A 144,179-nucleotide genomic window follows, 5' to 3' on the forward strand; every position below is an offset into this window, starting at 1 on the left:
GAAGAGAAGACAGCCTTCATGACGGAGAGGTCGTGCTATTGCTATAAGGTGATGCCGTTTGGGCTGAAGAACGCGGGGGCCACGTACCAGAGGCTGATGGATCGAGTGCTTGCACCGATGCTGGGAAGGAACGTGCAAGCGTATGTCGATGACATGGTCGTGACCTCGCCGGAAAAGAGCAAGCACGTCGCGGACTTGGAAGAATTGTTCACGACGATCGCCAAGTTCAGATTGAAGCTGAATCCAGAGAAATGCATTTTCGGCGTGGAAGCTGGGAAGTTTTTGGGTTTCCTCTTGACTGAAAGAGGCATAGAGGCCAACCCTGATAAGTGCGCCGCCATCTTGGCGATGAGGAGCCCAGCTACGCCCTCAATTCAGCGAACATACCCTTGCCCAACATGTTATCTGCATAGAACGAAAATGCATGGGTTAACTCAGAGAGAAAATAAGTGCATAAGGCAGTATGCAGCAAAGTAGATGATCGGTGCAGAAAAATGAAACCAAAGTCTTACGCATAACGCACAAGACGCCCAGAAACAGTTAAACAAAAGCAGTATTAAAACAACAGTTTAAATGTTCTAACCTATTCGAATTTCGAGTTGGTCCTCGTAGAATTCGAAGCAGATCAGGGTGGTGGTAAGGAAAGTGATGTTGGCATCCGCCACCCTTTTCCAGAAAAGGCAGAGATCTCTGTCCAACGCTCCCATGCTGTCAGGACTTCTGGGTCTCCTGAAGCAGCTCTTGGACTCTTTTTTCCCCTTGTCCACCTAGTACAAGGGGAAGCCGTCGAGTAGGGAGGCGTCTTTGTCGTTAGGGCGCACTTGGACGAACTTCCCTTTCCAGTCTTTATAGGATTGCTGGAAGATGGCGAAGATTGACCTCCCAGCAATCGCATTCAAGCTAACCCACAGGCGGTCTCCTGGGTGCTTGGCTTCGAAGAGAAACAGAAATACGTCTACGGATGCGGGCAACCCCAGATGGTCGCACATCACTTGGAACGCTCGCACAAACGCCCAGCTGTTGTGATGGAGCTGGGCGGCGGCGATGTTGAGCTCGGTAAGGAGCTCCCTTTCGAAACGGGTGAAAGGGAACTTGAGCTTCACCTTCTTGAATAAGGTTGTGTAGACGAAGCAGAAGGGCCCGTCAGCGCTCACCTTATCATCGGCACAAACGGGCAGATCGGGGGGGCAAGGTAGCACTATCATCTTTTCATCGTGCTCCTTATGAAATGTTTGGTGAGGCTCATCCCCCTTTGTCAATCGAAAGACTGCTCCAGCAGTGTTCACGGAAGACGTTTCCCTCAACAGGGTCGAGTTGGCCCAGGGGTAGAGTTTTTTGAAGTCTGGCAGGGGAACGGGGGCTCCTCCGGCGATAGGTGGAGTCGCCTGGGCCAGGTTGGGGCGGGAAGGTGCAGGCCTCTCAGCCTGGGAAGATGAAGCACCGCGTGCTCGCGGTGGGATGAGTGCTTGAGTAGAGGGGTGTCGCGATGAAGGAGGAGGATTCGGGGTGATCTTTGAGCGGGTCATTCTCGAAGCTGCAAAGGAAGAAGAAAAGGAAAAATGATCAGGGTTCGCAGAGGCTGACTCGATCGTGGGAAAAGGGTGAAAAGCGAACGAACGAAGGTTCGTTGCGACGATTGACGAAGCCCTAAGTTACGCAGAAGGAGAAATGGAAAAAGCAACCCACAGCGTATGCACCAGACAGTTACAGGATGATGCGAAATGGTTAAAATGCAAGAAAAACCAGTAGAAGAAGGAAAGTAGGTACCTTTTGATGATCAGGAAGACGACGAAGGATGATGGTGATTCAGAATGTTGGAGAGCGCTGAGAGTTTTTTGCAGGAGGAAGTTAGAGCGTTTGTGAATATGAAGAAAAGTGATGAAACAGTGTGGAGTGAAAATGGGTTTAAGAGTTTTTTCGAAATGGGTTTGGGAAGCGCAAACGGTAACTGAAGGTAACCGTTGATGAAGCCACGTGTCGAACGATGGGTGAGGGGTTTGGTGGAGCGTCAGAGAAGCAGAAGGTACAACCGCTTGGAATTCTTCGTCAGTGCCACGTAGACCGGTGTTGACGTGACTCCTCTAGTCTTTTCGCTGGACAAGTCTTCGCTTAAGACTGGGGGGCTTGTGTACCGCCCTGGTAGTCGGAAGTGATGACGTGGCATCCAGCTACAGTATAGGCGTGTTGACAAGGCGCCAGGTTGGCAGAAGGGAAGGAAGTCGGGGGGCTCGTGAAGTCGCCAGTTATTAAGTTGGCGTGTTCCGATCTCCAGCATACCAGAATCGGTGATCACCGGGTTAAAGATGAAGTCGCCAGATGTAAACTCAGGCGACCTAGTGATTGGAGATCGCCAGAGCAAGCACATCGCCAGAGATGAAGGTGGTGCAGATTATGAAGGCGGTCGGCGAGACCACGGGGAAGGTGTACGAAGGCACCCTAACTCGCCAGTTCCAGTAGAGATCGCGCTCCCAAGTTAGCTATGCACTGGGCAGTACCATGCATAAGTAACTTAGCAAAATGAGAGTAGAAGCAGCGCCCAAGTCAAGGAGGCTCCAGATGAAGGCACGTGTACGACTAGATGCGAGCCACGTGTCCAAGTCTGTAACTGCCAGGAGAGAGAAAGTAACCAGGTATATAAGAGTTCTCAACGAACTTTCTGAGGTACGCGCGTTCAGATTATACTCTTTACGCTTGCGAGTTATAGAGCTTACTGTGAGAGAGAATTTGCACGGTTCCTGTTCTCTTAGTATTTGATGATTCGGTCACTGACTTGGGCGTTGGAGTGCAATCGGCCGCAGCGGCGCCGTTCTGTTCCTTTGCAGGTTCTTGAGGTGGATCTCGAAGAAGAACGGAGGTTTGAAGCGGTGCGCACGTCGATCCTTTGACGAGGCAGTTTCCAGCGTTCCGGTCAACAGGCAGGATCAGTGCATAACATCAATATTGTGACGTAAAAGTTGAGTTTTCCAATATGGCAACCTCCAAAATATACTTTGTTTCTTCCAATTATGTTTAATACCATATTCAGGAATATTTGGTTGTTCTTGTAATTCAGTGCAAACTGGTAAGTGTGCAACCCTATTCCAAATGTCAAGACTAGACAAACGTGGAGGAGGGGGATCAGTCTCAACAAACTTCTTCTTGAATGCCTTTTTATTCTTCCTAAATTGATGATCAGGTGAAAGAAATTGACGATGACAGTCAAAAAAGGATATCTTGTGGCTATGACTAAGATAAAAAGCCTTTGTTCTTTCCATGCATATAGGGCAAGAAAGTCTACCAGAAGTCATCCAACCCGATAACATGCCGTAAGCTGGAAAGTCATTAATTGTCCACATCAAAGCAGCTTTCATCATAAAATTTTGCCTTAGTGACACGTCATAAGTCAATATCCCTTCAGTCCACAAGGTGCATAAGTCATCTATAAGTGGTTGCAAGAACACATCAATCTTATGCTTTGGATTTGAAGGACCTGGAACTAAGATTGTCAAAAACATAAACTCTCTCTTCATGCACATGGAAGGCGGAAGGTTGTATGGGGTTAGGATAACTGGCCAACAAGAATAACTTTTTCCATATTGACCAAAAGGATTAAACCCATCTGCACATAAACCTAATCTGACATTTCTTGGGTCTTGACTAAAATCTTGATGTATTCTATCAAAATGCTTCCAAGCTTCTCCATCAGATGGATGAGACAAAATAGACGGGTCCCTTTGATTCTCACTATGCCATCTCATGTGAGGTGCAGTTGCCATTGAAGAGTATAACCTTCTAAGTCTAGGAATGATGGGAAAGTACCACATTTTCTTAATAGCAATTTTCTTTTCAATTCCCCTCCTAGTGACTGTCTTATATCGCTCCATTCCACAAATAAAACAATTAGTTATACTTTTATGACAATGTTCCCTATAATACAACATGCATCCTTTTGGACAACAATCAATTTTCGTACAACCCAAACCCAATTTTTCCACTAACTTCTTAGCTTGGAAAAAATTATTAACCATTCGATGATCTTTGGGCATAGTCTCCCCCATAAGTTGGACCATTCTATTGAAACATCCTTCAGACATATTATAATCAGATTTCAAGCTTAGAGCTTCCAAAGAAGCTGACAATTCTGAGTGATTCTCGCATCCTTCCCACAAGGGTGCTTGTGCAGCAGCAAGCATGTTAAAAAAATTTCGAGTTTCAAGATCAGGATTTTCCTCCATGTACTCAGATCCAATAACACTCTCTGGTTGCATGCAATGTGCATTTGAGGGCCCCACATGATCCATTATCATTTGATGGAAATGACCTAATTCTTCTCTTTGTTCACAAGTTCCATAACATGAACTGGCAACATCCACTGGGGGGGATTGTGGCAATTCTTCACCATGATTTGTCCACCAATAATAATTAGGCATGAATCCCTCTTGATAAAGATCCCACCCAACTTGATCAACATACTTGAAAACTTTACAACTACATTTAATACAAGGACATCTTAACATTTCACCTTGTTCTTGAAACTTTTCTCAACTAATAACATGTTGTAGGAACTCATACACTCCTTCTCTAAATTCCTCTGTCAGTTGTTTGTTTCTGTCCAATCTTTTATACATCCACTTTCTACCTTCGGGGATTTCCATTAATGCAATCTGAATACAACAAATTCTTAATGTATACACTTGTTTTAGGAGAGAGAAAACAGGACACTGAATGGAGAAAGTAAAAAATGGATGCAAATATGAAAGTATTGGGTTGACAGGAAGAGAAGCATACCTTTGTTGGTTCACTTTGTGACTGATCTTTGGAGGAGGTTCTATTATTTATATAGAGCTGCTGCTATATATATTTTCCTGTAGACAAGAGAGATGAAGAATATCATATTGAATCAAAAGATCATTTAAATAAGTAAAACTAGCTTCAGCCTAATAATAAAGGTTTAGTCACCATCATGGAAAACTAATACAAAGTGAGATATAATCAACCATTGATTAGCCATATTGCCAACAGTTTCATCCTAATATCATACAAAAGAATAAGAAAGAAGAAACTACAAACTAAGGAAATGAATGCAGAGGCAAGTTTAAACACAGGGAAAAATCTTTCACCTTTTATTTTTTAAAGTTCAACCATTAATTTGGTCCCTATAGTTGAACAAACTTTACATTTTAGTCTCATGTAAAGATCATATTTTTAGTCTTATACATACTATTGTAATCTCTTTTAATTTCTATGAATTAAAACATTGAGACTAACAGATTAAAAATGGTATGCATAAAAACTAAAAGTAATCGAAATAATGAGTGAGTTTACAATGTTGATGACCTTAAAGAGGTTGTGGCTGCCAATAAAGAGGATCGCCTAAGAAAAGCAATGGAAGCACAAACAATCATTGCTGAAGAATCTAAGCAATTCGAAGCTTGGAGGGACTCGCTGGAAACTGTCCCTACTATTAAAAAATTGCGGGCTTATGCGGAAATAATCAGGCTCGCTGAGCTTGAGAGATGCTTAGCTAAGATGGGTGATGACATATCTAAAAAAACTCGGAGGGCTGTGGATGATCTTAGTCGGGGTATAGTGAATAAGTTGCTTCATGGTCCAATGCAACATTTAAGGTGCGATGGGAATGACACTCGGACTCTTAATGAGACACTGGAGAACATGCATGCTTTGAATAGGATGTTCAACCTTGAAACTGAGATATCTGTTTTGGAGCAGAAGATTCGAGCGAAGGTGGAACAAAACCAGAAATGAAGATTCGAGCGAAGGTGTTTTCACCCTGTTCTTCCGCGGCCATTTGGCTTTGTATTATACAAAATGAAGTGTTTTGTTGAGCTTTGTATTTACCTCCAATAATATTTTTCTAAAATGTGTCCCAGTATCGGGAATGTTAATTGTAAGTGTTGAGCTTCTATACTAGAGAGAGGATTGGTTTTGCACTACCCTTGTCTTTCTTGGTCCAGGTTTATTCACACTTTTTGTTAGTTTTTTAGATTTTGTAAACAATATATTTGGAACCAATCAGTTGTTGATCTACAAGCATTGTTCTTGGAGTGTTTCTTATATGTGCTGTAACTGGCTTTGACTAGCTTCTAAAACAGAAACACAAGTAAAAAAGCTAGGAAAACAAATTGTGATGAATAGCAAAGCTATATTAAAAAATATGTCAGTAATATTTCCTCTTTACTAATATTCCTTTCCTTTTTGTTTGTTTGCCTATTTGAAAGAGACATTTATATATATTTAATATTTAATATATTTTTTTTTACTTTATTTATATATATTTAATATTATCATATTCTCAAATGTCGTATATTTTTAAATACTTTATACATACACATATCTTGCATGAAAGTGAAATAAGAGGAAAGGCTATAATTAATTCGAGAGAAGTTAATAAAAGAGATTATTTTTTAGTTTTGCGTTATTTCCCTAGAAATTTGTAGAAAAAGAATAATACGGTGCTCTCCTGTTGTAGAATGTCTATTGCTTGAAATAATTTATAAGAATTGATAAATTTATTATATAACTTCAATTACACCTTTTACTAAACTACCTATTGAATATTTAAACTATTGTTGGTTTGTTAAAACTTTGATTTTATTGAGTGAAAAAGACAATGCAACTCATAAATTTAAAATAAAACAATTCATATTTATTACCTCTGAAACAGTAGATAAGAGATAAAATAAGGCAAAATATAGTTTTAAAAATGAGACAAATATCTAAAAACTGACAGCAGAATCTGCCCAACCCCACCTCCCCCTGTGGTTTGGGTGGAAGGAGCTTGTTGAGTCCATAAGGTAGGCCAACACACATACATTGAAAGAAGATCTTTTACTCGAAAAAGAGCAACATAATACAGCTACAGTTGAGAACATAAGATTACAACTTATATAAGGCAGACTTGCTCAAAACTACTAAAAGCCTAAAACACTGCAAATAATAATTCACCCAAACGGCCTAGAGCATATGCATGCAATATGAGGACTGTGCCTGTGAGATCTTAAACAATTAATTAAGTTTGGTGATGATATTTGTTAAGGTACCATATCTGGGATCTAAACCCAGTACTTTATCCAATTTAATTTTTGGTTTTGACTCTTTTCAAGATGCAGACAAGTCTTCGAACCCAGGAAAGTCTGAAGATATTGCAAAAGGTATTTTAAAAGGAGCTCTTGATCTGCAAGATTCTCTAAGCATGATACGCATGTTGCAAGAGGAGGCCTCACAGCATACAACTCTTTTTGGGAGAAAACATACTAAGAAATCAGAAAGAGACAGAATTGATGGAAGCAAGATTGGTAGAAGGCAAGCTAATCCATTTGGGGAACAAAACTATCAAACATAGAAAAGAGTTAACAAAACTGAGAGGAGAAATATCCTCTGTTCGTACCTCCGCCTCCGCTCACCTCCGCCTCCGACCACCTTGCAGCTTCCTCCCCACCTTTGCTTACACCACGGACCAATTTTGAGTATTTGGTGCCCTAAAAGCATCTGCAACTTCAAAATAACTTTGAAGCTTAAAAAAAACAAATCCCAAATTTTATCTAATTATCACATTCTTTTTTACTGAAGTCACCTCTTCATAAATAATATTAAAAAATGTAAAATTTATGTAAAATCAGAAAGAGACAGAATTGATGGAAGCAAGATTGGTAGAAGGCAAGCTAATCCATTTGGGGAACAAAACTATCAAACATAGAAAAGAGTTAACAAAACTGAGAGGAGAAATATCCTCTGTTCGTACCTCCGCCTCCGCTCACCTCCGCCTCCGACCACCTTGCAGCTTCCTCCCCACCTTTGCTTACACCACGGACCAATTTTGAGTATTTGGTGCCCTAAAAGCATCTGTAACTTCAAAATAACTTTGAAGCTTAAAAAAAACAAATCCCAAATTTTATCTAATTATCACATTCTTTTTTACTGAAGCCACCTCTTCATAAATAATATTAAAAAATGTAAAATTTATGTAAAATTAAAAAATAACTATTAAATAAGTATTTAAATATTCATATAATAAATGTGGATATTTTAATCAATTAATTATTTTTAATAATAATACATTTTATAATTTCTAAGACAGATAGTTAATAATTTTTAATTAAACAAAAATAATTTAGAAACAAGTGATAAAACTGTTATTAATAAAAGAAATTAATAATTAAAAAATTATTTACAATTTAATTTGGAAAATATATTTATTTTTAAAAATTAAAGATATTTTAAAGAAATCATTTTATTTAAGTTTAATTATATAGTGTAATATATTTTTTTTTAAGGATTAATTTTATTAATAATAATATTGTGTTATGTAATTTTATTTAGAATTTTTATTTGAGCTGCTATGATAAAAACAATATTTAATAAATTTTATTTAAATTTAAGAAATTACAAATATAATTGACACATATTTTTTAAATAGAAAAAGAAATTAGTAATACAACTAATTATTTTTTAACCAGAGGAGTACTCATTAATATTTAAAGTGTCTGTGATCCTTGTATAATTTTTTAAAAATAAAAATGAATTATTATTATTACTATTATTATTATTATTAATAATAATAATAGTACTAGTAAAATAAACAATTATATTTAGCGACCAAAAGAAATTCGGTGGCTAAAAAATAAACGTATTTGGTGGCTAATTCAGGGGTAAAAATAAACAATTATATCTAGCGACCGAAACAAAATTGGTGGCTAAAACATAAATAAATTTGGTGGCTGATTCGGTGGCAAAAATAAACATTTATATTTAGCGACCAAAAGAAAATCAGTGGCTAAAAAGTAAGAATATTCGGTGGCTAATTCGGTGGCAGAAAAAAACAATAAAATTTAGCGACCGAAATAACAGCGGTGGCTAAAAAATAAACATATTCGGTCGCTAATTCGGTCGCAGATATATTTTTCCTAAGTTATTCGAAACATCCACCACTTTAGCGACCAATGTTTTTCTCACTCTCATGTTCGGTCGCGGATTCGGTCGCAAAACTAACTAACATAATAAATAATTCATTCGGTCGCAGATTTGACACTACAGGTATTTGGTGGCTATTTCAGTTGCAAATTGCGACCACTAATTTTCGGTCACTAAATTCGGTGACTAAATTGTTATTTCCTTGTAGTGATTTTCCATCATGAAGAATATGCTTTTGGAGAAGCCAAGGTTCTTTATGCTCTCCTTGGTTTCCTTATTTCCAAGGGAGGAACCTCTTTTTTGGATGTTCTTTCTTCTCTAAGAAAACACAAGGCCAGTCTCTTCTTTTGCAGCCATAAAACTTGGTTTTGGTCAAAGCCCACACACAGATTCGCCTTTGCTAAAGACTAAAAATTTAAAGCATACCCTTCGCGAGGAGGGAACTATGTGATTGCCAGCTGCTATGGAAGACCTGTGAAGTTCAATGGGTGCAACTTTCAATTGGCATACTATACATTCACGCCACCTTCCTTCATTTTTACTTGTCAATGTATGTATAGTTCACTAATGATGGTCATCCATGCATGCCTATAACTGTTTGCTAATAGCATAAATGTAAAAATGCAGTAATAACCTAAGGGTATGCTACGCACACCTCATACATTATGTGCATGCACATGTTACCTAAATAGAAAATTAATACGGGGGATAGAAAGTCCAATCATATAGTATATATATTATTTGATCACCACTCCACAACCACAATATTTCATCCCCAAGCATCTACAATACAAGCTTAAGACCAGCTTTAAAATATTCCAGTTCTGCATACTTTTATAAATAACCATCATTCTTTACTTATTTTATTATGGTAGGTGCTAGAATCTGCATTAGGTCCACCTAAATTTCAAGAAACATCCAATTAGCACTTACTTAGTTCAATCAACAGACCTTGCTTGCCAAAAGTGGTGGGACCATAGATGTATTCATGTAAGATAGCCATCACCAGTACAAAAAGATAGATTAACGACGGTTAAAATCTAGCGGGTGTTGGTCGTTGAACAACTGTGACATTTGAAATATTTTGAATTAGTGCATGAATAATAAATCTTAAATTTTAAAGTGTTTATTGTATTGAGGTATTACCTTATCCCAACCTTTCTTAATTTCAGCTTGCAAAATAGTCAACATCCACTGCATAACATAATAACCGCACTCATAATTTTCAGGTTGCCTGTTGGACTGCATGTGAAAATAAATGTATTAAATGAATGAGTGAAACACATTAAATTAAGTAAACAAATATACTTTAAATACCTTAAGGTACATCCAAGTGAGTTTTTGTGCGTTTGAAGTTCTCCTCCCACACAACATATTATATCCAGAGTAAGCACTAAAATAATAAGATTTCATGTTAGAATACATAACATTATATAATATATAAGTAATAATAAATGTTAAATGAAACTGTCGTACCTATCTATAATGTTTTTAAAATAGGCAGGAGGTTTTTTATGCAAGGAGCAAAACCATGCAGCGGTATGATCTTGAACAGATATGATCAATAGTTGCCAATGACGCCTGTATAACAAATCAGTTAATTAGTTTCTCTTATTTCAATAATTTATTAAAACTTATTTAATAAATAAGAACTTACTCATGGATGTACGGAGCAAAATAAATGTGTTTTCCACCATTCTTTAAGGCAGTGGTGATGTATGTTTGTGTTTCCGACTTTTTGTTTACAATTGATTGAGTGATTTGAAGATCTAAAAACCCATATATATTGTGTTTCCCCTCATCAAAGCATAGTCCAGAAAGATACCTAAATTTCAATAAGTTAGTACTAATATATATAATAAATCAAAAGTATAAAGATTTTAAAATTTGAACTTACATCATCCATAATTGCAGAACTGTTATGTTAATCTTTTGATCTCCGGATGCAAGGTCCAACTAATCAGACATGTGAACGTACAACGGTAGATTACTATGCCTTCCAAAAACATTGGCATCCCATGGAACCTCTAAGACGGTTGTATCTAAAGCTGTAGCAACTTCCACCAATGCCGCCAGAGGATCATCAATGGAGACTATTTTCTTCTTTCCTAGAGGCAGATTTGTCTTAGGTTCCTGCTACTCATCAAAACAAAAAAAATACTTAAATTAGTTAGAATGTAATATATCTGATATATAATTCTATTAGTATTAGTGCAAATATATACCATAGAGTCTATAGGTCTGACGAGATGTCTAGGCCAGGCAACGAAAGTATGTAATGCCTCTGCCACAATTGTCACCTCTGATGTCGGCACATGAACTGCAAGATCACCATAAAGGACCTTCTCCACCGTGACCTTCATGAAATTAGAAGGAAGAGGCACATTGTGACCCCTTCATAACACTTACCCAAGGCAACGAATCGGGTCAAAGAATTACACTCAACATATAATTCGCATTGGCTAGTTGAGCCAAAGTCATCCCCTGATAGATCAACTGTCGAACAACTCCCTTTAGTGCTGACTTTCTTAATAGGAGGCGAAGGTGGTTCATCTTCTACCATAGTAGGTGGTTGCTGTGAGTGTCCTAAACCCTCCCATCGCTTTTTGAACTCCATTTCCATTCGCGCACTAAACTCCTCCATGAAGCTTTCTTTAAGCTCTTGAGTTACCTCAGCCTTTAACTGCTCACGTAGTTGTAGTAAATACTCTTGGCTAGGTTCATTGGACAATTGTTCCTTGCTGTGTGATGGAGGTCCAAAGTATGACCGAATCCCAACCCCGTATCCAGCTACCCGAACACGTCCAGGGTGTTCAGGTCGTCCGAGAGCAACATTAAGAATATCATTGTGACCACATGGTTTAAAAGTCCCCTGTGTTGATTGCTCATTAAGAGAGTCCTAAAACAAATGAAAAGAAATTGACAAACTTCAACACATTGAATTTAAAATAACACATTGAAAAGAAATTGTCAAACTTACAATGCGTTCAATTGTTTGTTCTGTAGACTTAGAACTCCATGTCCCTAATGTGTTTATACGGGCACCCTTCCACATCTCATATCGGAGTGGTGGGGATGGAGGTCTTAAAGAATCTACACTATTCATTTCCTCAATGGAAGTAGAACGTGCTTTAATCTTTTCTTCAAGCATCTTCTGCTTTAGCAACTTATAACCACCACGAGACAATAAGTGTGGGGTATCATTATGTGCCTGATTGGCTTTTGCTTTGTTCCGAACCTCCTATCATAATACTCAAAATTTAGTAATACGTTAATATAAACTATATTCAAATATAAAAGTGATACTAACCTGCCATTTTTCAGTTTGTCGAATATTGACAAACTGCTGCCAAGTTTCTTCATCAATGGATGCATATTTTGCACAAGGATTTTCTTCTTTCCTTTTCCCATATATATAATCTGTTGTCAATTTTGATTTGAACTGACGAAACTTGACACCCACATCTGAAAGAACCTTCGCTCTTAAGGTTTCCACATTCGGGATGTTGTAATACGTCTACATTGTTTGAAAGAATTAGTTCATAAACATAAACAAAGTATAAAAGAACTTTAGATTGAGCAAAGTAAAAACAGTTACATACCAGAATATCTTGCCAAATCATGTTTTTCTCGTGGTCAGTCACGTGATCCCAGGATTGAGTTAAGATAAAGATCCTTTCACGAGATAGTACTCCGAGATAACTCCTATATTTCTTTGCATGTTGCCCAGTGGGCACACTAGTGTGGATATCAATAGACAAAGGTATTTTGTCATCTTTATTTATCTTCTTAAACATATTTTTTAATCTTGTAGGTCCTCTACCAGTTTTTGAATGAGAAACTTTATCATCTGCCATGTTCCTATTATCAAAAAAATATGATAAGCATCAAGAATATGAAATATAATTAAAATGAAAAATATTGTAAAACTAAACATGAATCACATGTACATACAAATATATATTCCTTCATCATGATCATTTCGAGTTGCATGTACAACATCAGCAACATCCTCGTACTTTTTATTGATGGTCGTTCTTGTAAGTGATTCAATCTCACAAATGTCATTGTTTCTATCTTCTGGGTCATTATTTTGTTTCTTTCCATGTAGCACAACAGACCAGTGGTCAGACGTAGGATCTTGGATATAGAAAACTTGGGAAGCTTGATGTGCCATTATAAATGGTTCGTCATGATAACCTATATTTCGAAAGTCAACCAAAGTCATTCCTGATTCATCAACTTTGACACCAGTCTTATTGTCAACCCACTTGCATTTGAAAACAGGTACAGTAAACTTGGTATAATAAACTTCCCAAATCTCTACTATGACACCATAATAAGGCATTGATCCCACAACAGGATTTTGATCCTTTGCAGTTGAAAACTGCATAGACTCTGCCTCCAAGGTGACTCCGCTATTTTGCACTGTACTCCTATCATCTCGAGACTTTGTGTAAAACAAACAACCATTTACTTCATAGCCAGAACAACATAAAACATCAAATTTGAGACCGTTTGCAAGCCATGTTAATGTTTCAGATGCTGATGGATCATTCATTATTTGTTGCTTAAACCATGACATGAAAGTTTTGTTATGCTCAATTAACACCCATTTTTCTGATTGTCTTTGATTTTTATATTTGACAATGTCTTTGTGTGTATCTAAGTATGGTAACACCTCATCAGTGTTATTCAAGATATACAAGTGTGCTTGCAGAACCTCTTCTCTAGATTTGCTTATGACATGTACACCTCTCGAAGATTTACTTATGAATCTACGAGAGTGCCAACCTTTTTCAAGAACTCCTATACATTTGGCTTTTGACATGTACTCGGAACAAAACTCAATAGATTCTTCTGAAATGTATCTTTCAATAATGGAAGCTTCTGGACGACATTGATTCTTCACATATCCCTTCAAAATCTTCATGTATCGTTCAATTGGATACATCCATCGCATATAAACTGGCCCACACAATCTGATTTTCTCTTACAAGATGAACAACCAAGTGTACCATAATATCAAAAAAAGATGGAGGAAAAAACATCTCGAGTTGACACAAGATAACAATTATTTCTTCTTCAAGTTCATCCAACTTCTGAGAGTCAATCTCTTTACTACATATGGAATTGAAAAATGAACATAGTCGAGTGATTGTATGCTCTAACATTTTTGGGCAAGATTCCACGAATAGCCACCGGTAACAATTGTTGCATTAGAACGTGACAATCATGTGACTTTAAGCCAATTAGTTTCAAATCATTCATAGATACAAGACTCTTCACATTTGAAGAGTAGCCTTGTGGTACCTTAACACCTTTAAGACATTCACAAAAACTTGTTTTCTCTTTCTTTGACAAAGTGTAGCACGCTGCAGGCAAGTATGTACGTTTACCAACTTCTCTCGGTGCCAATTCCTCTCGTATATTCATTTCAATCAAATCCAGACGTGCATTCACACCATCCTTTGTTTTGCCTTTAATGTTCAGAAGTGTTCCTATTAGACTGTTACACACATTCTTCTCTACGTGCATTACATCTAGACAGTGTTTAACATCTAACTTACACCAATACGGAAGATAAAAAAAGATTGATCTCTTCTTCCATATTTCACTCACCGTTTGCTTCTTCTTCATTTTTCCAAAAGTCACATTAACATTTTTTATTTTTTCATAAATTTCAACACCACTTCAGGGAGTGGGACAAATGTCATGTTCTTGGTATCCGTTAAAAGCTTTTTTCAATCGACGATACGGATGATGTTTCTTTAGAAATCTACGATGCCCAAGATACACGGTTTTTCTTCCATGTTTCAACTGCTCATAAGATGTCTTGTCTTGACATATTGGACAGGCTCTATGGCCTTTCACACTATAAATGATGACACGTGTAGGGTTAGGAGCAATGGAGAAATAACGCTCAAGTTGCCTTGGCTCAGATGACGACACGTGTAGGGCTGGGCGCTACCTGCTATCCCAGTCCAGATGGTGACACGTGCAGGGCTGGATGCGAGCCACGCGTCCAAAAGCATAACGACCTTGAGAGAGAAGAAACCTAGCTATAAAGGTAACCTTAACAGAATTTGCAGAGGTACGTTTTTCATTACGGCTGATACTGCTAGGGTTGTGTGCCTACAGTACGGTCCTACAGAGCATATTCTCTCTTAGTTTTTGGGTGTTCTTGTCACTGACTTGAGCGTCGGAGCGCCACTGGCCGCAGAGGCGCCACTGTGTGTTTTCCAGGTTCTCAGAGAGGCTATCTGTGGAGCGAACTTGGAGGGCACGTGGTGTCAAGCTGGTGAGGAAGATCGTGACGAGGCAACGCTCTTGCGCTAAGTCAACCGGCAGGATCATCTGGCGCCCACCGTGGGGCCGTATAAAAGGTGATTCCCAACCATAGTTTGTGTTTGTGGTGCTTCGAGTGTTTTCTGTTCGACTGCTCGCTATTGCAGTCGACTCCTGGAGTTTTCACCGTTTGTTTGGAGTTCTTTGAGCTGCTGAGTTTGCTCAGGAAGGATGAGGACAACGCGCTCCAGTTCAGTTGCGCCATCAACAGACGAAGATGCTGTGTCCATGACGCAAGTGATGGACATGATGAGGACGCTGTAGGAGAACGTGGCTGCATCGCGTTCTAAGCAGGAAAGGATGCACGAGGCGCTGGTGGCCTCGCAAGCAAGGAACGAAGAGCTCAACAGGATCAACGAAGAGCTGCGCAAAGCCCTTCAGGAGCGGGAGGAGCGTGCGGCAGGGGACAGATCTGCACCCCCATCCCCACCACGCAGCTTTCCTATGCCATTTTCCCAAGAGATCATGGACTCGGTAGTCCCGGCTAACACTGTGGAAGTGAAAGCGTCTTTCACTGGGTGGAGGACCCTGAAGCCCATCTCACGACGTTTCATACTCAGATGATGCTCTCAGGGGGCTCAGACGCGGTGTATTGTAAGGTGTTCATGAGCACTTTGAGCGGAACGGCGTTGGACTGGTTCGTCAGTATACCCACTGGCCACATTACCACGTTCCAACAGTTTTCCAAGATGTTTGTTGAGCAGTACATAGTGAACAAGGCGCCACCCTTGGTGTCTTACGACTTGTTTGATATAAGGCAGTACCAAGGGGAGTCCTTGAAGGACTTCCTGAACAGATTCGGAGCGCGGATAGTCCGTTTGCCAGGAAAGGACGAAGAGATGTTCGTGCACGCCTTCAAAAAGGGCGTGTTGCCTGGGCCTTTTAGTGAGTCGCTCATCAGGAGCCACCCCGCCACGTTCGCTGAAATCTGGCGACGTGCTGTGGCTCACATCGCCGCCGAGAGCGAGGTCACCAAGAAGAGAGGAAATGTGGCCCCAGCTAAATCGCGCACCCAAGCAAGGGTACAACCTCAGAGGGTAATGGAGGCGGCGGCGGGAAAGAGGGATCAAAGGACGCGTCATCCTTACGACCCTAAGAAAAATAAGAGCAAGGGACCAGGGCACCCCAGGGAGAGTAATCGCCCCCCGAGGTATGAGTTTGTGATGGGTTTGGCTGATTTGATCGCCATCCCAAACATAGCTGCCAGGCTCAAAGTGCCTGAGAAAACGGCGGAGAAGATTTTGGGGCCAAAGCCAGACGCATGGTGCGAGTTCCACAAGAGTTTTGGCCACTCTATCAATTCGTGTTTGGCTCTGGGGCACTAGCTCGCCGAGCTGGTCAAATGTGGTTTCCTAAAGGATTACTTGCTAGAGAAGCAAGCGAACCAAGCATCAGGGTCTCAACCGGCGAGCAGCGTAGGGCAACAGCACGAGGTGCCTATTCACGGCGAGATCCACACCATAGCTGGCGGATTCTCCGGTGGGGGGTGCACAACGTCGCAACGAAAGAGGTATGCGAGGTCGATAATGTCAGTGGAAGTCTTTGAGGATCACTCGCCCGACGTGGACATCACGTTCACCAAGGGGGACCGCAGGGACGTGGTGCCTCATGACAACGACCCTATTGTGATCTCGCTTGTCACGGCGGGAAGGACCGTCCACCGGGTGCTGGTTGACCAAGGAAGCTCAGCAGATGTGATGTTTTGGCCAACCTTTGAGAAGTTACAACTGTCCCCTGATCAGCTAAGACCATATGGGGGCTGCTTGTACGGTTTTGTCGGCGACCAAGTGGAGGTGAGGGGGTATATCGAGCTGAGGACGACCTTCACTGAAGGCTTGGCCTCGCGGACGGAGAAGGTCAGGTACCTTGTTGTAAACGCCCCGTCAGCGTACAACATACTGCTGGGGAGGCCAACGCTCAGCAGAACAGGAGCTGTGCCTTCGACAAGGCACATGAAGGTCAAGCTGGCGTCTATGGAGGGTTTGATCATCACTATTTGCTCCGACCAGAAGGAGGCGAAAAAGTGTTACGAAAACAGCCTCAAGAACAAGAGGTCTGTGTGCCACGTAACCACAACGCCTCCCCCTGGCGTGGAGCCGAAGCGCGAACCCCGACGAGTTTCGGATGCGGCGTTAGAGGTGGTCGCCGAGGGCGATGTGCCGATGGGGAATGTAGAGGCCAGGTCGGAGAGGAACTGCTCAGAGACCGCCAGAGAAACCGGTATCGCGAGGGCGCTGATCGCCAGCGAGAGGAAACCTGAGCCAGTAGAGGAATGGCTCTAGAAGGAGATCAGCGGTAAGGTGTTTAAGTTGGGAAGAACCCTGGATAGCAAGACGCAAAACCAGATCGCCGAGGTAATAAGTAGACACTTGGATGTGTTTGCGTGGGCTGCTTCAGATATGCCGGGGATCGACCCCAATTTCTTGTGCCATCGTTTGGCAATGGACCCCCAAGTCAGGCCCATCCGCGAAAGAAGAAGAAAATTCAATGAGGAGAAGAGACAGGTGATCAAAGAAGAGACACAGAAACTACTTGCAGCGGGCCACATCAGGGAAATCCAATATCCGGAATGGCTCGTTAACATCGTCCTGGTCAAGAAGAGCAGCGGAAAATGGCGGATGTGCGTTGACTTTACAGACTTGAACAAGGCCTGCCCGAAGGACTCTTACCCTTTGCCAAGCATTGACGCCCTAGTAGACAGTGCCTCAAGGTGCAAACTGTTCAGTTTTCTGGATGCCTTCTCGGGGTACAACCAAATCAAAATGCACCCCATGGACGAAGAGAAGACCGCCTTCATGACGGAAAGGTCATGTTATTGCTACAAGGTAATGCCCTTCGGGTTGAAGAATGCAGGAGCCACGTACCAAAGGCTGATGGACAAGGTGCTCGCGCCCATGCTCGGAAGGAATGTGCAGGCATACGTCGACGGCATGGTCGTGACGTCCCTGGAGAAAGACAAGCACGTCACAGACTTGGAAGAGTTGTTCACCATAATAGCCAGGTACAAGCTAAAACTGAATCCTGAAAAGTGCATTTTTGGTGTAGAAGCAGGGAAATTTCTGGGGTTTCTTCTGTCAAAAAGGGGAATTGAGGCTAACCCCGAGAAGTGCGCCGCCATTTTGGCAATGAGGAGCCCCGCCAATGTGAAGGAGGTACAACAACTCACGGGGCGGATGGCCGCCCTGTCTCGATTCGTATCGGCAAGCGGAGAGAAGGGCCACCCATACTTCCAATGTTTGAAGAGGAACAACATATTTGTTTGGACAAAGGAGTGTGAGGAGGCCTTCGTAAAGCTTAAGGAATATTTGGCGAGCCTTCCAGTTCTGTGCAAGCCCCAAGACATAACACCCCTCAGGCTGTACTTTGCCATAACTGAGAGGGCGATCAGCGCAGTGCTAGTGCAGGATCAGGACCAGACCCAAAGGCCTATATATTTCGTTAGCAAGGTGCTGCAAGGCCCGGAGGTAAGGTACCAGGCCCTAGAAAAGGCAGCATTAGCGGTTGTATTCTCGGCGAGGAGATTGCGCCATTACTTCCAGAGCTTCACGGTACTGGTGATGACTGATCTGCCAATCCAGAAGGTTTTGAAGAAGCCCGACGTGGCTGGAAGGATGGTGAAGTGGGCGGTCGAGCTTTCGGAGTTCGACATCAAGTATGAACCCCGGGGATCGATCAAAGGGTAAGTCTTCGTTGATTTCGTGGTCGAGTTGTCCTCCGAAGTGGCACAAAACGCCGAGGGTGACTTTCGCTGGGTACTCTCTGTTGATGGGTCGTCCAACCAGCTAGGCAGCGAGGCTGGGGTCATTTTGGAAGGGCCCAACGGAGTGTTGATAGAGCAGTCATTGAGGTTCGCTTTCAAAGCAAGCAACAACCAAGCAGAGTATGAGGCTTTGATCGTTGGAATCCTCCTGGCTAAGGAAATGGGGGCGAGAGTGCTGATGGCCAAGAGCGACTCGCTGTTGGTCACAGGACAAGTAACTGGCGAGTTCCAAGCCAAGGACCCGCAGATGGCAGCCTACTTGGAGTACGTGCAAGAGCTAAGAAGATCTTTCGCTTCATTTGAAGTGGTGCACGTGCCAAGAGAACAGAATGCCCGAGCTGACTTGCTAGCCAAGCTCGCCAGTTCGGGCAAGGGGGGTAGGCAGAGGACTGTCATTCAAGAAACTTTGAAAGCGCCTCGAGCATTCGTGGCAGACCACCAAGTTCTCCATGTTTGTAGACCAATGGGAAGACCGGCGAGAAGTCATACATCCCTAATGCAGGAAACTCTGAGGGCGCCGAGGGTCAGAGCGCGCCCAGCGGAAGGGGCAAGATCGATGCAGATTTGCGCTGCCCACGAGCCAGACACGTGGATAACGCCTTACCAACGTTATTTAGCAGATGGTGTGCTTCCAGTTGACTCAACTGAGGCCAGAAAAATAAAGAAGAGCTCCAGCAAGTTTACCCTTATTGACGGCGAGCTGTACAGGTTTGGATTCACACACCCCCTTCTTGTATGTATACACGGAGAGAAGTGCACGAGGATTATGGCTGAGCTCCATGAGGGAATTTGCGGGAGCCACATTGGAGGTCGATCGCTGGCGACAAGGACTATCCGTGTAGGCTATTACTGGCCCACGATGAGAGAAGATTGCAAGAGATACGCCCAGCGTTGCAAGCAATGCCAGCAGCATGCCGATTGGCACAAGGCACCCCCGGAAGAGCTGAAGTCGATTTACAGCCCCTGGCCGTTCCATACTTGGGGAATTGACATTCTGGGACCCTTCCCATTGGCGATCAGGCAGATGAAGTACTTGGTGGTGGCGATTGAATACTTCACCAAGTGGATCGAAGCGGAGCCAGTGGCCCAGATCACCGCACACAAGATCGAGAGTTTTGTATGGAAGAACATAGTGTGCCGGTTTGGTGTGCCCAAACGCCTGGTGTCAGACAATGGGACTCAGTTTGCAAGTCACCTCTTGAAAAAGCTGTGCGAAGAGGTGGGGATACAACAGGTGTTTGCATCCGTCGAGTACCCACAGACGAATGGCCAAGTGGAGTCTGCCAATCGGGTGTTGCTGAGAGGTTTAAAGAGAAGATTAGAGAAAGCTAAGGGATCGTGGGCTGAAGAGGTACCCCGCATAGTTTGGGCATACCACACCACTGAGCAGTCAGGAACCCACGAGACCCCCTTTAGTTTGGTTTATGGATGTGATGCGATGATTCCAGTCGAAATCCAGGAAAGCTCGCCGAGATTCCAGAACTTCGTGGCGGAAGACTCGAACGAAGAAAGAAGAATGAATCTGGATTTGCTGGATGAGGTCAGGGAGGAGGCGAAAGTGAAAGCCGAAGCAGTAAAGAGAAGAGTTGAGCGAAGGTACAACTCTAAGGTAATGACAAGGCAGTTTAGAAGCAGCGATCTGGTGATGAGGAAGGCCCATCAGTATGAGATGCAGAACAAGTTATCGCCCAAGTGGACGGGACCGTTCAGAATAACCGAGGCGCTCGGGAATGGCGCCTACCGCTTGGAGACGTTAGAAGGAGGGGCGATTCCTCGTACTTGGAACGCCACACATCTCAAGTCGTATTACAGTTAAAGCCTTGTAAGTAAAGACGAACATGAAGAGATTTGAATAGTTTCTGTTAAAACAATTTCAAGGGGGCACTCTTTTTTCCCTAAGGAGGGTTTTTAATGAGGCCACCCAATAAAGAAGAGTTTTTCAAAGTTTAAAGCTTCTATGTTTGCATGCTTATGGCTTCGAGAGTTTTAGGAAAAAGGCCTTATTACTCGTATGTGATCTAGGGCAACAGTAAAATCGTATTGCATGCTCTCAGTTAAAAGTTTTAAAGTCCCCATCGTTTTTCGGCGATCGGCGGCATCAGTTAAAAGTTTTAAAGTCCCCATCGTTTTCCGGCGATCGGCGGCATCAGTTAAAAGTTTTAAAGACCTCGTCGTCTTTCGGTGATCGGAGGCACCAACAATGATTAAAGACCTCAACGCCCTCGCGCGTCTTGAGGCGAGAAAGAGATAAAGTCCTCCTCGTCTTTGTGCGAGTGCAGACGAGAACAGATTAAAAGACCTCTCTGCACCAGCAGATAGAGGCAAGATTAAAAGTCCTCAGTGCATCCAGGGGGGTGGAGATGTACACCCTGGGCAAGTTGAGGCACCAGATAAAGTCCTTCTCACCTTAGAGTGAGTTCAGGCAAGATAAAGTCCTTCTCATCTTAAAGTGAGTTCAGGCAAGATAAAGTCCTTCTCACCGAGTGAGTCCAGGCAAGAGGAGTTGAAAGGTCAGGGGTGTTTGTGACCTTAAATGGTGGGAAGGGAAGGAAAATGCCTTTCCCCCTTTAAGTGAAACATCAATGTTGACCCAGTAAGACCAGATCATTGTTCTGAAACTCAGGGAGGTAGAGAAGGATTCGAAAGGCGCCTCTACCCCCAAATGAGGGAACAATGATCAAGTCATGAAAAGAAGAAAGGTAACATCGCCAGAACCTTAAGGCGTGGAAGTTGAGACAGTGAAGGGGTTGTGCAGCGAGTGCCAGGTCAGAAGAGTTCCGGGCGATGACAGACGTAGGGGGCACTTCACTCGGCAGATCAGGTAAACTGTATTTTAACACTAGTTTGAGTCAAAACCTGTTGCCTAGTAAGTGACCTTACGTTAAGGTTCGTTGCCTTAAGTTCGCGAGTTTTATTGGATGTCATCACCGAAGAGTTGATAGTTGCTCAAATTTACTTTGAGTTAACAGTTTGCCAAGTTTGTTATAAGGTTAACAATTTGCTCGTGTTAAAAGCGGTACACGGAGGGTTAAGTTTAAGTATTGCTGAGTTCACGCAGTTGAGCAAGTTTCGCCAGTTATGTTAGTTAAACCAGTTGATCGCGCAGCAGATAAATTAGAAGACTATATATATATATATATATATATATATATATATATATATATATATATATATATATATATATATATATATGCACGTGCACATGAATATCGAACAGTTTGAGCAGAATAAAAGTTATTACATACAAGTCAAAGTTAAATACAAGAAGTTTCAAGGCGATAAGTCAACTGGGGGTACGATTTTGCCGTCCACCACCTCGTTGTACACTGAGAACTCAGAAAGATCGAGGTCAGGATATTTGCAAGCAAACTGCTCCAAAGCAGCGCTAAAGCCGGAGGTTAGGACCTGGGTAGCCTCAAGCTGAAGCTCGTCGATCTTCGTCTTGAACCCACTGTTCTCTTCACGAACCTGGGTGACTTCAAGCTCGAGCTCGTCGGCCTTCTTCTTGAGCCCGCTATTCTCCTCGCGAACTCGAGCAAGCTCAGCAGCAGTTTCACTGAGTTCCTTGGAGGCCTGATCCCGATCTTGCTCAACCTTTCCCAGAAGGGTCTCTCTCTCGATTGACCTCTTTTCCAAGTTGGTCATCTTCTGAGCTTCAGTCTTCTTTGCCTCCTCCAGCGCGACAATTTTCTCCCTCAGAGGAACGATCTTGCTCTCCAGCTCGACAGCGTCTTGGAGTTTGTCATGGAGCTTTTTGCGCAGCTCTTTGTTATCTTGCCGCACACTCTGGAGCTCGTCCTTGAGGGCATTTTCAACTCGCGAAAACTCCAAGCCTTGCATCATCATATCACACTTGGTCTTTTCGGCTTCAGCTTTCGCGATGCTTGCCACCTCCTGGTTGATCCGATTGTCGAGCTCGAACTTCTCCAGGGAGTCTTTCAGCCCTTCGCCGACGATTTGGGGATGACAATCGTCAACCATGACACTTAGGCGCACGGTGAAGGACTTCAAAGCTCCTTGAAGAGCGGCTGGGAGGCTTGAGGTTGCTGGTGGAGGCGAAGGTTGGTGTTCACCACCACCCTCGCAAGGTTGAACAACGGGGAGAGCTTCGAGGCGTGGTGGTGAGGCAGGCGGCTCCTTGGCAGCTTGTGAGGAGGCTTGCGTATCAGCGAGGTGATCAGGAGCAGCCTCAACAATTGACGCGTTTGAAACAGGAACGCCCCCAGCGGACTCAAATGGAGTGGAGGCACTAGGAGGGTCCTCGATGAAGTTTGGAACGACGCTCTCAATTGCTGGGGGCTCGGAAACCGCCACCCTCCTTCTTTTGCAGATTAGCCCATCCTCGGTGCTCTCATCCGCCTCTTCATCAGATACTACCCTGGGGGCTTTCCTTTTGGCCTTCCTAAGAGGTAGCTTTTTGCGTTGGGGGGCTGGAAGAGCAGCAGCAGCGGTTGGGCCAGCTGGTGGGGATTGGCCCTAGGCGGCGGCGATCTCAACAACAGAGTTCGGGATCGTTTGGAAGCCCGTCGCGAGTTCGTGGGCTCGGGCGATCGCCCTTAGTTCAGCCATTCTTCCTTTGCCCAACATTGTGTTTGCACAAGGTAAAGTCAATGAGTATGCCCCAAAGCAAAAACAGAGCATGCAGGCATATACATACGGAGATAAAATAAGTAAACAACACAAAGACAGAGTGGTAAGAGTCCTAGGTCAACTTATACACGAAGTGAGAATCTTGGTGTTGGGAAGGGGGCTAACCTATGTACATTTCGAGTTGGTCCTCAAGGAATTCGAAGGAGATTATCTGAGCAGTGGGGAGGGTGATGTTGGCAGAGGCCACATTCTTCCAGAAGAGACAAAGGTCTCTGTCCAGTGCCCCCATGTTGTCGAGACTCCTTGGTCTCTTGAAGTTGTCTTTGGAGTCTTTGTGCCCCTTGTTTACCCAATACAAGGGGAAGCCATCAAGTAGTGAAGGGTCTTGGTTGTTCTGGCACACCTTGACGAACTTCCCCTTCCAGTCTTTGTAGGATTGCTGGAAGATGGAGAGGATTGACCTCCCATCAATTCCGTTCAGGCTGACCCAAGGGCGATCTCCAGGATTCTTTGCCTCGAACAAAAAGAGGAAGACATCCACCGAAGCTGGTAGCCCCAAGTGCGCGCAAATAATCTCGAATGCCCTCACGAATGCCCAGCTGTTGGGATGGAGCTGGGCAGGGGCGATGTCGAGTTCGGTCAACAACTCCCTCTCGAAGCGAGTGAAAGGAAATCTAAGTTTCACTTTCTTGAACAGCGTGGCGTAGATGAAGCAGAATGATTCACCGTTGCCCCCCTTATCGTCCACGCAAATCGGTTCTCCAGGAGGGCAAGGCAGCACTGTCATTTTACTATCGTGCTCCTTGTGAAATGAGAGATCAGATTGATCCCCTTTCGTCAGTCGATGTACCCCCACCTCAGTATTTATCGATGAAGTTTCCCTCAGTAGAATCAGGGAGGCCCAAGGGTAGAGCTTTTTGTAGTCTGGTGAAGGAAGGGAGGCTCCCCCGGCCTGCGGAGGGGTTGCTTGGTTACGATTGGCATGGGATGAGGCAGGCCTCTCAGCCTGTGAGGAAGGAGCACCAGAGGCTCGTGGGGGGTTGCGTGCTGGTGGAGGGTTTGTCCCAGTGGTAACCCTACGAGTTTTGGGAGGAAGGTTTCGCGATGAGGAAGGAGGGTTAGCGGTGGACTTTGTCTGAGCCATCGCAGGAACTGCAAAGGAAAGAAAATGGAGGAAATGAGGATAGCAAAGAATGACTCGATCGAAGACGAAGAAGACAGAACGAACGAATGAGAGTTCGCTGAGAAAGACGCTATCAAGAACGAAGCTCTAAGTTACGAGAAAAAAGAGAAACAACCCACAACGTATGCTCCAGGCAGTTAATGGATGATGCAAACCGATTAAAATGCAACAAATATCAGTAGAAGGCGTAAAAGAGTTACCTTTTGACGATCGGATGAGTGTTGAAGGAAGTTGAAGATTGAGGGAGACGTAGGGTTTGTAGTTCGCAGAGAGAGTGTTCAGAATGCTTGAAGACGAAGAACGATAATGAAACAGTGAATAGCGCGAAGGGTTTAAGGGCTTCGAACGTTGTGAGAAGCGCAAACGGTAGTGAACAATGGCCGTCGATGGGTCCACGTGTCGACCGATCGAAGGAGTTGGTGAAATGTCGAGTCAGTGAACAGTCTTAGCGCCAATGCGCAAAGCCACGTAGGCCGCCAGTTTTAAACCTCTTTAGTCTCCTCGCTGAACAAGTCACAGCTCGAGACTGGGGGGGCTTGTGTACCGACCAGGTCATCGGGTGCGATGACGTGTCTGGCGCGTGCCCGGGTGGGGCGTGCTCAGCGGAACACGTAGGCTAGAAAAGACGAATGGTTCAGAAGTGAGCATAGTCGCCGGTTACACTGAATTGGCGTTCTCCGATCTCTAGTGTACGTAACCGGCGGTCACCAGAGTTACGGCGCAGTCGCCGTATGAGAGTGCTAGGAGATCAGGCGGTGAGAGATCGCCGAAGAATGCTAGGAGCTCGGGTGGTTTACACGTCGCCACGAGGAGCACATCGCCGGATCTCCCAGTAAACTCAGTTAAAACTGTTAGAGGCTCAGAAGGGTAATCTCGAGCGTGTAAGTTCAGTAAGACGACTGTTGCGCCAGCATGGGGCGTGAAGGCTGAGTAGGTTGAAGGGAACAAATTGCTCATCAGCGACAGGATTCCCAGAGGGGACATTCGTTGGTGGCAAGGTTTCCTTAGCTAGACCATGCATGACGTAGCAGTAAGGAAGGTGGCGCTTGCGGCGAGCGATATCACAGAGATGATGCACTTTGTTGCATCCGATACTCGCCTTGTCGGGTGATGTTTCACAGCGCATTGTGCGCTAGCTTGCTCCTGGAGTGGAGGACTTAGCTGTGTGGCTGGTTACTACACAAGAATGACGTTCAAGTTGCCCCAATCCAGATGACGACACGTGTAGGGTTGGATGTTACCAGTTACTCCAACCTAGATGATGACACGTGTAGGGTTGGGAGCAATGGAGAAATAACGCTCAAGTTGCCTTGGCTCAGATGACGACACGTGTAGGGCTGGGCGCTACCTGCTATCCCAGTCCAGATGGTGACACGTGCAGGGCTGGATGCGAGCCACGCGTCCAAAAGCATAACGGCCTGGAGAGAGAAGAAACCTAGCTATAAAGGTAACCTTAACAGAATTTGCAGAGGTACGTTTTTCATTACGGCTGATACTGCTAGGGTTGTGTGCCTACAGTACGGTCCTACAGAGCATATTCTCTCTTAGTTTTTGGGTGTTCTTGTCACTGACTTGAGCGTCGGAGCGCCACCGGCCGCAGAGGCGCCACTGTGTGTTTTTCAGGTTCTCAGAGAGGCTATCTGTGGAGTGGGCTTGGAGGGCACATGGTGTCAAGCTGGTGAGGAAGATCGTGACGAGGCAACGCTCTTGCGCTATGTCAACCGGTAGGATCAAATTATATTCATAATATTATATTCAATATTCATATTTTGTATATTATATTCGTATTATTAACATTATTCATATTATTAATAATATTTTTAATGTTATTAATAATATTGTTAATATTATATTCATATTATTTATATTATATTTCATATTATTATTATATTCATATTATTAATATTATTAATATTATTTTTATTATTAATATTATTAGTATTATTAATATTATTAGTATTATTAATGTTATTAGTATTATTAGTATTATAAAATATTTTTAGTATTATTAATATTATTAGTATTATAAAATATAATTAGTATTATTAATATTATTAGTATTATTAATATTATTAGTATTATTGGTATTATTAATATTATTAGTATTATTAATATTATTAGTATTATTGGTATTATTGGTATTATTAGTATTATTAGTATTATTAGTATTATTAGTATTATTAGTATTATTAGTATTATAAATATTATAAATATTATTAGTATTATTAGTATTATTAGTAATAATAAGTATAATAAAAATCATAATAATACACCAGAAGTTGACTGTTGTAGTGGTTAAGTTTTCCCTAGTCACTGAAGGAACTTGTTTTTGAATCCCATCTGTTGTAGATTTTTGTTTTGTGGTGGCAAAGTTACATACAGATATAATCTGTATGTAATTACATACGGAAAAGATCCGTATGTAATCTCTATTTACATACGGAATAAAATCCGTATGTAAATATCTGTATGTAATGTTGATTTTACATACGAATTTTGATCCGTATGTAATAATCCGTATATAATTTGCGTTATTCTTGTAGTGCATTCAGAGGAAGTTCCTATGAGCTTGGGGAAAATAGAGTAAATCGATATCATGGGTTAGCTAGGATAATGTGTGTAAGCCTTTAGAGGAAGGAGGCTTGGGGGTAAAGGAAGTGAAGAACTTTAATGTGGCTTTCCTGGCGAAATGGAGATGGAGGATCATGAGTAATGAAGGAGGAAAATGGAAAGAGATTATCTTATCCAAATACGGCACAACAGTAGAAAATATACATCTTAGGTCGAAACACCAATCATGGTGGTGGAAGGATCTGACCAAAATATGTGGTGAAGGTATAGTAGACAGTTGGTTCCAAAAGGCCATTGTGTCGAAAGTAGGCAACGGAGGTATAGTGAGATTGGGGGAGGATTTGTGGCTTGGGAATGTCTGCCTTAGATCGGTGTATCCTACACTATTCTCCTTATCTCTTGACCAAGGTAAAAAGGTGGGGGAGGTAGGAGAATGGGAAAAGAATAGGTGGCGGTGGAATTTGAATTGGAGGACGGACAGGTTTCAATGGGAGACAGACCTGGAGGTAGACATGTTATCCATGCTAAGTATGGGTGCAATGTGTAAGGACTCCCTTGACCAACTTCTATGGAAGGGGGACCAAAAGGGTATGTTTTCGGTAAGGTCAGCATATTCTATGTTGGCTAATCACCAAATCCCAGCCCCAAGGAAAGGTGTGTTTAGTCTCCTATGACAAGCAAAAGCCATGCCCAAAGTACTCACAACTTCTTGGAGAATCCTTATTGATAGAATTCCTAATAGAGTAAATTTGTTAAGAAGAGGAGTGCCTGTGATCTCAACCCTATGTGCACTTTGTAATTTGTCAGAGGAATCCTCTCAACACCTTTTCCTAGAATGCGGTTATGCACAACAAGTGAGGTCCCGATGTTATCGATGGATTGGTATTTTAGGTGCTCAAAATAAGGATCTCATGAATCACCTTATGAATTTCCATCTAACACATCTCTCTAATAAACAAAATCAGGTGTGGTTAGGTTTTTGGGCGGCTATCATTAGCTGTATTTGGGAGCACAGGAACTTAATGGTTTTCAGACAAGGGGTTCCTGACTCCGATGAGATTTCCAGAATGCCCAGCTGTAGTCCTGGTTATGATTAAAGCACAAAACAATTGGCTTTTCGTATGCTTTCTCTAACCGGCTCTTGAATCCGAACTAGTGTCTTCTCTTGATTCGCTGAATGTTTGGTGTTTGAGCTGGAACAGGTAAGGTATAATAGGGAAGTGAGGTTGTTTATTAGCAGGTATTAGGTGGAGAACTTCTTGTCCCCGGCAGCAGTCATGCTTGGGGAGGTTTGTTCCTGAAAGCGGATGAGATCCCTCCCTAGGTCAGGCCCTGTATTGTTATTGAAGAAGTAAAGGGAATTCTGGTGCTGAACTGCTTTCTAGACAGATCATTGCTTGCTTTTTCAAAATTAAAGATAACTAGTTGCTTCGACAGATCACGTCATGCTGGTTTGGCAGGGGTGTGGTAGGAGTGTGATGTTGGTAAACTCTCTTGGCAGGCTTGATCATCTTCAAATCAGGTCTACGTTCGGCTATATAGGGCGGGAGTCTGCATCATGTAACCTGGAGGATGCGGTTTGTTGCGATAGACGCCTCACTATGTCTTGGCTTTGGGAAATCTAAGCACAATATAGGCCGTAGCAGCTACTTCTTTGGGGAGGGGATGTTTTTTCTGCACCTGTATGCTTAGTGTGATCAACAGATATCACCGGGGGAGGCTTATTCCCTGTCTTCTTTGAAGTAATCGCTTTGATTCTCTGTGAGTTTTTACTTCGGGCATACTCAACCAAGAGGCTTCTCTTGTCGTGTGCCTAAGATGGAAAGATCATCATTTGCTTTGTATGCCAAGTAACTATCCCTACCGGTGAGGTGTAAACCCTTCTTAGGGTGCTGCTGGAACTTTATTTCTGCTCTACTTGAAAGGAAAGCTGGATGTCAAATTATACCATTGGTGCTTTGTTGGTGGTGTTGTTGCCAAGGCATATATAGCGTCTTTCGGGGCTGTCATGTACGAACAGCGTGTGTTGGATCAGTCATAAAGATAATTTGCAATAAAGTTATCGTGCGCCAACTACCAGAAGGCCTTAGCTAACGTTTATTTTTTAGTTTTGCAGGTACAATGATGATCAATTACAGGGTTGAAGGATTGGTCTTCCTCGGGTGTGCTGAACCACTGGTGCTTCAAGTTTTTCAGTGGTTGATGCAAGTTTTTGTCTAGGCTTTGATCTGGTTCTTTCTCCTGGTTTCTATGGTGCTCGTAGCAGGATTTGATAATCCCGGGGAAGACTCGTTGGGTCCAACTTGTGTGCTGACGAAGTCCTGCACTACCTATAGCTGAACATCAGAAACAGGGAGCTGGTTGGTGCAGACTGTTTTTCAAAGTGCTATCGAAGAGTGAATGTTGTAGCAACATACTCTTCCCCAGTATTTTTTCTGGCTCGATATGCTGACATTGTTGTTACAATATGCCCTGAGGCGTGTAGTTTGGATTTGGCTGTGAGGAACTGCCCAGTTGTCCACATCTTGGATAGTGGCCATCAGTTTTGTCAGGTTGAAGATCCACATCCGGAAGAAGATAATGAAGATTAAGAGGATGATGGAGGTTTCTTGGTTCGCGGGGAAGTCTAGAGGTGTTGTTGCCTCAGTTTGCTCTTGTTTTACTAGTGTAATACTCTGCTGCAAGGTTTTTAGCTTCATATAGCAAACAATTCGGTCTCTCTTCCTTAGTGGGTGATCTTTCTGTTTATGGTTATCTTTAATGTGGTTTGGTTAGTGTAAAAGGGTTGGATACCCATTTGTATCCCTTTAATTTAATTCCATTTTTTCTGATAAAAAAAAAAAAAGGCACATCATCACAATTCTGAAGAGAGTTGTTTGTTACCTATGTTACATTTTTAGATGGATCTTGCAGTTCAAAATCTCAAGTTCTGAAAGCAAAAATATGTGTTGATGTTATTGTAACATATCAGAGCTTAAGGATGGATTTGGTATTGGGATCCCATTTCTCACTTATAAGTTTCAAAACTCTTTCTAGAATAAATTTTTTACTCAGTGAAACCTAGGAAGTGAAAATTTTGACAAAGATCACAGCTCAAATTTCGAAAACATAAAAGATGAAATCTGGACTTTAAGTTCCACAATCCCTTGGAAAAAAAGAAGCAAGATCCAATATTAGACATTAGATACATTACTACACCTGTTATATGTTGCGCATCCTGAGCACCAACAATTCCGATGCATGAATGTACAAAATTCTCATCCACTGTCAACTGTTCATATGCAAGATATATATCCTCAACATGTGGCAACTTCATATAGAAATGTGAAGTCCTTGATACATGATATGTACTGGATCTACAATCAATCTTAGAAAGAATTATCTGGTCGAAATCTTCGAAGGCATGATATGTCCTTGATCCACAATCAATACATGATATGTCCTTGATACATTCTCTTTTGAATTTGAACCATGAGGAAAAGTCTTCGAGGGCATCATCCCCACTTGTGTCACTTGCTTAAAAATTCAAATAAAAGGTGGGGAGTATAAGCTTTGAAATGTGTACAAACACTTGGGTTCCATCAAGCCAACTTCTCTCACAAACTTCTTCTTCTTCCTCGCGATTCCCTGCATTTCGTCTTCCTCCAATCTCAAGACTTTCCCCAGATCAACCATCAAAGGTAACATTTTGCTCCGATCATTGCTTTTATCATTCGATATTCTGCTCTATTGAACTGCTAGGGTCTGTTTAAATTTCTGCATTTCCCATTTTCTCTGCATTTCTTTGTTCCCCTGTTTTTCTGAACTTTCTCGCGTGGGTAGGGTTTTCTGGGTTTTTCGTAGTTTGACACCATAGCCCCCCTTGTTGAACCTTTGTCCTTTCTTTTTCAAGCTTCTTCGTCCATGGCGCGAACAAAGCCCACTGCCAACCCTCCACCTTCACTTGTAAACTACAGAGAGTCCTACTCTTGGGCCTCTGATAGGCTTCTTGCTGAATCCTCAACTTTCACTTCGACTGAAGATTGGAAGGACCATATCAAAAGCGAACCCATAGGGAAAGCGTTTGGGAGGGACGACGATGCTTACATCTTCGTTCGCCCCTGCGTTCCTGGTGAACCCGCCTACGTGGACAACCATTCCAACAACGGGGAACCCTTTTTCTTTTTCTATCAAACTGTCTTCAAATGCGTAGGGCAACGTCTCCCCTTGAACAGCTTCGAGAGGGAGCTACTCACAGAGTTGAACGAGGCCCCTGCCCAGCTACACCCCAATAGTTGGGCATTCATCACGGCCTTCTCTCTTCTCATGGGGTACCTTGGCCTCTCCCCTTCAGTGGATGTCTTCCTCCACTTCTTTGAAGCAAAGAGCCCTGGGAACAACCTCTGGGTGAGCCTCAGTGGCGTAACTGGGAGGGTGCTCTTTTCCCTCTTCCAGCAATCCTAGAAGGGATTCAGGGGGAAATTCTTAAGAGTGTGCGCCTCTGACCACGACCGCATGACTCTTGATGGCTTTCCCCTATACTGGGTGGAGGAGCTCAAATTTAGCAAAGCTAAAACTCTGGACGAGCTCTCCTTAACTAGCCGCGAAACATGCCAGGTCTTGGCCAACCTGGGCATGATTTTCAATACTGCTGAAATAATCAAGCATGGGCGCGACCCCGCGCCCTTGCCAAATACCTGGGTATGAGTTTCCTTCATCATCCCTCTAACCACATGCTCTGCATAACTATCTCATGCACCTTTAACTATGCATGCTTTATCTTTCTCGTTCATCTTTAACTATACATGCCTTTAACTTGCTTTTCCTAGTGCAGCCATGGTGATGACCGAAGAAAAGCGTGCTAGATTTGCTGAACTCTTGGCTCACGGTGGCGTTGCCGGCAAGGCAGGTCCTTCTGCACCCCCTACCTCCACCACTATGCCTTCAACTGCAACAACCCCGGCGACCCCACCCCTGGCTCTCCAAAGGATGCTCATAACTCTCCAGCTCCACCCGAGGCTATCCCCCTGGCCACGGTTAGAGCTACCTCACCTCCAGCCCCTTTGGGAGAAAACGAGGGTGTGGTGCGTATCGAATCTGATGAGGAAGAAGAATCTTGTGGGGGACCTGCCTTCAAGAGGAGGAAAACCAACAGGGTGGCCACCTCCCATTCTTCTTCCGCCAAACCCCTCCCCTCCACCTCATCTTGCTCTCGAGGAGGCGGTGGGGACTTCGGCTAAGCCCACTCCTGCTACCGCCTCTGAGCTCCTCCACACCGTTCAACACTTCCTAAGGGGTTGGCGATAGGCTAAATTGGGAACTTAGTAATTGAAGATGCGCTGAACGAAAGCGTATTCTGCAGCCTCGAGAGCTACCTTACTCGAATCCATGATCACCGAGAGCAAGCTACTAAGGAAAAACTGGCCCTGGCTGACGAAGTGGCCAAACTGAAAGAAGAGTTGGACCAGCGTCAAGCCGTGATGAGCGAGGTGGCTAAGCTGAAGGAAGAAATGGCTTGGCTAGGAAAGCAATTCCTTAACAAAGAGACCGCTCTCAACGAAGAACTGAGGGTGATTCGCAACGCTGAACGTGAGGTCAACAGGAAACTCCATGAGCAGGGACAGGAGTACACCACTCTCTTGGGCAGGGTGGTGCCTTTGCGGGTGGAACTAGTTGATCTGAAAGATACCCTCAAGGAGAAAGAAGAGAAAATAACCAACCTTGAGGGGCAATCGATGACCCGTGAAGTAGTTTTGGGCAAGGTTGAAGGCGAGTTGGCCACCTGTTAGCAAGCACTGAAGGAGAAAATCGAAGCCCTTGTTGCTCATGTTGAAAAAGCTAAGGAGGTCGAGGCAGAACTCTTAACTGATGGCGCAGAGGCCTATGGTGCAGGGTTTGAAGATGCCCTGGCTCAGGTGGCTTGCAAGCACCTTGAGGTGGACATTGCTTTCTTCACCCCGAACAACCACGTGGCTGACGGCAACATAGTGCCTCGTCCCCTTAACTTGTCTTAGTCTTTTTGCTTTAACGTTGTAACCTCCTGAACATGTTTAACTCTTATGTCGACGTTTAACTTTATCTTTATCTATTCTTACTTGCACCTTCTGCTTCATATGCTTACTCATACTTCGTAACTTGCGTCTTTGCTAATAGCGCTTTCATGACTTTTAACTGTCCTAGCCATTGCCTCTTGCCTTGGTCGAGGAGCTCTTTCTTAGGACTTTACTTATACCTTCCGGTCTCGAGGCGCCAGCCTTCGAGTGTGTAACTTGCCTCATCATCGCTCGAGGGCGAGGAGGACTTCTCTTGGTCGAGGCCTACTTGTTCGTTCTTGGTGCCCACGCCCGAAGAATGCACCCCCGCCACTCCCCTTCGGGGTGTCTAAACACCGGGACAATAGTTGCGCATGGTGCCCACGCCCGAGGAGAGTCCTGCTGAAAGCAGTGCCGTTTCGTCCCCTGTGTGTCTAAACTCCAAGGCAACTAGTCCTTATAACTTGCACTTGGATGCCCACGCCCGAGGAGAGGCTTGCCACCATGCAACGCCGTTTCGTCCTCGGTGTGTCTAAACATCAAGGCGATCCCTTGACATCACGCCTGGGAAGGAGGCGTCCCAAGGGAATCCATTAACTCCCGCCTGAGGTGTCCCTTCATTTGGGTGATCCGATTTATTACTGGCCTCATCATCGCACGATGGCGAGGAGCACTTTATTACTCGTGCCTGATGCCCACACTCAAAGGAGGCGCCCCCTGCCACTTCCTTGCGAGGTGTCTAAACATCAGGGCGACCGGGGGCTTGTCACTCTCACCTGGGGAGGAGGCGTCCCGAAAGAATCCTTTAACTCCTGCCCAGGGACAAGACGCCCGGATTTTAACTGGGTTATACTTACCTTTCGCACTCGACGCCCACGCCTGAAGAGTGCGCCCGCCGCTTTGGTGCCCACGCCCAGAGGAGACATCTGCGTCACTCCTGCTGAGGTGTCTAAACACCAAGGCGATGAGTTTGTTTGTCACTAAACCGCGTCATTTCTTCTTAGCGTTTCTTTAGATCGTAATAAAACTTGAGACAATGTATGCTCAAACTGATATTTACTTGGGCGACCTTGTTAAAAAACCCCTGAAAGGGAAAATGAGTGTCCCCTTAACTGTACACTACATAGAGTTTTTAACTGAAATAAAACTTCAAGTTTGTCGCGTTCCAAGTGCGCCGGATGAAGCCTCCCTCCAGAATCTCAAGCTTGTATGAGCCGTTCCCCCGAGCCTCGATCACCCTGAAGGGTCCGGTCCACTTGGGAGACAGCTTGTTTTCCAACTCATATGGATGAGCCTTCCGCATCACCAAGTCAGCCACTTGGAACTGTCGAGGCTTCACCTTGGAGTTGTACTAGTGCTCTACTCTTCTCTTCACGGCCTCAACCTTTATTCTCGCTTCTTCTCTGGCTTCGTCTAACAGATCTAGATTCACCCTCCTCTCCTCGTTGGACTCTTCAGCCACAAAACTCTGGAAGCGCGGTGAGCTCTCATGGATCTCTACTGGGATCATGGCATCTGATCTTTATACTAGGCTGAACGGCGTCTCCATGGTGGAAGTTTGGGGCGTGGTGTGATAAGCCCACACTATCCTGGGAACCTCCTCCGCCAAGTTCCCTTGGCTTTCTCAAGCCTCCTCTTCAACCCCCTCAGCAAGATTCTGTTCGCGAACTCCACCTGTCCGTTTGTCTGGGGGTGTTCGACAGATACGAACACTTGCTTGATGCCTACCTCTGTACACAGTTTTCCCAGCTGCTAGCTTGCAAATTGAGTACCATTATCCAAGACAAGGCGCTTCGGTACACCGAAGCGACACACAATGTTCTTCCAGACAAAGTGTTGTACCTTGGGTACGGTGATCTGCGCCACCGGCTCTGCTTCTATCCACTTTGTGAAGTACTCAATAGCAACTATCAAGTACTTCATCTGCCTTATTTCTAATGGGAAGGGCCCCAGAATGTCAATTCCCCACGTGTGGAAGGGCCATGGACTGTAAATTGACCTCAGCGATTCTAGGGGTGCCTTGTGTCAGTTGGCATGCAGTTGGCACTACTTGCACCGCTGGCCGTACCTTACGCAGTCCTCCTCCGCCAAGTTCCCTTGGCTTTCTCAAGCCTCCTCTTCAACCCCCTCAGCAAGATTCTGTTCGCGAACTCCACCTGTCCGTTTGTCTGGGGGTGTTCGACAGATACGAACACTTGCTTGATGCCTACCTCTGTACACAGTTTTCCCAGCTGCTAGCTTGCAAATTGAGTACCATTATCCAAGACAAGGCGCTTCGGTACACCGAAGCGACACACAATGTTCTTCCAGACAAAGTGTTGTACCTTGGGTACGGTGATCTGCGCCACCGACTCTGCTTCTATCCACTTTGTGAAGTACTCAATAGCAACTATCAAGTACTTCATCTGCCTTATTTCTAATGGGAAGGGCCCCAGAATGTCAATTCCCCACGTGTGGAAGGGCCATGGACTGTAAATTGACCTCAGCGATTCTAGGGGTGCCTTGTGTCAGTTGGCATGCAGTTGGCACTACTTGCACCGCTGGCCGTACCTTACGCAGTCCTCCCTAGCTGTTGGCCAGTAGAAGCCTGCACGCACCACCTTGGACGCCAAAGACCTTCCTCCTACGTGGCTCCCACAAATCCCTTCATGGAGCTCAGACATTAACCTTGTGCACTCATCTCCACTCACGCTGTCAAGATCGGGTGCGTGAACCCGTGTCTGAACAGCGCTTCGTCCACGAGAGTGTACCTCGCGGAATTCCTCTTTATCTTCTTGCCCTCTTCGGGTTCTGCTGGGAGGATCCCATTCGCGATGTAGCGCCTATAAGGCGTCATCCACGTGTCCCCTTCTTCCAGGGTGCACACCTGTATGGAGCCCTCCCCTTCTGGCGAGGCCGGGTAAACACTTATATTGGGGGCCCTCACTGTGTCCTGAGTCAAGGACCGATGACTCCTCGGCCTTCCCTTGAACGCACTGATCTGAAGGACGTCCACCCTGTTATCCTCCACAAACGTTCGCGGCATTTTGAGGGTCTCCTGGATGACCGTCCTCTGCCTCCCCCCCTTGCCTGAGCTGGCCAGCTTGGCGAGCAGGTCAGCACAGGCATTCTGCTCTCTCGAGACGTGGACCAACTCGAACGCCACGAACGCCCCTTTCAGCACTTGGACATACCTCAAATATGCAGCCATCTGTGGATCCTTGGCTTGGTACTCCCCGGTCACCTGCCCCGTGACCACCTACAAATGACTCTTCGCCAGCAGGCTCCGCGTGCCCATCTTTTTGGCTAAGAGCATCCCAGCTATTAGGGCCTCGTACTCTGCTTGATTATTACTTTCTTTGAACGCAAACCTCAGGGCCTTCTCGATCAGCAAACCTCAGGGCCTGCTCGTCCACTCCCTTGCTGATTTGAGGACCCATCCACCGAGAGCACCTATTGGGAGCCAACCTCTTCCTCTTGTTGGGTGCTTCCTGGCGAGAGCTTCGCCAAAAAGTCTGCGTACACTTGACCCTTGATGGACCCCCTGGGCTCGTACAAAATATCAAACTCAGATAGCTCCACCGCCCAGAACACCATCCTCCCTGCGACATCTGGCTTTTGTAACACCTTCTGGATGGGGAGGTCCGTCATCACTACCACCGTAAAGCTTTGGAATTAGTGGCGGAGCCTCCTGGTCGAGAACACCACCGCCAAAGCCATTTTCTCCAAAGATTGATACCTCACCTCCGGTCCATGCAGGACCTTGCTTACGAAGTATATAGGTTTCTGGGTCTGATCCTGCTCCTGAAATAGCACAACACTGATCGCCCACTCGGTCCCCGCAAAGTAAAACCGGAGGGGCACTTCGGTCCATGGCTTACAAAGCACGAGAGGAGCCGCCAGATACCCCTTGAGCTTGACGAATGCCGCCTCGCACTCTTCGGTCCACACGAACCTACTGTTTCTTTTCAAGCACTGGAAATAAGGGTGCCCCTTGTCTCCTCCAGCGGACACAAACCTGGACAAAGCGGCTATCCGCCCCGTCAACTGCTGCACCTCCTTCACCGAGGCGGGACTCCTCATTGCAAGAATCGTCACGCACTTGTTGGGGTTCGCCTCTATTCCTCGCTCGGTGAGCAGAAACCCCAAAAACATACCCGCCTCAACCTAGAAGACACACTTCTCAGGGTTCAGCTTGAGGCGGTACTTTGCTATTGTGGCAAACAGCTCTTCCAGATCAGCTGTGTGACGCCCCCTCTCTTGGGAGGTCACCACCATATCATCTACATAGGCCTGCTGATGACTTTTTACGGCAAGTGCACCGCGTTTGTCAGAAGTAATAATTGTTCCTAAGGACGGATATCGATCCCACAAGGAACAGTGAATTATCAAGTACAATAATCGCTAAATATAGAACAAAACAATTAAAAGTGTATTGAGAGTGGTTGTGTTGGCAATCATCAATAAGAAAACAGACAAAGAATTAATTGTTTCAATTGGAAAAATAGGGATTAGGTTTCATCTCTCTCACTCTCATGTATTTTGATTAACATGTCAATATTAAGTTCTTTAATTGAAATTGATGCCCGTATAAAAATCATTTATATCGATTCCTCGCATATAAAATCCTTAAGAATGTTCCCTAACTATCGATCCCTCGCATAATTATAAGAACAACTTAGAACAAAGCTCAGACGTTTAATAGCAATTAACATTTCAAGTTTATTCCTAGCACTCAAATATGTTAAGTATTGTTGTTTAGGTCCGAACCCTAAAAATACCTCCCGGTCAGATTTAAGATTCTCAATTTGTCACGGAAAATTAAAAGTAAAACAACAATACCAATAATCAATCAAGAACTGAATATTAATATATAAAATATCACCTCAATACATAAGAGTTTGAGCATATTACTCCCAATCCCAAAGGGGTAGAATTAGTCACGCATACTTCTATCACCTTCCATTCTCCCAATTGGGTTACAATTCACTCTATGGTGTTTTCCTCTCAATCTCGCACACTAAGGTTGAGCCTCTAGCCCTCTATTTATCCTAGTTTTCTAGGGTTAGGTTGTTTCCTATGTCGCGCTAATGGGCTAAATGATAAAACATAAAAAAAGGCCCAATCTTTCTTTGCATCCTTTTCCATTCAGGGACCTTCTATCTTTATCTTTTTAGCTCAAATCATTCATCTTTAATCCAAATCTCCAATCTTCCTTAGAAATCTGCAATTAACACCAAATTTGGGAATAAAATACTCTTATTCAAATAAAGATCATAAAAAATGTAAAAAGGTCTAAATTAATAAATTAGGAATTATTTTATATGTAAATTAGCAATAAATCTTCATAAGTGCCTATATTTTAATATGAAATATAACTGAAATTAGACACTTATCATTCTCCCCAACTTAGAATCTTGCTTGTCCTCAAGCAAAGTAAATGAATATATTTTAATTTAAATATCAAACAACTTAATTCACTAAACAATAAATCAAATTAGAAACTTATGATGCTTCCAAACTCAAATATAGAAAATTATAGACACAATCAATTTCCAAGATCAAATCAAAACAAATAAATGACAATTCATCAAGGAATATCTTCTCATATGCTCACGGTTAAGTGTTTCTCTATATTTTCACTGAATCATAACAAATCACAGTTGCTTTTCATTTCATCTTCAAATCACAAACATATTAGAAACATGAATCTTGAGGTCTTTTCCAGGGTTGTAATGAGGCTGGGCTTCCAAAAAATATTGGTTTTTCTTAGATAACAAAATGCACATCTTAAAGAAGAAGAACATACCTACAATTCAATTATAGAGAACATATATGTTATCCAGTTACCACTTTCTTTCGATGTCACCTTTTTCCCCATTTTCTTTCTTTTCATGAATTTTTTATCTTTTTTTTTATTTCTTTTTCTTCTTTTGTTTCTCTCTGTTTTTTTTTTCAATAATAGGAAAAGATTCTTCCTATTTTCAACTTTTTGAACTTTCAAAATCAGAACCAACCATTCCCTTTTCTATATGTATTGCATCTATATTCTCCTTCCTTAGACATGCTAAAGGGTAGAAAATTATATCAATAAAGGTTAAGGTGCAATATTAACAAAAAATTTCTTAGCCCAAAGGGGATATAAAAAAAATGGAATTCTAATATAAAGGTTGGCTTTTTGGCCCTGGCTCCTAATTAACACAAACAAATGCCTCAATCATCTTCATGCTCTTTTATGATGCAACAAAAATAAAAATTAAGCAACCACAACTGTCAAATCATCAGTAAAACTCTCAAAACTGTTTAAGGTTCACACACTCACTTGGTTTAAATGGTCTCATTCCTTTTTGTCTTGTCATTATCTGTCCTAATCAATCATCCTGTTAAATTTTCATGTATCATATTTGAACTACATTTGAATAGGGATTCAATCGTATTTTCTTTTCTAACATGTGTCTAATTCATCTCACTATTTAATATTTAAACACAAATTCTTTTTTCCACAATTCAAAATTAATATTCTAGTTCTTTTTTTATTTGGAAAAAATAAAAATAAACTAGAAAACAAACAAATTAAAACTGAAATTTAGTCAAGAAAGATAATTCAAGACTTAAATTACCAAACTAATAAAACAGGAAATTTATTCAAAATAAGCAATAAAAACAAAACAAACAAATAAGCAAATAAACAGAAAACAAAATAACCGAAAAATAAAATAAATAAAATAAGAAAAAATTCAAATAACTGAAAAGAAAAGAGAATTAGAGAGATAAAACCATATTTTTGTTCAATCCTCTCTTCTTAAGAAGTCATCCAACATTTTGTTAAAATTTTTATCTACAGTCTTGTTTCATTTGCTGGATCTGCCCCCCTGAATAATAGAACCTGTCCTCAGGTCAAAATACATAACCTGCAAAATGATTAGGAGGCATACAAGGTTTTTTTTTTTTTTTTTTTTGAAAAATAAAATAAACAAAGGTAACAACCTAAAACTAAAATGTGGATTGGGTTGCCTCCCAGTAAGCGCTCGTTTAACGTCATATAGCTTGACGAAAGTTTGTTATCAAGGAGGATATTTATCTTGTTCCACTCGTGCTTGTGTTATCACTGTTGTCCGTCTTGAATATGGCTCTTCAACTTCAATTTTTCCGTCCTTCTTCAATTCCTTGATGACCCATAATTTTTTCGTTTTCTTCCTTCCTCTACCCCTACCTGCGTTGAGCATGATAGGTTGTCCTGGACGATACTTCTCTCCTTCCACTAGCTTTCCTTGATTGTCTCCTTTTGCCTCTAACTTTTCATGACGTATAACTTTCTCCTTTGACTTTGAACTCTTCATCTTTTCACTATTTCTTGGAATTTCCTCTTGTTTCCCAGTCTCATCTGCAGTACACTTGGTTACATCATTAAAAAGATTAAATTTTACCTCTTCATCATGAGACCTTACAAGAATTTCTCCCTTGTCAACATCAACTATGACTTTAGCAGTTTTCATTAAAGGTCTGCCGAGAATCAAAGGGACATCCTCATCTTCTTTCATGTCCAGGATAACAAAATCCACCGAAAATATGAATTTGTCTATTGGCATCAAATATACACTTGACCCTAAGTCCAATAAAGCATTATACACAAATAAATTACCAATTGACACAGAAATAGTAAAACTCCCTGGATCCCTGAATTTCTTTGGCAAAGTTTTTGAGAAACTGCTCCCTGCTTCCTTCTCTCCATATTTATTTTTAAAACAACATATCTTCCTTCTAACTTCATCAAAATATGTCTTTTTCTCTGGCCATCCTGCAAAATAATTTTTTGGAAGCAAATTGTCAGAAAATAATCCTTCCTTTTCTTTTTTTATGTTCCTGTGGGATATTTCTTTTGCAATTTCTACAATTTCACAATTTTCTCCCTCTTCCTTATTTTTTTCCTTTTCTTTTTCAACCTTCACCATCTCATCATTTTCTTCTCCCTCAGTAGTGATGTTATTGCACTGCTCCTTGGGGTTGATGGTAGTGTTAGGTGAGAATTGGCAAATTTTCCCTTCTACAGTTTGTGTGAGTTGTGACATTTGTTTAGCTAGCTGTCCTATCTGAGTTTCCATGCTCCTAATCGTAGCCATACCATTTTCCTGTGTACTCACAATCTTTGACAAAACATCTTCCACTTTATTCATCCTGTCAGGAATAGATGGAGAATTCGATTAATGCTGCTGTTGGAAAGGCCCTTGCTTGTTGGATGAATTATAGTCTTGCTTCCATCCAAAATTCTGATTTTGATTATTTTTCCAACCTTGAGGATAATTGTTGGAAAAACCGCCTTGCCTTACTTGATTGCCCATATAATTCACCTCAACTTCGGATGCGTTGTTCTGATAAGAACAGTGACCATTAGGATGATCACCTCCACAAAAATCACACCTGAGAGGTACATTCTGAATTTTGAGTGATTGAACAGCATGCAACTTTTGGGGTAATTGGGTCATATGTGCGGTCAGTTGCTCAAGTTGCTGTGTCAGAATTTTGTTTTGAGCTAGCAATGCATCTGCAGTGTTTAACTCCAATACTCCTCTTTTTTAATGATTTTGTCTATCATGTTGAGCTTGATAGTCAGTTGTGGCCAAAGCTTCTATAATCCTTGTTGCTTGATCTGCATCAACAGCCATCATTGTGCCACCAGCCGCGACATCTAGGAGCATCTTTGTATTTGATCTGAGACCATTAATAAATATGCTCAGTTGAGCAATATCTTCAAACCCATGGTTTGGGCATTTTCTCAGCATCCTCTTGAATCTCTCCCATGTCTCACAGAAAGACTCTTCTACTCCTTGTCTGAACATAGATATTTCAGACTTAGCATTGATGTAGCGAGAGATTGGGAAAAATCTTTGCAAAATTTTTTCCTCCACATCCTTTCATTTGGTTAAACTCTGATTAGGATGAGATATAAGCCACTCCTTTGCTTTCCCTGCCAAAGAAAAAGGAAATAAATGCATGTATACACTCTCAAGATCACCTGATTGGAAACCCATAGTTCCCACCAATTCATAAAAAGTAGCCAAGTGTGTATGAGGATCCTCATGATCCATCGCCGTGAATTGATTGGTACTAATGAGGGTAAGGAACGCAAGCTTCATCTCCAAGGCCCTGTTAGTTGCAGGCACTGCAATGCTAGAAAAGTGTCTAGGCCCTTGATGTATGGCGTAATCTCCAAGAGTTCTCCTAGGAGGTGGTGTTTCCTCCCCCGCCATGTTGTTATTCTCCTGAAAAAAATCAATGGAAAAAGAAGAAGATGTTGAAGAATACTCTGTATTATCTTCTTGATTCTCTTTTGTCTTTGATTTTCGATTTTTTCTGGCCACCTTCTCAATTTCTGCTTCAAATAGCAAGTGGTCTTCTGGAACTTGACCTCTCAATATCATATAAAAACAACTAATGCAAGGGTTAGAAGGAAAAATTCACCAGTAGTAACCGCAAATTTATATTTAATATTATTATTTATTTATTTTTATTTTTTTTGAAAATTAAAAAATAAACAAGAATTTAAATAGCTAACTAAAATAAACTCAATAAACTACAAATTAAAACTTAAAGATAAAATAAAACAAAAACAAAACACTAAAATGAAAAAAAAAACAAAGATATTCAGAAAAAAAAAATATAACAAAAATATAAATATAAATAAAATAAAAACTAAAACAGAATAGAAGAAAACAATGAAGACGAGAAATAACTAAAATCAAGAAATAAAAACAGAATAAAATAAATACTAGAAATAAAAACAAAATAGAATAAAACAAATAAAATAAAACGTAAACAACTAACTAACTTATTTTAAAGATACTTCGTAAACTAACGTAAAAATAAAAGCTAAAACTAGTAATAGATAAATAATTAAAACAAATAAATAAAAACTACCTAAACCTAAATAAAACTACGTAACTAAACCAAAAAAGAACTAAAATCAAATAAAATATAAAAAAATCTGTAAAAAAAAAATAAAAAATAAAACAAATCAAAACAATTAAAATATTCACAATATTTAGGAAATTATACTCAACAAATCAAACTTGTTCCCCGGCAACCGCGCCAAAATCTTGATGACTTTTTACGGCAAGTGCACCGCGTTTGTCAGAAGTAATAATTGTCCCTAAGGACGGATATCGATCCCACAAGGAACAGTGAATTATCAAGTACAATAATCGCTAAATATAGAACAAAACAATTAAAAGTGTATTGAGAGTGGTTGTGTTGGCGATGATCAATAAGAAAACAGACAAAGAATTAATTGTTTCAATTGGAAAAATAGGGATTAGGTTTCATCTCTCTCACTCTCATGTATTTTGATTAACATGTCAATATTAAGTTCTTTAATTGAAATTGATGCCCGTATAAAAATCATTTATATTGATTCCTCGCATATAAAATCCTTAAGAATGTTCCCTAACTATCGATCCCTCGCATAATTATAAGAACAACTTAGAACGAAGCTCAGACGTTTAATAGCAATTAACATTTCAAGTCTATTCCTAGCACTCAAATATGTTAAGTATTGTTGTTTAGGTCCGAACCCTAAAAATACCTCCCGGTCAGATTTAAGATTCTCAATTTGTCACGGAAAATTAAAAGTAAAACAACAATACCAATAATCAATCAAGAACTGAATATTAATATATAAAATATCACCTCAATACATAAGAGTTTGAGCATATTACTCCCAATCCCAAAGGGGTAGAATTAGTCACGCATACTTCTATCACCTTCCATTCTACCAATTGGGTTACAATTCACTCTATGGTGTTTTCCTCTCAATCTCGCACACTAAGGTTGAGCCTCTAGCCCTCTATTTATCCTAGTTTTCTAGGGTTAGGTTGTTTCCTATGTCGCGCTAATGGGCTAAATGATAAAACATAAAAAAAGGCCCAATCTTTCTTTGCATCCTTTTCCATTCAGGGACCTTCTATCTTTATCTTTTTAGCTCAAATCATTCATCTTTAATCCAAATCTCCAATCTTCCTTAGAAATCTGCAATTAACACCAAATTTGGGAATAAAATACTCTTATTCAAATAAAGATCATAAAAAATGTAAAAAGGTCTAAATTCATAAATTATGAATTATTTTATATGTAAATTAGCAATAAATCCTCATAAGTGCCTATATTTTAATATGAAATATTACTGAAATTAGACACTTATCACCTGCACATTCCTACCCAACATGGGTGCCAGGACCTTGTCCATCAATCTTTGATAGGTGGCGCCTGCATTCTTCAACCCAAACGGCATCACCTTGTAGCAATAACAGCACGTCTCAGTCATAAACGTCGTTTTGCACTCGTCACGAGGATGCATCTTGATCTGGTTATACCCCGAAAACGCATCTAGAAAACTCAGCATCTTGCCCGAGGCGCTATCCACCAACCCATCGATGCTGGGCAGGGGATACGAATCTTTGGGGCACGCCTTATTCAGGTTAGTGAAGCCCACACACATCCTCCACTTCCTGTTTGCCTTATTTACTAACACCACGTTGGCCAGCCACTCAGGGTACTGGATCTCCCTTATGTGGTCGGTACTCAGCAGCTTTTTGGTCTCTTCCTGCATGACGAGGAACCTTTCCTCGTTGAACTTCCTCCTCTTCTGTCGCACAGGGCAGACCTTGGGGTCCATGGTGAGATGGTGGCATAAAATATCCGGGTCGATGTCGGGCATGTCCGAGGCGCACCATGCAAAGGCGTCCAGGTGACTCAGCAATCGTGAGATTACTGCCGCCACCTGGTCCTGCTCTTCTTGACTCAGCAACCGTCCCAGTTTAAAGGTCTTTCCACCAATCTGCCTCTCTACCACATTCTCAACCGGCTCGGGACGCCTATCCTGAGTGTTCTCCGCACGAGCTACACCCTTGCGGCCTTGCCTTCCAGATATCGCCTCAGCAGGCGCTTCCCCCATGGGCAATTCCCCCGCGGGCGTTTCCTCCATGGGTACCGCCTCTGCGGGCGCCTTCACCGCGGATACTGGTGCCTGATCTTCTACTGGTGCCTCCAAGGCTGTGGTTGCGGATGACCCCGCCAAATAGTCATTCAAGAACCCGCTCTTCACTAGCTCATCCAACAGATAGCCCAAAGCTAGGCAGTTGGTGATTCGATGCCCAAACGCCTGATGGAACTCACACCACGCGTCCTTGTGTGGTCCCAGCACCTTATCTGTCTTCATAGGGACCCTCAGCCTATCTACGATGTTAGGCACTGCAATGAGGTCCTTCAGCTCCACCATAAAGTCGTGCCTAACCGGCCTGTTCTCCCCTGAGCGGCCCCTCGCTTGTGGCTTCCTCGCCTCGTAGGGGCACTTCCTCTCTTGACCTCTCCTCCCTGTCGCGATCTCGTTCACCCTCGTGGGTTGTTCGCACGACTATGTTCTAGGGCGTGCGGGTGCGACACTTGCACGTTTCTCGCGCACCTCACCTTCCATGGCGATGTGCTCCACCGCCCGACGCCTGATTTCTGCGAAAGTTCTGGGGCGATTCCTGATGAGGGACTCGCATAATGGCCCAGTGCAGATTCCCTTCCTGAACGCATACACGATCATTGGCTCTTCGGTGGTGCCAACCTTCACCACCTGCGCCCCAAAACGGTTGATGTATTTCTTCAATGTCTCCCCCTAATAGTGCTTCACATCAAAGAGATCATACGACACCGGCGGGGGAGCCCGGTTCGCGATATACGGCTCCATGAACAGCTATGATAGCTGTGCAAAGGATGTCACGTGGCCATCTTGAAGGCTGATGAACCAGTCCATTGCCATCCCTGCCAGCGTGCTCATGAATAACTTGCACCTCACGGCGTCAAAACCACCGACAAGCATCATTTGCGTGCGAAACACAGTGAGGTGTGCATCTGGATCTTCCATCCCCGTGAAAGTAACCTTCGGGCCTACGAACGTGGGTGGAATCACTGCCTCCATGATGGACTGCGAGAAAGGCATGGGGAACTCCCTGGGTGGTGTGAAGCACTCGCGATCCTCTACTTTGCGATTCCCAGGGTGGTTGCGCATCCCGCGACACAACTCTTCGTTCGCGACACAACTCTTCGTTTCTCGCCTGCGACGCCGCAAGCTCCAACTGAATGCGTTCTTGCTCCGCCCTCAACACCGCCATTGCCTCTTGAAGGCCTTGCATCACCTCCTTGACATGCTGCAAGGTCATGCCATCACTCTCTTCGCGCGCTATTCAACTCTGCCTAGTGGTCCTCATTCTTCATGGTTTCTTGGAGAATCTAGAACTGTTTTTGCAAATCTTGGAACTTTCTTCGGTGGAACCGAACGAATCTTGAAGATTTTCGGTGAATCTTGAAGATTTTCGGTGAATCTTGCAAGAATCTTGGAAAACCTCCAAGAACTTCGTTGTCGCTACTGAAACTCGAACTTCTTGCTGTGGGACTGCTGTTTTAGATCGGGCCCCACGGTGGGCGCCAAATGTTCCTGTCGGTTGACCAGATTGCCTTCGAGCGTAGCTACGAGCTGCGTATCAAGGACTCATTCGTCTTCGTTCCAATCTTCACCCTTCGCCGTCGTGAATACCTGAAACAGAGAGACAAAAGGGTGCCCTCACGGCAGTTTGCACTCCGACGCTCAAGTCAGTACTGGTAGAAAACACCGTTACACCTCCGTATCACAACACCACAGGCACCGTGTTCATGAAGCGCGTAACTGAATTGTAACTGAATTCTCTCTCGTTCTCAAGTCCCTTGTGTGTAAAGTGTGAGAATGTGTAAAATGTCAAATGTCTAAAACGTACCTTGCTAAGCCCTTCAGAAAGGCTTATATACCTTCCCGGTGCTTCTGCCACGTGTCTTCCTCTGACTTAAGCATATCTCTGCATGGGTGGCCTTACAACACTGTAACCCAACTTAGGGAAACCCCAGTGTGTAAGACTCCCTTCTCGAAGTGCAACTGGCACAGGATGATCCCTAAAGCGTCAACTCATACACCCAATATCAGAGGGTTCATCCAGGCTGAGCGTACACTACCCTCACACGTCCCATGGATGTCGATCGCCGCTAGAACGAGACTTTACCGAGTCGTATCGGTTCCAGTGGTTCTCTAGCAGTGTGGCGTACTGCCGCTTCCCTACACCCTCATGCATGGTCTTGGTGGTTTGGGCTCCTCTACACTGATAGCTGGGATGTGGCCTTCAAGCCACCTTTCTGACTCATCTTCCTCTTCGGGTGCCGAGGGCCGAGGACTCCTCGCCCCTCCTCCAAGCCGACACCTCCTCGGTCCTCTTCCATGAGAGCCTAATAAGACTCTTTCCTAACCAACTGAACCTTCCGCGTGGGCCCCTCCTTCGGGGGTCCCATGTCTACTTTGGTCAACGGTCAACGGTCAACCGAGACCTGGATGGTACAACGTCTATTTACCAAAGCCGCCATTGTAAAACACATTTACGAATGCGACTATGGTAATAGTCGCATTTGTAAATGCTATACCCTTAAACCCTCTCACCTGATTCAGAAGCATATACAAATGCGGCTATATCCAAAAATCCATAATTGCAGGCGTAAATGTTAATCGAAACGCCATGGTATGCTATGCAAAAACCTTGAATTGTGACCAGATGGGAGTTCCGTTTAAGTATCTGGGCCTAGAGGTGGGAAGGAATCCAAGGAAGACCATTTTTTGGGAGCATGTCCTAAGTAAACTAAGAGCCAGACTCAATGCATGGAGAAGGAGATTTCTATCTTTGGCAGGGAGAATATGTCTCATCAAATCAGTTATAACAGTAGTGCCACTATTCTACCTATCTCTTTATAAAGCACCATAATCAGCCTACAACGGAGGTTCCTATGGGGGTTGTGATGTGAATGGAATAGCAAGAATACATGATTCTTTGACATTCTTAGGAACAACTTGAGTTGGTCATGAATTGGCACTTTAATTAGAATTGGATCAAGGTTCTATTTCAAGAACTCACCAAGACTTTGCACCGAACCAAAGCACACATGGAAGTCCATGTATTGTCAAATTGAATCAAACAACAAGAATGGAAGAAACACAATTGAATACAACCAATTAAAAGAAACAACCGAACAGAATTGAAAATGCAGCTGAAGGTACCGAATGGAATTGAAGAACAAGTAAACTAAAACATGAACATGAAGAAGAAACAAAGCTTGAGAATAGAAAACTTATGGAGATGGAAGAATAGGTGAGTGATCACGCCACTTAGAGTGTGGGAACTCCAAGATTAGTGTGTTGTCGCCACTTGAGGTTCACCATAGACACCCAAGATAAGACTTGATGAAGGTACCAAAGCTCTTCCAATTTCTCTCTCAAATTGAGTAGAGTTTTCTTACTTCAATTTCCAAATCTGATTTGTACAAGCTAAGCACCTTTATTTATAGCCTATAAGGTGCTGAAATGCAAAGCTAATCAAATGCAAATGTGCTCCTAAATGACATGTAATTTCGGCGCCAACTAGTGCATGAAGGAAGTGTGACTTTCCTTCCTAGTTTGGCACCTCCTAACTCATATCTACACTCCCCCTAGCATCCCTTACTAAGTTCACACCCCCCTAAGCTTCTAATATTTCTAAACTACAACTAAGGATGCTTTTACAAAAGAGGTTTCTTATGTTTCCCTCTAAGTTCCTTCCTAAAGATTATTCTATATATTTTCTTCTTAAAGAGAGATATTCAAAATGAAGCCTATTATTTGAGAGTTTGTAGACTTCTTTATCTTTAGGCTTGATCTTCTCTTTGACTTCTTTTAATTTGTGAGAAGACTAGAAGGAAGAACTTCAAATGTGTAGGTGAAAATCCTCTTCCTTCATTAATAAAATCCTCTCCTATTGGATATCCATCATACTCCCCGAGTTGGAGAGAATTCGACCTCGAATTCTAAAACACTGCACGTAACAAAGTCAGTTTATGTGTACAAGTAAAAGTTGAAGACAAAGATAAACATGACTTAGCTTTAGGAAATGGTGGGATAGCAGAAAAGGAGGCTTGAAAAACTGACCAAGTTGGAAAAATGTGTTTGGGAATGATGATATTTGTTGGAAAAAGACCTCTTAAATGGTGAAACCTATTAGGAGGTAAAAAATCATCCCTAACATGTTTTAACCAATTTGGTGTGGCAATAGGAACCTTAGGTAATGAAAAAGATAAAGAAGAAGAAGACCTTGGAGGGTCCATGTGAGGCATAGCACGAGTCAACATGATGGATTTAGTGGAGAAAATGGTTTGACTCGGTAAAGTACTTACTTCTTTTTCTTTCTCATTTTCTCTTTTAGTTTTCATTTTGATGTGGTCCTCATGAACTTCTTTAGGAGAGAGAGGTTTTAAGACAACCTTGCGCCCTTGGAAGGAAAAAGACATAGTATTGGATAGGCCATCATGTAAAACATGTCTATCATATTGCCAAGGCCTTCCTAAAAGAAGATGAGTTGCTTCCATGGGCACAACATCACATAAAACCTCATCCTTATACTTTCTTATTGTAAAGTTAATGAGGACTTGTTTGTTAACCATTATTTCACCTTCGATACTTAACCATTGTAATTTATAAGGCTTGGTATGAGAGATAGTGGGTAAGGCTAACTTCTCCACTACTCTTGTACTAGCCACGTTAGTGCAACTTCCTCCATCAATAATCAAGGAACATAACTTGTTGTTGATAAGACATCGGGTATGAAAAATGTTTTCTCTTTGAGTATCGTCCAAAGATTTTGGAATTGTTCCCAACATACGCCTTATCATCAACAAGTCACCTTCACAAGGACTTACACTCTCATTTTCACTGGATGGTTTAGAAGGTGAAGCATGCCTAGGTGAGTCGGAATCATGCTCACTAACTATAATGCCATCATGCATATACATATTTCGTTTAGAAGGGCAATTTGCAGCTATGGGACCATATCCTAAACATTTAAAGCATTTTTTATTAGACGTTTTTGTTGGAGATTTAGGCCTAAAAGTAGATGGCTGAGATTCCTTGGGTTTGAAAGAAGAATCTTGGGAAGGAAATTTTGAAAAAGACTTTTTGTTTGTCCGAGATTTGGAGTATAGTAACCATTATTTGGGGAGTTTTTAAAAGAGTTTTTCTTAGCAAGTTGGGCTTCCACCTTCATTGTTAGATGAATTAAAGACCCAAATGATGAATACTCTTGTAATTCCACAATATCTTGGATTTCCTTCCTTAGCCCACTAACAAACCTAGCAATCAAAGCTTCGTCGTCCTCACGTATTTCTAACTTACATAAAAGCGTTTCTAATTCTTTATAATAAGCGTCCACACTTAGCGTGTCTTGTTGAAACCGTTGGAGTTTCAACATAAGGTCTTTCCTAAAGTGGGGCGGTACAAATCTAGCGCGCATTTGAAACTTAAGAGAGTTCCAAGAGTCCACGGGAGGACCCTTGTGAAACATAATGTCCTTTACAAGTCCATGCCACCATTGCATGGCATAATCACAAAATTCTAAAGTAGCTAACTTATACTTATGCTCATCTTGGACCCCAAGTAGGTCAAAAATCTGCTCACACTTGGCCTCCCAATCTAGATAGATGTTAGGATCACTATCTCCATTGAAGCTTGGAAGCTTGACTAAAGGAAGTCTAGCTTTAGCCTCTCGGTAATAGCCATTGTCACGGTGGTCTCTCCCTCTAGGATCATAGCCATGAAAGGAATGAGTTGGCTCCCTTCTTCTTCACACTTCTTCACGGTCAAAAGCATTGAATGAACCCCTAGACGAATGTCTATGTGAATGGTGCGCTGCATGGTGAGCATGAGACGGTCCAGCTTGTTGCATGTCCAGTTTTTGCAACCTTTCCTCCAATCTTCTAATATGGCGTTGAGCTTCTTGTAATTCACCACGAAGAGAAGCTTTAGAAGGTGAATTCTGCTTGCAAGATTCCTCACTAGAATATGGAGCCATTTTATCAAAGAGAAACAACAAACACAAAACAGCAAACAAATGTTAGGAAACAAAGTCAGCTAAAAGAAAGGGGAACCAAAACCGAAGTGAAGTATTCACTGAAATTCACTCTCAAAGAAAGAATGCTCTCTGCACCAAGCTTATCTTAAGGCCTTAGTAATCCTCAAGTGAAAAATTCCAAAGCAAGAGCACACAATCTTGAAAGTACTTCACCACAAAACCAAAGAAGAAAGAATGACAAACAAGAAAAGGTATAAGCAAAGAAAGGTAATTGCAAAAGGAATACTATATGTAAGACAAACTCAAAGATTAATGAATGAAAGACAAGCAAGAAAATAAAGAACTCAATGAAGAAAGAAGGCACACCAAAAGAGTCCTAGAGAAAAGTACTAGACTAGATTTAAGAAACAAAAAAACAAGCTACTGGAAAAAAAAAAATTTATGCAAACTGTGCTATGTTTACAGATTTAACTGGAATGATTGAAAGCGAACTGGAATGTGAAAAATTAACCACAGAAACTTGAATGTCTCAACTCAATAATGGCACTGGAATGAGTTAAAAACAGTAAGCCAATTGAGAGAAATAAATTTTTCAAAATCGCTGCCCAATTACCGTATTTTTTTCGGCAGAATTGTACACTTTTCGTATTTTATTTATCATTTTTTGTGTACTTGGAATTTTTGAGTACTTCTTTTTGCTATGCTTTTGTAACACTTTGAAGAATGTAAATCCAAATTTTCACAAATTTCCAGTGAGCCAATTAATTGCAGTAAATTGAAAACAGTAGCACGTGTGTAAGAAAACAGAGTAACCTATTTAGGAATGAAAAACAGTATAGCAAAGACATAATGGAAATTATGTAGAGGAACTTGTATAGGTCTAAAATACAAGCATGAACTCAAATCTAAAAATGAAAATGCACAAAGGATCAAGCAATAAACTCAGAAACAGAAAGTAAACCAAAGCAAGAAACAAACAAAGCAATAAAAGGACTACAAGAAGTGATGACAATTATGGAATAACATGACTAAGACAAATCTTGACATGATTAAAAAATTAAAAGACATACCACAAGATAGAACAACAAGTGAAAGGAAGCTTAAGGTCAGCTCAAGGAAGGAGAATGCCATTCCAAAAGAGCAGCCAAACTCATATGAACAATGAGTGCCATAATCCTTTTCACAAACACTTGGTGTAACAAAAGAAAAACAGCAAGGAAACTCAAAGTAAAGCCTAAAACAGAATGGTAAACAACTTGAAATAAAGAGCTCTTGAAAATAAAGTGTAACACAACTCAAAAATTAAGCAAAACAAACCTAAACTCTAGATACCACATGATGTGAATGCAATAGCAAGAATACATGATTCTTTGACATTCTTAGGAACAACTTGAGTTGGTCATGAATTGGCACTTCAATTAGAATTGGATCAAGGTTCTATTTCAAGAACTCACCAAGACTTTGCACCGAACCAAAGCTCACATGGAAGTCCATGTATTGTCAAATTGAATCAAACAACAAGAATGGAAGAAACACAATTGAATACAGCCAATTAAAAGAAACAATCGAACAGAATTGAAAATGCAGTTGAAGGTACCGAATGGAATTGAAGAACAAGTAAACTAAAACATGAACATGAAGAAGAAACAAAGCTTGAGAATAGAAAACTTATGGAGATGGAAGAATAGGTGAGTGATCACGCCACTTAGAGTGTGGGAACTCCAAGATTAGTGTGTTGTCGCCACTTGAGGTTCACCATAGACACCCAAGATAAGACTTGATGAAGGCACCAAAGCTCTTCCAATTTCTCTCTCAAATTGAGTAGAGTTTTCTTACTTCAATTTCCTAATCTGATTTGTACAAGCTAAGCACCTTTATTTATAGCCTATAAGGTGTTGAAATGCAAAGCTAATCAAATGCAAATGTGCCCCTAAATGACATGTAATTTCGGCGCCAACTAGTGCATGAAGGAAGTGTGACTTTCCTTCCTAGTTTGGCACCTCCTAACTCATATCTACACTCCCCCTAGCATCCCTTACTAAGTTCACACCCCCCTAAGCTTCTAATATTTCTAAACTACAACTAAGGATGCTTTTAAAAAAGAGGTTTCTTATGTTTCCCTCTAAGTTCCTTCCTAAAGATTATTCTATATATTTTTTACTTAAAGAGAGATATTCAAAATGAAGCTTATTATTTGAGAGTTTGTAGACTTCTTTATCTTTAGGCTTGATCTTCTCTTTGACTTCTTTTAATTTGTGAGAAGACTAGAAGGAAGAACTTCAAATGTGTAGGTGAAAATCCTTTTCCTTCATTAATAAAATCCTCTCCTATTGGATATCCATCAGGTTGGGGGAAGGAGAAGAAACTGATTGCTTGGGTCAGTTGGGAAGTGTTGTGTAAACCAAAAGAGGAAGGTGGTTTGGGGATCAGAGATATAAGGAAGTTCAATTATGCTTTTCTGGCTAAACGGAGATGGCGCCTGATATCTGAAGAGAAAGGGAGGTGGAAGGAGCTATTGGTTTCAAAGTATGGGATGGATTTAGAATTCCTGCAAGTAGCAATAAAAGTCCAACCCTGGTGATGGAGAGACTTACATAAAATGTGCATGGAGGGAGAAGGAGCAGGTTGGTTTCATCAGCAAGTCATCTGGAAAGTAGGACGTGGAGACAAAGTAAGATTTTGGGAGGACGTATGGGCCAGTAATAGTAGTTTCAAAACCTTATTTCCCAGACTTTATTCAATCTCTTTGAACCATGGCCAAAAGGTGGAAGAGGTTGGTTCTTAGGTAGACTCATTGTGGGAATGGAAACATAGTTGGAGAAGAGTAAGATTCGAGTGGAAAAGCACGTTGGAATCAGAATTGGCTATGCACTTATCACGAGTTAGGCTATCAAGGGATCAAGAAGATATACAGGTATGGGGGTTTGATGACTCGGGGTTGTTCTCTGTAAATTCTGCGTATTCTGCGTATGAATGTATAGCTCACCCTGTTAGAAGCTCCCAAAATGATGTGTTCAGATACCTTTGGAAAATCAAAACCTTCCCCAACGTGTTAACCACAACGTGGAGGGTTCTTATAGGTAGAATACCTACAAGGGAAAATTTGAGTAGAAAAGGGGTGATCATGAACACAATTCTTTGTGCTATGTGTGAGTCAAAGGAGGAAACATGTCAACATACATTCATAGAATGTGTTGCTGCTCAGAGGGTGTGGTCATTATGTCTTAGATGGATTGGCATTGTGTCTGTACAACAGAATGCCATCTTATCTCACTTTGAAAGTTTTTACTTACCCCAACTCAGCAGTAGACAAAGTCTCTTATGGAAAGGAGTATGGGCAACTATAGTGGCATGTATATGGGAGCCAAGGAACTCCATTGTTTTTAATCAAGGGGTAGCAGATGTGGAGGAGATTTTTCAGAAAGTCCAGCTCAAGTCCTGGCAGTGGCTAAAGCATAGGGGTCCCTCTTTTAGCTATTCTTTTACAGATTGGATGTTGAACCCCCTTATCTGCATTAGAAGCTACAAGTAAATGGGTGAGGCTGGTGGTTGAGGGTGTGTGGATACAAGCTCGCTCTATGGTTTTTAAAGGAGTGTTCCTGCTGCAGGTTTGATTTTAGAGTGCGCCTGATATATCCTTTTAAAGGAGTGCTCCTGCTGCAGAATGTTGTATAAAAACTAGTAAGCTGATACCTAACATCTAGATGAGGTTAGAATGATCTTAATTGAAGTTAAGCAACCTTTTGATGTGAAGAAATGAATACAGTTTAGAGGAAATAAGAAAGAACAGAGTAAGGTGGTGCAGGGGTTGCTAGGAGGGATCTGTCGGGTTGCAGGTTTGCAAAGCTGCAGGCAAGTAAAGGAAGGTGGAAGAAGTAAATTGGAAGGCAGGTGATGGAAGAGGGTAGACTAAAGGAATCTTGGTGGCCAAATGATGTTCTGCTCTGGTGCTGTAATGATACAGTAATGAACCATACCTGTGGAACTTTTTAATCAAACAAGCATATGTGGTATTCTGGTGGTGATGAGGGTAGCAAAATGGTGTGAATCTGTAGGAAGAGTAAAACAGGTTGCTAGGAGGTAGCTCTATGATACTGCATAGTACTACATAATCATTAATTGAAGTTGCATAATCTATTGATAATATAAATGATTTATAACACTTGTATTGGAAGGCAAGTAAAGAAGGGTGGAGAAAGTTAATTGGAAGGCAGGTGGTGGAAGAGGGTAGGCTAAAGGAATCTTGGTGGCCAAATGATGTTCTCCTCTGGTGCTATAATGATACAGTATTGACACATATAGGTGGAACTTTTTAATCAAACAAACATATGTGGTTTTTTGGTGGTGATGAGGGTAGTAAAATGGTATGAATCTGCAGGAAGAGTAAAACAGGCTTAGGAGTAAGGATTGGATGGATGAGTGAGATTGTCTCAGGTAGAGGAAACCCAAGTGGAGGACTTTTGGAATTGGGGAATAGGTATGAGTGGGGGCAAGTTTTTATTTTTGTGCAGGATTAGAGTATCCTGTCATTTTGGCATTGAATAGCAATCCCTATTTAGATAGAGTCTGGGCAAGATTGGATGGATCAAGCGGTTGTTTAACATTTCTGCATTAGTGCCCTTACAAAAGTGGGTCCTTTTGTATTACATTTATCACTGGGAACTTCAGAATCTTTGGAAATCCCAAGAAAATGAGGTGAATCACAATGAACTACTTAAGTACCAAGACTTTCCTCTAAGTTATGTTTAGAGATGATTTGATGGCAATGAAAGTTGTAAGGAAAAGAAACACCGAATGAAAGGAAAAACCCAAACATTACAATATTAACGAATCAACGTTCACATTGGAAGTGAAAGTAAAAAAAAATCAAATACAATTGAAATCTAAGGCAAAAAAAATTAATTAACAGTAAAGATTCCATTGTTTATTTGTATTATAAAGTCTGATAATTATAGTATATACACAAGCAAATATATGTATAGTTGCAAGAGCGATAAAATGATAGATAAAAAAATTTTAACCTCATTTTGTAAAAAATTATATTTATATATATATGGAGTATATCTTTACTTTATAGTTGAATTACTATAAGTTTTACAAGACCATTCAATTAGTTTACAGTGTAGTGTGTAGGAACTTTTTGGGCTTTTACAGTATTAATAACAATATTAATTATAATATTAGTAATATTAATAATAACATTAATAAAATTAAAAACAATATTAATAATAATATTAGTAATATTAATAACCATATTAGTTATATTAATTAATATTCATAGTAACAATAAATTAAATATAATGGTAATGTTGAATCTTCAATGGTTTTAAATGTAGTGTTAATACTTGCTTTGTTTGATTGCTATTTTATTTAATAGTAATTTAGAATGAATAAAAGAAAGAACAAAACATTGACTAAGTAGTAGTATAAATATGTAGTAGAAGGTACAAACTGAAATGAAGAGAGAGTAAGAAACCCACAAAGAAAGTAGAAAGCAGAAAGAAAGCAGAAAGCAGAAAGGAGAGAGAGATGGGTGTGGTTAATAAGATAGCTTTGAGTGTTGTCATATTTGCTCTAATAGCATGCTATGGTATATTCTTTGAACATATTTTGATATTTGAGTTTATGAAAAGACTCTTAATTGTTATTGAATTTGTGTATGTTTTTGCAGGGAATGGTGTGTTGAGCATCCCAAATACAAGAGATGTGTACAAATATTCTGAGAACAACCAAGTTGACGGAATACAAAAGTGTGATACAAACCGTGATTGCTTGAATTTTTGCAAACCACCATGCAAGGCGTTTTGTAATATGGCAACTCACAGATGCGAATGCCCTTGTGATCAGTGATGTGCTACACATTTCATCCATAATTATGTCATTGAGAATTAATAAATTAATATGTTTCATGATAAATTAAATTTTCGATTTCATCACATTACTTCAAATTCATTATCTTTCTATGCCTTGAAACTTAAATATATGCTTCAAATTCCTCACCTTTATATGGCTTAAAACTTAATAATAGACCTTATTAGTGTTCAGACTAAGAAAATATCAAATAAACAAATCGTTATAATTATTATTATTATGCTAATTCTTTTTTAGGTTAATTACTTTGAATTTACTATGTTTAACAAAAAATAGGAATTCATACTACAAAAATTATAGATATTTATATAAGATAAACACGGTATACAAAGATCAAAATCTAATATTTACATGTATCATTAAATTAAACTAAAAACAATCCACCAATAATCCTTAAAAATACAAAGTTTACTATTATTTTTTTTCTTCATATTTTCATTGTTCAATGTAATGAATCACTAAATATCTACAAATTTTAAATTTTATATAATCAATAAAAAGTGTAATTCATATTTAATTGATTAAGATATTTAACTTATACATTATCTTGTTTCAGGAGTCAATAATGTTGGAATATATACTTGGTTGCATATGTGTCACCACATAATATTTACATTTATGATTTTTTTATTGATTGGCACTACAATTTAAAATATCAATGAAAATATAATTTATAAATTCAATAGTAGTGAGATAAACACTTTATGTTATGTGTAATATATTGAAGCTTCTTCTTTGAAACATGAGCTTCCATAGCTCTATTGGAAACAATGTAAAACAAATTATATTAATTGTTAAATTTAATAATAAATCATATAACAGATTAAATATAATAGAATGTCGAAAATTTATGAGTCTATTAATTATATTCCTAATGGTTAAAATAGTAAGCATTAAAAAATTGGTTAAAAAAGGCAACTTGTTATGTTGTTTACAATCCAGTTAGATTGGAGACCCAATTAACATCAATCATTAACAAGAAAACAATACAAGTGGGAGACTAGTGCAGCAAAACCCAAAAGAAAATTATGAGAATATAAAATAAGGCAAATTATGTGTATGAAAATCTTAATAGCATACATGACTCTAGTAATTCAGCTTCAACAGAGTTTGTAAAACAGCCCATAGCTGTCTTTTTAACACATTGAGTTGTGTGTCGTTGTTTTTTCTTCCTTAACTGGTTTCCAAGCCAACTTTATTTTCTTTCACAATGCAGGGCCTTGTGCTCTCACATTCTTCAATTGTGTAAACATGACTGCAGGATTTAAGTTAGAATTTTTTTCTCATTTAAGTTTTTTTTTATTAATTTAAAATAAATTTCTTTTTAAAATGTTCTGTTCTGTTATATAAATAAACGAATAGGTATAATATATCAAAACAAATAGATCCCATGTAACTATCTTAAGAATTAAAGTTGTCAAAACGAAAACGTAAAACTTATAGCAACTACTAATATCTAGTTAATTTGATATAACGATTTTTAATTAGATATAACTTATGTGAGAGATCCAATGCACTGATATTTTTTTTTAATCCTGCATTTGTATTAGTTTACAAATGATGTTTGCAGCTCCTTGAGCTCATCATTTACATTTGTGTTCACTGCTTATTGATGCTAACGGATTAGATGATTCATTATAAGAAAAATTATTTTTAACAGGATTATATTTAATATTAGTCTCCTCTAAATACATTATTTACGGTTTGTTTTTTTCTAAAAAATACAACATCGTTAACGGATTATCAGTTACTAATTTTTGATATGATAATTATTTTTTGACGGTTCTATAAACCTCCATTAATTTTAAGGGTTTTTCAAATTCCGTCACTTGCAGAATTTTCCAAACCCCATTAATTTCACTTTTTGTGTTTTCTTAAATGTATTGTGTTTTTTTCAATAATTTTTTCAGTGCACATAATTCTTGAAACAACTGAAAAAATATTAAAATATAAAGATTTTAAAATTTATAGTTGAATGTAACATTAATAAAGGAAACAAATAATAAAATTTACAAAATGTAAATATAAAAGTATAAAAATAGACATAATAATAAAAAACTAAACAACATTATTCACCTATGGTTTCAATATTAGCACCGTCTTGATGATAATACAAGTAAAATACCTCAAATATACATTGCTTTCATTTTATTAATTTAATCTTAAAGTTCTATGATTTATCTGCATTCTTCTTTGATTCGGATTGGTCAACTTGTTATTGATGAACAATCCTAGTGATAATTTTATTTTTTTTTATAAATAGATGATCGTATATCATGAGTATAGTGGATATGATTATCAAGTATTTCCGTAAGTATATCTCATTTTTTCTAGTACCTGCTCGAATATGAAATAATAGATAAATTGAAGTACAAAAGAATGACATATGTTTTTTTTTTCAACCAAGAATTAAATAAAATAATGGAACACTTTAGGGGTGTCCCAACCCTTATACAAACCCACTAAAAATTGGTTAGGAAAAAGGAAAAAACAAACAAAAAGACAAAAAAAGAAAAAAAAAACTTACCTTCTTACAGTTACTTATAAAATCCTGACAGCAAACTAACAAAACATGTATATCCACACAACCTTAAAACAAGACAGCTGCATAAAGCTAACCCCCAAGCCACTTATACATTCTAACATTACAGAACCTCACACCAACACTTACTGCACAAACCAGTTTTGGTTTCCAAGATTCTAACTTCTAAGGTAGCTCCTTTAACAGAAAATGTAACAACTTAAGATTGTGATTGTTCTATAATCTCCCTATGCCCCAGCTTCCAACAACATTCTTCACTCTTCCGCTTCCCATAATCCTCTAACATCTTAAAATGTTAGTTGTTGTCCTCCCGTTTACCTGCACCAAGAAAAACACCTTCCACGCCTTCCCAATAACACAGGTAAATAAAAACAGTTTCATCCCAATTGGTATTAATCAATTTACTTATAATTGTTGCAACAACCAACCCTGCATGCAAAGTTGTCAAAGATAGGAAGCATTCACACTTCATTTATCACTGCATGATAGGAGTATCTGCTGGTTTTTATCTGATATCCTCCCTATTTTCCTACAATAAAGAGAAAAAAACACCTTCCCGACCTCATCAAAACTTAGATATACAAAATCAGGTCCAGCCCATAGGTCTTAAGCAATTTAATTTTAAAATTGTTGCAGCAGCCAACCAACATGCATGATATTAATAACAGTATAAAACATTATCTAATAACCATATTGATGCATGTTATAGGAGATAAAATCCAATCGGAAAATGAAAAGGGGACTTTCCTTTCTTTGTGTTTCATCCAAACCCATGATTGTACTTGTGCTAAAGTGAAAATTTCCTCCACATCTAACTTAGCTTGGTTGAAGATAATCCTATTTTTGTGCTTCCATATACACTGAGCAACTGATACCCAAAGACCTTTCCATAACCTATTGCCCTCTTGATTAGAACATATGCCAGGAAATTGTTCAAAATGATGATTCAATACATTATAGTTCACCGAACTTACTCCCATCCAACTAGAGCACATGTTCCATACTTTAATTGATTATTCACATGAAACAAGGATATGTGAACATGTCTCTTCCTCTTTTCCACAAAACACACATAGTATATCCCCCAATATCACGCCCCTTCTTTGCAAATTCTGTTTTGTTGCTAATCTATCCGATAGTGCCGTCCACACAAAAAACTTAGTTGATGGCATGACCTTTAAATTCCAAACTAGTTCGAACACCTTCAAAACTCCCCTGTATTATGCTTTACTAACCTGTTGTAGGCTGATTTCACCGTGAATGTATATGACGGAGGATCGATCCAAATTCGTATATCCTCAACCTCTTATTGTAGTATCACTTGAGATATAATTGCCATGAAGTCCTCTACCATGCTTTTCTCCCATTCAAACCAATCTCTTCTCCAACTGAATTTCCACTCCCATCCTTCCATAGTCCAACTTCCACAACTAACAATATACTTGTCTTTGAGCTCTGAGTTATTATATAACCTCTCATATCTTGTTTTGAGTTGACCATTGGTTAACCACTCGTCCTCCCAAAATTTGATCTTCTCTCCAGAACCCACTTTCCAACCCAAATTCTGATTGAACCAATTGGCCCCTTGGTCAGAAAGACTAGCCTTGGCTAGATCACTCCACCATCTAGATGTATACCCTTTTCGATTTGGTGCATATGATATCGTCGTTCCCCATTGGCAATACTTTGATTCTAGAACATCCTTCCAGAGTCCAGACTCTTGAGATCCCAATCTCCATAGCCATTTTTCCAAGAGTGCCTTATTGAACAACTCAATGCGTCTAATACCTAGACCTCCCTCCTTTTTTGCCTTACAAATATTTTCCCAACTTGTCCAAGCGATTTTCCTCCCTTCCGCTCCCCAACCCCACAAGAAAGTTATTTGTAGTTTCGTTATCTCCTTGCACACTCCAATCGGTGCTTTGAAAAAGGATAGGAAGAAGAGTGGTATGGCACTGATGACAGATTTTAAAAGACATACTCTTCCTGCAAAAGACAGGTTCCTCCCTTTCCACACTGAAAGTTTCTTTTTAACCTTTAAAAGCACAGGCTCCCAAAACGAGCATCTAGATGGATTACCTCCTATAGGTAGGCCTAAATATGTAAAGGGTATATTCATTAGACTGTAATGAAGTATTTCCGAGTACACATTCATCTCATACCTACCTACCCCAATTGCACCAATTTTGCTCTTATGGTAATTGATTCTAAGACCAGAGCTTAATTCGAAACATCTCAAGATAGCCTTAATGCATATGAAATTCTGAACCTTAGATTCGCAGACGAAAAGGGTGTCGTCAGCGAATTGGAGTAAATTCATATCCACCTTTTTTCCCCCAACTTTAATTCCCGAGAGCAAATTTTTCCTTGTCGCTTCTTTTACTAGACCCGCTAATCCTTGTGCAACGATCAAAAACAGAAACGGTGTCATCGGATCCCCTTATCTAAGACCTGTAGAAGGCTTGAATTCCTTAGTCGAGCTACCATTTACTAAAACCGAAACAGTAGCAGATTCTAGGCAAGCTCTAATCCACTGGATCCATTTTTCACAGAACCCTAGTCTTCTCATAATGTAAAATAAGAACTCCCAACTGACCGAGTCGTATGCCTTCTCAAAATCAAGTTTCACTACCACCCCACTCTTCTTTCTTCTTCTCAACTCGTCTATAACCTCATTCACCACTAGGACGTTGTCTAATAATCCTCTATTAGACAAAAAAAGTTGATTGTGTCCCATCTACCACCTTCCCAATAACTTTTTTAAACCTATTAGCTAACAATTTGGTCAGAATCTTGTACACACAACCGACTAATGAAATGGGTCTGTATGCCCGAAGACGTCTTTGTTCCACCCTTTCAAGTCGTTCTTTAGCATTTTCAGTTTCTCCTTTAACACTAGGATTTCGTTTCCCTGGACCAAGTAATTCTCCCACTTACTTTTGACAAAAATTTCAAACTCCTTCTCTTCTTGCCAGATGTCTAGAAACCTGAAAGGTTTTGGCCCCCAATCCACCAAGTTTGATTTAAGCACCAGTGCACAGTGGTCAGAAATTTGTCTATCTAAAACATATTGCTTGCTTCCTGGCCAATGTTGTAACCAGTCAAAAGTGGTTAAAAATCTGTCCAGCCTACTCTTAGTTTTGCCATTGGGCCTATACCAAGTAAATTTTCTTCAAATATAGGGTAAATCCACCATCTACATACTATCAATGAAGTTGTTAAAACCTTGCATTTCTCGGTTAATACCGCTAAGACGATTTATCCCCCTTCGTTCCCTTTCATTTCTTACAAAATTGAAGTCTCCCAGAACACACCAAGAATTACATTGTTCCCTTTGTCTAATCTCTAATAAATCTGCCCACATTTGCCTTTTCACTTGCATAATACATGAAGAATACACATTTACAATAATAGCAGGGATATTTTTCTCCTTAGCAAGACCAATAAACTCAATGAACCATCTATCAATGATGTGTTTAGTACACTGTAAAAACTTTTTATGCCATATCGTTAGAATACCCTCTGCCCCATTTGATGGTTCACTATAAAGATAATCAATATCATTCTCCCCCCATAGTTGGCAACACTTATTTAAACTAAAACTTTCCATTCTTACTTCTTGCAAACATACCATTTTGACATCTTCCTTTCTAATGTAGTCCTTAACATACCTCCACTTCACAGAGTTCCCGAACCCTCCCACATTTAGTGTTAAAATTCTCATTAGAACCCCCGATGTTCCCCTTCTTCCCTTCGAGATTTGAGACTCCTATCCCTTACTTCCAATTCCTCTAAATTTAACATTACATTACCTTCTTCCCCACAAGACGCCCCTATCTTTTTACCCAATTCCCATAACCTAATCATTTCTAGACTACCTTTTTTTTATCCAAAATAAACGATTAGAGTTATTAATAGCCAAATCAGAAACAGAATTGCTAATTTGAGATAAAGCTGACCTTACATATTTTCGGTCTTCCCGCGTGTCGTTTTTGCTTGTGTCACCCACCCAGAAAACTCTTCTTTCAGATGTACCTGGAGAACAAATGGATAAGGAATCGTTGATTACCTTTGTTGAATTGGACGAACCATCCACAAGCGTTTGAGCCCCCCTTTCCCTTTGTTCGCCAAACGGTAGGAATGAATTTCTTATTCTGCCCGAATTCGACCCCAAATTGATGTTGCACTGCTTGTATTTATGCTCATCAGCGTTATCAACTTGTTGCCTAGGTAGTTGGTTAGCTTCCCTTTCACTTGTCTGAAGTAAAGAGTCCTCCACCCTCGAAATTGATATCCTTGGTTCGTGCTTCCCTGCGGCTTCCACCTCCTTCGACGATGTGGATAGCGAATTGGAAATTCCAACCCTTTGTTCTGACAAAAACGACGCGCATAACGTCGCCCTTTTCCTCTCCGCCGCGTCTCTGTGCGACTTGACAAGAGTCGCGGTTTTTTCTCCGTTTCTGGTTTTCAAAGATGGTTCCATGGTGGTCTGAATCTGACATGCTTGTTCTATTTCGCCCATAACGTGACTCCTTTCAGAGATAGGTGGGCTTCCAAGCACACCGTTCCGTAGAAACTCCTCCCTGCCTGCGGATGGGCCTTCAAAGAAATTAGGGTTTTGATCTCCACACCTCCCAACTCCCTTCACAGCATTTTTTTGACACTCCACGCTTTGGCCCAATTCAGCAGGCCCAAACCAGTTTGCCACGTCAGCCCTGGTTGTAACCGTTGGGGGTTCTGACCCTAAAATTTCCTTTCCTTTAGCTGTAGGTCGATTAGGTGTAGAGATAGGTCCAGTAGGTCTTGCCAAAAGCGGCTCGCAACACCTTGACGAAAAAATTGGTTCCGATCTGCGGCAGCTTTGTACCATGGGAGGAGGTTCTACCGACGAGTCTTCCTCTTCAACTTTGCTTTCCTCAAACTCCCTACATCCCGATCGGACTGATGCTCGGGACCCAATTGATTCCGCCTCTATATCGGCACTTCCACTTTCGTCGTCCCACTGGCATTGGCAGAGCTTATAATCTGGGATATTGCATTCTTCCTCCACCGATACCTGATACAGAACTTCATTGATTCTCACATAGCTTGTTAACTTTGCCTCACAACCCACTGATACTCTAATTTTAAACCTTGCGTATTCGAGCTCTTCAAGTGCTATTGTTGCTTCATCCACCTCAACCAGAGTTCCCAATAACGCTGCTATGTGTTTGAAGCAGTCGGAGTTCCATAACTTCAATGGTAGGCCCCTACACCTCACCCATACCAATTTGTCTACCGCTACAAATTGCTCTTCCCATGCTATGATTGTGTCAAATAATTCTTCGAACCACTCTTTATTATCCTCTATCGTTTCTTTGATTTTTGTGTCATTTTCCCTCTTCAGCAATACATGAAAACCACCCAGATATTTAACCTTTATATGACCGAATCCTCCCAAGATGAATCTTTCATTCAAACTTGAGACTTTACTTAAATCCGATACTCTCCCAATATAACACATCTTTAGCCATTCCCTGGTAGATTCTTCTGCTCTAAAGTGAATAGCGTTCAAGCTTGCCCTGTCATTGGATTGTGCTCTGTTTCTGTTTCCATACTTGATAGTGTTAGCATACGAATTACTACCTTTTGCCCTCCGCACTTGCTTGATCTCTTTCACTGTTTCTGTTGCCTTTTCTTTCAACTTAGCATTCCATTCTTTCTTTGTTTCGGCTGCCTTATTGTATTTTGGTTTGTTAGCCTTCATTTTCCAACTCCCAATCCATATTGTGTTCAGTTGATTCTCCAACGTCCTGACATCCTGCACACCCTAACAAAACCAAACGTTTGTTTCTTTATATTCAATCTGCTTGATATGAAAACATCACTCACCCTTCCCCATCTTCGAAATTTTTTCCATAAATCTGTTTCTTTGATATCAAAAGGGAAGTTAGAGAAGAAGAAAGGAGTCCCTCCTCTGTGTTCCATGAATCACAATTTTGCGACGTAAAAGAATGACACATGTAGTTCACATTCAACCATGATATTTAGACAAATGGATTAAGTTATGATGGAAACAAAGAGAAAAGAATGGTGAAACTACCGCAAGAGATGAATTATATAAATTAAGTACCAGTGTGAAAGTTTATAAAGATGAAAGCAAAAACTTTCCTACAAGACTATGATTACAACAAGGCTTAAAAGTGCAAAGGATTGTGCAGCTTATAAATAACCATCTTTATAAGTAACTTTTTCTAGAGTAAAATACAACTTTGGGTGCAGTTTTTTTAACATTTGTGTGGGTCGAATATGGATCTGCAGTGTTAAATTATCATGCAGCAATGACTAGGAATGTACCAATCACGGGTTAAAATTGTTAGGTAGAAAATTAGGAATTTGTTGTTTTGCTGCAGGTATGTTGGTGATGTAGCAACACTACTAGTGCAGCTTGGACTATTTTATTGTGGAAACCTTTACCATGGTGAAAGTATTTTGATCTTATATCTCTGAAGTATAGCGTTGTAATTATTTTTATTTTTGTTGATAAAAAAACAACAATATGAAGGCTTAACTTAATATAATTTTTCCTTACAGATTCTCATTTTAGATGTATTTATGAAATGAATATAAAATATTATAGTTAACAGATTTTATGGAGAACCAGATGAACTAATTATCATTTATCGCGTAAGATGATGATGTGAGATAATTTTCGTTTAACTAATGGTAAAATAAATAGGAATAATAGAAATGAGAACATAGTATAATCATGAAAAAAATGGATATGAAATAGCTGATATTTCGGAGTACAGGTCACTAATGAGAGAAAGGTATCTAGTAGGATTTTTAATAGGAAAAAGGGAGATTTTTTACATCAAAATGATATTACTCTATTGACTTATTTTTCACATAAAAAAAATGGACGTGATTTCAAACACGGCCTACAGCTATAAGAAATCCCTAAATTATGAAAACATAGCAGCAATGACTTTAGGAAAACAGAGAAACAAAGAAAAAAAAAAGTCGATTAGCTTTCACATATTTCCATGAAATGGCGATGTACTTTGCGTGGACCAAATCCACGGAAATTCGACACAAAATATTTTTCATATGAGCTGTCCGACGCATAATGAACGGAAAAATGTAACGCATGGACCGTAGCCGACATATAATATATTTTAATATTTAAATTGTTAAAATTTATTGATTTTAAATATATTTTATGTATAATATGGTAATAAATATTTTTTTTAATAATTTATTTTATTTAAATTTTTTTAATATTATAATAGTTTTTTAATTTTAATGATTTTGATATATTAGTTAAATTAAATTTTTTAATATGACTAAGTGTTTGATTTAGATTATTTAAATAATTTATCTTAAAAAGTTTAAAAAGAATCGAAAAATGTTGACTAATAATAATTAAGTAAAAAGAAAAAATGTATTTAAATTTTATAAATGTTATATAAAATACTTTAATTCTTTAAAAAAAATTATTTTAATTTAATTTATGATATTATAATAAGTATTTAATATTTGATATAAATTAGTTAAATTAAATTTATTAAATTGATTAAGTGATTTATTTTAAAATTATTTAAAGAAATTATCTTATAAAGTTTATAAAGAATTGAAAGATGTAGAAAAATATAATTGAGTAAAAAGAAATACATACTTAAAATTTGTAAATATTATATAAAATATACATAAATTTAGGAATATGAAATAATTAAGTAAAATTTAATGGATGTATTTAAAATAGATAATTAATTTATCTTAAAATCTAAAAATAAACTTGTGTTGTCCCATGACTTTCAGTAGGATTAAAGTCATGGGCCTAATTATTCACATGTCATGCATGCAACTTTCTCTAGAAACCCTTCACTCATGGGCCTTGGTGTCTCCAGGTAATACTTACTTGTGATAGACCCGAATGTACTATACACCCCCATGCATGGACCCTCTCGTGACTTAGGTCTTTCTGGTATCTAGGTTTTATCTCATATTATTTTGGGGGCCCGCTTACGTGGCCCATAAGTCGACCAGACCACGAATGTCCGATGTCAACGTCTGATGTCGATCACTGATACCGATGTTTGAGGTTTGGCCAATACATTATCTTCTCACGGGTGGTGTATTCATAAGTTTCTTCTAATAGATTGCTAGGGGCTAGGGATATAGGATTTTGTAATCCATCATATAGAGAATCTAAAAACAAGAAAAGCAAACAAACGGACACAGGTAAATAATTAGATAAAAGAAGTGCATGTGATTCGAAAAAGGGAACAACGAAGCAAAAATAGAGACAATAATCACAATCGCACGAAATGTAAACAGTCACAGCGCAGTTGATATGAGCAGACTAAAAGCGTTAAAATGATGTTGTCGAGCATTCATGAGTTAAAGGACGTACCTTGATTCGGTTGATGAGCTGGGGTGAGGAGGTCTATCTGGGTTGAAGGAGAAGGAACAGAGCGTTCGAAGAGAGGCACAAAGTCTTAGAAAGGGAAATGAAATAGTAAAAAATGATTTGAGTTTTCAAAGTATTAACGTATGAGGGAAGCGCAAGCGGTAACGCTTTCCAGCCGTTGATGATGGCCACGTGTACGCTCGTGGTGGAGTGTGGTGAGATGTCACCTCAAGACAGTGTGCGCGCCGCGCTACTCATAGAACACATAGGTCACCATGGACGAGCAGTTAGTCTCTTCACTGAAACAAGTTCAGCTTGAGCCTGGGCGCTGTGTATTGAACTAGAGCCTGTAGACCTCAATGCTCGGTGGTCGGACATCCGTGTTTGCGTTAAACAGGTTCGGTCGTCGGGTCGAGTTGATGGGCCACATGAGTGGGCACCAGGTATGTGTGAATTCACTCCCATCCATATACTTAATGTTATCCTTCGCATGTAAGACCTGGTCGGTCAGCAAAGAGTGTTAATGGGCCTAGGGGTGCGTTTAGTGCATTCGGGTCCAGTACAAGTAAAACATTCGCTATAAGCCAAAGCCCATGTGTGCTAGGGCACAATGAGTAGGCTGCACGTATGATACGTAGCGCCTCGCCGAAGGTGTCTACTTGAATCAGATTGGACCCCTGATGCTGGTACATGAGTTGGTACCCTAGTGGTTATTCTGTTAAGATTTGATGCACTCCAGTGAAGGAAAGATTTTGTTCAGCTGCGGCGCTAAGAGAGTGTGCCCTAAATAGAATATCTTTCGTACGCATAAGCTTTCAGTAGAGATAAGACTATCGTGATAGAAAGTTGTTACAAGAGGTAGGCTATAAAAGGGATTTGAGATCTCAAGTAAATGTACACTGTTTCTAATACTGAAACTAGTTACTTCTGGTTTTTTATAAGCCTTGTACTGACTTGATCGTCAGAGTGTAATCAACAGGTAGGGCCCCATCTGATATGATTCCACTAGCCAAATAGAGATGATTCTTTGACATTCTATGGAATCAACTTGAGTTGGAGATAGCTTAGGCACTTTTAATAGAATTGGATCAATGTTCTATGTTTCAAGAACTCACCAAAACTTGCACCAAACACCAAACTCATATGGAAGATCCATCTATTGCCAATTGAACCGATTAAATTGTGTATAATAGCAAAAGGACCGAATAGAAAGCTACAATACTGAAATTAAACCGAGCAAAATGCAAGAAATGAAGAAGAAACAAATAGAAACAGCCAAGGATAAGATGAACCAAAGCAAATTCAGAAACAAGCTAAAATACCGAATGAAAATGCTAGAAAAGTAAACTAAGACATGTTTTAGCTTCAAATGAACTAGAAGATGAAAGAAAGAATAACTTATGGAGATGAAGGACTTGGTTTGGTGATCACGCCACTTGGATGGTGAAGGCTCCAAGATAAGTGAGCTAGTGCCGCCACTTGAGAGAACCAAATGCACTCAAGCTAAGATAAGGTGAAGGAGAAGACAAGTTCTCACAATTCTCTCTCAAATTGAGTAGAGTTTCTCTATCACCAATTTCAATTCTGCATTTTACAAGAGCCCACACCTCTATTTATAGTGTGAGGGTGCTGGAAAATAGGTGGGAAAATTCAAATAAAACTTATTTGAAATTCCCACCAAAAAAAAGTCACATGGGAGGTGTGACCTTTTTCTACTATGACACCTCCTAAAAACTACACCTACACCTACTCTCCTAAGTCACATGGATAATGTGACTTTATTTTACATTTTCACACTTCTTTATTTAATATCCACACCTCCTACAACTATACAAGAGTAATTCAAATGATGCTCTTTTATTTAATGCTTGGCCTTGCCCCTCATGGGATGGACTTGGGCTTTTTGGGCTTTGGCCTTCTTGGGCTTGGGCTTGGGCTTGGGCTTTGGGCTGGGGCCTCATCTTTATTTTATGTCTTCTTTTTTTAATTTTGAGAAGACTAGAAGGAAGAACTTCAAATGTGAAGGCGAATGTCCTCTTCCTTCATTAATAAAAGCCTCCTTTATTTGATTCTCATCACACTCCTCGAGTTGGAGAGAATTCGTCCACGAATTCTGAATCCCTGCATATAACAAAGTCAGCTTATTTTTACAATTAAAAGTGGAAGAAAAAGGCAAACATGACTTAGCATTTGTAAACAATGGGATTGCAGAAAAGGAGGTTCTATAAATCGACCAAGTTGGAAAAATTTGTTTGGGAATGATGATATCTTTTGAAAAAAGACCTCTTAAATGGTGACAACCATTAGAAGGTATGAACAAATCATCCCTAACATTGTTTAACCAAGATGGTGGTGAAGTAAGAACCTTTGGTAATGAAAAAGATAAGGAAGGAAAACACCTTGGATGTGGAAGGATAAGACCCATGTCAACTTGGCCTTCTTTGTCTTTTTCATTTTTACTTGTGGTAGGTGGGTGAGTTAGGTCTTGTTTTACCTTGTTTATTTTTAAGATTTGCTTTTGTGGACAATGAAGAGCTATGTGCCCAAAACCTAAACATTTAAAACATTTGATATTTGAAGTTTTGGTAGGTGACTTAGGAGTAGAAGGATTTGTAGTATAAACATTTTTTGGAAACATGGTTTTTTTGGAAAAATTGGAAGGAGAATTTTGAGTAGAAATTTTGTTGGCGTCCTTCCTAAAAGAGTTGTAGAAATCTTCATCATGAGTATTTTTGAAAGTTGTTTTCAAAAGATAGGATTTCACCTTGATGGCTTGGCGAAACACTTTCTTTAAAGAAGAGTACTCATTTAATTCTACAATTTCTCTGATATCTCTTCTCAAACCACGTACAAACCATTTAATCTTTGACTCTTCATTAGCATGCATATTCATTTTAGTTAAAGTTGTTTCAAAATCTTTAAAGTATTCATCTACCATCCTATGTCCTTGAGGAAGCCTTTGGAACTTCAACAAGTGTTCCTTCCTAGAAGGGGGAACAAACCTCGCGCGCATACACTCTTTCAAAGCATTCCAAGAAACCATGGGAGGTTTCTTGCGATATATAATGTCCATTACAATTTTATGCCACCATTCTTTGGCATAGCCCAAAAAGGATAAAGAAGCTAAACTAAGTTTTTGGTCATCTTGGACCTTATACACATGAAAATAATGGTCAACCTTAGTCTCCCATTCTAAATACACATTAGGATCACTATCACCATTAAAACTAGGGACTTGTCCACAAGAAATGTTGAACACTTGGTGATATCTTTGGTCACGGTTATAGCACTATTCATGAGAATGATGGTGATGCTTCCTTCTTCTATGTTCCTCTTCACGTCCATGATCATTGGAAGAGCCTCTAGATGAAGGTCTATGAGAATGCCGTGAACCATGGTGAGAATGAGAAGGTCTAGCTTGCTGCACGTCCATTCTTTGCAATTGTGCCTCCAACCGTCTAATAGTGCAGTGAGCTTCTTGTAATTCCCCAAGAACAGAAGCTTTACTAGGCGAACGCTGTTTGCAAGACTCACCACTGGAATATGAAGCCATTTGTAAAAGAAAACAGCAAACAACAAAACAACAAACAAAGTTAAGAAAACAAAGTTAGCAAAATAAATTGGAACCAAACTGCCGAAGTGAAGTGTCACTTAAAATCACTCTCAAAGAAAGAATACACTCTGCACCAAGCTGATCTTGAGGCCTTGAGTAATCTCAAATGAAATATGTCAAAGCAAGAGCACACAATCTTCAAAGCACTTCACCACAAAAACCAATGAATAATGAAAGACAAGCAAGAAAAGGTATAAGCAAGAAAAGGCTATAACAAAAGGAATACTAGATGTATGACAAACTCAAAGAGTAAAGAATAAAAGACAAGCAAGAAAATAAGGTACTCAATGAAAAAAAAGGCACACAAAAGATACCTAAAGAAAAGCACTAGAGTAGATGAAGAAAACAAAAACAGAGCTACTGAAAAATATTTTTATGCAAACTGTGCTTGATGCTTACAGATTTAACTGGAACGATATAAAAAGAACTGGATTATGAAATTTTAACCACAGAAACTTCAAGATCTTAGCTCAACAATGGCACTGGAATTACTCAAAAACAGTAAGCCAATTAATTGAGATAAATTTTCTAAAATCGCTGCCAGATTACCATATTTTTTTCAGCAGAATTGCACACTTTTTGTATTTTATTTATCATTTTTTTTGTACTTTGAATTTTTGAGTACTTCTTTTTTCTACTCTTTTATAACACTTTAAAGAAGACAAATCAAGAATTTTAGAAATTTCCAGTGATTAAATCAATTTCAATAAATCGAAACAGTAAGCACGTTTTCAGAAAAACAGAGGAATCCTAACAGGAATGAAAAACAGAATTAAGAACTAGCAAAGACATAATGGAAATGATGTATAAGAACTTGTATAGATCTAAAATACAAGTATGAACTCAATACTAAAACAGAAAATGCACAAAGGATCAAGAATTAAACTCAGAAACTGTATTACACCAAAGCAAGAAACAAAAAAATTCAATAAAAGTACTACAAGAAGTGATGACATTCTTGGAAAAACATGACTATGACAAAACTTCTATGGCTTCAAAAAGGAAAAGACACAAACACATGATAGGCACAATTAAGAAAACAGCAATAAAACTCAAAATAAGCCTAAAATCAGAAAGATAAACAACAAGAATTATAGAGCTCTTGAATTAAAAGTGCAACACAACTCAAATTTAAACAAGAACAAACCTAAACTCTAGATACCACATGATATGATTCCACTAACCAAATAGAGATGATTCTTTGACATTCTATGGAATCAACTTGAGTTGGAGATAGCTTAGGCACTTTTAATAGAATTGGATCAATGTTCTATGTTTCAAGAACTCACCAAAACTTGCACCAAACACCAAACTCATATGGAAGATCCATCTATTGCCAATTGAACCGATTAAATTGTGTATAAAAGCAAAAGGACCGAATAGAAAGCTACAATACTGAAATTAAACTGAACAAAATGCAAGAAATGAAGAAGAAAAAAATAGAAACAGCCAAGGATAAGATGAACCGAAGCAAATTCAGAAACAAGCTAGAATACCGAATGAAAATGCTAGAAAAGTAAACTAAGACATGTTTTAGCTTCAAATGAACTAGGATATGAAAGAAAGAAGAACTTATGGAGATGAAGGACTTGGTTTGGTGATCACGCCACTTGGATGGTGAAGGCTCCAAGATAAGTGAGCTAGTGCCGCCACTTGAGAGAACCAAATGCACTCAAGCTAAGATAAGGTGAAGGAGAAGACAAGTTCTCACAATTCTCTCTCAAATTGAGTAGAGTTTCTCTATTACCAATTTCAATTCTGCATTTTACAAGAGCCCACACCTCTATTTATAGTGTGAGGGTGCTGGAAAATAGGTGGGAAAATTCAAATAAAACTTATTTGAAATTCCCACCAAAAAAAAGTCACATGGGAGGTGTGACCTTTTTCTACTATGACACCTCCTAAAAACTACACCTACACCTACTCTCCTAAGTCACATGGATAATGTGACTTTATTTTACATTTTCACACTTCTTTATTTAATATCCACACCTCCTACAACTATACAAGAGTAATTCAAATTATGCTCTTTTATTTAATGCTTGGCCTTGCCCCTCATGGAATGGACTTGGGCTTTTTGGGCTTTGGCCTTCTTGGGCTTGGGCTTGGGCTTTGGGCTTGGGCCTCATCTTTATTTTATGTCTTCTTTTTTAATTTTGAGAAGACTAGAAGGAAGAACTTCAAATGTGAAGGCGAATGTCCTCTTCCTTCATTAATAAAAGCCTCCTTTATTTGATTCCCATCACCATCTGTCTCAACGGAGCCGCGTCAACAAAAAGGATAGCAGATTCCAACAGAGATAGACGGAGCCAAAGCTTGGGATTGAAGTCGCCCGGCGACCAGGTCAACTGGCGAGAACAATTAAAATTAATATTCTTTTGTTATAAGGTTCCTTCACATAATAAATATATTTTGACTGATTTAAAAAAAGTAATTGTTAAAGTATATGTATCTACACATCTTAGAAAAACCACATAATTTTATTGTAATGGAGGCAAAGACTATAACATTTATAAAGATTTAATGTTATACCTAATTAATATTAAAATAAATATAAATAAAGAGGAAATTCAATGACATTTTCTTAACATCAAATCATTACTCTTAACAATAAGTTCAAGATATATGTACAAAATTTAGATACGAAAAATAATTAGTCATTATATTAACTAAATTAATATTAGTTTAGAGACTAAAAAAATATTGGCATTTAAAGGGGTTTTTATTATTAATAAAAATTTATAAAATGGTTTCTAAATTGGTATATAAATTAACTATCGAGGTTTTACAATTAATATTTTAGATTCTAAATTAGTCTCTGAAAGACTAATAGATACTAATTTAAAATATAAAGTCGTTAGTAGTTAAAATCTTGGTAGCTAATGGTCAGATACAATTAGAAACTACTTTATAAATTTCTATTAATAATAGAAAATACTTTAGATACCAAAAATATTTAGTTTATAAAATGATCTCTAATTTAGTCAATATAGTAACTAATTATTTTGATCTCTAAAACTAATTTCTATTTAATGATTTTCTTGTAGTGATATATATGTAATTTATAGATAATTGAATATTATTTTTTATTTTTAAATCCTTTTAAATTCTGCATAATTACTGATGGAAGAGGCCCAAGCTTGGGCCCTAGTTCAAGCCCAACAACTAGGTCCATGGCAAAGAGGATTCAAGAAGATTGAGACTCTGCTATTGATGGCAGAGAAATGTTTTTTTATATGTTCAAAGAGGACCACAAGAAGTAAAGCCCAAGTCATGAGAGCTAGTTAGATTAATGAAATAGGGATCCAAGATTTCATAGGCATGTTGATTTCTGTCATTAAGAAAAACTCCAGAAAAATACCTACAAGTTAAAACATAATAAATAATTTAATATAATAAAGTAAATAGAAATATAGGTGGAAGATACTTACATCATAAAAATTTGAACGATGGTTATATTCAACTCTTGGTTTCTAGATGCAAATTATAACACATCCGTCATGTATATGTAGAGGGATGTTAGTGTTTCTTGCAAAAAAAAGTGTCATCCTACGGAACCTCCATTGGGTTTGTACCTATAGCCTTAGCAACCAATAATAAAGAGTTATAGGATCATCAACGGAAACTAGATGTTATTTTTTGCGAAATTGGTTTCTAACAAGGTTGCTACAAAATAAACAACATTCGTCTTAAATTAAATATAAAACATAAATATATCATATAATCAAATTAATTTGGGGTTCTTGAATAACTAAACAAGGTGTCTGAGTCAGGCTATGAATGTCTAAACTGCCTCAACCACAATAGTTACCTCATTTGTAGGTAGAAGAACATGAACATCAACAAGTCCACGGTCACTTTCACCATATCAGGGGGGAGAGGCATGTTATGTAAGGTAGTGGCCCTTTCAAAGACTTTTCCAATGACTACCACCCGAAGAATGATGTGGTCCTTTAGAAGTAACTCACATTCGCTTATCTAGCCAATGGCCATCCTTGATATTGTTGGAGTCGCACAACTCCACTTTGTGCTCCTGGGAATGGAATCCACAAGCGGTTGAGTAGAAGCCTGCTACGATAGAAACTCCTGCCACAATAGTTGATTCTTCTCCTTGAACTCATGTCGCATCTTTTGACTATGCTAATCAAAATATGTTGCATCTTCTGACTTAAATCCTCGATGTTTGATGTCGTAATTTATTGATCACTTCTTCGTTGAGCTCTACAGAGGATGGATTTTGTGGTGCAACTTTGAAGAATTGTCGATTTCCAACCCCTTTTCCAACTACACGCAGGATATCTTTATAACCATAAGGTACAAAATTACCTTGGGTGCTTTGTTTAACCAAGGAATCCTGCAAGAGTCCAAAATTATATTAGTTCTTCATATAATTAATACTTTAAATTAGATGCACAATTAGATGAAAATAACTTACAATTTTTTCGGCAGCATTCTGCGTCGGTCTTTAGGTGGCACAAAATTAAAGCGGTGACACAAAATATCCACAGTCAAATATGCGCCCGAAGAACAACATGAAATATTATGAACAAAACTTACTGAAAATATACGATCTTTTGATTACAAATTACATAATAATAAACTAATAAAAATTTATTGGTTTTCCCAAACTGTACACCTTGACAATTCTGTTGGGTTCAATAGAGTAAAAGTTCAAGAGGGGGGGGGGGGGGGGGGGTTGAATTCACCTTTTAAAATTTTTGCGCAGAATCAAATTTTATCACAGTACACAAAATAAATCGATTTATTTGTCAATGAACAGATTTATTTTGACACTATTTATGTTTAAAAACGTTTATCTCAGCCAAGTTATTCTTGAGGTTAATCAGATTAATTTGCAAGCCACACACACTGATTTTAAAGAGAAAACAGTGAACAGCTAAAACAGTAATCTTCAATTTTTATGCAAGTAATAAAGGTTCAAATATCAGCTTGTCAATCAATTGGGTAACCTATCACAATCAAACTGTTTTAGTTGTAATTACCAGTTCATATATCTTCTTTACAGAACCAAACTGATTTTCCAGAAAATAAGAACAGTATGAACAAGCCCAGAAAAAACAGATTTTTTTTTTATTGAACATATTCAATTTTAGACAGATTGACAGATAAGCAAGAATCCGAAGGGATAAAGAGAAATGAACACACAACAGTTATACTGGTTCACTCAAATGAGCTACATCCAGCCTCACCTAATCCAAGGTGAAATCCACTAAACAAAACGTACCAAACACACTTACACAACCACTGTTCTTGAACCCTACAAGAAACTTGGCACACTTGCTGAAAAACATTATTTCAGCACACACACTCTTCAAGAAACCCTATCAAGAAGAGTTTACAATCACACTTTTACAAGAAATGAAATATGAAACGAATACACCTGATAGAGGATGCAAAAATATGCCTTAGACTAGTAGAACAGATTGCTCAAACAGTAGCAACACCTCTCACCAAGCCTTAGAGCCAACCAAGAACAAGCACACTTTTGATTTGTAAAATCTTTCAAGAATACATGCTAGTTCTCTGTAAATCCTTAATTCTCTGTTGTAAAACTTGTTTTCTCAATTGTATGATTCACCTCCTAAACGCAAGAACAAGTTTTCTTTTTATAGAAAAACAACTTATAACAAATTTCAAAAAACAGTTAAAGTTGTTATAAAAAGAACAGAATGAAAATAAAATGAACTGATTTATTTTCAAAAGCAGTTAGAGAATCTGTTATGAGAAGGAGACTCAATCAACCATTCTGGTGCAAGTACAAAACGAAAAAACCTTTTGAGATACACATGGCACCAGACGAAGAAGAATTTATTCATTTACAGATGAACAGATTTATTTTTCAAAACAATAACAAAAAAAAAAAACTTAACTATCAAAACACAGTCGTTTTGAAAGAGTGAAGACTTAGCCAAAATACTTGATGCACAAAACCTGATTTTCAAAAGACTTAGTCAATGCATCAGTTTAAAAAAGAATTTGTTCATTTAGAAAAAACCATATTTATTTTTATGCAGTAAGGGTGTTTTTTCAAAACATGTGAAAAACAGTTTCAAAAAATTTGTGCTTGCTTTTATCACATGGTCAGGGGTTAAGAGGCGAGTTACCTAGCAAAAAGCCTACTCTAAACAACCTCTAAACTATACCTAAGACATTTTTAAAGCAAATGTACATACACATGAAATTTACAAAAAAGGCTTCATCAAACACATGTCTTGAAGGGGCAACAACCATCTTCAACAATCTCCCCCTGTTTGATGGAGACAAATCCCCATAGCTCTGTTCCTTTAAGAACCTGTACTGCACCAAATACTAAACCAGAATATTGGAATAGTGCATAACATGTGAATTAGTTTTAAGGTGCAGAAAGTAACTTCCTGTTTTATCTAGCTTCACCTAACATGGTGAGCTATTTTCTCCCCCTTTGGATTCATCAAACAACATTTAAGCATTGAGAAAGATAAAACAGAAACACAACCACAACAGTCTAGAAAACAAATACAAATTGTTCAACATTATAGAATTAAAAATGGTAAAAGAAAGCATGGAAAGCAAAATACTTCTAATCTTTGTAATATAACTCTGCAAGCTGCAACTGAACTCCTTCAATTTGATCATCAAGGTGCTGAAACCTTGCTTGAGTGGTCTCAAAATATGCTCTCTGTTCTGTTGTCATGGCATGAAGGCGATACAGAACTTGCCTTTCAAACATAGATAATGGTTCACCTCTATATTCTGGAGTTTGATAGGCAACAATAGCATTCTGATGAGTTGCAGCAGCCTCTTCATGCACTGATTAGGGAGCAGGTGAATCTCCTCTGATTTCTACAGATGGAGAGCTAATCCTTTGACTTCAAGCATGATCAACAGATGGTTCTTAATCGTAAGAGTGATGGATAACATAGCATGAGTGTTCTGTAGCTAGAACCGTGTCATCTTCCATGGGAACAGCCTCATCTCCATCTTCATTGTTGAGGTTTGAGACTCCATGTTCTTCTTGAGGATCCTTACCTTTGAGAATCACTCAGCTGTCCTCCTCTTTATGAAACCCCATTTTTGTGAGAGTTGAGTTATCAATCTCACTCACAGCTTTGATGGTTTCATTTCGCTCATTGGAAGTGTCAATGCCAAAGTAGTCAATCAATTTTGAAACAAGTATAGCATAAGGAAAGCGATAATCAGCTAATCTTTTGGATTTCAGCATATGCTCATTGATGATATACACCAGTTAACCTTGATCAGATTCATGATGCAGTATAAAAGGATTAAATCTTCTTCATGTAAAACAACATGATTTGTACCTCTAGGGATGATCTGCCATGCTATTATGTAGGCAACAAGTCGTCGTGTTAGGTTCAGATTACCTGCATGGAATCTGCTTATGCTCTAGGCAGGGGTCCTCATACATCTTCTGTAATACTGAAGTTTGTTGAACTCCTAAATCCCACTTGTGTTCCTTTTTCCAACCTTTAGACCAAAATATTTTATTCCAGCCACTGAATTCCAGATTTCACTTGTGACCTTCATTTTGATCCCTTTCACATAGGAAACAATGTTATTTCCATCCAAGGTTAGATTCGTGTAAAACACCTTAACTAAGTCAGGGTATACATTACCAGTTAATTCCAACAGCTTTTTCAGTTTCTGGTGCTTTAGTGCAGACCTTGTTTCAGTCAATTTCTCTGATTTTAGCCAATTGAAATCCAGCACCTTGAGTATGTTAATCTGTTTTCTGCTCATTTCGTGAATGTAGGCATTGATACCCTCTTCATCTCCAGCGAACCAACCTTCTAGCACTCCTTGAAATGTGATTTTCCTATCCTGGTTTTTCTTTTTCTATCTTGAAGAGGAAGCCATGGTTGAACCAGAATTTTCTTGTGTTTCAAATTGTGAGAACCGAAAATGGCCAACCAATGTGGGTAGCAGATTTTTACACAGATTTCTATTGTAAAATGAATGAGATGATGGAGCAGTTATGAATGGATATGCACGAAGATTTTATGCTCTGAAATTGTGCAGAGAATCTTTGAAAAATGCAACAAAATATTTGGGGTCACGATGCACACATGCCACACCTTCATTGAGCAGCCAATGCATCAAATCGGTTACATAACCATGACCAGAACCGTCAAAAGTACAGTGGTTAATGCCCACTAAGTCAGTCAATCAGTCAAAGATCAGAATTTCTCTTTCCTAGTCATCAAAGCATATCAGTACCAAAAATAAACACATTTAATTGCGAATAAACATATTTAATTTTTCACTGCAAGGTACAATTGACATTTATAATTCCCAATTCATTAAGCAGAAAATTAAACCTATCTATAGCCAATGGTTTTGTGAACAAATCTGCAAGCTGTAAATCTATACCAATGAACTTAATCTCACATGTTCCATTTGAAATGTGTTCCCTTAGGAAGTGATGCCTAATTTCAATGTGTTTGGTTCTTGAATGCATAACAAGATTTTTGGTTAAGTTGATGGCACTTGTGTTATCGCACAACAAAGGTATATGGTTAAGTAAGATACCAAAGTCATTCAATTGTTGTCTTAGCCATATGGTTTGAGCACAACTACTCCCTGCTGCAATGTACTCTGCTTCAGCAGTAGAGAAAGCAACACATGCCTGTTTTTTGCATTGCCATGAGATCAAGCTTGATCCAAGCAAGTGACAGGTACCACTGGTGTTCTTCCTATCAATTTTGCAACCTGCAAAGTTTGAATCAGAATAGCCAGTCAAGCTTAATGAGATGTTACCTAGATACCACAAGCCAACTTCTTTAGTTCCTTGCAAATATTTCAAAATCCTTTTGGCAGCATTGAAGTGCGATTCTTTAGGAGCATATTGAAATCGAGCACACATGCATACTGCAAACATTATGTCAGGCCTGCTGGCAGTGAAATACATTAGAGATCCTATGAGTCCTCTGTATTTGGTTTCATCAACAGAAATTTCAGCTTCATCATGATCCAAGTGACAGCTTGTTGAGAAGGGTGTGCTAATTGGTTTGCACTTGTCCATTTCAAATTTCCTCAGCATATCTTTGCAATACTTAGATTGATTTAAGAAAATGTCATCCTTTAGTTGTTTGACCTGCAAGCCTAGAAAATAGTTCAACTCACCCATCATTGACATTTCAAACTCACTCTTCATGATTTCCACAAAAGTTTCACACAATTCTCCATTGTTTGATCCAAAAATGTTGTCATCCACATATGCTTGTACTAGAATTGTGTCATCTCCTTTCTGCTTGATGAACAAGGACTTATCTGATGTGACTTTGTCATAGCCTTGTGAGGTGAGGAAATCACTTAGCCTCTCATACCATTGCCTAGGAGCTTGCTTGAGCCCATAGAGAGCCTTTTTGAGTTTGAACACGTGTCCTGGATTCTGATGGTCTTCAAAACCTAGTGGTTGTGAAACAAATACCTCTTCATTTATACAACCATTCAAGAAGGCATTCTTCACATCCATTTGGAATAGCTTGAACCCTTTGATGCAGGAGAAGGCAAGTAGCAATCTGACAGCTTCTAGCCGAGCCACTGGTGCATATGTCTCATCATAGTCTATTCCTTCTTCTTGATTATACCCTTTAGCCACTAGCCTAGCTTTATTTCAGGTAATCATCCCATGCTCATCCATCTTGTTTTTGAATACTCATTTTGTTCCAATGATATTCATCTCAGGTATTCTAGGAACAAGAGTCCAAACCTCATTCAGAGCAAATTGATTCAGTTCCTCTTGCATGGCCAAAATCCAGTTGCTGTCCTTGAGGGCTTCATTCAGATTTTTGGGTTCCACTTGTGATACAAAGGCCATTGTTTAACAGAAGTTATTCAAGGATTTCCTAGTTGATACTCCCTTCTCAATGTTCCCAATGACATTATCAAGGGTTAGGTCTTTTGGGGTTTTCCACTCTTTTGGCAAACCTGCAAATACAGTAGGTTCTTGCACAGCATGTGTGTCAGCAGTATCAATATGAATCGATTCATTTTGATTTAAAACATATTTAAATTCATTACAGTCAAGGTCATCAGCAGCAGTTTTAGATATGCTATGATCAGCTTCATCAAATACAACATGCATTGATTCTTCTACTATGAGCAATCTTTTATTGAAGACTCTATATGCATGACCATTCAAAGCATAACCAATGTGCACACCTTCATCAGATTTAGCATCAAACTTACCTAAATTCTCTTTGTCATTATTCAATACAAAACATTTACACCCAAACACTCTAAGGTGACTCACACTAGGTTTCTTGCCCTTATACAATTCATATGGAGTTTTCTTAAGAATGGGTCTAATTAAGGTTTTGTTTAACACATAAGCTGCAGTATAGACTGCATCTGCCCAAAAATACTTAGGAAGCTTAGATTCATTTAACATGGTTCTAACTAGTTCTTCTAGTGATCTGTTTTTCCTTTCAACTACACTGTTTTGTTGGGGAGTCCTAGGGGCTGAAAAGGTATGTGATATCCCATGCTTCTCACAGAACCTCTCAAATCTAGCATTCTGATACTCTCCCCCATGATCACTTCGAATTGATTTTATGCAGCAACCATTTTCATTCTGCAGAACCTTTGCTAATTTCTTAAAAGCATTGTAAGCATCATTTTTATTTGCAAGAAACAAAGTCCATGTAAATCTAGAGTAGTCATCCACAACAACTAAAGCATACAAATTTCCAGCCAAGCTAGCAACTCTAGAGGGTCCAAATAAGTCCATATGCAATACATCCAATGGATTTTTTGCAGAAACAATGTCTTTTGAATTGAAAGAGGATCTGATTTGTTTACCTTTCACACAAGCATCACAGAGCTTGTTATCCTGAAATTTAATGTTAGGTAAACCAGAAACAAGATCTTTAGATTTCAGTGATTAGTGTGTATGTGAGCTAACCTCCTGTGCCATAGCCAAGACTCATCTCTTCTAGACAGTAAACACTCATTTGAAGAGTTAGTTTCCATGATATCCAAAAGGTATATGTTATTCACTCTCTTACCAGTAAACAGCACCTTACCAGAGGAGTCACTTGAGATTGTGCAGCCCTTTGACTTGAAGTTCACCTTGTATCCTTTGTCACACAGTTGACTGATACTGAGAAGGCTATGCTTGAGTCCTTCTACATAAAGCACATTCTCAATAGTGGTTGAATTCCCTGTTCCGACAGTGCCTTTGCCCAAAATTCTTCCTCGGTTATTATCACCATAGGTTACATGTCCCTCTGCTTTGAGCTTCAAGCTAGTGAATTTTGTAAGATCTCCAATCATATGTTTGGAACAGCCACTGTCGAAGTACCATTGATTTTTCTTGTTGCCTTTCTGCAAAACAGAACAAAGATGATACAAATGGTACCCTTTTCAGTATAGGGTCCAGCACAGATTAAAACCTTTCCTTTAGTAGCCATTTTGCTAAGTTCTTAAGAACGAGATGCTTTCTAGCAATGCACGACTTAGAGGTATGACCAGATTTCATGCAGTTAAAACAGGTTACATGAGATGCCTTTTTGCCACTAGTAAAAGGTGGAAAACTTGATTTTGCTGGAACAAAAAAACTTGAAAGCTTTTTGACATTGGTTACATTTCGAGGGTTATAACCAATACCATTCTTGTTGAAAACAACATTCTGTGAGCCAAGGAGAGACTCAAGGTTCTCTCTTCCCTTGGTGAAATTGGAAAGAGTTTTTAGCAAATACTCTACTTGTTTTTCCAATTTTTTGCAGTTTTCACAGGTTTTAATAGAGGCATGTAAGCATGTTAGTTCAAGGCTTACCAGATCTGTTTTGGCCTTATGCAGTTCTTCCTCAAGTGTTTTTACTTTAGGTGCAAGCACATTATTTACCTTTTGCAACTTATTGCATATTACAGCTAGCCTATTTTCTTCATCATGTGTTTCTTTAAAAGCAGCAAGCAATTGATCATAGTTATCAGATTCCATAGAGAATTCACTTACTGAATCAGAGATTGACCCTTCATCTTTCACCATGAAGCACAAATTGTTTTCCTCACTCTCAGTTGAAGAGCTACTGGTTGAAGATACTTCATTCTCTTCCCATAAAATGTAAGCTCTTCTCCCCTTGCTCCTTTCAACCTTCTTGTTGGCAGATTTGTCCTTTGATTGATTGGTTGGACAATAAATTTTGATGTGCCATGTTTTGCCACAGCCAAAGCAAGTGTAGTTAGAGGAATTTGAGTCATTAGGTTTAGGATACCTTCTTTTCTGTTGGTTCCTATCTCTGTTTTTCTTCTTTAGAAATCTGTTGGATCTCTTTGTAAGTAGGCTGATTGTATCATCATGTTCAGCATCTTCTTTTTCCTCATTGGTCTCATTATGTTCACTTACTTTCAGTGCAAGTCCTTTGGGTTTTCTTTCCACCGTTTCCTGCTCTTTGAGTTTCTTGAGCTCCAGCTCATGCTCCATTAATTTCCCAAAGAGTGTAACAGTTGACAGCTTTGACAGATCACGACTTTCTAATATGGCAGTCACCTTGGGTTGCCAGCTTCTGTCGAGGCACTTCAACACTTTTATGTTGAGTTCCTCTCTGTCAAATTCCTTTCTCAAACCAGTAAGGTGATTCACAATATGAGTGAACCTTTTTTGCACATCAGCAATGCTCTCCTCGGGTTGCATTCTAAACAATTCATATTCTTGGATAAGAGAATGTTTTCTTGATCTCTTCACATCTTCAGTACCCTCATGAGTGACTTCCAAGACCTCCCACATCTCCTTAGCTGAACTGCATTGGGATATCCTGAAGAACTCATCCATTGTTAATGAGGATGTTATGATGTTCTTGGCCACAAGATCATATTGAGCCTTCCTCCTTTTGGTCTCATTCCATTCAGATCTTGGCTTTACCACTTCTTCATCCTTGACAACCTGCATTGGCACATAGGGTCCATGGACCACAGCTTCCCAAATTCATGCATCAATAGATTCCATGAAAATTTTCATTCTAATTTTCCAAAAAGCATAATTCATTCCATTGAACATAGGTGGTCTATTGACAGAAGATCCCTCAGTAAAAAGCACTTTAAACTCAGACATTATTGCAATTGCAAACAAACTTGATTAAAATACAAGTCCTAGATCTTGATACCAATTTTTGGGTTCAATAGTGTCAAAGTTCAAGAGGTTTTATCACAGTACACAGAAAATAAATCGATTTATTTGGCAATGAACATATTTATTTTGACACTGTTTATGTTTAAAAACGTTTATATCAGCCAAATTATTTTTGAGGTTATGCAGATTAATTTGCAAGCCACACACACTGATTTTAAAGAGAAAACAGTGAACAACTAAAACAGTAATCTTCAAATTTTATGCAAGTAATGAAGGTTCAAATATCAGCTTGTCAATCAATTGGGTAACCTATCACAATCAAACTGTTTTATTTGTAATTACCAGTTCATATATCTTCTTAACAGAACCAAACTGATTTTCCAGAAAATAAGAACAGTATGAACAAGCCCAGAAAAAAAAAAAACATATTTATTTTTTATTGAACAGATTCAATTTTAGACAGATTGACAGATAAGCAAGAATCTGAGTGCAGGGATGAAGAGAAATGAACGCACAACAGTTATACTGGTTCACTCAAATGAGCTACATCCAGTCTCACATAATCCAAGGTGAAATCCACTAAACAAAACGTACCAAACACACTTACACAACCACTGTTCTTGAACCCTACAAGAAACTTGGCACACTTGCTGAAAAACATTATTTCAGCACACACACTCTTCAAGAAACCCTATCAAGAAGAGTTTACAATCACACTTTTACAAGAAATGAAATATGAAACGAATACACCTGATAGAGGATGCAAAAATCTGCCTTAGACTAGTAGAACAGATTGCTCAAACAGTAGCAGCACCTCTCACCAAGCCTTAGAGCCAACAAAGAACAAGCACACTTTTGATTTGTAAAATCTTTCAAGAACACATGCTAGTTCTCTGTAAATCCTTAATTCTCTGTTGTAAAACTTGTTTTCTCAATTGTATGATGTTAAAAACAGTTCCAGAAAATTTATGCTTGCTCTTATCACATGGCCAGCGGTTAAGAGGCGAGTTACCTAGCAAAAGGCCTACTCTAAAAATCTCTAAACTATACCTAAGACATTCTTAAAGCAAATGTACATACACATGAAATTTACAAAAAAGGCTTCATCAAACACATGTCTTGCAGGGGCAACAACCATCTTCAACAAATTCAAGATTCAATACAATTACTGTAACTACAACCTCCTCTGCTTTTAAAAATAATTTTTTTTTAAAAATACCATGGGAAGAGTAGTAAACAAATACATGTATGAAATATAAACGGGAAACTAAGGGTCTCCCAAACGGGAAACAATTGTTGAGGATCGAACACCCCCAAACTCATTACCAACATGTATCAAATAATTATAAATATACATGTGTACCGCCCTGGTAGTCGGGTATGATGACGTGGCACCCTGCTACAGTGTAGGCGTGTTGACAGGGCGCCAGGTTGGCAGCTAGGAAGGAAGTCGGGAGGCACGTATAGTCGCCGATTGTTAAGTTGGCGTGTTCCGATCTCCAGCTTACCAGAATAGGCGATCGCCAGGTTGAGGATAAAGTCGCCAGATGCAGACTCAGGCGACCAAGCAGTCGGAGATCGCCAGAACAAGCACATCACCGGAGATGAAAGGAAGCAGGTTATGAAGGCGGCCGGCGAGACTACAGGGAAGGTGTATGAAGGCCCTAACTCGCCAGTTTCAGTAGAGATCGCACTCCTAAGTTTGCTATGCACTGGGCAGTACCATGCATACGTAACTTAGCCAAAATGAGAGTAGAAGCAACGCCAAGTCAGGGAGCCTCCAGATGATGGCACGTGTACAGTTGGATGCGAGCCACGTGTCCACGTCTGTAACTGCCAGGAGAGAGAAAACCACCAGGTATATAAGAGCTCTTAACGAACTTTCTGAGGTACGCACGTTCAGTTCATACACTTTACGCTTGCGAGTGACAGAGCTGTTTGTGAGAGAGAGTTTGCACGGTTCTAGTTCTTAGTATTTGGTGATACCGCCACTGACTTGAGCGTCGGAGTGCGATCGGCCGCAGCGGCGCCGTGTCGTTTCTTTGCAGGTTCTTGAGGTAGATCCAGAAGAGGAACGAAGGCGATAAGCAGTGCGCACGTCGATCCTTTGACGAGGCATTCTCCCGCGCTCCGGTCAACAGGCAGGATCAACATGCAATTAAAAAGATTAACAAATCTAGTTATACATACAATTCAATAAATAATGTCAATTATAAATCCTAAAATTATTTATAAAATAATATTACTCTAATGATAATCTAACTAAATAATAATTCTAACCTAACAATTCCAATTTAACATACTCATGAAAAATAATATTAATTAATAATAACTACAAATGTTTTTTATTAAACATACAAATTAATAGACTAATAAAAAGAGAAATAAAAAATGGACATACTTAAAAAAATACCAAAAACAAATTTCACCAACCTCGTGGTGGTGTGCAGCTACGGCAAATGGAGCGATGGAAGATTGGAGGAACAATATACAACCAAAGCAAGTGGAGGAAGAAGTTACAAAAGCCTGATGGGAAGCAAAGTACAGAAGTTAATTGCAGAGTGCAAAAGTGTGAAAAATACGAGAGCGCAAGAAGAACGAAAGTGTTGAAAGCGTAAGTATGACAGACTTTGATTAGGGTAAAATAAAAAGAACATAAACGACTATTATTAGTAAGAACCGTCGTCTATGATGATATTTAATAAAATAGACTGCAGTTTTATTAAAACCACAGTCTATGTGATGCTCATACACAATGATTCTTATCAATAATCGTTGTCTATGAGTTCAGTAATAATCATAGATGGTAGTTTTACCATGAATCGTCGTCTATATGTTCGTTTTAATTTAAAAAATGTCACCGCATTTTAATGAACGACGTTTGGCTCTAAACCAGTGTGGTAAGACTGTTGCAAAGTGCAGAAAAAATGAGAGCGGGAGAAGAATGAAAGTGTTGAAAGCTTAAGTATGTAAGACTTTGATTAGAGTAAAATAAAAAGAACATAAACAACGATTATTAGTAAAAAACCGTTGTCTATGATGGAATTTGAGAAAATAGACTGCGATTTTATTAAAATCGCAGTTTATGTGATGCTCATACATGGCGATTCATATAAAGAATCGTCGTCTAAGTTCACACACAATCAAAGACGATAGTGTACCATGAATTGTCGTCTATATGTTCGTTTTAGTTTTAAAAATGTCACTGTATTTTAATGAACGATGTTTAACTCTGAACCGATGTGGTAAGGTTGAACAATTTTTCTGGAGTAGTTAATTCTTTTTTTTTATCTATGAGGGTCACAATTATAAGGGTACAAGTATAATATTTTTTAAAATCTAAAGGGTGGGTATAAGTAAATAATGATTTTAAAAATATAAAAAAAATGTTGTAGGCTTTCAAATAAGTTAGACTCTATATATTATTCAAGAAAATATCAGAAATATCAATTTAATTTACTCTCATAATAATGAACACAATGATAAAAGATGCACACATATTTCTTTATTTTCTACTATATGTTAATATCAATGAAACAATAAAAGTCCACACCCACACATGATGTCCTCAAAAGTCAAAATCATCCTGATTAGGCTTTGGTGAGGTCAACAAAGCAGTGTAGAGGCGAAGCCTATCTTCTCCCATGGAAGAGGACCTTGACAAGGGTCTCCTAGGCCTTATGAAGGACAGAGAGGTCAAAGTCAACCTATGCTTGTACCTCCTCCAAGCCAATTGAATGGCCACTGCAGCCCAAGTTCTCCACCCTGGTGAGTAATACCTTGCACTTCTCTTCACCTTTTCCTTAACAAATGTGTACCTGAAATGTTGTGTCACGTACTTCACATCCTCGGCTTCAAGGCCAAAAGCCTCTGTGGTTTCCAATGTGATGAGTGTGGATGAAGATGGTGGAAGACGTTCTATGAAGGGTCTCCTCAAACACCATGAAAGAAGCTCATCACCACTGAAGTTTCCTGGCCCTAACATGCAGCAACTCTTCACACCATCCCTTAGAACTTGGCTGCTTTGAAGGTGGCCCCTTACTACAAACAGCATTCTCTGAACTGGGTCTCCTTCTCTTGCTATCTGCATCATATACTCCTTTAATTATCATCTTTTCACCACCAAATAACACTTCTTTTCATAATAAAACAACATAAGGTGGTTCACCATTGTACCAAGTTTAGGGTTTATAAGTTTAAATGAAGGCAAACCCCAACTGAAAAAGATAATATATAAATATTTGTTGCCATGATTACACTACTAAAAATAATATAAGGTTGAAATATGTTTAAAATATTCCACATTTATTTATAATTTTAGTTGATAAAAAATATTATTAAAAATTATTAAATAAAAACAAATTTAAACATAAAATAATAATTAATTATTTAATTAAATTAGATATTATTTTATACACTAAAAAATTATTGATATTTAAAATAAATTTTACTATTAATAAAATTTTTATAAACCAATTTTTAATTAGTTACGAAATTTTTTAATTATCAAGTTTAAGATCTGAAATAACTAATTGAATAAAAATTATAAATTTGATTTATAAATTTTTATTAATAATAAAATTTATTTTAAATATTAATAAATTTTTAATTTATAAAATAATATATAATTTAATATATAATAACTAATTATTTATTGCGTATAAAATTGATTTTAATTTAATAGTTTTTTTTAGTGTTATTAGTCATATACGAAAGAAATTATGAGATCAAGAGTGTGTAATTAAATAAGACAGGTTTGTAATATAAATTTGAATTAATTTTAGGTGACAGTAAAATATGTATTAAAAAATCATGTTTATAGTTGAAGTTAATTAACTTGCACTATGCATTATGCAAAATGAGGTATTTCTACATAGTGGAAATTAGAACGTACTGTTTCTCCCTTTGTGAATATCAGAGACTTCACACGGTCACAGATGTTCTCGAGAACCAGATCGTCCATGTGTTGAAACAGAGGCACCTCAATAAAATACAAAGATATATTTAGTAAACAACAACATAATTGACTTTTTAACAAGAGTTTAAAAATAAAACTAAAACACTATTTATTATGGAATTTTAGTCTTCATGGTTTAGAAAAATTTTAATTTTGTCAAATTTTTAAATTTACGTATTGTTTATTTTGATCTCATTGAACTTTAAACTTAATTTATGCATTTAAGTTAATTACTGTGATTTAGTTAATCAAAATATACATATAAAAAAACAGTTATTTATAAAATTATGAGTTTGATCAAAATTGAGAATTTATCTAAAATATAAAAACTAAAATCATAATAACAATAACAACTTAAAAGATACCAAAATTACTATTTATCTTAAACATATTATCAAGAGGGAAAAATCATTGGTGGCAATCCATCTACTCTTACTTTTGGCGCGGTAATAAATTTTATAACATTTACAATGCAGAGTCTAGTGAAAAATTTACACTAGCTTTTACTATCTTTTACTATGAAAAGTTACTTTTAAGCAACCTACTACATTTTCATTATTTTTTTTCCTCTTAATTAACTCTTATAAAAAGTTGATTTTTTTTTTAATTTTGTATTTTGTATAACTTCAACATTAATTTAATTATTGAAATTTTGCTTTTTATTTTTAAAATTTAGGATCTCATAAAAAGATTTATATAATAAATTTTTTAGACTTAATTAAATTTTAAATATATTAAAACTTTGAGTATTTTTAATTGAATTTCTATTAAAAAATATTTTACTAAGTATTTAATATATTTTTTATATTTGTCTAAGTATTTTATTGTTTGATTTTGGTGGTGTGAATGTTACTTTTGTCTTCTTGTCTCCAACTCATCATTCTCTCTTTAATCTCTTCTGACTTCTTTTTGGATTACTTAAAATTGATGGGATACTTAAAATTTAATTAAATTTCTTTATTACCATTATCCTTAAATTTAAAAGTTAGGGAGAGAATAAGTTCTTGAGCTATTTCTTTACCTGTCTAACCAAGTCAAGACAAAGATGGTACTTGATGTCTCTTCTTAACCCTTCAGGAAGATTTCTGGTCATCTCGTATTCATCAACACCTCGCATGGCAGCCCAACGATGCCTCTCATAGTTACGCACACGTTGTCGAAACCCTTGTGGCAACCTTCGTTTCCTCATCCACCATTCAATGTTCCTCATCTTCAACTGCATTGCTTGCTTCTTTGACGTTGTTGCATGCAAAAATACCTGCTCCATTGTAACATCAAACCAATTTTCATACCATATATTTCCCTCACCGAATCAATATTCATTTAAATGAATGTGATTAGTTAGCAATTGGTAATGGCATGGTGTTTGTTACCTTGATGTTTCCGATCAACATAGTTACAAGAAGAAGGCCACTGGTCAGCACAATGATGTTGAAAACTACTTCTAGCCATTCTGTTGTACTTTCTAGGTTTCCAAAAGTGCTTATCACATCAACAATATATGGTTTAAATTTTGGAGTAAGCATGAAGCAATAATAACTACCACACACAAAAATAACGATAATTGACCAAATATTAGTGAAAATACATGACTGTGCCGTGATTTTTATAAGATTTAATTATTTATGTTAGTACTTATTATTTTGCAAATTTTATTAAACTATTTTTTATCAACATCTTTTGTTATTTTTTTCATATTTACTAATTTATTAAATAGTAATTTGTGATCATAAAAAATTAAAAAATTGTCATTAAAAAATTATTAAATAAAAAATAAATTTAAAAGACAAAAATTAATCATTCAGTATTTTAACTAAATTAAATATTATTTTAAAATCTAAAAAAATTATTAATATTTAAAATAATTTTATTATTAATAAGATAAAATTTGGCAACTAATTATATATCTATTTAAAAATTAGTTTATAAAAATTATTAATAATAAAAATTATTTTAGATATTTATAAATTTTTTTAGTTTTTAAAATGGTATATAATTTAACTAATAGTAAATAATTATTATTTTTTTAAATTGATTTTTATTTAATATTATTTTTTAGTGTGTCGTTTTATCATCTTTTATTTTAATAACTTTTAGACTTTGTTTTATTTTTCTTTTACAGTTTATTTTCATGACACATCATAACTTTATTGAAATTTTAGAAAATAAGAAAATGTATAAAAAAAATTAATAGAAAATGTGTTAAAAATAATTTATAAAATAATAACAATTTTAAATAGTAAAATGTGAAATTAAACCATCTATGGTGATATGTTGACACACAAACAATAAACAACATACACTTCATAAATCAATAAAATAATATTTTAATCATATTTAATTTATATTTAATTTTAAATATTAAAATATTATTATAATGTGGTGTAAAAAGTATGATTTTTCTAAAGAAATCTTTTCCAAGAACATTTAAGGCAGAGAATGGTTAACATGGACAAATGAAGGGATAGAAGGAAAAGAAAAGAAAAGAAAGGTGGTACCTTAGAGTCATTAGGCCCCAGAAGATAGGGAAAAGAATCTTTTCCAAACGATTATTATTTTTGACAAGCTGAACGGTCCATCTATAAGCTCCATAGTTGTAGTTGTCAGGGCCATTTAAGCATGTTTGCCTCACTTCTCTGTTCTCTGCCCATGCCAACCTTGCTCTATCCCTAACCAACAAACTCTTATTGCTTCCATAATATATAGGGCTTTGACATGACAGAATGTTCATGCCACAACCACTTGTTTTTCCACACTGCACTTTCAGACACTTTGCTGCCCTTTGAATCCCCAGCAAGTACCAACATGCCCCTGCTGCCTGATCATTTGTTCATAAACACTGCAATATGTTAACTACTCACACCAAATTCTATTCCATTTCACATTATATATATTTCAAAACATCAAATTTCAAACCACAAAACAGTGGTTCATCATGTCCCACCACAGTTCAAAGTATCCTACTTAAGATACTTTATAGAAAACCTAAGGGTCTGGTAATCATCAGAGAATAGATTTTTTAATGTTTTCTTATAAGTTTTGGTATAGAGTGCCCTTGCTTTCCGTTCTTTAATAATTTTTAATATGATTGGTGTGTATGGATATATTTTTTTATCAGCAGGTGTGTATGGATATACCAGCATACTTATTTGCACAGTGAATAAACTTTATTGTAGAGAATTACTTGGATGATACTTCTTGAAACAAGCAAAAAGTAAAATTGTCTTTGTGCTGATATATATTATAAACATGTATGGTTGGTTCCACTATTCATTACAATCATTGGAGAATTATACACAACGAGAAAACAAAAAAATTTCCACCACCTTAACTATTCATTTATCTGTTACCACTCTCACTATTGTTATGTCTAAGTCTTTCTTCCATAAGATAACAAATAAACTCGTAATATTTGAAGTACTCATAATCAAATCTTACTTTGTATTATTTGTATATGGGTGAAAAGAAAGGTGTGACTTACATGGGAAGCAACAAAATAAGCTATCATGTTAAGGGCGATTCCCCACCAAACTGTTCCAAAAATGTAGCCAGAGAGGTTTTGCGTGCGTCGCAGATGGCAAACAGAATGATAAATTTTGGGAAGGTATTGGAACAGAAATATAATTAAGAACACTGTCATCACCAACGTCACTGAACCTTTCTCCAACAACGACGGGATTGCCACCCAAAGCACAATCTGAAAATCAAACAAACAACTCTTCATCACATCAATACAACCTTTACTACACTATATATTTCTAATTTATACACATACATGCATGTGTAATCAAAAGTTGTAACCAATTACTACCACATGTTATCATAAGGATTTGCTGCATTTGTTCTGGTTTTGGAAGCATAGATCATAGGCAGGTGCAGGGAAAGTCCAGTGGTGCAGTGCAGTTTGATTAGGATTGGTATATGGGTGGCTGAGATGCAGTATTATAACAGAGATGTTATAACAGAGACACCAGTAAGGGACAATAATATACGTTATTCATTCTGTTTTGCTGGTATTACTTGAAATGGTCTAGTTTTGAAATTTCATAGTTTTTGTTTATAATATGTAATGTTGTTAGGATGTTGTTTAGTTTTCTTTCTATTGCAATAGAGTCTTCTAGGATAAGTTTTTAAAATTTTCTATATAAGAAGAGTTCAAACATCCTTTAAATTTTTTATTTTAATTTATTGAATATAAAAAAAACTAACACATGCATCTAATAGCACTCATTTTCGTGATGTATCTTTAAGATGTGTATTCACTTCAGAAAATTCTAATTATGCAGTATTCACATTTTTAATTAAGGTCATTTATACTCTCTTTTTGTGTTATAGCATCATTTACATTTGTAGTAAATAAGCCATTTTAAGTTCTCTTCCACAACTGCATGCAAAGATAATTTTGAAAAAATTGAGATCAAACATTCAATGATGATCAAAAGCCAGATGGCATATATGTTTGTGACTGAGTTGTCAATATTGACGAGCATAATGAAATGTTAGAAACAAAACATGCAATAATAATGTCTAGATATTTAAGGGGACCACATCGGCGAATATATCATAAAATATTCTAACCAGACAAAGAATCAGATTGGCTGCAATCTAAATTTGTGGCTCCAGTACTTATTTTTATGATCTTTTTTTTAATACATAATAAATATATACCTTCAAACAGAAACCAAATATGCATGTTATTATGCAGATCATCACATCATTCAAGTGCCGTGTTTTAGCTTCTAAGAATAATGACAAAATCACTCTTCAAAGACTCCTTTGGTACAATGCAAAAAAACAAAGAAAGGAAAATGAAAGCACAGTCACACCAATAAACCTATAGACATTTTCTGGGATGGTTTCTGCTACACCACGTGCTTAGGCTCATGTAGTGTTCCTTTGTTAGATAGGTTCATCAGATGCTATTTTGTTTTCATTCTTATTCTGCATTACTTGAAATAGAAAACACTTGGAATCGATTTTCCCCATCAATGCAAAGAGAAAATTATTAAAATAAGAACAATGAATCATGAAAATCATAATAACAAATCCTAACTTGCCAACTAAAAATAAGCATATATGGGTTTTTTGTTTAAGAAATTGGAGTAAACTTTGCTCCTTATTACTAAAATAAAATTATTTTTTAAAATATTACTAGTTCAAGAAAACCGTGTCACGTGAAAAAAAAAGTACAATTGTATAAATGTAACACAATTTCTGTATAATCATTTTGAATTAAATGTTTATTATTTTAGTATAATTCATTTTAACATTACAAAAATTAATCACGAATTTTTCATAATAACACGATTTCTCAAATTTTGTAATGTTTAAAAAACAAACAATTTTAATAATAAGAGACAACAATTATTGCAGTTTCGTATAAATTCCCATATACGAGTTAATGATGATTATGTATAAATTTAAAATTTTTTAGGGAAAGACCAGAAGAGTGGAGATCAAGTATTCTAATTTTATTTTTTTTCTAAATGATGATGATATGTTTTATTTGAAAATTTAATATAGTTCCAACAAGTTTTCCAACCTTCCTTACAAATTTAGGTACCAATAAGCATTTTGGAAGATCTGGTATTAGTTTTTACCGTATGAAACTTATTAATTGCGTATAAAATAGATCAAACCATCTTCACAATAAACTTATAAACCACATATATCAAATCATCTAAAGTTTAATAGACGCAAATGAGGAACATCACATGCAGAATATTGTTGGCTAGCTTCAAAGTTTTCATGCTAAAAATGTATACACACTCCCATTATCGCATACACCTGTCACGGTCTTCTTCAATGCACTCTAATTAAAAATACCAAACTACGAACTTTCTCCTTTCCAATCATTTTTTTTCATGCAAAAAGCAAAAACGCTTTTAGCCAAATACTACTCACAACATGCCAAAACTCATAATTAACTACGTGACAATATAATTATGATCTTTAACATTTACTTCTTCACCCCTCTATCTACACCTTTCGATATAATCCTTTCAATGTTAAAAGGATAAGATAGAGTCATATAAAAATAACATTACTTTCATTTATTATAAATTTCATATTAACGTTTATTTGTATTTTATATAAAAAAAAAACATATAGTTGCGCCCTTTGCAAACATAATCATACTATATAATTAACAATGACAGCAATTCAAATTCCTTTACCCTTGGAGATAATATGAGAAATAGTTTTTGAATAATCTTGTAATATAATTAAAAAAGTGGTTAAAAATTCTATCTATAGTCATGGAACCTGTATTTGATTTTCTAATGGAACAAAATGTTAATAATAATTTAAAAAATAAAAGTTGTTGTAATTATAGGAGTTGGTGCTTGGAAAATTATTAGTCTTACAAAAAAAATGTTTCCTAATGATAATACCAATAATTTAATTTCTATATAAAAAATTAGGCTAACAAATAATTAGATTGTCGTCAAGATAAAAGATTAACATGTTGCATATTTTCATGTCTTCATAAAAATTAAGGTAATTAGTATAGAAAGTCATAAGAAGAAGAAGAAGAAGAAGAAGAAGAAAGTGATTTACCTGTGGCAGAGGAAGAATCACGAACAAATCAAAAATGAATCCCGTCCGTGACTTGAGATACCCTAGCGCGACAGTGCGCGGCCGAGTGTCTCTGAGTCCCGCGGCGGCGCCCAACCCGAACGTGCGTTTGGCCATCTTCATTCTGAGCACCATGTTCCACAGGTGCAGCGCGTCCGTCATGCACCGCAGCACCGTCACGGTAACGGCGAGCCACCCGTCAACGAACACGCACATGCACGAGTCGCTAACGGAGAGCGCGTAGAAGAACAGAGGGTCGACGAACAACCCCGCGGCGCACACTAGCAGGAACACTCTGTTCCATTCCTGGACCCACTTCGCCCTCGGGTCCAACACCTTCCCCAACGTTCTCCGCCCATCCCCGCCGCACTCCGCTGTTGACCGCCACCCCGCGCCGGTGGGCTCGTTCTCGTTGCCTTCTAAATGCTCCTCCTCCTCCTCCTCCTCCTCGTCGGAGGTGGTGATAGGGGTGGGGGTGTAGTGGAGCACGTGCGAGGCACGTGATGAGGACTCTTGCTCTGTTATTGTAGTAGCCATGGTGGTGGAGAGAAAAATTAAGAGAAAGAAATGGATTTCTTTTTTGTTGGGATGGTTTGATTGAGGGTGGATTGTGTGAGGGAATGAAATTGTAAGAAGATATGATTGGGATTTTTGTATAAGAAATGTTGTGAGTGGGACACATACACATAGAAAGAGAGAAGTGTGAAGTGAAGATGGTTGCTCTATAGTATGATAGCCATGCTTGGTTAGTTGTTCCAAAGAGACCCACACATTGTAGGAAGATAACGTGGAGATTATGATTATGTATTTTGAATACATAACACACAAACTGTCCTTCCCCAATCAAATTTTTCTAAGTTGTGTTTCGACAGCAATAATTGAGGAAACATTTTCCAATTTTTGTCACATAATAATAATAATAAGAAGAATAAAAATAAAAATAAAAATAATTCATTTTATATATCACAGTTTATTTTTATGGAAGGTAATTTTGTTTGAGTTTCATTAAATAAAATAATTAATACAATTGTATATTTAGATTTCAAGTCTACTTATATTAAACAAAAAAAAATAATCCATATCTGTTTGAGCTTGATGGTTAATAGTAATTTTCCTAGTTTGGTTAATGATGTTTTGGAAAAAAAAAATTGTTCTCGCCGGTTGACCTCTCTGTCGATTGATCTGGGTAAAGCTCCGTTGCTAACCTGTCTCCTCTGGAAATCTGTCATTCGTCTCCTAAATTGCACTGGAAAATGATTCCTTCCGTTGAGACATCTACCTGTTGATCACACTCTGACGATCAAGTCAGTAAGAGCATAAAACAAAAGTAGTATATGTAGCTTTAGCTTAGCACTCAAAAAACTGTGTCCCTTTACCTGGGGTCTCCTGCCCCTTTTATAACTACTCTTGTAACAACTTTCTCTCATGAGAATCTTATCTCAACTGAAAGCATAAAATAACAAAAGAAAAACTACCTGCTATGGGGCACCACTTATCTCTAGGCGTGGGCACCCTTACTTATGGTGCAACATTATCTATTCATAATGCATGCAACTTGTTCTATCTCGTGTCCTAAAATGCACACTTAGGTCGAACGTGTTTATGTGACCTAGCTGTCACGTGTAACAACACCACTTTATATAATTCATTAACAACCCTAGACTAACCTATAGAATATTACTTTAATTATTCTCCAACGATCTCACTAAGGTAACTGGGCCAACAGCCGAACTGACCTACTCACACCCGTGCACCGAGCTCCAATTACTGAGCACCGAACACTCTGTCCAGTACAAAAATATTACTTTATGTTAAAAAAACATATGTTGTTTTAATTAAGAGTGTAATTTCAATAAAAAAAAAAACTTACTAGGGTCTATTTATGACCCTTCAAATGAAAAATAAAATAAGCTAATACAATGAAATATAACTAGGTTAAATTATATGGTATAGGTGTTTTTTTTTTTATATAAAAAAACTAAACTAAACCACACACTAGTGCAAAATGTAAAAACAACTACTCTTTATTTAATGTGGTTTTACCGTTAGACGCGGTCTTTCAAAACGCGGTGACATTTTTTAAATTAATTTCATTTACGAATGCGGTTATTAAAAATGGATACATTCTGAAATCTTTTTTAACCCTAACTCTGAAGCGCGCCACTTACGCTTTTCATACTTTCCTCCTATTCTTTCCTGCTTTGTTCCTGCTCACACCTCTTCTTTGCGTTCAATTTCGCGTGCCACTGTAAGTTCTCGAGCTCTGTTTCTTCTTCTTGTTCGTCTATTCTTCTGCATTGTTCATTTCTCTTATTTTGTTTTCTTTTTTGCATTGGTTGAAGTACTGTTTCATTGACTTCGCGCTTCTTAGGTGTGTTTTTCTTTGCTCCGTCGCTACTGCCGCCGATCTCGTGCCACTCTTCACCAACATTACATTCACGCATAAGGTTGGTGGTGTTTTAAATTTGTTTGAATTTTTTTTAATGTTATGAATATGTTTCTTTTTTATTTATTATAATTTGTATTTTTAAAAATTTATATTATTTATTATAATTTGTATTTATTATTAATTTATATTATGTTAGTTGTTAGTTTAGAATAGAGTTATCGTGTTGGTATTGAGTCCGAGGGTGTTCGACCCTCAACTTTACACTAACACACATAGATACACAAAGAGCTTTCTACAGCTTTCCTTTGGTGTTTCCTAACCCTATACTAACTTGAGCGTCGGAGTGCAAACGGCCTCTAGGACGGCCTTTGTCCTTGTGATTTCAGATGTTTGATCGAAAAAAGCACGAACGACAGCAGGATACTTAGGCGTGTGACCGTCGTAGACGCGCGAAGATAATCAAGTCAACCGACACGAACAGAGAAAAGTTAAAAGAGGAACTTGCCCTTTCAATTCGTCCGAGGTCAATCGAACAAAAGTTGTGAATGTCATTAAAGATTAAAAAAATCCTTTGTTCAGCAAATCTGGTAATAGGTACCTAATAATTTTGCAATTATTAATATTATATTTAAAAAAATGTTAAACAGAAATCAATTTTAGAAAAAAAATAATTAATCACTATATTTACTAAATTAAATACTATTTTAAAAATTAAAAAATATTATTAATATTTAAAATAATTTTATAATAAATTTTATAAGATAATTTTTAAATTAAGATCTAATTAGTTATTAATGTTTCAAATTAATTTAAGTAATTCATTAATAATAAAAATTATTTTAGGTACTAATAATTTTTTAACCCTCTAAATTAATATCTAATGTAATTAATATAATATTTAATTATTTTTTATTTTTAAATTTAATTTTTATCTAATAATTTTTTTATAATCTTATAAAATTTTATTTTGAAAAAATAATATATATATATATATATATATATTAACAATAGTATTTTAAATAACAAGCAAAAACTCAATGGTAAAAGTTTTGAAAAATAGGTTACAATCAAAAGTTATATTAATCTTTTAATATTACGAAGAGATTTGCAACTATTTTTAAATAAGTTATTTATTAAATTATAAACAAAACTGCAATAATATTTTCGATCATAAACATTGGTCACAAACATTGATCACAATTAACTTTATTTCGAGTAAGTATTATAGCAACCAATCATATAAAGATAACGATAAAAAATGAATACATTAACTAAAATATAGATTACTCTAAAAATGGTAGCTAATGGAATCAGCTACTAATAGACTTAATTCAATCGTTAATATAAATAATAACAAAAATAATATAATTATAATAATTTTAAGGATTGTTAAATACCATTTTTTTTATTGGTATGCCCACTTTTGACATGGTAAAGATAAACTAAATACGTATTCACAGATTTAAGAAAATCTTTATTTCTGATAATCTTAAAATAACTCGGTCAATCAATCATTCTCTTTCATTTATAACAATGCATAAAGGACATTTCTTCTTTGATGTTCTTCAATTTTATTATTCATAATTAATAAAAACTTAAATTTAAATTTATTTTATAAAATTAGTTTATAAAATGAAATTTAGACTCATTTATATACTATTAAATAATAATATTATTTTTAGTTTATGTAAAATCTTCAATAATAATATTAAAATATAAAAATTTTATAATTGTTTATTTTAAATTGAAGATTTGAAATTTAAAATGTTTAGAAAAATTTAAATTTAAAAAACAAATAAAGAATCCAATTTCTAACACTTTTGTCTTTAAATAATTATTTTTGAAAATTCAAAATAATTTTTTCTAATAATTAATTCAATAAAATACAAATATTATAAACTTATAATAAAATGTTTATAGAAATATAACAAATTTTTAAAAGTATTTAAAAAATACATGAACATGTATGCTGTAGTGCTTATATTTCCACTAATAAAATAATATGTTTTGCTTTTGTGTAGCTCTTTTAAAAATTAAAGTCACATGAGAAAAGGTAAGAGTATAAAGGAGCTCTTATTTGTTGGACATCAGGATTTTCTTAAAATTCTCCTTACTCTATCTATCATTCGTTACCTTTTGCACTTATCAATAAATTTCTGATTGGACATAACAAAACATAGTTGAAGTGATAAGTCAAGGATTCCCTAAAGCTCCAGACAAAATGTGATTTGGACATACATTTTGTATAAGTTTTTTCCAAAATAATAATAAAAGAACCTTAGTATTACTGGAAGTTTGGTTGGATATCAGAAAACATTTTTTATAATTTTTTGAAAATATAATTAAATATTAAAATTTAAAAATATAAAATTTAAGTACTTAAAAAATTTAAAAAATTAATAATAAATTTAAGTATTTTATGAAAGACTTAAAATTTAATTAAATGTAAAAAGATAATATAATCAAAACTAAAAAAATATGAATCATATTATAGATATTTACCTTCCCTTTCGTCCAATAATCCTAAGAAGTTTCCTGATAAAAGTATTATTTAGTTAACCACACTTTTAGTATCCTACACATAACTTTATTTAAAAGTGAAAGATTAACAAAACAACATCTTTTGTTTTTCCTAACTCCCATCTAGTGTCTCTTCTCCATCCTTTTTCCTCGTTCATGTAACAGTCACTAAAACGATTTTTGTTTCATGTTGATCGACAGACAGACATACACAATTTGATTTTTTTCTCTGGTCTCTTCAATGCTCATCAAACATTGTACTTGTACTTATGGGCACACACAAAATTTTCCAATCAACAACACAAAATAAGAGAAAAGCCTTGTTTGGTTTGGATTGTAAATCTTTAATTGATGTATTACGAAGTGAACTTTAAGTCTAATTCAATCTTATAAAATCGGCTTATAAAGTGAGATTTGCATCCAGTTCGTGCATGAGATAACATATTATGGATGGTTCGATAATGGTGTAATAGTGGATGACCTGATAAACTCAACAAACACTCGTTAGGATATGTTCAAAATGTCTCTGATACCATATTATGAAGTGAACTTTAAGCCTGATTCAATCTCATAAAACTGACTTATAAAATCAGGTTTGCACCCACTTATATACAATGAAAATGTTCTCATAGTAAATGGGGAATCTCGAACATCATGCATCTTTTACCTCTTACTGTTAATAATGCGAAGATAGTGAAGTACAAATATCAACCATGTAAGGGACCCTCGTGGTTAAGTTGGCTTAATTTGTTTTGCTTCGTCATCGTGTACCTTGATAATACGTGTCACCAAACAAGAATTAATCATACATGTATATCCAACTACTAATTTCAAATCATGGAAGAGACATTTTACATGGAGAAGATACACACATACGAGAAAATTCTAAAAAAGTCATAAAAAAATAAATATTATCTTAGCTAGCATGCCATTAAGAATTCGTTGTAAGCATGCAATATACAATAAGCAAGAGTATACACTACAACAAAATATTAAATTATGATCCAAATAATAGTAAGGATTAGACTAAGATGTTATTAGAGTCAGCTTAACAGATCTTACCGCAATATAAAACGTTAATTTAAAATAATATAAAAGTATTTTTGAATAATTTAGCTATAAATTAGTAGTGTTTGCTTAATTTTAAATAATATATATATTGTGTGTTAAACGATTAAACTAATGTTGAAAGAGTTCATTTAATGTTAAATATTAATAAAGTTGTCTTAAACAATTTTAAACTGATGTGAACTTAGCTTAGCTCATACTAATATTCTTTTCTTAGTATTTATATTTATTTTAATGTTTGTTATACGTGTTCTATTATTTTATTATTTATTTAATTTAGTGTTGATTATGTCAACACTAATATAATATATTTTTAATATTTATTTAAGTTAACGTCAATTAAGTTGATGTTATTTTTATTTATATGTTACATATTTATGTGTCTTTGTGAGATAAAATATGAATGGTAGATTGTTCTTAATCCAAAAATCCAAATTTAACTAACCAAAATACACAACTTTTTTCTCTTACTTTTCTAAATAATTTCTCGAGACTTATCCCATTTATCTATACTCATCTTCTCATATTCATCTTCTTGATCTACACTCATCTCTTTCATTTATACATATCTCCTTCATCCACACTCATTTCCATCTTTCAAATCAATTCATCAACTATTGTTTGTTATGGAATAATTGTACCATAATGTTTTTTTTTTAAATTACTATCATTAGGACATATCACACTAACACAAATTAAATTAATATTAAATATAAATTTCATTTAAGTTAACTTGCCAAATGCTAAAAACTAAATAAATTTTTAAATAAAAATACAACAGTGTCGACTTCATTGATATTAGACTACTTTAATTAATAAAAATTTAAAAATTGCTAATAAATTAGCATTAGCTTAGTTAATACTACTTAGAGTCAATCATAAAAAATCAATCATAATGTTTTAATTTTCACTAAAAAAAATCATTAAATTGACTAAATTAGTTGTTATATTAACAAAATTAGATATTAACTTTAAAATCTAAATAATTGGTATCTAACATTTGATACCAATTTAAAAATTATTTATCAATAATAAAAACTAATTTAGATATCAATAATTTTTTTAGTTTTTAAAATAATATTTAATTTATCAATATAATAATTAAATATTTTTAATTTCTAAAATTTGATTTTTATTTAATTAGTTTCTAAAGCCATGACGTGTAATGTAAGTGTTTGACTTTTTTAATTTTTGGCCGATTAAGTGCATTTTCTCATGGTGATAGTTTGTGTTTCTATTTTTATTTTTAAAAAAAGAGTAGTATGAGTAATAAATAATTGTCCTTGTTAAAGAGGGTTACAAGTTCTAATAATTGAAGGGTGTTTTGTTTCATTATTTCAAGTGTTGTGTATTCTCAATTATTTGAGATTCATTATATTAATGGAATATATATATATATATATATATATATATATATATATATATATATATATATGTAAAGAATGTTAATGAGTTAAGTAATCATTGTACTCATTATCGGTGATATAACTTGTAGTTTTTCAAAAATTAAAGAAAAAGTCCTTGAAAATCTTTTAGGACTTTTTTTAATATTTTTATTTATTTAAATAAACTATATTTGTTTCTATTTACTAAAGTATATCGTATATTGTCGAGAGGCCAGAAATAGCTTATATATAAACTGAATTCTCAATTTATTTTGTTCAACTTTTCAAAATTTTATGAATGAGAAATCGTTTTTTTTTTCTGCAATCGATTTCTTACTTGTTTTTATTTATAAAATCTATTTCGATTTATCTTTCAGTTTTTATTTTTAATTAATTAGACTAAATTAAAGTTTTATAATATATATATATATATATATATTAATATTTTTTATTAATTTAAATATTGTTTTTTCAATAAATATAAATATTTTAATATTTATAATAATTTTATTTGCATTTAATGAATATTTAATATTTTTTAAAAATATTATCTTATAAATAAAAAAAATTCGTTAATTTTTTTTTTACAATAATTTTTAAATAATAACTAAATTTTCAAATTAATTTAGTTTAAATAAAATTTCAAATATATAAATATTTAATATTTTCAATTAACTTAAGTACTCACTTTTTCTTCAATAAATACAAATATTTTAATATTTGTTATAACTTGTTCTTGCCGGTTGACCTGTTCGCTGGTTGACTATAATGACAAGCTCTAGCTCCGTTTATCTCGGTTGGAATCTGCTCTTTCCTTTATTGCATTGGAACACAACTTCGTTGAGACAGAGGGGGCCCTACATGTTGATTGCTCTCCGACAATTAAGTCAGGCTTATAAGAAACAAAAAGAAACAAGTTTCAGTCTTAGAAACAATATACCTTAACCTGGGATCTCAAGTCCCTTTTATAGCTTACCTCTTGTAACAACTTGCTATCACGAGAATATAATCCCAACTGAAAACATACTCAACAGAAAAATATCCCGCTTAAGGGCACACCCTCACGGTGTTGCAACAGAACAAAATCTTTCCTTTATAGAGTGCATCAAATAATAACAGAATAACCACCAGGGTACCAACTCATGTACCAGCATCAAGGGTCCAATCTGTTTACGTAGTCACCCTCAGCGTGGTGCTATGTTATCTTTTAAACACATGCAACCTAACATTTTCGTGCACTAGCACACATGGACTTAAGTATAAAAGAAAGTATTTACTTAAGCTAGACCCCATGCGTACTAAGCGCACCCCTAGGTCCATAACTACCCCTCCCCAGCCGCCTAGGCCTTATGCATAAAGGATTACCCTAATTATATAAAAATAGACTTATACATACATCTGGGGCCCAAACACATGGCCCGCTGCTCTGGCCCAAAAGCCGAGCTGACCTGTCTGCCCCATGTATCGAGGTTCGACCTCCGAACGTTGAGCTCTGAGCGTTCTAGTCCAGTACACAAGTCCCCCAGGCTCGAGCTGAGCTTGCCCTTGGTGGCTTACGTGTCTTGTGGGTAGTGGCGCGTGTGGTGCGACACACGAAGCATTTATGGGGTGGACATCTCACCATACTTTATTGTGAGCGTACACGTGGCCCTCGTAACAACTGAAAAGCATTGCCGCTTACTCTTCCCAACACTGTTCCTTTTAATGTTCGAAAAACCTCATCATTTCTCACTATCCATTTCTCCTTCAGAAAGCTTTCGCGCCTCTCCTAAACTCTTTGCACCTCCTTCCTCAACCTGGGAAACCTTTTCGCCTCGACTCGCTCTTTGAATCAAGGTACCTCCTCTGACCCATGACTATGTACTGGTATCATTTAGTGCTTTCATCATGATCATATCGCCTGTTCTGGAACTGCTCTGTACTAATTCGATTATGATTGCCATTTTTGTTCGTCTTCATCATTTTTCTTGAATCCAAAATGCGTGTTTGCCTTCGCTGCCTGAATGTGTGCTTGTATTTGCTTTTTTGTTTTCCTGTTTTAAATACTTTGTTATGATGGATTACCGAACTAGGTACCCCTAGGCTCCTAATAACCTTCTAGAGGAAACCTCTATGTACACCTCTTCCAAGCAGATAGTGCTTGACATGAAAAGTGAATGTCCTAAAAAATGTATTCTTGGTAGGGAAAACGATAGAGGTCTTAGAGTAGTGACGTGTAGGGAGGACGAGCCAGTTTGTTGCGATGAGTCCTCGGACCCAAATGGTCTTGTCTGTTATTTCTACACCACCATCTTAAAAAAAGTTCTTCTTCGCTTACCCTTATATAACTTTGAAAAAGAGCTCCTCACTAAAATAAATGTCACCCCAGCCCAGCTACTTCCAAATAGTTGGGCATTTGTTCGGGGTTTCTCCATCCTTTGCACCCATTTAGGCCAACTACTACTGTAGAGGACTTTTTGTATTTCTTTGAGCCCAAGCGCCTGGGCCACCAATTGTGGGTTTCCTTCAACGGGGTGGCTGGGAGAGCATTGCTTTTGCTCTTCCAGCAATCATATAAGGGTTTCAAGGGTAAGTTTTTGAAATTTCGCTGCAACAAAAGAGAAACCCAACTCTTCTTGATGGGTACCCTTTGTACTGGACCTAGAACCCTAACTTCCAAGGTGCTCGGTGCCTGGAGAACATGCCACAGCGGGACTAGGAGGTGTGCCTCTTCTTCTCCAGCTTGAAGGTGGTTTTTGACACAACCACCCTTATAACTAAAGAGTTCTCTCCATTGGGACTAAAAACTTACATTGGTATCTTTCGTTCTCTTGCTCTTCCTGATGTTAACTTGTGTATTTGCTTGCGGATCTACCCCTGTTTCTCTTGCAGACAACATGCAGGGTAGGCTCAACAAAAAGGACTTGGCAGCGAGAGCCAAGAAGATGAAGGAAATTGCCCAAGCTTGCCCTATTGGAGACTTGAAGCTCAAGGCTGTCGTTAAGGCCGCTCCTGCCCCTATTGATGGCGAGGATACCTATTATGGGTTGGTCTTCAAAAGGAGAAGGAAAGCTGCCACTGAACCCTCTGAGCACTCTGTCTTAGACGGGCGTGCACCCTCTCCACAAGCTCCTCCACCAAGCCCACCTCCTTCCCGCGACACGGTATTGGTGCAGGAGGTTGAGGGTACAAACACTCTAGAGGGAGGACTGTGGGATCCTAACTTGGACACCCCTTCCTTCCTCGAGAAGACCCTCCTATCCTCCAAGGCCAAAGAAAAGCTAGAGAGCCTGGAGGAGGACCAACTAGTGGAGCTGGTTGTGAGGCAACTAGGGCAGGTGGAGAGGCTCAACCAAGGAGGAATCCCACAAGGTTGTCGAGATCTCGTAGCAGGTTGGGGTTCTCAAGCAAGAAATAACCAAGCTCACCGAAGAGCTCCAATGATCACAAGAAGAGGCTAGGGCTCTCTTGATTGAGAAGTCCAAAGAAGCCCTATAATTATCCAACAAGAACATGGAGCTCCAAGCCAAAGTGGAGAGAATAAAGGGAGAGCTGGCCAAGAAGGACGAAGAGCTAATCTGAAAGGGTGAGGAGCTGGTGCAAGAGAGGGAAGCCCTTACTGATGATGCTGCTAACTCATACATGGCGGGCTTTGAAGACGTCGTCGCACAAGCCTCAGGAATCTACCCGGAGATGGACTTCTTCCAACTTGGTTTGGGCAAAACGATGGTAGATGGGCGACTTGTAGAGGAGTAGCATATCCTTTTAACCAACTGCCTTTTGTAATCCTCTGAACAATTTCAAACTTTCTAATATCTTGTATGTACATTAATTTATTTATTCAACTTCTTTTAGCTTTAGCGCATCTCGACTAGCATAATGCATGCCTTGGTAAGAATCGACTAGCATAGTCTTGTCATCCAGCGGTAACATAACTAACTACCTTAACAATGTAATGTGTTAGACAAGCATGGGAAATCACAATGCTCCTATAGAGCTAACCTGTGTATGTCTCATACCCTTTGACTACTAAGAGTGTCTCGCTTGCTCGCATGTTGATTGGTCACATGAACAAGGACTTGGATCTTTCGATCTTGTCGTGCAAGATTTGTGTGCTTGGAAGGGCTATCTGCTTTTTGCACACATCCTTCCCCCACGTTGGGGATGACTTAAGTATCTGACTTGAATGCCTATCTTTGCACCAGGTCTACTCTTAAATAATTACCTTTCTTTGCTTGGGAGTATCTGACTTCGGTGTTGGCTTACACACTAAGTCTACTCTTAAATAACTTTATTAGCTTTGGATTATCTGACTTGGGCGTTGGCTTACACCACCAAGTCTACTCTCGACACCCTCATGGTGTATTGTTACATTACAAGGTTTTCCTGAGCTCTTCCTATAGAGCGCCCCTGCTCGGGTAGTTTTACCAACGCCGAGTAGGTACACAATTTTCTCATAGCTCTTACTCAGGTATTCTGACCGAGTGAGGTTGCCTTACCTGTCTTTAGCTACACTTTCTTAGTTATAGTGAATCGTACTTGAGTACCTCTATACTCAAAATCTCACTGAAAAGAGGGCGTATTATCTCATGGTGGATACTTGGGGTGCCTGAACTCAGAGTCTTACCGAGGTAGGCCATCTTCCCCATCGTTTGCCTAACAATCTTAGTTGCGATAAACAAAACTCGTAGCACAAAATCTTACTGAGCCAAGGTTGCCCTACCTCGTAGCACATGCTCAAGGCGCCTGAACTCGCAGTCTTACCGAAACAGGTCGACCTCCCGATCTAAGCCAAACAGTCTTAGTTATGGTTGACTATGATTTTGGGTACCTGAGCTCAGAATCTTACTGAGCAAAAGTCGTCCCATCGGAATCACCATGGATTTCAAAACACCTAGACTTGGAATCTTACTAAGAAAAGGCCGCTTTACCCGGAACAATCTGCCCTGAACGCCTGCTCGGGTATCTTGCCAAGTCAGGTCGCCTTACCTGGCGTTAACCCATCACAACCTCAGGACGCCTGGACTTGGAATCTTCCTGATGGTACAACTCATTTCATACCTTCTTGCGCTTAGAGTATCTGACTTAGGTGTCGGTTCACATGCCATGTCTACTCTTTTAATGACTTTGGTTGGAGTATCTAACTTGGGTGTTGGCTTTCACTCCAAGTCTACTCTTCAACCCCGAGGTAAGTTAGCTTACCTGCACTCAGACAAATAAATTTAGGTCAATTCAGGGTGTTTGGACTCAGAATCTTACTGAGAAAAAGTTTCCCCATCCGAATTGTTCAAGCATCGATTCACCCTGGAATCTTATCAGAGGACTAGATCGCCTCATTTATTAATCAATTATGCACACATGGCGCTTACTCGGATAACTCACCGGTCAAGTCGCCTTATTGCGCGTTAGCAAAGAATCCTGATAAATCACCTTTCCAGAACAATTTTTCATTGGGTGGCCTCGTTAAAAAACCTTCGAAAGGGAAAAAGAGCATCCCCTTAATTATTCGAATTGTTCATAAAAGATTTGACAAAACGTAACAACTGAAATAAAACTTAAGGTTAGCCCCATTCCACGTTCGGGGTATGACCCCGCCTTCCAGAGTCTCGAGTCTATAGCCCCGTTTCTGAGCACCTCTACCACGCGGAATGAGCCAGTCCATTTGGGAGACAACTTATTCTCCAACTGGTAAGGGTGAGCCTTTCACATTACCAGGTTGGCAATTTGGAATTGTCGAGGTCTCAGCTTGGACCTTTGCTTCTGCTCCACCTTTCTCTTCAAAGCTTCAACTTTGACGCGTGCTTGCTCTTGCACCACGTCGAGTAGGTCTAGGTTCACTTTCCTCCTTTAGTTAGATTCTTCTATCACGAACTTTTGGAATCGCGACGAGCTCTCCTGGATCTCTGCAGGGTTCATGGCATCTGACCCGTACACCAAACTGAAGGGTGTTTCCTTCGTGGTGGATTGAGGAGTGGTGTGGTAGGCCCATAAATACCTGGCCGTTCGTCTAAGGATGCTCTACCGAGGCAAACACTTGCTTGATTCTGAGCTCTATGCACAACTTGCACAACTGGTGACTTGTGAATTGGGTTCCGTTGTCAGACACCAAGTGTTTTGGGATCCCAAAACGACAAACGATGTTCCTCCACATAAAGTGCTAAACCCTGTGGGCAGTTATTTGCGCAACTAGTTCGGCTTCTATCCACTTGGTGAGTATTCAATGGCCACCACTAGGTACTTCATTTGGCGAATCGCCAGGGGAAACAGACCTAAGATGTCTATTCCCCAAGTATGAAAGGGCCAAGGGCTATGTATGGATCTCAACTCCTTTGGGGTGCATGATGCCAATCAGCGTGCTTCTGACATTGCTCGAATCGTTGGGCATACATCGTGTAGTCTTCCCTCATTGTCGACAAGTAGTACCCTGCCTAAACAACTTTCAGGGAGAGAGCTCTTCCTCCAACATGTCTCTCACAAATACCCTCATGCAGTTTTGTCATCATACGGATACACTAGTCCCCACTTACACATGTGATGATAGGATGAGTGTAGCCATGTCGGAACAACTTTCCATCTACCAGGGTATACCTTTTTGCATTCCTCTTGATCACTTTTGCCTCTACGGCCTCTGCCGGGAGCATACCATCAACAACGTAATGTTGGTATGGAGTCATCCAAGTTTCTCCTACGTTGACCTGCTAGACGTCCAACGGTTCCTCCCCCGACGAGCCATAGGCACTTACCTTGGGCATCTTCAACGTTTCTTGTGTCAACGACCAGTGCCCTTTTCTTCTTTCTTAGGTCTCTACATGATGGAACTCTGCCACACAATCTGCAGCAGTCCTAGGTGACTTTAAAGTCTCTTGAATCGCTAACCTTTGCCCACCTCCCTTGCCTAAGCTTGCCAGTTTGGCCAGTAGGTTTGCTCGGGCATTCTGCTCCCTTGGGACATGCATTAATTCAAATGTGGGAAAAGTTTCCCTTAAGAGCATTACATCCCTTAACTATGAGGCCATATGTGGATCCTTGGCTTGGTACTCGCCCGTGACTTGCCCGATCATCAGTAGCGAGTCACTTTTCACCAACAGACTTCGAGCGCCCAACTCTTTGGCTAACAACATCCCAACTGTTGAACCAAATAGTGTTCAAGCTTTGAAGAATCCAAACCCTTTGAAGGATGTTGAAGGCTAGGCTGTGCTTGCTGTTGCTAGGTTGTCCTAGATAAGATCTAGGGTAGATTGTGTATGTAATCCACTCTTTGATTGAATCCAAAGCATAGGCATTCTCAATCTTTTTAAAAGAAAAGTGTTTTTCAAACTAAGTGAAAAACAACCGATTGTTTTGTCGAAACAACCGATTGTTTTATACTTAGGTGTTTTTAGAAAAGGTTGAAAACTGTTTTTCAAATGGTTGAGCTGTTAAAACTAAAACAACCGATTGATTCGTGGAAACAACCGATTGTTTGTTTTGGTACCATAACAAAAAAACTGTTTTGTGCTTTAACTGAACATTAAATGATTTTCTAACTGTTTACGCTCCAGTTTTTAATGCTTTGACCAATCTTTAAATGCAATTAATAGTTTGTTAAGATTTGATAACAAACAACATCTTTCATATATTCAGAAAAATAGATTTGAGTTTTAACAATGCAAATTTTGAGATTTTGAGAAGTTGAGATTGCTTAGAGATTGAGATTGATCAAAGTGTGTGAGATAGGATTTCTGCTTGTATTGATTTCAGATTTGTTTCTGTAACAAGTGTAATCCTTGTATCTGTTAAACAAGAATCTTTGTGTGGTTGCTGAGAAGTGTTGTGTGTTCTTGAGGGGATCAAGATCAACATTCTTAGTGTTGGTGTGTTGGCCAAGAGAAGTGTGTGTCTTGAGGGGATCAATGTCACTTTCTTGGTTGTGTTGTAAGTGATCTAGGTTTGATTGCTTAGTGGAATTCCTCAGTGGTTTCTGAGAAGACTGGATGTAGCTCTGGGTTTAGAGTGAACCAATATAAACATCTGTGTGCATTCTCTCTATCCTTAATCTCTTTAAATTCAATTTCAAAATTTGTGAACTGGTATAAACAACCGACTGTTTCTGTGAAACAACCAATTGTTTTTCTGGTGCTGTTGTTTTTGCTTTGTGTTTTGGAAAACTGAATTCCTTATCATTTGTTTCTCGAAGTAATTTCATTCTTGGATTAAAAGTTTTCGAAAACCCTCTTTAAACAATTTACCCCCCTCTAGTTTAAAGCCATATATTCTAACAATTGGCATAAAGAGCTAGGTTCTTTAAATTTATTCAAGTGTGATTCTAAAACTATTTTTTTAATGGCTGATAGACTACCTTTTGGGGAAGGTGCTTCAATCAACAGACCACCTCTGTTTTGTGATTTGAACTACCAATTTTGGAAAGTAAGAATGAAAATCTTTGTGGAATCACTTGACAAAGGTATTTGGGATGCAATTGAAAATGGTCATTTTGTCCCAAAGTTTGAAAAAGATGGATCTTCCATTGAAAAGCCTTGGTCTCAATGGACTGATTCAGAAAGCAAGAAGGCCAAATTTGATTGCATTGCTAAAAACATAATAACCTCTGCTTTGAATTCAGATGATTTTTTCAGGGTCTCTCAATGCAAATCAGCAAAGGAAATGTGGGACACCTTGGAGGTAACTCATGAAGGTACAAATGAGGTGAAGAGAGCTAGGAAGCATACTCTAATCCAAGAGTATGAGATGTTCAGAATGCTCAAAGGTGAAACAATTGCTGAAGTGCAGAAAAGATTTACGCACATCATCAATCATCTCATGAGCCTTGACAAGACCTTTGAAAAGGAAGAGCTAAACATCAAGATTTTGAAATGTCTTGATAGAGCATGGCAACCAAAGGTAACTGCTATATCCGAATCTAAAGATCTAACATCCTTGAGTATGACTTCTTTGTTTGGCAAGCTTAGGGAACATGAGTTAGAGATGAATCGACTCAATGTTCAAGAAAGCGAAGACAAGCACGTAAGGAGCATAGCCTTAAAAGCTCCCAAGCACAAAGGCAAACAAGAATCCAACGATGATAGTGATGAAGAAAACATTAGCTTGCTATCAAGAAAGTTTAGCAAATTCTTGAAGAGGAACCGCAACAAGAACAACAACAAAGATAGGTATGGAAACAAGAAATCTAATGATTTTAATTCCAATAACTATACTTGTTTTGGTTGTGGTGAGCAAGGTCACATAAAGGCAGATTGCCCAAATAAAGAAAGCAAGGAGAAAAAGCCTAGCTACAAGGAAAAGAAGGGCAAGACAAAGAGAGCCTACATAGCTTGGGATGAGAATGAGGTATCCTCATCAAGTTCATAATCAAGTGAAGAAGAAAGAGCAAACATCTGTTTGGTTGCTGAAAATGATGATGAATCTTGCAGCTCAAGTGAGGTAAGTTCTTGTGCCTCTTTTAATGAACAAAATTATAGTGATTTGCTTGAAGCTTTTCAAGAAACATATGATGAAGCTAATATATTGGTTCTTTCAAACAACCGATTGAAAGATCTTAACAGTTGGCTTGAAAAGAGAGTTAAATCACTTGAAGAAGATCTGGAAAAAGCAAAAAGTGATTTTGAAAAATTAGAAACACATTTAAAAAAAACTCTTCTTGCAAGTGTGACACTCTCATTTGTGAAAATTGTGAAAACCCTGAAAAGAAAGTGCACTATCTTGTAAGTACTGTGAATAAGCTTTCGAAAGGAAAATCTAACTTTGAGAATGTCTTGGCATCTCAAAACTGTGTTTTTGGAAGGGCTGGTTTAGGCTTTAATCCACAAAAACAAACAAGATAAGTTTTCAAAAAGATTTTCAAGAAAGCCAGAAAAACAACCGATTGTTAAGACGAAACAACCGGTTGTTACATGCTTTTACTGCATGAAGAAAGGCCATTCTGTTAGGTTATGCAAAATTAGGAAATATTCAGTTCCAAGAGTCTTTATGAAGTGGATTCCTAAGGGATGTGAAGTTTCTAACAGCAAAGAAAAGCCAAATGGACCCAAATTTGTGAGGGGACCAAATCTTGCTACTTGAATTCTTTTTGTGTAGGAAATCTAAATGAATAATAGGGACTGAGTCATTTGATCAAGTTTTTGGAAGAAAAAGATTAAACATTGAAGCTGAATCAATGTTCTGTATCTGTCCAAAGGCTCTCAATGGTCAAAGGAGGCTTCTTGATCAAAAAGAATATGGCTCATTGAAGAAACATCATAAAGGATGAGAACTCCCTTATCTCAGTGTTTAAGTCATTTAAATTTCAAATTCTTGTTCAAATACTTCTTGTTAATTTTTTTCCTACATCTGTTTTGAATTCTTCCTGCTCAAAATTCAAAAATTCAAAATCAGTTTTATTGCTGCAGAAAGAACCGATTGTTTCCTCGAAACAACCGATTGTTTTGAGTCTAACAACACTGTGAAGAAATCAATTTAATTCCTTTTTAAATTTCTATCCGTTGCAGATCAAATTAAAGAAAGAATCCTTGCTCTATGAACTTGTGTTGAAAGCTGATTACGCTCAGAAGGAAGTTACAACAGTCATAAAGGAATATATTCCAAAATCTTAAAAAAAATTTAAGAGCTTTTATGACTAGTCAAAGATCACATGTGAAGACCATGTGATTTTCAGCTTTTTATGACGTTTTCTGTGCAGAGCATGGTCAAGTATTCTCTCTCTGAAAATCTGGTACCCACTCATGTCACTGAATGCTTTTTGATTATGTTTTTGCTATAAAATCTGGTGCAGCTGATCTCTTCCACAAGAACAACCAATTGCAACATCTCTTGCAACAACTCTTGCAAAATCTGTGAGTGAGATTTTCTCTGTTATCATGGACTCAACTCCTCCCACCTCAAAGAGAGACAAAACCAGACCAGTAAGGTCTGGAGGAAGGCTGGAAGGATGGTTTTCTGGTGATAATGATCTAATTGAGAGGTATAGGTTTGAGACTAGCACCAAAGTGATAAACAACCCCAAGGTTGTTTGCTTTGATTGGCTGAAAAGCCAAAAGCTGGACAATGTCAGAAGGCTCCTCAAAGATCAATCCCTTAGAAAGTTCTTGGAGATGAAAGGGAATATTTATCCAGATTTAATAAGAGTTTTCTACACAAATCTCAAGTTTTGAGGGAAACAACCTTGTTTCTCATGTAAAAGGTGTAGATATGGAGATCACATATGATGTGTGGACTGCAGTAGCTGGTCTTAAGTACTCTGGCCTCAGAATCAACAAGGGGAACCTTGGAGTAGTGGAGGACTTCAACAAAATTCAATACTACAAAAGCTGCTTGAAGAACCAAAATGCTTAAGTTAGGACTTGTTCGGTTGGTGGCTTAAGGCTTGATGAAAGGTTGCTAGCCCTCATTGTGACTTGGATTCTAACTCCAAGGGGGAGCAATCATTCAGTGCTTACTGAGGAAGACCTGGTGTACATCTTCTACATTATGAAGAAGATCAGAATTAATTGGATCCACATCATCAAAGAGCACATGCAAAAGGCAATGAGGTTAAGTGACTATCATTATCCATATGCTGTTTTGATTTCTAAATTTCTGCTCTATTTTGAAGTGAACATAGAGGATGAAACATCTGAGTTGGTCAAGTCAACTCAAGAGTTGAACAATGGATCTCTCAGCAAAATGGGTTTTACCAAAGTAGGTGGCAAATGGATTAACAAAGATGGTGACTTTGGAGCCTCATCTAGTGCTGTTGCTGATCATGAATAAGATGAGCATGCTGCAGATATGGATTTTCAACATGAAGACCTACCTGAAGCACATCAAGATGCTGGACCTAGTGTTGGTGCTAGAAATCAAGAAGAAAGAATGCAAACGATGTCTTCTTTTGAGAGACTCATGGTTGAAAGGCTTGATAGCTTTGCGAAGAATAAAAGGAATCTCTATGAACTATGTGTCAGCAATTTCCAGAGGATTGATAACAGGTTTGACAGCATGGATGCACGCTTCATGACCCTAGATGAACAGATTGAGGCAGTACAAAACCAAATCTTTGATCTTCAATATGCTGATGATGATGAATGAAGAGAAAACAACTGGTTGATGTATCGAAACAACCGATTGTTTTTGGTGGTTGTATCAGTTTTCTATTTTTTTTTCTGCTGTTGCTGTTTTAAATCTGATGTATTAAGAACAATAATCTTTTTCATCTCTTCTTTTTGTCTATTTGTGAAGACAAATAGGGGGAGATATATGTTGTGTGTTTGGTTTCAGTTTTTTTTTTCTTCTGCAAAACAGTTTGTATGAGTGAAACCTCATAGGTTTTTTGATGGATTTCCTATGAGCTCTTCTTGGATGTTGGTTGAAGATGGTGCGGAAGCTTAATGGAAGAGATGAACAAGGTCCTCCTAAGAGGTGTGGTGACCTTGAAGGTGCATGAAAGGTAGGGAAGATTGGAGTGGTTCAGCCATCTCCATTTGGTGTGAAGGTTTGAAGATTAAAAAGCCTATTCCTAAGAGAGTTTAGGCAAGGAGTGAGAATGGCACAATTTTGGCAGCATTTCACTATTCAATTAATCTTCCAAATACATGAGTCAAACCCTCTTATTTATAGTGTTTAGAGGGCTAGAAATTCAAAAGAAAGTGGAGGGAAATTCAAATGAGAAGCATTTGAATTTGGAGCCAATTCCTAGTCACAAGGGAAGTGTGACTTGGTTTCTAGTTTTGGCACCTCCTAAATCTATACCTACACCTTCTTTTGTGTCACATGGAAGGTGTGACTTAGCTTTATACATTTGCACCTCTTATATTTATATCTACACCTACCTTTATGTTCTACAAAAAATACTCAAAAGTAATTACAAAAGAAAGACATCCAATGATGCTTAGTTTGCCCATATCTTCTATTTGTTGGGCTTGAGTTGAAGCTTGAACTTGTATTTAGGCTTGGGCTTGGGCTTTTTCTATCATGGGCTTGGGCCTCTTCCATCATCCCCTCCCTCTTGAAAAGGATTTGTCCTCAAATCCAATGCTTCTTTTTCATCATTATGTGGATGTATGTGGCTGGATGGTTTCCATCATTTTTGCTCCTATATTTGTTTGTTGTTTACTCTGATATTATGCTCTGAATTTCTGTATTTGTTTCTGTGCTAACCAAATATTAGAAGTTCTATGCTTTGCTTAAAACTGTATCTTGCAGGAACTGCTTCAGATTCAATCAGATACAACACAAGCATTAGGGATTTGTCTTCATCAAATAGGGGGAGATTGTTGAACCAAGTAGTGTTCAAGCTTTGAAGAATCCAAACCCTTTGAAGGATGTTGAAGGCTAGGCTGTGCTTGCTGTTGCTGAGTTATCCTAGATAGGATCTGGGGTAGATTGTGTATGTAATCCACTATTTGATTGAATCCAAAGCATATGCATTCTCAATCTTTTTAAAAGAAAAGTGTTTTTCAAACTAAGTGAAAAACAACCGATTGTTTTATACCTAGGTGTTTTTAGAAAAGGTTGAAAACTGTTTTTCAAAATGGTTGAGCTGTTAAAACTAAAACAACCGATTGTTTCGTGGAAACAACCGATTGTTTGTTTTGGTACCATAACAGAAAAACTGTTTTGTGCTTTGACTGAGCATTAAATGATTTTCTAACTGTTTACGCTCCAGTTTTTAATGCTTTGACCAATCTTTAAATGCAATTAATAGTTTGTTAAGATTTGATAACAAACAACATCTTTCATATATTCAGAAAAACAGATTTGAGTTTTAACAATGCAGATTTTGATATTGTGAGAAGTTGAGATTGCTTAAAGATTGATATTGATCAAAGTGTGTGAGATAGGATTTCTGCTTGTATTGATTTTAGATTTGTTTCTGTAACAAGTGTAATCCTTGTATCTGTTAAACAATAATCTTTGTGTGGTTGCTGAGATGTGTTGTGTGTTCTTGAAGGGATCAAGATCAGCATTCTTAGTGTTGGTGTGTTGCCAAAGAGAAGTGTGTGTCTTGAGGGGATCAATGTCACTTTCTTGGTTGTGTTGTAAGTGATCTAGGTTTGATTACTTAGTGGAATTCCTCAGTGGTTTCTGAGAAGAATGGATGTAGCTCTGGGTTTAGAGTGAACCAGTATAAACATCTGTGTGCATTCTCTCTATCCTTAATCTCTTGAAATTCAATTTCAATATTTGTGAACTGGTATAAACAACCGATTGTTTCTGTGAACCAACCGATTGTTTTTCTGGTGCTGTTGTTTTTGCTTTGTGTTTTGGCAAACTGAATTCCTTATCATTTGTTTCTCGAAGTAATTTCATTCTTGGCTTAAAAGTTTTTGAAAACCCTCTTTAAACAATTCACCCTCCCCTCTAGTTTAAAGCCATATATTCTAACACCAACTACCAACGCTTCATACTCAGCTTGGTTATTCCTAGCCTTAAAAGCGAATCTAAGAGCCTGCCCAATCAATAGTCCATTGGGTCTCTCCAGAATGATACCAGCACTGCTACCTTGCTAGTTAGAGGATCCATCCAGAGAGAGAACCCACTGAAAATCTCCATCGTCTACCTTGATGGCTTCTGAGGAGAGTTCTACCACGAAGTCAACATACATCTGGCTCTTGATAGGCCCCCTGGGTTCATACAACACGTTGAACTCAGATAACTCGACTGCCTAGTGTACCATCCAACCTGCTATGTCAGGCTTCTGGAGGGCCTTACAAATTGGAAAGTCGGTCATGACAATCATAGTGAAACTTTGGAAATAGTGGTGGAATCGTCGAGCTGTGAATACTATTGCCAAGGCTGCCTTCTCGATGACCTGGTACTGTATCTCGGGCCCCAATAACATCTTGCTCAAGAAGTATATGGGCTTCCGAACCTGATCCTGCTCTTGCAAAATGACTGAGTTGATCGCTCGATCTGTAACTGCAAAATAGAGACAAAGGGGACTACCTGGCAACGACTTACAAAGGACAAGCGGGCTAGCCACGTACTCCTTCAGCTTGAGGAATGCCTCTTCACATTCTCTAGTCCACGTGAAGCGGTTGTTCTTCTTCAAAGACTGGAAGTAAGGGTACCCCTTATCTTCTCCTGCTGATAAGAACTGGGATAGGGTGACCATCTGTCCAGTCAACTGTTGCACTTCCTTCACAGTGGAAGGGCTCCTCATTCCTATGATTTCTACGCACTTGGCTAACTGGGTTTCTTTCTCTTTGATTCTTCATTGGTTTCTTCTATACCTTCAGTATTTGCAAAAATCTTTTATAAACAATTCACCCCCCTCTTGTTTAAGGCTTACAATTCTAACAATTGGTATCAAAGTTAGGTTCTTGAAAGTCATTCAAGTTTTGATCCAAAAATGTTTTTCATGGCTGATAAACTACCCTTTGGGGATGATGCATTTATTAATAGACCACCTTTGTTCTGTGGTGTAAATTACCAGTTCTGGAAGAAGGTAAGGATGAAGATCTTTGTAGAATCTATTGATAAAGGAATTTGGGATGCAATTAAAAATGGTCATTTTGTTCCTATGCTTGAAAATGATAAAGTGATTTATGAAAAACCTTAGTCCCAATGGACTGAGCATGAAAGCAAAAAGGCTCAATATGATTGTATTGCAAAGAATATTATTACATCTGCCTTAAGTTTTGATGAGTTTTTCAGGGTGTCACAATGTGAATCAATAAAGGAAATGTGGGATACTCTAGAAGTCACTCATGAAGGAACAAATAACGTGAAAAAAGCAAGGAAGCATGTTTTCATTCAAGAGTATGAGATGTTTAGGATGCAGAAAGAGGAGACAATTGCTGAAGTACAAAATAGGTTTACCCATATTGTCAACTACCTCATGAGTCTTAGGAAGATATTTGAAAAAGAGGAACTCAATATCAAAATCCTCAAGTTCCTAGACAGATCTTGACAACCCAAGGTCACAACAATCTTTGAGTTTAAGGATTTAACATCCATGACCCCAGCTTCACTGTTTGGAAAGCTTAGAGAACATGACTTATAGATGAACAGGCTGAATGTTCAAGAAAGTAAGGATAAGCATGCGAGGAACATTGCCCTGAAGGTTGCTAGACACAAATGTTAGAATGGATGGCTTTAAACTAGAGGGGGGGGGGGTGAATGGTTCAAAGAAGGATTTCGAAAACTTTTAAGTCAAGAATGAAATTATCTCAAGAAACAATTGATAAGGAATCTAGTTTGCCAAAACAATAAGCAAAAACAACAGCACCAGAAAAACAATCGGTGGTTTCGCAAAAACAATCGGTTGTATATACCAGTTTACAAAATCAAAACTGAATTTAAAGAGTTAAGGATAGAGAGAATGCACACAAATGTTTATACTGGTTCACTCTAAACCCAGAGCTACATCCAGTCTTCTCAGAAACCACTGAGGAATTCCACTAAGCAATCAAACCTAGATCACTTACAACACAACCAAGAAAGTGACCTTGATCCCCTCAAGACACACACTTCTCTTGGCCAACACACCAACACTAAGAATGTTGATCTTAATCCCCTCAAGAACACACAACACTTCTCAGCAACCACACAAAGATTCTTGTTTAACAGATACAAGGATTACACTTGTTACAGAAACAAATCTGAAATCAATACAAGTAGAAATCCTATCTCACACAATTTGATCAATCTCAATCTCTAAGCAATCTCAACTTCTCAAAATCTCAAAATCTGCATTTTTTTTTAAACTCAAATCTGTTTTTCTGAATATATGAAAGATGTTGTTTGCTATCTTAACAAACTATTAATTGCATTTAAAGATTGGTCAAAACATTAAAAACTGGAGCGTAAACAATTAGAAAATCATTTAATGCTCAGTCAAAGCACAAAACAGTTTTTCTGTTATGGTACCAAAACAAACAATCGGTTGTTTCCTCGAATCAATCGATTGTTTTGGTTTGAACAGCTCAACCATTTGAAAAACAATTTTTAATCTTTTCTAAAAACACCTAAGTATAAAACAATCGGTTGTTTTTCACTTAGTTTGAAAAACACTTTTCTTTTAAAAAGATTGAGAATGTCTATGCTTTGGATTCAATCAAAGAGTGGATTACATACAGAATCTACCCCAGATCCTATCTAGGACAACTCAGCAACAACAAGCACAACCTAGCCTTCAACATCCTTCAAAGGGTTTGGATTCTTCAAAGCTTGAACACTACTTAGTTCAACAATCTCCCCCTATTTGATGAAGACAAATCTCTGATGCTTGTGTTGTATCTGATTGAATCTGAAGCAGTTCCTGCAAGATACAATTTTAAGCAAAGCATAGAACTTCTGCTATTTGGTTAGCACAAAAACAAGTACAGAAATTCAGAGCATAATATCAGAGTAAACAACAAACAAATATAGGAGCAAAATCCTATGAGGTTTCACTCATACAAACTGTTTTGCAAAAAAAAAAAAAAAACTGAAATCAAACACAACATATATCTCCCTCTATTTGTCTTCACAAATAGACAAAAAGAAGAGATAACACAAGATAATTGTTTTGAATACATCAGAATTAAACAGCAAAAGCAGCAAAAAGAAAAACTGATACATCCACCAAAAAAACAATTGGTTGTTTCGATACATCAACCAGTTGTTTTTCTTCATTCATCATCATCAGCATATTGAAGATCAATGATTTGATTTTGTACAACCTCGATCTGTTCATATAGAGTCATGAAGCGTGCATCCATGCTGTCAAACCTGTTATCAATCCTCTGGAAATTGCTGACACAGAGATCATGGAGATTCCTTTGATTCTCCTCAAAGCTATCAAGCCTATTCATCATGAGTCTCTAAAAAAGGAGACATGGTTTGCATCCTTTCTTCTTGATTCCCAGCACCAGCACTAGGTCCAGCATCTTGATGTGCTTCAGGTAGATCTTCATGTTGAAAATCCATATCAGCAGGTTCATCTTGTTCATGATCAACAACAACACTAGATGAGGCACCAAAGTCACCATCTTTGCTAATCCATTTGCCACCTACTTTGGTAAAACCCATTTTGTTGAGTGATCCATTGTTCAACTCTTGAGTTGAATTGACCAACTCAGATGTTTTATTCTCTAGGTTCACTTCAAAATAGAGCAGAAATTTAGAAATCAAAACAGCATATGGATAATGATAGTCACTTAACCTCATTGCCTTTTGCATGTGCTCTTTGATGATGTGGATCCAATTAATTTTGATCTTCTTCATTATGCAGAAGATGTACATCAGATCCTCCTCAGTAAGAACAGAATGATTGCTCCCCCTTGGTGTTAGAATCCAAGTCACAATGAGGGCTAGCAACCTTTCATCAAGCTTTAGGCCTCCAACCGAGCAAGTCCTAACTTGAGCATGTTGGTTCTTCAAGCAACTTTTGTAGTATTGGATTTTGTTGAAATCCTCAACTACTCCAAGGTTTCCCTTGTTAATCCTGAGGCCTGAGTACTTTAGACCAGCAACAACAACCCATACCTCATGGGTTATCTCCATATCTACACCTTTTACATGAGAAACTAGGTTGTTTCCTTCAAACTTGAGATTTGTGTAGAACACCCTTATTAAATCTGGGTAGATGTTTCCCTTCATCTCCAGGAACTTTCTGAGAGATTGATCTTTGAGCAGCCTCCTTACATTGTCCAGCTTTTGGCTTTTCAGCCAATCAAAGCACACAACCTTGGGGTTGTTTATCACTTTGGTGCTTGTTTCAAACCTATATCTCTCAATTAGATCATTGTCTCCAGAAAACCATCCTTCTAGCCTTCCTCCAGACCTTACAGCTCTGGTTTTGACTCTCTTTGAGGTGGGAGGAGTTGAGTCCATGATGGCAGAGAAGAAAACAGAGAAAAACTCACTCACAGATTTTGCAAGAGATGTTGCAATTGGTTGTTCTTGTGGAAGAGATCAGTTGCAATAGATTTTATAGCAGTAATAGAATTAAAAAGCATTCAATGTCATGAGTGGGTACCAGATTTTCAGAGAGAGAGGACTTGACCTTGCCCTGCATAGAAAACGTCAGAAAAAGCTGAAAATCACATGGTCTTCACACGTTATCTTTGACTAGTCATTAAGGCTCTTGAATTTCCAAGATTTTGGAATATATTCCTTTATGACTGTTGTAACTTCTCTCTGTACGTGATCAGCTTTCAACATAGGTTCATTGACCAAGAATTCTCTCTTTAAATTGATCTGCAACGGATAGAAATTCAAAATAGAAATTAAATTGATTTCTTTACAATGCTGTCAGACTCAAAACAATCGGTTGTTTCAAAGAAACAATCATTGTTTTTCTGCAGCAGTTAAAACTGATTTTTAATTTTAACCATGAGCAGAAAGAGTTCAAAGCATATGAAGTTAAGCATTTTAAAGAAGATATTTAAACATGAAAAAGAACTTTAAAACAGAAATTAAGAACAAAGAAAGGAAGGTCTTATCCTTTATGTTGTTCTTTCAATGAGCCATGTGCTTAGTGATCAAGAAACCTCTTTTAACTGTTGAGGGCCTTTGGACAGATGCAGAACATTGATTCAACTTCAATGTTGGTCTTTTTCTTCCAAAAACTTGATCAGATGACTCAGTCCTTCACACTTCTTTAGAATTCCTGCACAAGCACGAGTTCAAGCAACAAGATTTGGTCCCTTCACAAATGTGGGTCCAATTGATTTCTTTTTTTTCATTTGGAACCTCACATCCTTTAGGAATCCATTTCATGTAGCCTCTAGGAACAGAGAACTTTCTTATTTTGCAGAATCTAACCGAATGGCCCTTCTTCATGCAATAAAAGCATGTAACAACCGGTTGTTTCGATTTAACAATCGGTTGTTTTACTGGCTTTCTTAAAAAAAAATTGAAAACTTATCTTGTTGGTTTTGTGGATTGAAACCTAGACCAGCCTTTCCAAAAACACAGCTTTGAGATGCCAAGACATTCTCAAAGTTAGATTTCCCTTTTGAAATCTTGTCCACAGTGTCAACAAGATAATGAACCTTTTTCTCAAGATTTTCACAATTTTCGCAAATGAGAGTGTCACACTTGCAAGAAGAATATTTGAAATGATTTTCTAGATTTTTGAAATCGTCTTTTGATTTTTCAATCTCATCTTCAAGTGATTTCACTCTCTTTTCCAGCCAGCTGTTAAGTTCTTTCAATCGGTTGCTTGAAAGAACCAATCGATTAGCTTCATCATGAGTTTCTTGAAAAGCTTCAAGCAATTCACTATAATTTTGTCCATTTAAAGAAGCACATGAACTTACCTCACTTGAGCTACATGATTCATCATCTTCTTCAGCAATCAAGAAGATGTTTGCTTTCTTATCTTCACTTGATGATGATACCTCATTTTCATCCCAAGCTATGTAGGCTCTCTGTGTCTTGCCTTTCTTTTCCTTGTTGCTAGGCTTTTTCTCCTTGCTCTTTTTTGGACAATCTACCTTTATATGACCTTGTTCACCATAGCCAAAACAAGTATAGTTATTGGAATTAAAATCATTTGATTTCTTGTTTCCATACCTATCTTTGTTGTTGTCCCTGTTGAGGTTCCTCTTTAAGAATTTGCTGAACTTTCTTGACAGCAGGCTAAGGTTTTCCTCATCACTATCATCACTGGATTCTTGTTTTCCTTTGTGCTTGGAAGCTTTTAAGGCTATGCTCCTTACGTGCTTGTCTTCGCTTTCTTGAACATTGAGTCGATTCATCTCTAACTCATGTTCCCTAAGCTTACCAAACAAAGAAGCCATACTCAAGGATGTTATATCTTTAGATTCGGAAATAGCAGTTACCTTGGGTTGCCATGCTCTATCAAGACATTTCAAGATCTTGATGTTTAGCTCTTCCTTTTCAAAGAACTTGTTAAGGCTCATGAGATGATTGATGATGTGCGTGAATCTTTTCTGCACCTCAGCAATTGTTTCACCTTTGAGCATTCTGAAGATCTCATACTCTTGGATTAGAGTATGCTTCCTAGCTCTCTTTACCTCATTTGTACCTTCATGAGTTACTTCCAAGGTGTCCCACATTTCTTTTGATGATTTGCATTGAGAGACCCTGAAAAACTCATAAGAATTTAAAGCAGAGGTTATTATATTTTTGGCAATGCAATCGAATTTGGCCTTCTTGCTTACTGAATCAGTCCATTGAGACCAAGGCTTTTCAATGAAAGATCCATCTTTTTCAAACTTTGGGACAAAAGGACCATTTCCAATTGCATCCCAAATTCCTTTGTCAAGTGATTCCATAAAGATTTTCATTCTTACTTTCCAAAATTGGTAGTTCAAACCACAAAACAGAGGTGGTCTGTTGATTGAAGCACCTTCCCGAAAAGGTAGTCTATTAGCCATTTAAAAAAAACAGTTTTAGGATCAACTTGAATAACTTTCAAGAACCAAACTCTTGATGCCAATTGTTAGAATGGATGGCTTTAAACTAGAGGGGGGGGGGTGAATGGTTTAAAGAGGGATTTCGAAAACTTTTAAGTCAAGAATGAAATTATCTCAAGAAACAATTGATAAGGAATCCAGTTTGCCAAAACAATAAGCAAAAACAACAGCACCAGAAAAACAATCGGTTGTTTCGCAGAAATAATCGGTTGTTTATACCAGTTTACAAAATCAAAACTGAATTTAAAGAGTTAAGGATAGAGAGAATGCACAAAAATGTTTATACTGGTTCACTCTAAACCCAGAGCTACATCCAGTCTTCTCAGAAACCACTGAGGAATTCCACTAAGCAATCAAACCTAGATCACTTACAACACAACCAAGAAAGTGACCTTGATCCCCTCAAGACACACACTTCTCTTGGCTAACACACCAACACTAAGAATGCTGATCTTGATCCCCTCAAGAACACACAACACTTCTCAGCAACCACACAAAGATTCTTGTTTAACAGATACAAGGATTACACTTGTTACAGAAACAAATCTGAAATCAATACAAGCAGAAATCCTATCTCTCACACTTTGATCAATATCAATCTCTAAGCAATCTCAACTTCTCAAAATCTCAAAATCTGCATTGTTTTTTGTTTTAAAACTCAAATCTGTTTTTCTGAATATATGAAATATGTTGTTTGTTATCAAATCTTAACAAACTATTAATTGCATTTAAAGATTGATCAAAGCATTAAAAACTGGAGCGTAAACAGTTAGAAAATCATTTAATGCTCAATCAAAGCACAAAACAGTTTTTCTGTTTTGGTACCAAAACAAACAATCGGTTGTTTCCTCGAATCAATCGGTTGTTTTGGTTTTAACAGCTCAACCATTTGAAAAACAGTTTTCAATCTTTTCTAAAAACACCTAAGTATAATAAAACAATCGGTTGTTTCGACAAAATAGTTGGTTGTTTTTCACATAGTTTGAAAAACACTTTTCTTTTAGAAAGATTGAGAATTCCTATGCTTTGGATTCAATCAAAGAGTGGATTACATACACAATCTACCCCAGATCCTATCTAGGACAACTCAGCAACAACAAGCACAACCTAGCCTTCAACATCCTTCAAAGGGTTTGGATTCTTCAAAGCTTGAACACTACTTGGTTCAACAATAAAAATAGTCAAGACTCAAGTGATGACAGTGAAGGAGAAACACTAAGCTTGCTGACCAGGAAATTAAGCAAATTCCTGAAGAAAAACAACAACAAGAATAAATCTTTCAAAAGGTATAATAGCAACAAACTCAATGATTTTAACTCTAACAAATATACCTACTTTGGTTGTGTAAACAGTGACATATTAAAGTTGATTGCCCCAACAATGAGAATGAAGAAAGAAGAGCAAGAAAGAAAGGAAAAGCTAAGAAAGCCTACACTGCTTGGTAAGATAAGGAAGGTTCTTCCTCTTGCTCCTCTTCAGGAGATGAAGAAGCAAATCTTTGCTATATTTTTGTTGTTACCTACGAATCTCTTCCATAGGTAAATCCATTTTTTTTTTGTAGTGAATCCATATAAAGACTTACAAGCATCCACCTAAGTTGAAACCTTCAAGGATGTTAAATTTTAGATATCATGCAGTTCCATTATTTTCTTATTAGTAGTTGAATGAAACCAAATCGACAGAGTTAAGTTACAATTTGGTTTTTCAAAAGATCCCTGCCCTGTTTAACAACTAGGGCAAGTTCAAAAAAATAACATGCAGGACGACTAGATGGAAATTAACAAACAAAGGGTTTGAAGTGGGTCAACATGTGGGATAACCACTACAAATTATCATTGTTTGGTTTTCTACATTGACCTTTGTTCCACACTCAAGACTATATAGAATGGTACAGGGTCAATTCCATATATTTTTAGCAATGTTGCAACTACTACAAGATCCACTTACACAACAAAATCCACCACCTGAGAGTTGCAAGCAATTATAATTAGTCATGTGAGGAACCTTACCGACATTCCTTTATGTTGAACCAAGTGGTGTTCAAGCTTTGAAGAATCCAAATTCTTTGAAGGATGTTGAAGCCTCTGCTGTGCTTGATGTTGCTATGCTGATTTAGCTTAGTTCTGGGGTAGTTTGGATGTTGTAATCCACCCTTTGATTAAATCTAAAGCATAGGCATTCTCAATCTTTGTGAAAGTAAAATGTTTTCAAACTAAGTTAAAATAACCGATTGTTTTGTCGAAACAACCGATTGTTTATACTTAGGTGTTTTGAGAAAAAAGATTGAAAACTGTTTTTAAAATGGTTGAACTGTTAAGAACCAAAACAACCGATTGATTCGAGGAAACAACCGATTGTTTGTTTTGGGACCATAACAGAAAAACTGTTTTATCTTTGACTGAGCTTTAAATGTTTTAACTGCTTACGCTCCAGTCATTAAATGCTTTGACTAATCTTTTAATGCAATTTAAGAGTTTGTTAAGATTTGATAACAAACTACATCTTTGTATAAATTCGGAAAAACAGATTTGAGAATTAATCTTTGACAAGTTTTTGCTAAGAGTTTTTGAGTTTTTCAAAGAGCTGAGATTGCTAAGAGTTTGTGATTGATCAAAGTGTATGTAATAGGATTCTGCTTGTATTGATTTCAGATTATCTTATGTAACAAGTGTAATCCTTGTACTCTGTTAAACAAGTTTCGTTTCTGTGTTTGCTGAGATTGGCTGTGTGTTCTTGAGGGGATCAAGATCAACAATCTTAGTGTTGGTGTGTTGGCCAAGGAGAGTGTGTTTCTTGAGGTGTTCAAGGTCATTCTCTTGGTTGTTGTGTAAGTGATCAAAGTGTGATTGCTTAGTGGATTTCCTCAGGGTTTATGAGAAAATTGGATGTAGCTCTGGGTTTGGAGTGAACCAGTATAAACAATTGTGTACAATCTCTCTATCTCTAACTCTTTAAATTCAGTTTTATTTTGTTGTTTGCTGGTATAAACAACCGATTGTTTATGCGAAACAACCGATTGTTTTTCTGGTACTGCAGCATTTGCTTGCTATTTTGGCGAACTGAATTTCTGAATCAATTGTTTCTTGAGATAATTTCATTCTTGTTTTAAAAGTTTACGAAAATCCTCTTTAAACAATTCACCCCCCCTCTAGTTTAAAGCCATCTATTCTAACAATTGGCATCAAGAGCTTGGTTCTTGAAAGTTATTAAAGTTGATCCTAAAAACCTTGTTTAAATGGCTGATAGACTACCTTTTGGGGAAGGTGCTTCAATTAACATACCACCTCTGTTTTGTGGTTTGAACTACCAATTTTGGAAAGTAAGAACGAAAATGTTTATGGAATCTCTTGACAAAGGAATTTGGGATGCAATTGAAAATGGTCCTTTTGTCCCAAAGTTTGAAAAGGATGGATCTATCATTGAGAAACCATGGTCTCAATGGACTGATGCAGAAAGCAAAAAGGCCAAATTCGATTGCATTGCCAAAAGTATTATAACCTCTGCTTTAAATTTTGATGAGTTTTTCAGGGTCTCGCAATGCAAATCATCAAAAGAAATGTGGGACACTTTGGAAGTCACTCATGAAGGAACAAATGAGGTGAAAAGAGCTAGAAAGCATGCTCTTATCCAAGAGTATGAGATGTTTAGAATGCTTAAAGGAGAAACAATTTCTGAGGTGCAGAAAAGATTCACGCACATCATCAATCACCTTATGAGCCTTGACAAGACCTTTGATAAAGAAGAGCTGAACATCAAGATCTTGAAATATCTTGATAGAGCATGGCAACCAAAGGTAACTGCTATTTCCGAATCTAAAGATCTAACATCATTAAGTGTTGCTTCTTTGTTTGGAAAGCTTAGGGAACATGAGCTAGAGATGAATGACTCAATGTTCAAGAGAGTGAAGATAAGCACACAAGGAGCATAGCCTTGAAAGCATCCAAGCACAGGGGAAAGCAAGATTCCAGTGATGATAGTGATGAGGAAAACCTTAGCTTGCTGTCAAAAAAGTTCAGCAAATGCCTAAAGAGAAACCGCAACAAAGACAACAACAAAGATAGGTATGGAAACAAGAAATCCAATGATTTTAATTCAAATAACTATACTTGTTTTGGTTGTGGTGAGCAAGGTCATATAAAGGCAGATTTTCCAAACAAGAGAAAAAAGAAAAAGTCTAACTACAAAGAGAAGAAAGGCAAGACAAAAAGAGCCTACATAGCTTAGGATGAAAATGAGGTGTCAACATCAAGTTCTTCATCAAGTGAAGATGAGAAAGCAAACATATGCTTGGTAGCTGAAAATGATGATGAATCTTGCAGCTCAAGTGAGGTAAGTTCATGTGCTTCCTTAAATGAACAAAATTACAGTGAATTGCTTGAAGCTTTTCAAGAAACACATGATGAAGCTAATAGATTGGTTCTTTCAAACAACCGATTGAAAGATCTTAACAGTTGGCTTGAAAAGAGAGTTAAATTACTTGAAGAAGATCTGGAAAAAGCAAAAAGTGATTTTGAAAAATTGGAAAACCATTTCAAAAATACTTCTTGCAAGTGTGATACTCTCATTTGCGAAAATTGTGAAAATCTTGAGAAAAAGGTTCACTATCTTGTTGAAACTGTGGACAAGCTTTCAAAGGGGAAATCTAACTTTGAGAATGTCTTGGCATCTCAAAGCTGTGTTTTTGGAAAGGCTAGTTTAGGCTTTAATCCACAAAATAAGAAAGATAAGTTTTCTAAAAGTTTTTCAAGAAAATCAGAAAAACAACTGATTGTTTAGACGAAACAACCGGTTGTTACATGCTTTTACTGCATGAAGAAAGGCCACTCTGTTAGGTTCTGTAAAATAAGGAAATATTCTGTTCCAAGAGGTTTTATGAAGTGGATTCCTAAGGGATGTGAAGTTTCTAACTACAAAGAGAAGTCAAACGGACCCAAATTTGTAAGGGGACCAAATCTTGCTAATTGAAATCTTTTATGCAGGAAAACTAAAGAAAAAGGAGGGACTGAGTCATCTGATCAAGTTCTTGAAGAAAAAGACAGTCATTGAAGCTGAATCAATGCTGTGCAAAAGACCTCAACAGTGAAAAGAGGCTTCTTGATCATAAAGCACATGGCTCATTGAAGAATTAATATATGGATAAGACTTTCCTTTATTTGTTCTTAATTTCTGTTTCAAAGTTCTTTCTCATGGTTAAACAATCTTTTTATGATCAATGTCATCTGCTTTGAACTCCTTCTGCTCATGGTTAAAATTCAAAAACAGTTTTAACTGTTGCAGAAAAACAACCGATTGTTTCTTCGAAACAACCGATTGTTTTGTGTCTGACAGCACTATGAAGAAATTGTTTTAATTGCTAGTTTAAATTTCTATCCGTTGCAGATCAATTCAAAGAGAGAATCTTGGTTAAAGAATCTGTGTTGAAAGTTGAACATGTTCAGAGAGAAGTTACAACAGTCATAAAGGAGAATATTCCAAAATCTTGGAAATTCAAGAGCCTTAATGACTAGTCAAAGATATCATGTGAAGACCATGTGATTCTCAGCTTTTTCTGACATTTTGCTGTGCAAAGCATAGTCAAGTCCTCTCTCTCTGAACATCAGGTACCCAATGAATAAAATTAAATGCTAATTGATTCATTTTCTGCTATAAAATCTGGTGCAGATCTCTTCCACAAGAACAACCAATTGCAACATCTCTTGCAAAAATCTGTGAAGTGAGTTCTTCTCTGTTTTCGTCTCTGCCATAATGGAATCAACTCCTCCCACCTCAAAGAGAGTCAAAACCAGGGCTGTAAGGTCTGGAGGAAGGCTAGAAGGCTGGTTTTCTGGAGACAATGATCTAATTGAGAATTATAGTTATTAAACAAGTATCAAGAAGATAAACAACCCCAAGGTTGTATGCTTTGATTGGCTGAAAAATCAAAAGCTTGATAATGTGAGAAGACTGCTCAAGGATCAATCTCTCAGAAAGTTCCTGGAGATGAAGGGAAACATATATCCAGATTTGGTGAGGGTGTTCTACACAAACCTAAAGTTTGAGGGAAACAATCTAGTTTCTCATGTGAAAGGTGTAGAAATGGAGATAACTCATGAAGTATGGACTACTGTTGCTGGTCTCAAGTTCTCTGGTCTTAGAATCATCAAGGGAAACCTTGGAGTGGTGAAGGATTTTAACAAAATCCAATTCTACAAGAGTTGCTTGAAGAATCAACATGCTCAAGTAAGTACATGCTCGGTTGGAGGTCTAAAGCTTGATGAGAGATTGCTTGCTCTCATTGTGACTTGGATTCTAACTCCAAGGGAGAGTAATCATTCTGTTCTAACTGAAGAAGATCTGGTATATATGTTCTGCATCACCAAGAAAATCAAAATCAATTGGATCCATATCATCAAAGAACACATGCAAAAAGCCATGAGGTTAGGAGATTATCATTATCCATATGCTGTTTTGGTATCTAAATTTCTACTCTATTTTGAAGTTAATCTTGAAGATGAAACTTCTGAGTTGGTCAAGTCAACTCAAGAGTTGAGCAATGGATCACTCAGCAAGATGAGTTTTACAAAAGTATGTGGAAAATGGATAAGCAAGGATGGTGATCATGGTGCCTCATCTAGTGGTGCTGCTAATCTTGAACAAGATGAACCTGCTGATATGGATGTTCAAAATGAAGATCAACCTGAAGATTATCAAGATGCTGGACCTAGTGCTGGTGCTAGAGATCAGGAAGATGGAATGCCAACCATGTCTTCTTTTGAAAGATACATGATCAATAGGCTTGATACTTTTGGGGAGAATCAAAGGAATCTTCATGATCTATGTGTTAGCAACTTCCAGAACATTGATAACAGATTCAACAACATGGATGCAAGATTCATGACTCTGGATGAATAGATTGAAGCTGTTCAGAATCAAATCTTTGATCTTCAGTTTGCTAATGAAGAAGAATGAAGGAAAAACAACCGATTGGTTATCAGAACAATCAATTGTTTTCTTGCTGTTACATCAGGTTTTTAAATTTCTTTCTTTCTGCTGTTGCTGCTTTAATTCTGATGTAATCCAAACAATATTTTTTTTTATATCTTATCTTTGTCTATTTGTGAAGACAAATAGGGGGAGATATATGCTGTGTCTTAAGTTTCTGTTTTCAGTGGTTAAAACAGCTTGGGTTATGTAATATTTTTTCTGATATTTAGTTCTGAAGGTTATTAACTGTTTATCTGTGCGCTAACAAAATAACAGAAGTTCAATGTTTTGCTCAAAGTTCTATTACAGGAACTGCTTCAGATTTAATCAGGTACAACACAAGCATCAGGGATTTGTCTTCATCAAATAGGGGGAGATTGTTGAACCAAGTGGTGTTCAAGTTTTGAAGAATCCAAACCCTTCGAAGGATGTTGAAGCCTTGGCTGTGCTTGATGTTGCTTTGCTGGTTTAGCTTAGTTCTGGGGTAGTTTATATGTTGTAATCCACCCTTTGATTAAATCTAAAGCATTAGCATTCTCAATCTTTGTGAAAGTAAAATGTTTTCAAACTAAGTTAAAACAACCGATTGTTTTGTCAAAACAACCAATTGTTTATACTTAGGTGTTTTGAGAAAAAGATTGAAAACTGTTTTTAAAATGGTTGAACTGTTAAGTACCAAAAAAACCGATTGATTCGAGGAAACAACCGATTGTTTGTTTTGGGACCATAACAGAAAAATTGTTTTCTGTTTGACTGAGCTTTAAATGATTTAACTGCTTACGCTCTAGTCATTAAATGCTTTGACCAATCTTTTAATGCAATTTAAGAGTTTGTTAAGATTTGATAACAAACTACATCTTTTGAATATATTTAGAAAAACAGATTTGAGAATTAAGAATCTTTGACAAGTTTTTCCTAAGAGTTTTTGAGTTTTTCAAAGAACTGAGATTGCTAAGAGTTTATGATTGATCAAAGTGTATGGAATAGGATTCTGCTTTTATTGATTTCAGATTATCTTCTGTAACAAGTGTAATCCTTGTACTCTGTTGAACAAGTATTCGTTTCTGTGTTTTGCTGAGATTTTCTGTGTGTTCTTGAGGGGATCAAGATCAGCAATCTTAGTGTTGGTGTGTTGACCAAGGAGAGTGTGTTTCTTGAGGTGTTCAAATTCATTCTCTTGGTTGTTGTATAAGTGATCAAGGTGTGATTACTTAGTGGATTTCCTCAGGGTTCGAAGAAGACTGAATGTAGCTCTGGGTTTGGAGTGAACCAGTATAAACAACTGTGTACAATCTCTCTATCTCTAACTCTTTAATTTCAGTTTATTTGTTGTTTGCTGGTATAAACAACCGATTGTTTATGCGAAACAACCGATTGTTTTTCTGGTACTACAGCTTTTGCTTGTTGTTTTGGCGAACTGAATTTCTGAATCAATTGTTTCCTGAGATAAATTCATTCTAGTTTTGAAAAGTTTGCGAAAACCCTCTTTAAACAATTCACCCCCCTCTAGTTTAAAGTCATCTTTTCTAACAGTTAAGATTTGATAACAAACTACATCTTTGAATAAATTCAGAAAAACAGATTTGAGAATTAATCTTTGACAAGTTTTTGCTAAGAGTTTTTGAGTTTTTCAAAGAGCTGAGATTGGTAAGAGTTTGTGATTGATCAAAGTATATGGAATAGGATTCTGCTTGTATTGATTTCAGATTATCTTCTGTAACAAGTGTAATCCTTTTACTCAGTTAAACAAGTTTCATTTATGTGTTTGTTGAGATTGGCTGTGTGTTCTTGAGGGGATCAAGATCAGCAATCTTAGTGTTGGTGTGTTGGCCAAGGAGAGTGTGTTTCTTGAGGTGTTCAAGGTCATTCTCTTGGTTGTTGTGTAAGTGATCAAGGTGTGATTGCTTAGTGGATTTCCTCAGGGTTTATGAGAAGACTAGATGTAGCTCTGGGTTTGGAGTGAACCAGTATAAACAATTGTGTACAATCTCTCTATCTCTAACTCTTTAAATTCAATTTTATTTTGTTGTTTGCTGGTATAAACAACCGATTGTTTCTGCGAAACAACCGATTGTTTTTCTGGTACTGCAGCTTTTGCTTGCTATTTTGGCAAACTGAATTTCTGAATCAATTGTTTCGTGAGATAATTTCATTCTTGTTTTAAAAGTTTACGAAAAATCCTCTTTAAACAATTCACCCCCCCTCTAGTTTAAAGCCATCTATTCTAACACTTTGTAGCTTAAAAATTCATGACACCTGCACCACAACCTACTTTGGACGATAAAAGACACTAATTTGCATCCAACTCAGCTGATATCTTCTTTAACTTATTTTCAGTGAATCTTACTATTGATCAAGAGTGATCAAGTGCTTTGAAGAATCCATATCCAAGGTGTTTGATGAAAGGCTGGTGTTGCTGTTGTGTTTGGGTGGGATCTGGGGTAGAATTCTATGTAATCCACTCCTTGTTTGAATCCAGATTTGATCGGACTTGAAAAGCTTTTTAAAATGAAATGTTTTTCAACTAAGTGAAAAAGAACAGGTTGTTTTATCGAATCAACCGGTTGTTTTGTTCTTATAAGGTTTTGAAAAAAGGTTTGACTTGGTTGACTTTGCTGTCAAGCCAAATCAATCGATTGTTCCGATAAATCAATCGATTGTTTCTTTGAAAATCCTAACAAAATTCAATTTTGATTGGTGAATCTGTTTTAAATGGTTTCTAACTGAATACGCTCCTTCATTAAATGCTTTGACTAATATTTGGAAAATATAAATGGTTTGTTTATGTTTTCAAACAAGTAAGGAACAGTTTTGAGAAATTCAATTTTGATAGATTTGATTCTAAGATTTTAAGGTTCACATCAAGCTTTGAGTTTTCAAGAGAGAGTGGAATAGGATTGCAATTGTATTCAATTCAGATTGTATTGTGATCAGGTGTAATCCTCTTTAAACCTACTGTATTTCTGGTGTTGTGTTGCCAAGGAGTATTGTGTGTTCTTGAGGTGTTCAAGATCAATACTCTTGGTGTGGTGTGCCAAAGGTAGTGTGTTTCTTGAAGGTTTCAAGATCACTACTTGGTGGTTTGTGTTTTGTAATCTGGTTTGATTGCTTAGTGGATTACCCAATGGTATTATGGGGAATGGATGTAGCTCTTGGTTTAAGAGTGAACCAATATAAGCTGTTTGTGTGATTCTCTCTTACCCCGAACTCATTTAATTTCTGTTTTAGGCTTTGCTGATATAAACAACCGATTGTTTTGAAGAAACAACCGATTGTTTTTTTGTTGCTTTACTGTATAACTGCTTAAATTCTTAGCTAATTTGATTCCTGTTCTTGATTTATACAAAGAGTTTCATTGAACCTCAAAAAGTTTTAAAAAATCCCTCTTAAACAATTCACTTCCCTTATCGTTTAAGGCCATTTATTCTAACATTTGCAACACCACTTTATGTCAATGCTTAAATTCAATACATGCATCCAACACACTTTGATAATCAAGTTGAAAGTTCTTCTACTATATTCTAAATGAGTTCACAACCACTACTATTGAATTCCACTACCATCCACAACCACAATCACCATAGCGCAACCCACTACATAACAAACATCATTTTTATTGTGGAACTCGTCAACATTATACAGAGTAAGACTTTGTCATCGCATTAAAATTGTTTGTAAAAAGTTTCCAACTTATTAATGATGGAGTTGAAGTTCTCATTCCAATATTTAAAATTTTCCTCCAAATCAAATTTAAATTTAAAAACATTAAATATTTCACTAACATGAAATTAAATTAACATTAACTTTTAAATTTTAAATTAATCCTTACACTTAACTATAATTGAATTACTTAGCTCGATAAATGTTAGATACCAATTTATAAACTATTTTATAAATTTTTTTAATAACAAAAGTTGTTCTTGTCGGTTGACTTGAGTGGAAAGCTCTGCTTCTAACCTAACTCCTATAGATTCTATTATGCGTCTTCTTGTCGCACTAGAACGTGGCTCTGTTGGGATAGATGGGGCTCTGCTTGTTGATCACACTCCAACGATCAAGTCAGTGAGAGCTTACTAAAATCAGATTAGTATTTGAGTTTCAGTCTAGTATTAAGAAACAATGTACCTTTACCGGAGGTCTCAAACCCCTTTTATAGGTATTCCTCTAAGAGCTTTCATTCACGAGAATATAATCTCTATTGAAAGCATAAAATAATAACAAAAAACCACCTGCTCATGGGCATAAGTTATCTTCAGGTGCTAATAGCAGAACATTTTGTTATGTGCACCATTATTCTCGGGTGCTCCTCTTTTATTCTCAACAACTATTAATTAATATGTAACTAACATGTATTAATTAATATATAACTAACTTACATATTATTACAAGAGATAAAATATCTCTTTTTCTTCAGAATAATATGATAACAGATTTAAACAATAACAATTATATATTTCAACTTCAGAATAATATCACAATACATAAAATATATATAAGTAACTTGCATATTATCACAAGAGATAAAATATCACTTTATCTCCAGAATAATATGATAACAGTTTTAAACAATAACAATTATATCTTTCATCTTCCGAATAATATCACAACATCTAAAATATATGTAACTAACTTGCATATTATCAAAAAGAGATAAAATATCGCTTTATCTTCGGAATAATATGATAACAAATTTAAACAATAATAATTATATCTTTCATCTTCAGAATAATATCACAACAAATAAAATATCTCTTTATCTTTTATCTTAATTACCTTTCCTGGGCTGACCCCTACTTGGGTCGAGCTCCCGACCCACCTCTAGAGCCCAAACGCCAAGCGAACCTTCCCCAAATACTTGGACCGAGGTCTCGAGAATTCTTGTCCTATACACAATCCCCCCAGGCTCGAGCCGAGTTTGACTAGGCGAAGAGACTTACGAGAATATAATCTCAACTGAAAATATATATAATAGAAAAATATTCTGTATACGGGCACCTTTACTCACGGTGCTAACAACAGAAGAGAATCTTGTGCACCTTTATTCATGGGTGCTCGCTACTTAACTTATCATATAACAAATGAGCTCAAGTATAACAACTTCTATCACACACATGCGGACACACTATTACTTACACTAACCCTTTTCTACCTCTTAAGCATAAAGTAATAAAGATAACAAGAATGTAATGTAGGCAAAATCTAAGCATGAAAAATCGTGGAGTCCTCAACGAACAAAGAACTAACGTTTTGATGAACTATACACCCGTAGCTACGACAAGGCTATGCTTACTCTCGACTTGCATAAGTGTATCCCACAAACTTGACTCGGGGTCATATATCTTGATCTCACCAAGCTTTGTTTCGCAGAGTGCCTACTCAACTGATCATTTGATAATTCACTCACCGAGATAGCCCGACTTACCATGCATCGAAAAAACTTAAACCATGACATCTGCTTGCAAAGCGCCTATTACTCGTTCTTACGCAGAGTTAGGTTGTCTTACCTTACCTCAAATCAAACAACTTAACCATAAAAAATTAAACTGCATAGCGCCTCTACTCAGGTAGTCGTACTGACACCGAGCTAGGTCGTCTTACCTGACAATAGCTAATCAACTTACACAGAGAGTGCCTACTCGGATAATCTAACCAAGATAGATCATCTTATCTGTCAATAGCTAATCAACTTACACACAGTGTGCCTACTCGGATAATCTTACCGAGACAGGTTGTCTTATCTGTCAATAGATAATCAATTTTCACACAGGGTGCCTACTCGGATAATCTTACCGAGACAGGTTGTCTTATTTGTCAATAGATAATCAATTTTCACATAGGACGCCTACTTGGATACTCTTACCGAGACATGTCCTCTTATATGTCAATAGATAGTCAATTTACACCCAGGGCGTCTAGTCGGATAATCTTACCGAGATAGGTCGTCTTATCATGTGCTAACTCTAAACAAATAAACAAAACTAATGCATAATCTTTCAAGAGCAAACTTATCATAAGATGACCTCGTTAAAAAACCCTTTAAAGGGAAAAAGAGCATCACCTTTATCATCACATTGTTAAAAAAGAAAGCATTAAACCAAAATACCTTAGCTGATATAAAACTTGAGATTTGTCGCATTCCACATTCGAGGAATGGCTCCCCCCTCCAAGATTTCTAGCCTGTACACTCCATTCCCGAGCACCTCGTCTATGCAAAATTCCTTTGGCCTTCTTTAACCTCCTCTTCAACCCTCCCAACAAGACTCTATTGGCTGACTCAACCTAGCCATTTGTCTGAGGATGCTCTAATGAGGCGAATATCTACTTTATCCCAAGCTCCAAACACAACTTACACTATTGTTGACTAGTAAATTGGGTTTCGTTGTCAGACACTAGGTGTCTAGGAATCCCAAAACGACATACAATATTCTTCCACACAAAATGTGGCACATTGTGAGCAGTTATTTGTGCGACTGGCTCGACTTCATTCCACTTGATGAAGTATTCGATGGCCACTATGAGATACTTCATCTGACGTATTTCCAAAGAGAAAGGACCTAGGATGTCTATTCCCCAGGCATGGAAAGGCCACGGGCTGTAAATTGACTGCAACTCCTCGGCTGGTGCGTGATTCCTATCAGCATGCTTCTGACACTACTCACATCGTTATGCATGCTTCACACAATCCTACTTCATAGTCGGCATATAATACCCAACCCAACTCGGACGACCTTTAACGAAAGATATCTTCATTCGATATGGCTTCTATAGATGCCTTCGTGAAGCTTTTCCATGATACAGATGCACTGATCCCCACTTACGCAAGTGAGGATTATGTGGGTATAACCATGACGGAACAACTTGCCATCTATGAAGGTATACTTCCCGACATTCCTCTTAACTGTCTTGGCCTTTGTAGGTTCGACTTCAAATTATACTTAGTTATTGTCGTGAATAGCTCCTCTAAGTCAACAATATGTTGATCTTTCTCTTCTAAAGTGACGATAATGTCGTTTACATATGCCTGTACGTTTCGCCCCAACATTGGGACGAGGATCCTGTCCATCAACCTCTGGTAGGTGGCGCCAACATTCTTAAGGCCAAATAGCATGACATTGTAACAGTACCTGGCGAACTAAGCCATAAAGGCAGTCTTACTCTCGTCCCTCGGGTGCCTATGGATCTAGTTATACCTCGAGAATGCATATAGGAAGCTCAACAATCGACAACCTGAGGCCTTGTCCACTAAGGAGTCTATACTTGGAAGCGGATAAGAATCCATGGGACAAGCCTTGTTCAGGTCGGTGAAGTTGACGCACATCCTCCACTTCCCGTTGGCCTTCTGCACCAACACGATATTCGCCAACCACTCAAGGTATTGGATTTCCCTTACGTGATCAGCCTTCAGGAGCTTCCGAGTCTCTTCTCTAATGATGAGGTGCTTATCCTCGTTGAACTTTCTCCTCCTCTTAACCATTGGTCTCATCTTTTAATCCATAGTAAGCCTATGGCATAAAAGATCTGGGTTTATCCCAGGCATGTCCGCAGATGACCATGCGAAAGCATCCATGTGCTTTGATATGACCTCGACTATCTTATCTTGCAACTCTTTGCATATTGAGGTGTTGAGCTTGAACTTCTTTCCTTCTATCTCCCTCTCCCGAACCTCACCAGCAAGTCCAGGTAGCCCTTCATTGGCGACTTCAACTTGCGCGATCCATTCTAGATCTCTAGCCTGAATAGTGATTGCGTAGGTTCCTCTCCTATTTTACAAGCTACTCTCGTAGAATTTTCGTGCCATCTTCTGGTAAGAACTGATGGTTATTACTCCCTCGAGAAAAGGTAGCTTCATCTTCATGTGTGTCGTGGAGGCTACCACATCCAACCTGTTTAGGGAAGGTCTCCCTAAAAGCAAGTTATAAGCTGAAGATGCATTAACTACAATGTACCTTACAATAATCTTCCTAGCCGAGGTGCCCAAAAGTTGTCCTTGGCTCAATGTACCCTTAAACCTCCATCTGATCTCTCGTGAAGCCAACAAAGCACCCATCACATGGCTTCAGCTGGTCGGAAGACAACTGCAAACTGTTGAGCATTGACCAGAACATCACATCTGTTGAGCTCCCCTGGTCAATGAGAACTCTATGTACCTTCCTTCCCATGGTGACAAAAGATATCACCACCGGATCATCCTCGTGCGGAACCACGTCTTCCAAGTCAGAGCTCGTGAAGCACAAATCGGGCTCTGGTGGGTGGTTAGGTCTCCTCGCGTCCAGGGGACATCACTACTCGTATGTATTGCTTACACTTGGAAGCAGAGCTCCCTCCTCCTGAAAATCTTTCCCAGATGGTGTTCAACTCTCCATGGATTGGTATCCCATGCACTTAGTCCCTGAGGGCAACTTTTCCCTTTGGCTCTTCCTAATTAGCCTCAAGGTACTCCTTCAGGAACCCTTCCTTCACCAAGCTCGCTAGTTGGTGACCCAGAGCTATGCATCGCTCAACGTTGTGCCTAAACCCCTTGTGGAACTTGCACCAGATATCCTTTCGTGGCCCCAGATTCCCGTTAGTCTTCTGACGAAACTTCAGCTTGTCCGCTACCCCTAGCATGCCTAACAATTCCTTGTAGGATACTTGGAACTTGGGTCGGAATGCCGACTTCTCCCTGGCCTTTGACTTTGGTTCATTTCTCTTTGTTGTGTATTGTGCGTACCTTGAGTCTGCTCTCTTCTCGGTTGAGGTTTCGTTGACCCTCAAAGGTCGGGCTCAGCTACTCTCCTTAGGTTTAGGCTGCCTTGAAAGTGAGTTGCCATGCTTCGTGGCCACAACCTCTTCTACATTCATATGGGAAACAATCGGTTGTTGTATCTCGGAGAATGTCTCCACCGGATTCCTGATCAACGAATCGCTGAACGGTCCTGCCGTGATCCCTTTTTCGAAAGTGGTGACCATCACAACTTCATCATGGGTCTGTAAGTGCCCAGAATCTGTTCAGGTAATCCTTCAACGACTCCCCTTCCCTCTGTCTCACGTTGAAGAGGTCATAAAACATTGAGGCTTAACCTGGTTGACAGAGAACTAATCTCTAAACACTATGGAGAACTGCTCAAAAGAGGTGATGTGGTCATCGGGAAGCCTACTGAGCCATTGTAGGGTTGTTCCTGTGAATGTGCTCATGAACATATTGCATTAAATAGCATTCATTCCTCCATAAACAATCATCTGGGAATTGAATGTTGTGAGATGATTCTCAGGGTCTTCCACCCCTGTGAAAACAATCTTAGGCGTGATGTAGTGCGGTGGCACAAGCTCACCCATGATTGCTTGTGAAAATGGCTTGAGACGATCTCTCAAGGGCAAATTCAACCCTCACTCCCTTGTAGAACGTCGGCCAAGCTGCTATAGATTCCTGTGCATGTCCTTATTGCTCTTGTTAGATTCCTCGTTGGCTGCCCGTGAAGCCTCTATCTCTACCATCAGCTGATCTTGCAGAAGCACTTGCTCAACTCGAGCTTCTACTTGTAGTGCGGTTGCACAAGCTCACCCATGATCGCTTGCGAAAATGGCTTGAGACAATCTCTCAAGGGCAAATTCAACCCTCGCTCCCTTGTAGAATGTCGGTCATGCTGCTATAGATTCCTGCACATGTCCTTGTAGGTCTTGTGAGATTCCTCGTTGGCTGCCCGAGAAGCCTCTATCTCTACCATCAACTGATCTTGCAGAAGCACTTGCTCAGCTCGAGCTTCTACTTGTAGCCTCTCTTGCTCGGCTTTAACTTCTTGGTGGACCCGTTCATGCTCTTGTCTCTACTGCTCATTGCCTTCCTGGAGAGCCCTCATGGTCTCCATGAGTTGCAGTAAAGTAGGGTCGTCACTTCTTTCGGATCCCAACGGTCCCTATCTAGTGTTCCTCATCACGTTGGAAGGCTTTAAACATGAATGTGGGTGGGATCAGGTTTTATCGAGCCCCACGGTGGGCGCTAAATGTTCTCGTCGATTGACTTAAGTGGAAAGCTCCGCTTCTAACCTGTCTCCTCCAGATTTTTGTTCTCCGTCTTCTCGTCGCACCAGAACGTGGCTCTGTTGGGACAGAAGGGGCTCTACCTATTGATCACACTCCGACGATCAAGTCAGTGAGAGCGTACTAAAATCAGATAAGTATTCAATTTCAATCTAGTATTCAGAAACAACAGTACCTTTATTTAGAAAACCACCTGCTCACAGGCACCACTTATCTTCAGGTGCTAACAGCAGGAGAACATTCTGTTTAACATGTGCACCATTATTCTCGGGTGCTCCTCTTTTATTCTCAACAACTATTAATTAATATTTAATTAACATGTATTAATTAATATATAACTAACTTGCATATTATCACAAGAGATAAAATATCTCTTTCTCTTCAGAATAATATGATAACAGATTTAAACAATAACAATTATATCTTTCATTTTCATAATAATATCACAACAAATAAAATATATATAACTAACTTGCATATTATCACAAGAGATAAAATATCTCTTTATCTTCAGAATAATATGATATTAAATTTAAACAATAACAATTATATCTTTCATCTTCAGAAGAATATCACATCAGATAAAATATCTCTTTATCTGTTATCTTAGTTACCTTTCTTGGGCCGACCCATACCTGTGTCGAGTTCCCGACCCACCTCTAGAGCTCAAACGCCAAGTGGACCTTTTCCCAAATACCTGGACCGAGGTCGCGAGCATTCCTGTCTAGTATAGAAACTACTTTAGATATCTATAGTTTTTTTAATTTATAAAATAATATCTAACTTACTTAATATAATAACTAATTATTTTTTATTTTTAAAATTAATTATTATTTAATTATTTTCTTATAGTATTTTTAATGAAATTTTTAAAATTACTACTAATATTTAAAAACACAAAATGTATTCCTCCTTAAATTATTTTTTAGTTTTTTACTTCTCTTAAGCCAATTAAAATTTAGTTTCAACATTTTTAACTAATTATATTAAATTACTTTTCTATGTAATAAATTTAACCCTTAATATAAATTTAAAATTTCTACTTATATTTAATCTTAATTTATATTTTCTACTGGATATATTTAACAAATTAATGTGATTAATAATAATAACAACAATAATGTTGTCAAATTTTAAAATTTTCATTTATCTTTCATTCAGTTTTTCTACAAAACATTATAATAATAACAAATCTATTTCTAAATATATTACAAAACAAAAATTTATTTGTGTTTAAATTTTCTTTTGTTTTGTTCCTTCTTTCAATCTAATTAAATTTAATGTTAAAATTTTTAATTAATTATTTTAAAGTACTATTCTCAAATATAAATTTTATTTTGTTATTTTTTTAAATTGCTCATTTTTGAAAAAAATTCAAAATATCCTTTTCTTGAAATTCAGTTCTATAGAGTCAAATTCCATGGAGTTTCCAATACCAGAAATGACACATTTAGTTGAAAAATTGACTCCCAAATTTTCAATTGTAACACTGAATGGGTTCATTTAGGAAAATAGTCTTAGCATTGGGTTCATTTTGGAAATTTAAAGAAAAAAGTATTAATCAGGGAAAAAATTGAACATCATATGTTAGAGGATATTTAGTTTGCATGCCACATGCTGATGTAAAAATTAGAAAAGAAAAGAAAGTTTTTGAAGAAAAAAAAGAGCATTTTACATTGTCCTCGAGAAAGAAATAGAGAGCAGAGATGATAATTTACATTGGAAATGACAAATGACAAAGACAGCGGATAAATGTCTGTCTTATTATCAAATAAGTTTGAGCAACCAAAGTTCCTGGCACCTTCATATTTTTGTTTGTTTCTTCATCACTTGTCTTCATTATCACTATCATAATACTTGTAATTTTGCACTTAACGTTAAGTGCATAAGGTAACAATAACTGAACTCTCCTATATTGTAGTTTGGTAGGAAAAGTAAAACTGTAGCTTAAAATTAGTAACAAGCATATTTTTAGGTAAGTTTCTAAAAATATAAATTTGAGTTAAACATGCTTTTGTCCTCATATTTAATATAAAATTGAATTTTATTTTATTTCAAACTTTATATATTTTGGATAACTGTATTAACAAAATTAATAGAATAATATTTTAGTCATATTTCTAATAGCGAATTTTCAGCCCAAACTATATTAAAATATTATACTATTTATTTTAATAATAAATTAATATAAAATATT

General features: G+C 37.8%; 4 protein-coding genes, 1 long non-coding RNA gene and 1 pseudogene across 5 annotated transcripts; 4 read left to right on the forward strand and 2 right to left on the reverse strand.

The window, feature by feature from the left end:
* Positions 1–2,921: 2,921 nt before the first annotated feature.
* LOC137839088 (uncharacterized) lies at positions 2,922–4,409 on the reverse strand. The gene has a single exon (XM_068648217.1). It carries the CDS (start codon positions 4,407–4,409, stop codon positions 2,922–2,924), a length of 1,488 nt encoding a protein of 495 aa, XP_068504318.1.
* Positions 4,410–42,103: 37,694 nt separating this feature from the next.
* Positions 42,104–42,209, forward strand: LOC137812073 (small nucleolar RNA R71; annotated as a pseudogene).
* An 11,936-nt stretch (positions 42,210–54,145) lies between these two features.
* Positions 54,146–54,811, forward strand: LOC137839094 (uncharacterized). The gene has a single exon (XM_068648226.1). It carries the CDS (start codon positions 54,146–54,148, stop codon positions 54,809–54,811), a length of 666 nt encoding a protein of 221 aa, XP_068504327.1.
* Positions 54,812–56,768: 1,957 nt separating this feature from the next.
* On the forward strand, positions 56,769–57,236 carry LOC137829884 (uncharacterized). Its single transcript, XR_011084108.1, has 2 exons — positions 56,769–56,869; positions 56,951–57,236. It is a non-coding gene; the product is annotated as an uncharacterized lncRNA (long non-coding RNA).
* Positions 57,237–88,270: 31,034 nt separating this feature from the next.
* On the reverse strand, positions 88,271–97,196 carry LOC137806222 (cyclic nucleotide-gated ion channel 4-like). Its single transcript, XM_068606254.1, has 7 exons — positions 96,303–97,196; positions 93,226–93,441; positions 92,243–92,562; positions 91,118–91,226; positions 90,766–91,002; positions 89,682–89,768; positions 88,271–88,871 (listed from the first exon to the last, which is right to left on the reverse strand). Exons 1-7 carry the CDS (start codon positions 97,137–97,139, stop codon positions 88,356–88,358), a joined length of 2,322 nt encoding a protein of 773 aa, XP_068462355.1. The 5' UTR covers positions 97,140–97,196; the 3' UTR covers positions 88,271–88,355.
* Positions 97,197–118,983: 21,787 nt separating this feature from the next.
* Positions 118,984–119,544, forward strand: LOC137839116 (uncharacterized). Its single transcript, XM_068648246.1, has 2 exons — positions 118,984–119,079; positions 119,194–119,544. Exons 1-2 carry the CDS (start codon positions 118,984–118,986, stop codon positions 119,542–119,544), a joined length of 447 nt encoding a protein of 148 aa, XP_068504347.1.
* The last annotated feature ends 24,635 nt before the right edge of the window (positions 119,545–144,179 follow it).

This window comes from Phaseolus vulgaris, chromosome 11 (genome assembly GCF_000499845.2).
Source record: "Phaseolus vulgaris cultivar G19833 chromosome 11, P. vulgaris v2.0, whole genome shotgun sequence".
Lineage (NCBI taxonomy): Eukaryota > Viridiplantae > Streptophyta > Magnoliopsida > Fabales > Fabaceae > Phaseolus > Phaseolus vulgaris.

Excerpts from the sequence above, each read along its gene's own strand:
- LOC137839116 (XM_068648246.1), top strand. The coding sequence starts at position 118,984 with ATGTTTTTCATGGCTGATAAACTACCCTTTGGGGATGATGCATTTATT. Across the intron at positions 119,080-119,193 it reads ATTACCAGTTCTGGAAGAAG|TCCCAATGGACTGAGCATGA; the intron begins GTAAGGATGAAG and ends GAAAAACCTTAG.
- LOC137806222 (XM_068606254.1), bottom strand. The coding sequence starts at position 97,139 with ATGTATTCAAAATACATAATCATAATCTCCACGTTATCTTCCTACAAT. Across the intron at positions 92,563-93,225 it reads CTTATTTTGTTGCTTCCCAT|GCAGCAGGGGCATGTTGGTA; the intron begins GTAAGTCACACC and ends ACAAATGATCAG. Across the intron at positions 88,872-89,681 it reads TATTCACAAAGGGAGAAACA|ATAGCAAGAGAAGGAGACCC; the intron begins GTACGTTCTAAT and ends TATATGATGCAG.
- LOC137839094 (XM_068648226.1), top strand. The coding sequence starts at position 54,146 with ATGCACTTATCACGAGTTAGGCTATCAAGGGATCAAGAAGATATACAG.
- LOC137839088 (XM_068648217.1), bottom strand. The coding sequence starts at position 4,409 with ATGCCTAATTATTATTGGTGGACAAATCATGGTGAAGAATTGCCACAA.